The sequence below is a fragment of the Monodelphis domestica genome, chromosome 8 (genome assembly GCF_027887165.1).
Source record: "Monodelphis domestica isolate mMonDom1 chromosome 8, mMonDom1.pri, whole genome shotgun sequence".
Classification (NCBI taxonomy): domain Eukaryota; kingdom Metazoa; phylum Chordata; class Mammalia; order Didelphimorphia; family Didelphidae; genus Monodelphis; species Monodelphis domestica.
In genome coordinates this window covers 189,081,745-189,186,675 of record NC_077234.1, presented here as the reverse complement: position 1 = coordinate 189,186,675, position 104,931 = coordinate 189,081,745, and the positions used below count along the sequence as shown (strand labels likewise).

The following is a 104,931-nucleotide window of genomic DNA, read 5'->3' as shown; positions in this document are numbered from 1 at the left end:
ACTGAGGATTTTAATTACAATAGTTGGCTACACTGTCATTACTATCATTGTAGGCTCTTGATTAGGTTTGGGAAATTGCAGAAAGTTTTTGAGTGGAATTCAACATGGTAAACAAGTTTATGGAGTAAATTTGTAACTTCCTTAATAAAGAAAATTATCTATATTAAAACAGGGATTTTCAGAAGAATTTCAGGTGTGGTGAAACGGAAAGAAGACTAGGAGCCAAGAAACTTCAATTTTAGTCACAGATCATGTGATGACTGGCAAATTAAAATTTTATTAATTGCTTATTTTGTGTGGGGTAATGTTCTATGCCTTAGTGATACAAAGATGAAAAATGAAATCTTGAGAAGCTTGTATTCCTTTGGAGAAAAATACAAGTGCAAAGCTAAGTGTAATACATGGTTGGGTGTGATGGGAGTTAAAATAGAGATTTAAAGTACATGAAGACTTCACTGTGTACCTTAGGGTATTGTGGGGGCATCGTGGGAGGAAAGAAGAGAATGCTTTCAGCAGACACTGGGAAGGACTTGTGCAAATGCATGTGAGGTAGGAGAGTTAAGGATAATATATATAATTAACTATGAATTGATATGTGATGTTTAATAATTTATATTAACACATAATTAAGATATCAGAGAACAGATAATAATTTTGTTGGAATGGCAGAAGTTGTAAAGGAGAGAGTAGCATGAAATAAAACTGGAAAAATAAGTCAAAGCTTCAAATTAGAGGATCCTGGATTCAGGAGTCTATAGGCAATAAGGAATTGCTAATGGTAGGAATGACTTATGCCTAACAAAAACTTTGAGGACATGTTGGAGAGGGGAAAGACAGGTTAGGTTATTAGTCTAAATGAGATAATGAAGATATTAACTTATTTTTGTGATAATGTAAGAGGAGAGAGATGGTAGGGGATGTATCTTAATATTTTGTGGAGGTTTACTGACCAGACATAATTGAATATAGTCCAGTGAGGGAGAAGAAAGAATCAAAGATGAGATCCCAAGGTTTTGACTGTGTGATTAAGAGGATGGAGACATTAATAACATCAGTTAGGTGAGGAAGCTGAAAATGTAGGCCTGGAATTCAAGAAAAATTAAAAAAAAAACATTCATTTGTATACACAGATGAAAAACAATTTAGGAGCTATCTTCATAGAGGTGTAATTGAATCCATAGAAATGGATAAGCTAGCATAAGGGCATAGTGTTTGTATAGAGAAGAAAGATGAAGATAATTTGGGGATTTCCTAAAACTCAGAAACCAGGGAGATGAGAAACCAAGATAAGTTTTCCACAAAGGAGAACCAGGAGAAAACTTGGTAGAAGCCATGGGAATAGATTTAATAAGGAGTTAGTCACCACCTCATTTGTGAAATTATTTGGTTTTAAGAACATACTGAGGTCTTTCCTAGCACTACAATTCCAAGGTTTTTGTGAACAAAGGAAAATTTAACCAAAAAAGACAGGCCCTTAGAACTAATAGTCTTTAAGTAATTTGTATGCAGTTGAAACTAGACTTAAGGGAAAACTTAAGCTTCTTCCTGAAGTATTCAGAGAAGAGTATATGATTTTGTGGAGTATTAATGGGGGGGGGGGGAGAAAGTGAAGTGAGAGAAAACATATCCTCTGTAAAAATGAAAAGCTCTCCTAAAAATGAAATATGAAGTGACTTAAATGATTTTTTAAGGGAAAAAAGTCATTGTTACCAACTTTTAAAAAGCAATATGAAATTTACCTAAATGCACAAATTTGAGAGATGGAACTTTAAAACATGTGAAAAGTTTTGTTAACACTGAGAACTCTGACATCACCAATGCCCCCAAATACAACAATTTAATCAATCTTGATCACATTTGCTTACAAATGAATTATATAAAGAATGAGGTATACATACAAAATTTTTCAAACATTTTTATAGTTAATAGCTACTACAAAAATAAGGGGAAAGGTAGCTATATCTAATTTTTATTTGAAGACTTCCATTATCTGCTTGTCATTCAGCCTTGAAAGAAGATTTATGCCTTCAGTCTTCTCTTTCTTTATCTAATCATTCATTCCTTGATATTTGGTGGTATGCCTGTTGGTGGGGATCTCTTTTGTGCTTTTATTTCCCTGAAAGATGAGGCCCAGCCATTCCTTTCTTTGAAACCCTAGCATCTAGCACAAGATGCGGCACATAGCAGACACTTAATAAAGGCTTGTTGATTGCATAATTGATACCTGAATGCACCTGGTTTCTTTTCCCTAGCGTCATTTTGCCACTGTCACCCAGAAGGTGGGGAAAATGTTTCCCTGGATTTTTTTGGTCCAAGAGCACCCCTTTCTCCACCCTGGGTAGGGTGAAGTGCCATGGACCCGGAGCGCATGTGGGCGCATGCGTACAAACCCGGTTGTAATGACGTACTTCCGGCGTCGTGAGCTCTAGTCCCTTCAGCTCCAGGTTTGAATGCCGTTTCTCAGGCAGCTCAGAGAAAGCTGGTACGAGTCATGGAGCCAAAACTAGTCAAGCCTCCCGGCCAGGACATGGCCTTGGAGTTTCTCAAGAGCCGTTACGGAATCTGTAGCACTTTCCAGACTGGGTTAAATCCTCCCGCGGCCAGAGGTCTAGAAGACTGCCGCCCCTTCCTCCTGTCTCCTAGTCGGTTTCCTCGGTCCCACTCTGCTCCCGGAGCAGACGACCTCCCGTCCCCACCCCCCATTTCTCGCCAGGTAAAGTGAACGCTTTCCCCTTCCCGCGCTTCGCCCCGCCGCCGCGGCCCGTATCCCTCGGCTAGGAAGCTGTTGGTGTCTTTGTAGTTGGGGATGTAGGAGGCGGGGATGGCTGTAGTGCGCAGGTGATGATCCTGTCTGGTTGTCTCCATTATTAAGAGATTCACATTAGCTCGCTTTGATGTAGAAAGTTTGCAGTGTGCTTTTTTTTTTCTCGTTCGAGCCTCACAACCACCCGGTTAAGTAGGTTATATTTATATAGCCCCATTTTGCAAGGTCGAGGCAACAATTATTTGATATTAAACTCCTTACTCTATACCAGGAACTATGCTTTTAAATAAGGACTGGGGATACATGGTCAAGTCACCTACCCCTAATAAGTCTTCCTTAATGGGCCTAGCATTGGACTTTTCAAGAACCGCTGAGGATACACACAAGTCAAGTTGCCAGGCATTTATGTCCTGGGCCTGGCTGTGCCGGAGAATACAAACTAGAGACAGTTCCTCCCCTCTAGCAGCTCACATTTTAATGATGGAGACATCATGCTAACGATTACCTACTCTTGGAGAGGAAGAAAGAACTTTAGTTAAAGGGGATTAGTGAAGATGCAGTTTTAGCTAGAACTTGAAGGAAACCCAGAGGTGGAGATTAGAAAGAGGGAGAAAGTAACAGGAATGGGGGCAACCAGAGGAAATGCCAATCTGGAGATGGAGTTTCGGGAGAGGAGGAAGAGCAAGGATGAGTTTGAGGGGAGTAAAATACAAGAAGATTGGAAATAATAGGAAGGGGCCAGGTTACAAAAAGATTTTAATTGCCAAACAATTTAATTGTGCGTTAATTTCCTGAATCTTGGAAGCGATGCCACTGAAGTTGAATTAATGATTGGGTGGTGGGGAGGAGGGCATTTTAGAAAAAGGAAGTTAAGGGAGGGAGACAAGGTGAGTTCGTTCTTTTAGACTTGTCAAGTTTAAGGTAAGAGGCAGAGAAGCTTAAAAGCAGGGTTACACAGCTAAGTAAGTGTCAAGGTAAAATTAGAATTCGTCTTTTATCATTTCAAGTGTCTTGTTTTATACAGTGTGTTCCTTGCTACATCTTGAGCCCCAAAGAACCACTTTATTTTAATTTTAATTTTTAAAATTGTATAATTTTTATTGAACAAAAATGTATTTTCTCATATCTTAGAGAAAAAACCCTTGTAACACAAATATGCATATAGTCAAGCAAAGCACATTATGTTGGAAATGTCTAAAAATATGTTTCATTCTACATTTATATTCTGTCCTTCAAACCTATACATTTAGAGAATTTTGGAAGTGTTCTTAAAAAGAAGCAGTATGGCCCTAAGAATTAGCATGAAACTAATTTTTTATGCTTAGAAGAATACTACTATTACAAAATAATATTAGTTAAATTATGTAGATATTTCTGTTTGTGTTAGCTGTTATTTTAAGTACTAAAAGTACTTTACTTATGTTCTCATGTGTTGATCCTAAACATTTAATGAGTGGAAGTGTTTCCAGTATTTTTACCTCCTTTTTAATGATCAGGAAACTCAAGGGTCATAGTTTTACAGTTACTGAGTCCAATTCCTCATATTTTACAGTTGATACTGAAGCTAAGAAGAAATTAATGACCTGCTGGGAGTTAACATAGCTGAGGAGGAACATAAAACCAGATTTTTTATTTTTTTAAGTCCTCAGCCTTATCCATTACAGCATAATATCTTCTAGTTTCAAGGTTAAGAACTTGTACAAGGTCACCTTGCTAATAAATACCAGAGCTAAGACTTAAACTCAGAATTTATACTTTTAAAGTCAGTATTTCTTTCACTTTACTATAATTGCTTCCCTCAAAAGATAGTTGGAAGCAGTTTTATGTGGAGTGGTCAGAGAGCTGAGTATAAGGATGTCTTGCCCATGATCCTGCTTCTTTGGGAGGCTCTTTCTTAAGTTTCTTAATTCCTCTAAGCTTCGGTTTTCTTATTTGTTAAAAAATGGAAATGATAAAAAATTTATTGACCATCTCTTGTGTTCCTGGCACATTCATATAATATAGTATGGTATAATAAATAATATAAAAAGTTTAGCTTAAAACAGGCCTTCAGGGAGTCTACAACAAAGGGGAATAATTTTATATACAGTATTCTATTTGTAAGGGGTTACAAATAAGTTGCAGAATGCTGGGAGAAAAAGCCATTATTGACTTGATAGATCAAGTACACAGCATTATAGGCCTTATAGGGGACATCGCTAAACAATACTTTCTCTTTCTTCACTAAGTAGTTATGATGCTCCATACAAGTGTGATGCCAAATTCAAGGCATCTCATCTTCCTTGTGGTTGTCTTAAGATTTTTCCCTTCCTAACAAAACTTTTCAAAAAATGTATTTGTATTTAGAATGAGATATTATAAAAACATTGTAAAAGTTGGTTTTATATTTTAACTTATAATCAAGAGTTGAGTATTTTTAAGATAATCTTTTAAGTACTAATTATATGTTATTTCTTTTAGTTTGTTGGTTTGGATAATCAGGTCAAATGCAAAAGCAGAAGATCTCTTACTTACACAGGTAGGAAGATAAAGTTTCTTGTATATTTTGGTTTTCATAATGAAGTTCAGTTTTAGAAAATAGCTCTACAAAATTTGTTTATGGTAGTATAAGTAACAAATATTGTGATTTTCAGTTATTTTGATAAACTAATAGCTGATTTATAAATATCTTAAAAACCTGTTAGTCAAACTGAGCCAGTCTGGTTCTATCTTTTTTAATAGGTTTGTATCTACTTTCCCCACTTCCCCATTTAAAGCTTCTTTATTTTGGGCTAAAAAAACTCAAAAAACTTTGGAGGGGGCATATTTGGTGGCATATATCCATTATACTAAGATCCCAGTTATTGAAATGAAGTAATAATGTGCAACTAACTTATTGCAGTGTGCCTATAAAAGTGCCTAATTGAACCATAGAGGGTACTTTATATAGTAGGATCTAGCCCTGCCTCAGGTTGACATTTAATTTAGTTTATATCTAAGTAAAGGTCACTGTAAATATGTATTATCTCCTTTATAATGAATTGCTAGTCATTATATTAGTAGGATTTTGGTACTAAAATATCCCTAAAAAATCATATAAAAATACCTTTTTTTTTTTGAATTTGGTCATTACTTCGTAGATTTTAGATTTAGTCATTGACTTCCAATTATAAACTCTATTGGGATTGATATTTTTATGTGATATTTAATTTTCTCAATTCACCTATTACTATATTAACCATTCTTCCTATATTAACTTTTGTAGATAATAATTCTTACTGATTATAAATTTTAAAATGGAAATTAGTTCATCTTAAGAGAACACTTCCTGAAATATATTTGATATTTGAACAGATGTGACTAGATTCAATATATTAAATTAAAAATGTATTTGTTTGACCCTTCCAACATTATGAAAAAGAACTAAAAATACCTCTCATTAGTTTCTGAAAAGATAAGAAGGACTTGTATTTTTTATCTTAATTTTATTGAAAATATTTAGAATTTGCTGTCCTATACAGCCCTCCCCTTTGTCTCATTGAGTTCAAATGTATGTGACCTAAGATTTTATTAAATATTTATTGAGAATGTATGACATGTATAATAATACAAGAAACTACTGTGTGCTGAGGATATTAAAAAGTAGATATACTTTATGGGGTTTTACAGTTTAACTTTTGGCAATAAGATGTTACATACTCAAAGTAGTCAATTTCACTTTAAATTGTAGGAACAATATTCTCTGAAAAGTGATATGTCTATACTTTTTTATTTTAATTTTTTGTTTGCTGACAGATTGTTTTTTACTTAAAATATTTTCCTATGTTTAGATGATTCATTTTCGTTCCTTTCCTTCTTCCTTCCCTTCTCCCAGAGCCGATAAACAATTCCACTGGGTTGCTGACAGATGTATTGGATAACTATTCATCAGATCCCATTATGCCCCGGTCCATTGACTCAACATTAATATTTTCTCATGATTTGGGAATAAATTCTACAAAACCCCTTTGTGACTTGTCCAAGAAGAATGTGAATTGGTATGGTGTCTCTATCCCTACTAGGGATGGCCCTTTAATATTTCATAAATATACTAAAAACTAGATTTGAAATTTGTTTTTTTTTTCCCTGAGAGATTTAAATCTAATAATTTGAGTTCCATAAGCCTTAGTTATCTTAGCTAGATAAGGCATTTTGTTTAGTGCCTGAGTACATGTCAGGTGTCGTACTAACCACCGAAAATACAAATAAAAGCAGGCAATAAAGGCACTTTATCCTCAGGGAGTTTGCCTTCTGACTGTACAAAGGGAAACTAGAAGGGAGAAGCACTGGGTCTGGTGGCGTCGAAGTGAAATGGAGGCATATTTCTAGAAAAATAAGTGAAGGGTCAACTGCTAAAGTCCAGAGTGGATCCATGAAGACTCTGAACTTCTTGGGAGCAGGGTTTTATTTTGCTTCTGTTTTTTTTCCTTTCTTTGTATATCTAGCACTTACACAGTGATGGGAACTTAGTAGACATTAAATAAATACTGGTTGATTGAACCCAAGGTTCTGCTGTGGAGGCAGTAGGGATGATGGTTGGAGTCTATGTGGTATGAGTTTTGGAGGTGATGGATAGGAAGAGAGGTTGAAAGGAACCTCTTCATTTTTACTTAGAAACAGCCAAGAGTGGAGCATGAACATTATTAGATTTAATATTATATAATTGTATTTAACTATATAATATATATATATAATAAACTATATAATAGTATCTTAATCATCCTAAAATAAATAAAAACATTTCTATATTTGTACTTTCAGTTTGAATAATCCAAGACTCAAATGGGAATCTGTTTGTTTTAATTTGAATCCATATATATATTTTTAAAATCCTTACCTTTTGTCTTGGAACCAATACTGTGTATTGGTTCCAAGACAGAAGAGTAGTAAGGGCTGGGCAATGGGGGTTAAGTGACTTGCCCAGTTTAAGTCACACAGCTGGGAAGTGTCTGAGGCCAGATTTGAACACAGGACCTCCCGTCTCTAGACCTGGCTCTCAATGAATCCATATTTCTTGAGCAATGAGATGTTTGTGAATTTACTTAACAAATAATAACAATAGTACTTTATGATAGTTTATAGTTTGTAGAGTATTGAGTCCCCTTTGTATGTAATGTGCTATAAGACACAAAAGAAGGGCATAATTTATTCTGCCCCTCAAGGAGCTTATATTAGGACCATTAAAATTAAAAAAAAATTTTTTTGAGCATATAATTTTGTTAAGGAGACAAGACTTACACACATAATAAAACTATTACAGAACAATCCAAGACAGTGTATTACACTAAATTAAGCATGAGAAATGACCATAGTTTATAGTATAGACACTAGGTGTATAGGGCACCCATGAAGGGGAGAAGTTTAGAAATAAAGTAAGACTAAAGCTATATGAGAAGTAATGTGTTATCAAGGATCAAATTTGCTGAGGAGGTGTTGACTGGCATTGGTAGGAGTTTCCTTACCTGACTATAGCAGCGATTCCATTAGTAATAGGTCCAGGTCCTATTCTCTATTCAAATTTGCTTGAGAGCAATTCTCTAGGGATTTCAGGCAGGAATACTCATATTTTGTAGAGTTAAAAACAAATTTCAAATGAAAGGTATATGTTTTCCTTTACTTATTTAAATTCTCTACTTGATGTTCTCAGACTGCTTACTTTTTTCTATTGAAACTTCAGAGTGTAGGCAGGAAGAAGTGAAATTGCTTTGAAGTTCTTATATTAGTTTGTGATTTCACTAGAATTTTCTTACAAAAAAAGAAAGATAGCTTTGTTAATATTCCATATACTTTTCTAGTAAGTAATCTGGGAATGACTTATCATTTTAGCTTTATTCAGAACATCTAATGCATATAACTTATGTGAAGAACACTTTTGTGCTGGGGAAGATACATTTAGGAAAGGCTCAGTCTGCATTCATGGAGGGCAGATCAGGAAAGGCTTCATGTAAAAAGTGATGAGGGAAGGAGATAGTACATTCTGCATTTGGGGGATGGCTAGTGCAAAGGCATGGAGTTGGGAGATGGAATGTCTTGTGTAAACAACAGAGAAGAAGTTAGCCAGATTGTCAAATTTGGAAGAGAAATAATATAATGAGGTTGGAAAGATAGAGTAGGGCCAATTTACAACAGACTTTGAAAGCTAAATAGAAGTGATTATATATTTGATCTTAGAATACTAAGAGCATGCCTTAAGGAGCCTTAAGAGCTTATTGAGGAATGATATGATCAGATCTTCAACTTGAGGAAAATCACTTTTGCAGTTGTGTTGAACAGTGGTGACAATCTCATTTAGAAACAGGGGACACTAAACTATTTACAAGAATCCCTGTAGACCACAAATTGATTTAGAAAAAATATATTAACATTATATGTATTTTAACTTATTTGTTGAATATTTCCCAGTTACATATTAATCTGCATCTGGGGGCCTTTGGAGTTTATGGGCTGCTGTATGTTTGTGATGTAAGAATGATTGGACAGAACCGAAACCAGATGCAAGAGGACCAGTTAGGAGGCCAATGAGAAGTGATGTGGGCATTAATTAAGGTGGTGGATATATGAGTAGGGAAAAAAAGATTGAATGTGAGAGATTTAGAAGTAGAAATAACACTTGAACAACTAAATTGGCTGTATAGGGTAAGGTAAAGTGATTTTCTATTTTTTTACACACGTGTTATTTCTATTAATTCACATATATTATACATGTGAACATATATAGAGAAACACACATATATATACACACAGATTAAACCTGTGCTTTCATCAGTGTAGAGAACTAAGTAATAGAATTCTATTTTTCAATGCAGATGACCAACTTCCTTAATTTATATAGTCTTGGTTGTTGGGGCATGGGTGATTTGCTGATCACCTAGCCAGTATAGGACAGAAATGAGACTTAAACCAACCAAATCATCTTGATTGCTGCAGCTATTCCTCTGTTACTCTCATTTTCTATTATGCCATGTGTTATTTTTACTTTCTTATATATATTATAGATTTTTCCACCTTTGATATAATTTTACTGTAATTTACAAATTAATTTTCTCATTTTTGTATCTAAGTTTGAATATATGTAAAAGTCTACTTCAATTAACTACAAGTAGTGAATGGTCACTTGTTTTGACTAACATTAACATTTTTCTTTATGATTTGAAATACTAATTAGATAACCCTAGCCAAATCACTTTGTCCCTCCAGGCCTCAATTTCTTCATCTATGACATAAGGATAATAATACCTTTTCTTACATTATTGCTTTGTTATAAGGAAAGTGCTTTTTAAACTTTAAGGCATTTATGTACATAAAGATTATTGGTGCATTTCATTTGTGTAGTGTAGAATAGTTTGTGGGATTTTTAAAGATTGTTATATATAATTTTTTTTTAAAGTCTAGATGATGACTTGGATTATTTTTGTGATTTGAGTTCACTGGAAGTGGAAGAAGAGTTAGTTGAAAATGATCATAATGTCAACATAGAACAGCCGGTCAGACCATTCACAAAAGAAATACCCCAAGGTAAATAAAAATTCTATTTCAAAATAGTTTAGTTTTAACTTGGTCAAGAATGAAGAATAAAACATTTCTAGAAGTGTTAAAGTGGATGCTGAATTACTTACTTTACAAATTGTTTTGATATATTTTAACTTCATCTTTATTTTTGAAAATGTCCTTCTCTTTCCTTTTCACTAATTATGCTTCCCTTTATAACAAAAAATAAGCAGAAAAAAAGAATGTCAACAAAACTGATCAGTACATCAGATTGATCTGATGATACATTGCAGGGGCAAGTTTCTCTGCAAGAAGAGAAGAGGTGCCTTTTTATCATCTCTTTTGAGTCAAGCTTGGTCATAGAATGATACATCATTCTGGTTTGGTTTTTATTCTTCTCAGGCTCATTCACTCCTTAGGTGACCTTGGGCAGGTCACCTGACCTTTCTGGACCTCACTTTTTCTTGATAATATAAGAAGGGGATTGGAATAGATGGCCTCTGAAAAATCTCTTCCAGCTCTACAGCTTTTCAAATGGAAAAAAATTCTTTTATTTTTATGTCATTTACATTTTCCTATATATTCTTTCTTCCCTCCCTGAGCATCTTCCATCCCTTATATAACAAAGAATAAAAAGAGGGGCCACAAAATAGTATAACAAAACTAGCCAATTTATTAACCAAGACTGACATCAGTAGTCTCCCATTTCTTCAAAAACATACAGAGGAGTACATTTTCTCATTTCTTAGGGATTGTGCTTGGCCAGTATAATTTTTTATAATTTTGTACTAACATAGACTGAGAGCCTGAAGGTATCTTCTAAGTTTTTGAGTCTAGCTCTTTTGTTTTAGAGATAAAAGAAACTGAGACCCAGAAAGTTTAAGCGACTTACTCAGGGTTACACAGTGAGTAATTGTCTTTAGTTCAAATTCATACCCAACTCTCTTTGATACCAAGGCCATATGCTGTCTTAATTGTGTTATTCTTTCTATTTATTTTTGTAGTTATTCTGTGTGTTTTTTCCAGGTTCATTTCTTATCAGTTTATATAAGTCTTCTCATGTTTCTTGTTATTGATTGTATTCTTTGTTGCTTATTAGCACAGTAACATTGAATTACATTCATGCACTACCACTTGTTGAGCTTTTTCTCCATCATTGGGCATCTTCTTTATTTCAGTTCTTTACTATCTTAAAAAAGGCATCCTAAGAATGTTTTGGTACATATGGGATCGTTCTTTATATGGATTGCCTTCAAAGTATATGCCTAGAAGCGGGATCTCTTGGTCAAAGGGTATGGCTGTTTGAGTAATTTTCTTTTTCTTTTTTTTTTTTAACATTATTTTATTTGGTTTTGTGGGAAAGGTTGGGGGAAGGGCGGCTTAGTTTTTGTGCAAGTTTTTCCTCCTTCTTGTTCGTTTCTGTGGGGTACTGGAGAGTCCCTCCGTTCTTCCAAAGGTGATTTTTGTGCTCTTTTGAGGTAGTCTATTTCGCTCGGTGCCGGGGAGAGGAAGTGATTCGTGTCTAGATTGCAGCCATATTTACCAGGAAGTCCTTGAGTCATTTTCTTAACATAATTTCAAATTAATTTCTAGATCAGGGAAAACTTTACCAATGCTGCTTTTTTCTGCCTCTCTTTCTACAATCCTACTAACATAGATTATTTTCTTATCTCTGACGGTTTTCTGATATAAGGGGAAAATTTCATAGTTTTCACTTGCTTGTATGTATGAGATTTGCAGTATCCTTTCATATGGTTGTTAATAGTTGCAGTTCCCTTTTTTTCTTTTGAAAGCTTGTTTGTTTATATCCTTTAACTATGTAATCTATTGGAGAAATTACTTTTGATCACATATATATGTTTGTATTGGTTCTTTATGTCTTGGATATCACCTGCTTTTCAGAAATTTTGCAGAGATTTTTTTTCCAGTTGACTGCCTTACATATTATACTTGCAGTAATTTTGTTGGTGTGAAAACATTGAAATATTTTTTATTTTTTTGTAATCGCTTCTTTAAGTTATTTGGGTAAAAATTCACTGCCAGCAATAGCTGTGAAAAATACCTAATAGTTAAGCATGGTGTCTCTTGCTTGTAATCCCCATTATGGAGGAGCTTCAGACTTGGTGGTTTCCTTGAGGTTGAGAGTTCTAAGCCTCAGTAGAAGTAAGGCCATTTGAGTTTCATCTTTAAGGCATGACCAGTTTTTTGAATCCTTGGGAACAGGTGACTTACTAGGGTACCTAAAGAGGGACAACTGGCCTAGGCTAGGATTGTAGCAGGTTAAAACTTCCTTGCCAGTCAGAAGTGGGATCAGGTTCTTGAGTGGTGGAAATATGGAAACTTAGTACCAAAACCAAACAAAAACTATCTGATTTATTTTCCTTCTAACTTTTTTATAGTATGACCTTTAATAGTCAGGTCATTTTTCCATTTTAAGCTTATGCTATATGGCTTAAAATGTTAATTTGTCTAATTTTTATTTTTTTTATTTTTTTATTTTATAGTATTTTATTTAATTAATTTGTCTAATTTTTAAAAAATGTTAATTTAAATCTAATTTCTGCTAAACTGCTTTATAGTTTTTTGTTTTATTTTGTCAAATTGGGAATTCTTCCCCAAATAGTATATGTTATCAAGTTTATCAAACTCTGGGTTTTTGAATTGTTTCTGATTTTTTTCAAATATGTTCTACTTTTCTGTATTTTAATAAAAGTGTATTTTTAAAGGTCCTATATTATTGCCATGTTATAGTGGTTGTTAGGCATAATAATTTATTCACATATTTGTTGCTGAACTATTAGTTTTTTTTACCAGAAAAGAAGTCAATTTCATATTCAAGTCATATAAGGATTCCCTTTTTTTTTTTAAACCCTTAACATCTGCCCTAATAACAATTCTAAGGAAGAAGGGCAAGATCTAAGCAAATGGGGTTAAGTGACTTGCTCAGGGTCACACAACTAGAAAATGTATGAGATAAGATTTGAACCAAGGTTCTCCGAACTCCAGGTCTAGTGCTCTGTGCCACCTAGCCACCCTGCATGGAAGGAATCTTGAGCTAGAGTCTATGAAGTTAAAAAAGAGTTTTGGGGATAATTTTTTCAATTTAATTGATTTTCTTTGTAATAATAAGTATTTGGGGGGGGGAGGTAGGGGAAGGGAATAAGCATTTACTTAGCACCTGCTATGTGCCATTCACTGTGCAAACATCTCTTTTGATCATCACCAACAACCCTGCAAAGTAGGTACGATTATTTGCTTCTATTTTTAAAGTTGAGAAAACTGAAGCAAACTTAAGTGACTTGCCTAATGGTCATTCAGCTAATAAATGCTTTTTGAAATATCTTTATTATTATTTTTTTAGATTAAGTTTAGTCTTGAGCTCTTTAGATAATTTTCTTTGCTAGCTAAGACCCTTTTTCCTTGCTGCTTCTTGTTGTTTGGAATTGAAATAATGAAGTTTAATCATTGTGTTCCTTGGTGATTCAACCTTGAATTTCTTTTGTTGAGTGATATTTAGATTTTAGCATTTGTGCTTTGCTTTTTGTTTTCAATACTATGGACGATTTTCTGGCATTATTTCTCAAAAATAGTAGTCTTTTAACCTCGTCATGTTTTTTGGAAGAGAGCTTTAATCTTCAGTTTATATCTTCACATATTTTTCTCAAAGTTAGTAAGTTGGATACTTCCTTAACCTTTTGGTCCTGCCCCTATTACTGCCTTCAGGTTTGCCTGTCGGGGTTTAGAGTTTTCCTTAAGCCATTGTAGGGGCAGTATGGGGAGTGGAAGGAGTGACCTGTGGTTTAATGGACCTGCTGTGTTGTGGCCCCTCTGCTTTCCTCCATTTCAGTGAACCCCCAACACTGTCTTGTTTCTTCCTCCAATGCCGTCAATCACCCATGCTGGCCGAGGGTGGTACTCTCTTTTCCTGAGGGATGGACATGTGATGAAGTCAGGCTGAATCACTGATCCAGAGAGTGATGGCAGATGCCCTAAGAAAGCCCTATGTGGAGATCTCCATATTGGACCATTTGTGACTCCTTAACCCTTGGCTGTTATTGGAGAAGGCTTTCCTTTGTGTCAGGATGTTTCCATTATCTTCTCTTCTTTTTATTTGATTAACTCTGTCTTATTGTTGATTTGAATGGTGTGGATTCTGGGAGTAACTGTTTTACTTTGGTCTGTGACTCCTTTGGTATTGATTTTGGTTGTTGGTTTTGTTGTTGTGATTTGGTTGAGGCGAATAAGTATTAGAGTTTAGTTGTTTTATCTAATAGATTTTATGTAAAATATTCCAAATTCCTTAGAATCCTGGTTTCTAACCAGTAAAAGGGATTACTTAACTGCCATATTCCTCTTTTTTGCTGTTCATAATTTCTTGGAGGGAAAGGAGGAGGCTATGACTTCTTCCATGAAAAGTTTGGGGATCCCCATGGTTTAGTGTCTTATAAATTTATTCAAATAATGCTTTAAAATTAAAGAAGTTTAAATCTATACTTAGTTTTACTTTGTAATTAAGTTTTAATGTAGAAAATTAACTTTAAATTTTTCACTCTTTTTAGATGTTACTGTGCTATGTAATTCATTGCCTTCTAGTGAGCATTTCTGTGATGAATATTGCTCATCATCGAAGTATACTGACAAGTTAGAATCATTTAACAAGATGCTTAACCAACATAAGCAAAGTTCACTTCCACCTCATATTGATCTGATATATAATGAGCTATCTCTGATACATCAGAAATTGCAGGTGAGAGACATGATGAATTATAAATATCAAAGTATTTTATTTTATGTTCTTAGCAGTTAGCATCTAATAAAAGTTGAATGTAAAGTATATTAATTATTTGAGCAGTAGGGATAATGAAGGGAGAATTAAATCTCTGTTCATTTTCCTGAAGTTTTTTAAGGGGAAACATGGATGGGATGGTATATAGGGAGAATGTCTGTAAATAGTTAACTACACCTGGCAGATAAAGATGTGTTTGTTTTATGACTGGCTCCACTTCTATGGGATCTTAGGTGAGAAGAGAATGGGATGTTAGGTGAGAGGTGAATTGGGTGGGGAGAGGGATTAAAACTAATGATTTCATTGGTACAGGCAAACTTGGGGTGAGTTCCCCCGACTAGTGCAGATTGGCATATGTTTTGCAGTTTGCAGGCTTAGTGTGAACTGTGCAGTTAATGAGTTTTTCCAGGGTCACATAGGCAGCCCCTAATAGCAGTCACCTGGACTTAACCCAGGTCCTTCTGACATTATGCCTTGCTGCCTCTTACAGGATTAAAAGGGAAATCACTTTGCCCCTCCTAACCTTAATTTTCTCATCTGTAAAATCAGATTTAGACTGTGGCCCTTGTTTCTTCTCCCTTGACCTTTTCCTTACCACATAGTGATTCCCTCTGATGAAAATTCCCCATATCCCTGGTAAACACACTTTAAATGTTTTCTTCACATTATTACTCAGGAAAGCCTTTTAAAAAATTATCTTACTCCACATCTGTCCTTTAAAATAAGGAATGGATGTAAAATAACTAAAATGGAAAAATGTTTTACATAAGTGCACATGTAAAATCTGTATCTGATTGTTTACCTTCTCAATGTATTTCTTTGCAAGATTTCTGTTAAAGTTTCCTGATAATGCTATTTCTAACTATTTTGTGTTCCATATTTTAGTGAGACTCCCAAGTATTTTCTAAAGAATGTTTATCTCATTGAATTAAAATTGTATTTAAAAAAGCAGTGGTTTGCATCTAATGTATGTGTATTTGGGGTTTGTTTAAAAAAACTACTTAAAAAAACCCCTGATATTTTGATACAGCAAGAAACTGCAGGACAACAGGAGTTTGCTACAGAGCTTCAAAAACGAGCACACTTTTTAAGTCAAAAAGAAGAGTTGCTAGTCCAGCATGAAGTTGCTTTGACTAAAATTAAAAGTGTTGAAGAAGAAATTCATACAAAATTTCAAATTATGAAGGAGGTAACTTTATGTAGAAATATTTCAGATTAATGTTTCAGCTTTCTTCCTGACATGGTTAGTTAAAAAACTGACTTTTTACTACTTGATTTCACTTATGGGTGTTCTTGGTCTTGAAGACCAAGAAATGCACATTTGCTTTCAGTTTAAATTTGAGGCAAGTATAACTTAACTTAAATAATCATGTGTACTAAGTTGAATGAAACTTTTTTTGAGAAGTCATGTTTTTCTGCTTTTATAGTTTTTAACCAGAAGTAGTAAAGCTAAGAGCTTGAAGCAAAATGAAGTTTACTATTGTAGTTTCAAAGCCAGCAAAATGGAATGAAGTGGTTTTTATGATACTAAATAGCTTGCCATGCTTCCTAATGAAGGGATTTGTCAATGTCAAGAGATACTACCAATCCCTAGATCATATGCTTTTTTGTGTACTCATGTTTTATATGATAGATTTTTTTGTATCTCTTAGATAAAAAGTTTGTGCTAGTGAGTATTGTACTAGCACTTAGCACATTGTCTGTCATATATAGCAGACACTTAATAAATGCTTACTAACTAGTTGACTTGATTATAATTTGATGAAATAAAATTATTTCATACTTGATAATAATTCAATTTTAGAGATGACACTACTAAGAAACTCAGCTGCTTAAAAAGCTCAAATAGTTGTGCTGTTGCAACTTTTGAACATCTGTAGTCTGGTATTAGTTTTCAATTCATCTTACCCATTCTGGACTATTTTCTTTAAAGTACTATATTATATTTCTAGGATACTCAAAATCCTTTCCTGTGTCTAGCACTATTTTAGGCTCTGTCTGCATCATGCCCCCAAATTGTCTTTCCTATTCATTGACAAAATAAGCCAATCATACTGGTTGGTTGTCATCATTTATATAAAACTTATGATTGATTGGCCTATTATTCCTGGTCTTTAGGTTGTTGAATTGTGTATACAATATTAATTTGGAATTGGATATTTGGGCAATTAGCAAATGTTTCATTGGATTTTTTTCCCATGCATTTTGCTCTATCAGAACTTAGCATTTTCTAGGAAGAGATAAAATCTTGATTAATTTATTTTCATTTAACAGTTTTTCCCACATTACATATCCACTGGTATTTCATAAATATTATTATTGTGGTTTCTGCCATATTATTGTTTTGATTCTATTCATTATCAAAAATAGATCCTAGAGTTTCATCCTTAGCAATCTGAACTTAAAGTAGCCACAGTTCTTATGATGATCAAGTCTCAAGGTGTGGTGAGCTTGGCTCTATAATTTTATGCTTTTTATAACTTTACAATGTTATTTATTATTATTTAAAATATTAACAATTTAATGCTGATTATTTAAAGTTCAAAACTTTTAGTTAATTGATTAGTTGATGATTTCACTGAATATGTTATTAATACCATATTTTTACCTAATTTTTAGAAGTTATTTTTTTCTCCTAAGCATCATATTGAAGAAATTAAGCACTTAACAGAAGCTCTTAAAGAAAAGACTAAAGAAAATAAGAGACTCAAGTCATCTTTTGATTCATTGAAAGAATTAAATGATAACCTGAAAAAACAGGCAAGAGCTATTTTCAGTCTTATTTATTTGTAAAACTTAAATCTTAACATACATCATGTTTAGAGAAAATTTGGTAACAGTAGTGATAATTTTATCACAGACTATAAGCATGACTCTTTAAAAGATCATTAATAACTATCTTAGATGCTAACAATATGAAATTTCTATAGATTACAGAGTGATACCCGATTAAAAAAAAAAGATAGTCTTTACTAATCATTGAAAGAAGTATTCTGGCTTTGGGAACAAGTAATCTCTTGCAAGACTGGTTTCTGGTCATATTGGATATCTTGCAGCCTTTGTTTCTCAGTGTTGTGCTTACTTACTTTCTTCTGAAGATTTTGAATCTCAGGCTCTTAGTGGTGGAAAAGCCATTGAAACCAAGGCAGGAAAAAAAAGTCTGTTTCTGTGTCTTTATCTGTCATGTTTGAGGAATAGAGATTAAATGGATAATGTGCTAAGCACTGGGGATACAAATTGAAAAAGCAAGTTAGTCCCTGATTTCAAGGTGAAGTGGCAAAGCAGATGATAATACAACTTTTAAAATATTTCCAATGGAGAAAATACATATATTTCTGATGTTCAGTTATTTGATGATATTTTGGGGGTGAAACTTTTCTTTTTAAGTTTTTCTGTAGCTTCTGAGAAGGGTAGTAGATGACAGCAGCTGCAGAGGCAATTGATAAGCTACAGACATTGCTTCCTAGGACAGTGGCTGTAGAGACTGGTCTGGTGGCAGGGTTAATGGTCTAAGGGGGCATCCTGGAGCTCTTGGGTTTATTCACCCATGGATTGCAGTCAGTCATTGGGTAGTGTTCCTGCTGGTTGAACTGGCAGATTCCTGTAAAAGTCATTCTCCTTAATGATGTCTATGAGACACTGACTAGAAACAGCACTAGTAGTTTGGAGTATAATTCCCAGAGCTCCTGGATTTGGGATGTCCTGAACTCTCTCCACTAGACTACACGGGGAGGTGGTCAATGTAGCAGTCAAGTTGGTGGTTTGGATTTCTTGGCACATGATGCCTGTTTCTCCCTCTGGACTCCATACTGCTTAAGCAAATTTACTTTCCTGCTGTTTATTTACATGGCAATTCATGCTCAAGGGGATGATAGGGTCCTTCTCGATCAGATTACTCCTCTTTATGTTGGTTACAGGGGCTAGACTGGAAGGAGTGCTTGTAGTCTAGGGGCTCTGCTATTTCTGTGTCTCGGGTTTGCCTGCCCACTGTTTGGGAATTGGTATTGGTTGTGATGTGGCTGGTGAGCCCCTTCACTGGAAAGGTTGCTCCCCTCCTTAATAACCCCTGGGAGCTGTGCTACAAGCTGAACTGTTGGTATTGGGGGCACTGCTTTTCCTGGTGCTTTTGGCCCCTGAATTCTGGGCTGTTTTCTTCTAGTATCAGAAGGGATATGGTGGGCAAGATGGTGATGGTGATTTGACCTACTTGGTATATGCCACCTCATCTCTTCCTTAGGATAGGTACCTCATTGCTTAACCCTAAATGACTTGCCTGCCTCATTGGTGGTAGTTAGGCATATGTAGGCTATTCTGTTCTAGAGTGAAAAAAATTGTAGTTAATAAGTTCTTTAGCACACTGCTAACTAACAATATTTTTTCACAGTGATCTCATATTAGCTTGATGAATAATGTGAGATTTGTACTCTCATTGTTAAAAGAAGTATATATGTGTGAACGTGTGTGTGTGTGTGTGTGTACATGTGTGTGTGAATGTATGTGTGTATTCCATTTGTCACTTGTAGATGCAAGTGGTCATTTATGACATCAATTTACAGGAAAATATGGTAGGCAAATGCCTTTTATTTTGTTCAAGTTAGTATATATAAATTTTGTTTATGGTGCATTGAGAGTTATAATTCCAGAAAACAAATATTGTCCTTTCTAAGGGAGTCTCTTGATCCATTGACACTGGTTTCTTTGCTATTCCTTGAACAAAACACTCCATCTACCAACTTGGAGCATTTTCATTGACTTTCCTTTTGTGGAATTCACTCCTTCCCCATTTCAATCTCCTGTCTTCCTTCCAGTACAAGATAAAATTCCACCTCTGCAGGAAGTCTTTCTGGTCCCTCTTAATCATAGTTCCTTTTTTTGATTCCCTCCCACTCCCAGTTTATTCTATGTATAGATTATTTATATACAAAGTTATTTGCATGTTGTCCCCTACATTGGATAGGTAGCTCCTTGAAAACAAGACCTATCATGAGTCTTTTCTGTGTATTCACAGCATTTAGCACAATATCTGACACATAGTATGTAATATGATTAAGAATGGCACTAAATTTTATTTCTGTAAATATTTTACTTTTCTCTTTTAGTTAAATGATGTAAGTAAACAAAACAAGAAACTGGAAGTTCAGGCTAAGAAAGTTCAAGGTCGTTTAGAGAATTTACAGGTGAGTTTCCTACTCATTTACATCAATTTTTTTAAAAGTCCTTTTTTGGGGTCATTTTTAAGTAAATGTTATTTATTTCATGAGAAATGTACCTTTACAGAGGAAGTGTGATTTTGCAGCAGTACAGAAGTGTAAAGAAATTTCCCCATCCCTTCATGAAACGAAAACTACCAAGCAAGAAAAAACATCAACTTCAAGAATTAATAAGGTACAGTGAACAATTTTATAAGTAGAAAAGAAGGATAAATTGGACATATGTTCATTTTTAGCCTTTAATCAAAAGACATCAAAAGAAGATTAAAATATTCTGATGCTTAAATAAACATGTAAAGCTTTCAGCCTTTGTTGAAAATAGGAAAGCAGAAACATTGAAAAACTCTCAATTGCCAAATAGAATAAATTTGTTTTTTTTTTTAGATTCTCCTCTCCCCCCTGCCCTTAGATCTCTTTATATTGAGATTTATTGTCTGTTGACAGCTGAAGAATTTTTTGATCATTGATCTGTCATAATTGTCACTCAGTGCTGAGTGTTGGGTAAATTAATTTCTTTGGACCTTAGTTTCCTCTCTTTCCCTTTTTAAAAAATTATTTTATGCCTTAATAACAATTCTAAGAAGGCCAAGGGCTCCTCTTTAAAATAATAACAATCAGCTTTATATAATACATTATTTGTGATTTATGTATCTTATTTTATATGATTCTCACAATAACTATGAGATAAGTACTATAGGCATTATCTTAGTTCAATAAATGAGATAGTTAGAGAAGTTAAATGACTTTCCCACACATCTAGGAAATATTTTAGCCTTGGATTTGAACTCAAGCATCTCCTGACTTCTAGTCCAGCATTACTTTCACTTATACTTCCTGCCTTTAAGTTCCTTTCTGACCCTAAATTACAGTGGCCCTCTAATAAAGAACAGACCAAAGAAATCTAAGCAGTTATGTAAATTGTTTCTGAGTTACTACATACATGCTTTTTTCCTTTTCACACTGGCTAGTTCTCAGAGCATATATATACTTGGATTTTTTCAGTACAGGCAGTCCCAATGTGAGATCTTTTTTCCTCCAACTTAAGAGATCAGTAACTTGTCTGTAACTTAGTAGACATATTCTATGGAGTTGCTTGAGACCCTGAACAATTAGGTAACTTGCTCAGGATCCCAGGCAGTCTCAGAGGTGGAATCTGAAGTCACATTTTTCTGTGTTCCTTTTTAAAAATACAGTAAATATGTGTGTACATATACTCAGTTCTTCAGAGTTTTCGTGCAAATGGAAGCTTCTTTGTGCATTAGTAATTCATTCAATGAATTGCTGTGACTCCCTGAAAGAAGAAACAGATTTCCAATTGCTCAAGTCTAGTTTTAGTTGTGTGGAGAGTGTTTTGTAGTTGTGTTCATATAGTTCCTGTGTTTGTCTTGGGAGGTAGATTCCTAGTTTTTATTTTGTCTATGGTGATTTTGAATGGGATTTCTCTTTCTAGTTCTTGCTGCTGAGCTGTGTTGGAGATATATAGAAAAGCTGATGATTTATGTGGGTTTATTTTGTATCCTGCAACTTTGCTAAAGTTGTTGATTATTTCAATTAGCTTTTTGGTTGAATCTCTAGGATTCTTTAAGTAGACCATCATGTCATCCGCAAAGAGTGATAGCTTGGTCTCCTCCTTGCCTATTTTGATGCCTTCAATTAAAGAAATAGATTTATGAACCCTCTGGTATTGAGCTTTTCCACTTAGCTAGGTTAGTTGTCAGATACTTAGGCCTTTCTAGTCTGACATGAGATCTGCTGAAGCTCTACAAACATGAGCTTTTAAAAATTGTGGACACCTCCATGCTATGAAAAGACATCTAAATAGGTTTTTATTTGTCATATTTTTCTTTATTATTCTTTGAGGAAAGGCATTGCGGCAGAAGTTCCTAAAATTGGAATTAACTGACTATCAAGATCTTCCATTTGTTTAAGGCTTTATTGTGGTCATTCATATCCAGTTGTTAATAAAGTTTCATCGCATCAAACTTACATAAGGAGCTTAGGGTGAGAATTCTCTGATTCCTAAAGCATATGTTTTCAAATACTTGCTGATTTTGGCAGAGGCTTATTTATTGCATAGAGAGTGAACAAACATCTTATGTTGCGTGGGGATTTTTTTTTTTATTATTTTGGAGCAAGTATGACCAGATCATATAATAAAGACAAATTGAGTAGTAAAATGTTTATGTTAGCTTTTCTAGAATTACCTGATAAAATTTTTAATTGCTTAATAATGAGAATAATTTGGAATAAAATAATTTCTGGCTTGATTTCTTATTTATAGGTTAATGGACGTGTCTATGAGATTTTAATTGTTCTGATGGAATGGATATCAGATCATCATCTTAGCAAACTGGTACCAGAAGTTGGGGAAGGAGATGATCAAAAGCAGTCATGCCAATTGTCCACTCATAGAAACTATATTCAAGAGAAATGTGTAAAGGTATTTTTAAAAACTTTGAAATTTAATTATATTTTTTAAAAACAACATTGTAATTTAAGATATCAAAAAAGCATTGAAAATATTTTTCATTGCTTAATTCTAAACAACAAAGCTCTTGAAATGAGAACTTTTAAATTTTCTTTGACTGCTATTTATTTCAGGTTCATTTCACTTATGTCAAACTCCAAATGAATAGCCAGATCCTGCCCCCACCCCTTGCCCTCCCAGTTCAGGTTGTCTTATATTTCCTTTTTTAGTGTAAATAAAACACTCTTAGGTAAATCTTTTCCCCAGAAGGCCAAATATTTGTCAGATATTAAAATTAACAATTACGTAACTGCATAATAGCAACTGGGAAGAACACTTAGCATTTTAATGACTTAGGCTTCTGTTTACACTTCAGTTGTGAAGGAGGAACTTGTGATTGATTATAGGTATTTGGAGTATGAATATTAATTGATATTGGTTACATTGTTGAAAAGAAAATTTTCTTAAAACAAACATGAATAGTATTGATAATAGACTGGGTATAAATAGAATCCCAATTATTTGTTATTTGGTCTTTGCTATTTTAGACGTTAACTGGATATAATGGTATAAAGGCTTTTTGATTAGGCATGGATTGTAACTAAAGGATTGTAATTTTTATAAGTATATATGTCATAACATGCATATAAATTAGCCTTATTTTCAACAAAAATACTAGAACTTATATACCTAAGAGTATTGTCTCTCATTGTAATCACTTTAAGAGAAGTCTTATAGTTATTCTGATTTTATCATTGCAAAAAACATTTTTGAAAAACAGTGTTTTGTGCAGAAGATTTTTTGGACATATTTCAATATAATGACTGCTTTTTTTAAAAACGATTTTTCTCCAGCTTTTGCCTGTGATTGCGGAGCAGCTACAATGGATGCCATTTGTTAACTCCAAACTGCATTTACCTGTAATAAAATTTATTTATTGGTCTATAAGGCAATTAGATAATGGAACACAGGTAATTAATAGCTTTCTGATCTCAACTAACATTCATTTATTATTCTTTCCTGAATATAGTCTCATACCTGCTTTTCAATGACCAGCCTAGAATAGAATAAACTGGGAGTGGGAAGGAATCAAAAAAAGGAACTATGATTAAGAGGGACCAGAAAGACTTCCTGCAGAGGTGGAATTTTATCTTGTACTGGAAGGAAGACAGGAGGTTGAAATGGGGAAGGAGTGAATTCCACAAAAGGAAAGTCAATGAAAATGCTCCAAGTTGGTAGATGGAGTGTTTTGTTCAAGGAATAGCAAAGAAACCAATATTGAAATTTTCACAAAAAAAACTGGAACAGAAAGTTGTAGCCAAATGGAAGAAAGACTTAAGAGTTCTCCTTGGTAAGAAGAGTGGTATTTTAGAAAGAATAAGGAGTTAATAAACTTTGTGCCATTGAACTTCCAAAGGCAACAATAGACATTTAATGGGACACTTGCTCATAGTATATTGTAATGCATTTATTCCAACTACCAGGATTATTATTGCACGTTTTGTGACAGCACTTGTTGTAGAGAATGTGGGAGTAAATTCCATCCCCTTCCAATTAAGTCAAAATAGACTTTTAATGCTTGATGAGTCTAAGCCAGTCGAATGAATTATAAATATAGCTCAGGAGAAAGGAAAGAAATTTTCTTCAGAAAGAGTTGAGAAGCCCTGGATATGATAAACATTAAGTGTCATTTCCCCAAAATAGAATTAATTGTATTCTAACATTCAAGTAATGATTTCTTGCCATTCTGAATCAATGTATAGTTAGACTGTCAGCTTGTTAACATAAAGATGAAAATTACCAAATTAGAAGGATAAAAATGAGATTTTATTGTTGAAGGAGAAGCTAGTATATATATATGGCCAGAATTAGAGCTAGGTTTTCCTGTCTCCAAAGTAATCTTTCTATGCATATAGCATGCTGCCTCCTAAGAAGTGGTGTTCCATCAAAATAATTCCAAGCTGACGACCCCTTTAAATGCTAAAATACGCAAAATGAATAAAAGAAATTGACAGACTATTTCTATTTCCTAAGGAATTTTAATTGATGTAAATCATTTTGCTCAGTGACCCTCTGATCATTAAAAATCATGATGCACAGCACAAATCTAGATGCAGGAGAACCTTGAGTTAGTAAGGTCTTCAGATGTTCCTGTTTGCTAGTTATATTATTTGGATTACACCAAATCCAAGAACAATACAGAGCCTACAAAATGAGATCCCATATCACTGAAAAACATTTGATCTAATTGAGAAATAGCATGGTTCATGAAAATTTTTTAATGAAAGATCATTAGATTTGAATTTTAGAAGAATTGGGTTCAAATCCTAGCTCTATTACTTTATGATTATGATTATGATTATTATTATTTTTAAACCCATAACTTTCTGTCTTAGAATCTATACTAAGCATCAGTTCTAAGGCAGAACAGCAGGAAGGGTGAGACAATTGGGGTTAAGTGACTTGCCCTGGGTCATGTAGCTAGGAAATGTCTGAGGCCAGATTTGAACCCAGATCCTTCCCATACCAGGCCTGGCAGTCTATCCACTGAGCCACCTAGCTGCCCCTCTAGTTGTTCTTTATGGCCATGACTTATAGAATAGCAATATCTCCAAACCTAAAAGTCATGGGTTTATTTCAGGATTGTAGAGAAATATGTTGTGGAAATGCGTAGACTATAGCATATCATTAATGGGGAATTACAAAGGAATAGTGGTGTAAAGGATATCAGAGAAATGAAAGTAGGGCACCCTTAGTGGGATTATCCAGTGATAACCAGTAGACAATTCATGTGTCTCATGGGTGCCCGCACACTATCAAGAAATCTAGAGGAAGGCCTCCAGTATATTGGAGGTTCCCCACGAAGGATTTATATGAACAAGGGTTGCCCTAGCTGGAAAAGGCAAGGTTGGATTGAAATTACCATGTTTAGAGAGAATACTAAAAAAACAACACTCTAATAGTAAGCATCAATTCCAAGGCAGAAGAAGGGTAAAGGCCAGGCAGATGGGCTTAAATGACTTCCCAGGGTCACGCAGTTAGGAAGTGGCAAGCCAGATTTGAATCCAGGTCCTTCTGTTTTCAGGCATGGACTCTTATCTACTGAGTCAACTAGCTGCCCCTGGAAGAACACTTAATTATGGAGTCAGCTCCAATCAAGTATTCTTTTCCTTTTTGTTTTACCTTTATTTTTATGGTATTATTATCTTCTAGTCTCCCTTCTGTACTCATTTAGTTGTTCATCAACCTTTCTTTTCTTTGCCTGACTTTTACTTCTTTCTATTTAAAATCAATTTCTTAAATCTGGGCTATTGACTTGCATTTTTTCCTATATTGTTTGTTTTTCCTTTTCTAAGCTCTCAAGGTAAGAGAATTAATTGAAATTAGCAGTTAAGAGATTTTTATCTTGCTTTATATCTTCTAGATATTAATATCCTTGTGGAAAATCTAATTTTTTTCATTTTGAGTCTCTTTTTCCTTTGAGGGTCAGAGTGCTGTATTTTCAAGCGCCTCTGTGGCTTTAGAAGACTAGAGACCTTGAAATCTCTGGCATTAGTATGTTTAGTTCTCAATACTGTCTGTCACTCCTTATATCCCTGATCTAGCCTTCTGACCAACCTGGGGATGGGGGGGGGAGGTGCTTAGAATTTCAGCTATCTTCATGGTGGTCTGTTGATGCTTATCATGAATGCTGCAGTGTGAGATGAGCAAGTATCCCATGACTTATGAGGATGGCCTTTGGCTTATGAGAAAACCAACTCTACCAGTTCCTCCTTTATTTGCTTTTCAGAGAAGAACTTATGAACCTTTCATTTAATTGCAGCCTCTTTAAGACATTTGGTTTTATTTGTGGTTAGAATGTTAGTATGAATGTTCCCTCTAGGAAGGTCTACCTTTATTGGTTATTGGACAGAGATATCACATGAAGAGTACTCACTGGAGTATCTAGGTACTCCAGTGGATAGAATGCAAGGCTTAGAGTCAGGAGGTCCTAGGTTCAACTCTGACTTCAGACACTCCTTGCTGTGTGATGCTGGGCAAGTCACTTAACCATGATTTCCTAGCTCTTGGCACTCTGCTGCCTTAGAATTGAAACTAAGACAAAAGGTAAAGGTTTAAAAAAACAGATGTGGAACAGGAATATTTAGCACTAAGAACCATTTCATATCTTTCTTTATTTCATGGACCTTTGTGATCAAAGAATTCATTACTTAACCAGTTTGCTGGTGAAATGTATTTCCATATCTTTCTGGGTTGTGTTTAGATATGAGATGTACATAGTTTGTTGCTGTTCTCATACATGAAGCCTTTCTAGCTTGGTAGAACTTTTGAGAACTTGCATTGCACTGGCAATGTTACAAAAAAAATTCTATTCAAACCTATTTTGCATTGATCTTAAATTGGGATTTTTTAAAAATTGCAGTACTTTTTGTTAAATAAGTTGAACTTGTATATCTTTTTAAAAAATATTTTTCCATGTTTACACAATTCATTTTCCTTCCCTCCCCTTTTCCCTCCCCACTCCTGGATCCAATAAGCACTTCCCCTGGATTATACAAATGTTATCGCATATCTATTTCCATATTATTCATTTTTGCAGTAAAGCACTCTTAAAACTAAAACCCCCAATCTAATATTAATATAATTAAATGATAAATCTCTTGTTTTTCTTCTGTGTTCCTACAGTTCTTTCTTTCCATGTGGTTAACATTCTTTTTCATAAGTCCCTCGGGATTGTCTTGTAGTAGCAAGGTTCATTACATTGGATTCTTCCACAATGTTTCACTTTCTGTGTAAAATGTTTTCTTGGTTCTCTTCATTTCATTCTGCATCAGTTCCTGGCAGTTCTTCCAGTTCATATAGCAATCCTCCAGTTCATCATTACTTAAAATACAGTAGTATTCCATCACTATCATATACACAATTTATTCAGCCATTAGATATTTCTTAATCTAAAAAAAAATCCTGGGTTTGGAACCCAGGATTATCTTCTTTCTATAGTGATGTATTGGAGGAATGAGCCCATTGGAGAGCTTCTTGTGGTTCTTGTTATAACTCATGGATATTGATACTTCACTCGGCCCTGGACCTTTTACCCCTCACTTTTGTAATTGAACATAAATAATTTAAATGATACTTTTATCTTGATTCCAGCAGACAATTTCTTTCTTTTAAAAATTTTTATCTTTATTTTATTTTCAGAAACAAATTTACACATAAGTTTTCCAAGGTTACATGATTCATGTTGTCTCCTGCCCCTCTTCCCTCTCCCCTCCCAGAGCTGACAAGCAATTCCACTAGGTTATACATGTATTATCACTCAAAATCTGTGTCCATATTATTTGTTTTTGAAAGAGAATAATCTTAAAACCAAAATCCCTAATCATATATACTCAAATAAATGTGATGAATCATATGTTTTCATCTACATTTCTATTCCAACAGTTCTTTCTCTAGATATGGATAGCATTCCTTTTCATAGGTCCCTTAGAATTGTCCTGGATCATTGCATTGCTATTAGTAGCAAAGTCTACCACACTTGATAGTCCCACAATATTTTAGTTACTGTGCATAATGTTTTCCTGGTTCTGTTTATTTCACTCTGTGTCAGTTCATGTAGGTCCTTCCAGTTCTCTCTGAAATCATCTTGTTCATAAGGCAATTCATTTCCGTTAAGACTTAAGTTGAGGTGGCAGCTAGTGGATGAGAGCCAGGCCCAGAAATGAGAGGTCCTAGGTTCAATGTGGCCTCAGATACTTCCTAGTTGTGTGACCCTGGGCAAGTCACTTAACCCCCATTGCCTATCCCTTATTATTCTTCTGCTTTGGGACCAATACATAGCATTGATTATAAGATAGAAGGTAAAGGTTTAAAAAACAACAACAAAAAATCCCTTTAAGTTGAGTTTCATAAATCAAATATACTCTAGTATAAAATACTAATTTTTTTATATTTTAATAAGATCTTTTTTTTTCATGATTTCATCCAAGGTCATTCAAATTTTTTTTCATGATTTTTGACTTATTTTAGGATATTTTTTTAATATAAAATTTAAAAACAAATATTTAGAATTTGTATTTTGGCATTTATTATGTATATGTGTAGCCCTACTATGAAAATAGTACATGTTTTTAACAGCATTCAACTATGACAGCAACAATGAGGCGTCTGGGTGAAGAACTCTTAAAAGGAGTAACTAAAGGAATTCATGATGACTTTCCAGAATCTTTTGTGGCAACTAAGCCAAAGACTGCAGTTTTCTTTAAGAGCCCACATTTACCTTTGAGATTTCTGTCAACTTTAATTGTACTCAAAACAGTGACTCAAGGTAAGCTATCAAAATCTGTTTGCAGCTTTACTTTTGGTAAACTCTTGGGATGGTAAGGGAAAACATTTTATTCAATAACTTGTTCTACTGTTTGCCTAAATTTTATAGCTGAGGGTGTAAGGTCCTGATTTGGGTTAAATTAGAACACTAAAAAAGTTTCACTTACTTTTCTGATGCTATTATGGCACCTTTTGATATGTCATGAGTATTTATTTATCATAAGGAGACACTAATTGACAGTATGAATTAATTAATTTCTTTAGCCATTGGAGATTCTCAATGTAGTTGAAAAGAGAGAATTTATTTCAGGATGGATTTTTGGTCCACCTAGTACAGTGTTGGTAAACCTTTGAGTAGAGATGGAGTGCTAGGTGGAGAGGGGGAAGGGAACAGCTCTGCCTGAGTCCCTCAGAATTGGGGGTTGGGGGACGGGAGGGTGACAATGCTCTGCATGCTATCTTTGGCGCCCATGCCATGGGTTCACCATCACTGACATAGTGGATGAGGAGTTTGAGATCTTTTAGAAAACCTGAAGGTAAGGCCCTGGTTAGTCATGGTTAGACCAACTGTTAGTTGGTCACTGCAAGTCTGAGTCTTCTCGGGCACATTATTTACTTTTTTATTAAGTTGGAAATGTGACGCGGATTTAAATTGTTTGCCTATTTTTGTTTTCGATTTGTCCATATTACCCTAGACTTTTTGGGGAGGACAGAGAGAAAAAATTATTACCCAATACCCTTAGCCATGTCATATTATTTTAAATGGTGTTATTTTTGGGCAGGACTCTACGTCTACTCCTGGATATTCTCTTTTTGTTCCCTGCATATGAACTTTACATTGCTTTCTACTAGTAGAAGGGAATAGCAAAGCCTCATAAACATGAGTATAGTTTTATACTCCTGTCTTAATTCATTGCTCATTCTGTCTAACTATTACATCTTTGCTCTTATTGGAGAAAAGTAGGATACAGATGTGTAATAAGCCTTTGGAGGTATTTTTCATTTCTAGGCTGCTTCACAATGAACCCTAATCACTATTTATTGTGTAACAAAACAAAACAAAAAAAACATAACATAGCAAATTCTAATATTTGATGGTATATTTATGACCAGTTGCTATTACTGGCTTTCCTACTCCAAATCAGAGACTATTGGAATGAAGATTATTGGGGCTGTCAAGAGATGAGGAGCTTACATTCTCAGCCATAAGTACCCTGGATTAAGATATTAGATTCTAATTCAGTTCTGCTATTACCTGTGAGCTTAGACAAGTCATGTAAACTCAGCCTCAATTTCTTTATTTCCTCTCCCAGCTCTTTGAAAAAGAAATTTTTGGTGCTGTTTTTTAGAAAGCTTCAGTGTTAGAAAAATTAAGATCGCAAAGCAATTTTTAAAAAAGGATCATATATTCCTTATTGGAAAATTGATTATACCCTGAAGTATACAAATTATTTTAAACCTTATCAGAAGATTGGATAAGAATGAATTACCATTCTTATCAACCTAAATACAGTAGGTGGCGCTCTGATTAAAGTTTTGCTCCTACAGAGAAATTAGTTCATGATTTAAGTGCACTTCAGATCCTTTTATCTTTGCTATATTAAAGTAAAAGAAAAAGAGGATTCTTATTATTTCACAAATTAAAATTTTACTATATTGCAGATAATTAAGAACTGCTTCAGTACTGTGTGGAGATTGTTCTCTGTTCTTTGAACCAGATTCTACAGAAAATAATTTTTTGATTAAGTTAGTGAGTACTAGGTTGAAATCTTTATTTCTGAAGATTTTATCATGTGGAGATTATTTTCATGGCAGTGCTTTGCATTTTATAATGATCTATAACAATTTTGATTCTTGATGATCAGATTTCTATTCAAGTAATTTAATGTGACAAAAATAATTCAAAGATATAAATTGCAATATGGTGAAATGTATATTGTGTAGTGGGGAAACTTTAAGACCATGACCTCTAAGCAGAAATCTCACTTGCAAAAAATAACTTTTTCCATTATTTGGACATAAATGTTTTCTAATCTTTCTATTGAGGGAGAATTTTAGGGAGTTTATGCTTTTCAATATTCATAAACTTTTCTAAAGTATAATAGAAAAGGTTTTGTTTAATAAATCAGCAAGTAATTATTAAGTATCTTTTACTTTAGTCAGGCACTGTGCTAAGCTCTAGGGATATAAAGACAAAAGTGGAACACTTTCCCTCAAGGAACTTGCATTCTAATACAAGAGGAAACAACACACACTTATATAAGTTTATACATAATGCATATAAACTGAGTACAAGGTTGTACATAGGAGAATCGGGCTTTTTTTTGGTTACATTAATCACTTTATTTCCCTCCCTCCCCTCCACCTACCCTTCCTGCAGCCGAAGCACAGTTTCACTGGGTGTCCTTGATCAAAACCCATTTCCATGTTGTTGGTATTTGCATTAGGATGTTCATTTAGAGTCTACATTCCCAGCCATATCCCCCTCGACCTATGTGATCAAGCAGTTGTTTTTCTTCAGAGTTTCTGCTCCCGCAGTGTTTCCTCTGAATGTGGATAGTGTTCTTTCTTGTAGATCCCTCCAGGTTATTCAGTATCACTGCATTGCCACTAATGGAGAAGTCGATTACATTCGATTGTACCACAGTGTATCAGTCTCTGTGTATAATGCTCTCCTGGTTCTGCTCCTCTCGCTCTGCATCACTTCCTGGAGGTTGTTCCAGTCCCCATGGAATTCCTCCACTTTATTATTCCTTTTAGCACAATAGTATTCCATCACCAACATACACCACAATGTGTTCAGCCATTCCCCAATTGAAGGGCAGCCCCTCATGGAAACAAGGTATTTTAAGAGGTGGAGGTCAGGAGACATAAGGGACAGCCAGTCTGAAGGCATGGAGATGGCAGATGGAGTAAAAAGTATGCGGGGATCAGCAAATAAGTCAAAATGAACTGCAGAGTACATGGAGAGGAGTGAAGTAGAAAAAGACAGACAAGGTATACATAGTTGTGCAGAGATTAAAATGCTGAAGTGATAAATTTATATTGGACCCTTGAGGTATTAGCAGGGCTTCATAGGTTGTTGAGTAGGTAAGTGACATGGTTAGACTTGTGCTGTAGGTAAATCAGTTTAGTGGCTCAGTGGAGAATGGATTAAAATAGACAGAAACCTGAGGTAGAGAGGACAAAATGGAAGGCTCCTGTGATAGTAATAGTGAGGACCTAAACTAGGTGTTGGTAGCATGAGTGATAATGGATTTAGTAAATGTTGAATTATTGTTCTAACAACAGCTCAGATATTTTATTCCTTTGTGATATAGATGATACATTAGATATTTTATTTATATTAAGTGTGTCATCAGAGATCCAACTCTCTAAAACTGTACATTTCAGGGGTCAGCTGGGTGGCTCAGTGGGTTGAGAGCCAGGCCTCAGAGACGGGAGGTCCTGGGTTCAAATCTGGCCTCAGACACTTCCCAGCTGTGTGACCCTGGGCAAGTCACTTAACCCCCATTGCCTAGCCCTTACCACTCTTCTGCCTTGGAGCCAATACACAGTATTGACTCTAAGACAGAAGGCAAGGGTTTTAAAAAATAATAATAATAATAAATAAAACTGTACATTTCAGAGAAGGTACCAGTTGGCATCATTAGAGAACATTCTTAACTGGGAGTTCCTTACATTGATGAAACTATAGGTTTAGTTTTAAAAAAATTGTCATTGTAATATTAATCTTGGTAAAAATCTTGCTTTTAATGGCAGTTATGTTTCATAACTTATGAAAAAATAGGCATAAGCATATTATTTTCCTGGAATTCACATACTTTGATCTTTATAGTCATAACCAGATTTAGTTTTTTCTTCTGAAGTCAGTTGGCATACATGGTATTGTATAATTAGAATTTGCTCCTCAGGAGTCTAAATCCCAGTTTCCCATGTTCCTTCTCATGTTACATGCTAACGTGGGGAGGATATAAGCTTTGCATAGTGGGGCAAATTCTAATTATACAGTATCCATATGATAAGGATTAAATATCATTAAACTTGAGCTTTTGATTGACACATGAAATTTCTTACGGTTACTAGGTAGTGAAAGAGTTTGGAATTTTTTAGATTAAGATATCCCAATTTAAGGCCAATGCAATAGGTTTGAATAGAATTTTTTTTGGTAACATTAAAGTCAGGAGATACTTATCTAGGTGCTAGGAGATACAAAAACAAATTAAATACTCCTTGCCTTTACATATCTTATATTCCATCAGGGTATACAATGTGCATATACAAAATAAGTACAACGGAATATTTAGGGGGACGTACTAGCAGATGAAATTGTTGGGAAAGTCTTCATGGAGAAGGTGGAGCTTGAGCTAAACTTGAAGGAGACTAAGGATTCTAAGAGGTAAGGAGGGAGTGCATTCCAGAACCTAGGTCTGGAGATAAGACATGGGTGCGAAGAACAAGAAACAGGCCAGTCATTTTGGATGCACTATTGAAGTGAATGAAGGATGTGTTGTTTAAAAAGCCTCGAAAAGATTAGCTAGAGCCAGATTTATAATGGGTTTTAACTGTTAAGCATACACAAACATTTTGAAAGCTATTGTATTTATATAAGTTTAAATAAATGTATTTTTTGAAGTATGTGATTATCCTTAAGATGTAATGAAAAATGCATTACTGATGATGACTACTGATGTTTAGCCTGGAAAAGAGAAAATTTACAAAGGATATTCTTAGCTAGTTATCTTTGAGAATCTGAAAATTATCACATGAAAAAGGGATTCAGATTTATTTTTGCTGAAGAGGGCAATACTAGGAGCAGTGGTTGAAAGGTGGGTATGGGAAGACTTAGTCTTGATGAAAGGGAAAAAGTTATTAGCAATTAGAACTATCTAAAACTTTAGTGATCTACCTTGGAAGGTAGTAATTTCTCTCTTATTGGAGGTCTTGAATGCTGTATGAGCACTTAGTGGCTAGTTCCTTTAACTTGGTGTGGGTGATTTTGATTTAAAAAAGAAATGGTTTTGTTTTCTATCTCATAAACAGTGTTAAAATGTGATATTATATTGTTATAGTTTTAAGTAAAAATCATAAATATGTATTCTCCATTTAAAAGCTTTAAGGTTTTATTTATAATAATTAGTCTAATTTATTGCACATTTACCCATTCAATCAACATTTAAGAGCTTATCTTAGGCATTATTACTAGGTATCGGAATTAATGCTGCAAAGATAATAAAATACACCCTGTCCTCTAGGGACTTGCATTTTATGGTGAGGTGCGGGGAGGAGATTATGTACATTATTATGACAAATTAATTAAAAAAATATAGAAAGTAATTATTTTTGTGGGAAAAAGAAAAGAGTGAAAAAATGGAAAATCACAAAATGCTTGTTAAAAAATGTAGCACTTGAGCTGAACCTTGAAGGAACTGAGGGGATTCTAATTTATTTCCTTTTTCAATTTGAATTTCATCAAATTAGGGTGGAAAACTGCATTTAATTTTATTTTTTTCTCAAGTCTTTCATTTTTCTTTCTTTTGAAGATTTGTTAGTGACAGTTTTAGTTTTCTGTCTGATTAATGATCTATGGTAGTGATTACAAGAATTGTTGATTTCATATTTAATGTGTTTCAGTTGATTACCTGGCTCAGGCATTTGATTCTCTTTGCTTGGACTTGAAGACAGATGAAGGAAAAGACATGTTTTTGAAGTATCAAGCTGTGCCAGTTTTACTTAGTCATCTAAAAATAGCCAATAAAGGACTGTTCTCCAATGTAATGGATAGCTTACTTCAAATGACAGTGGAATCTCGTAAGTTTTAAAATTGCATATCCTTAGAAAAAAAGTAAAAATAATGTTTTTCTTTTCCTCTAAGAGGCTACCTATGGAATCATGGACCAATAGTTCATTTCAATTCAGTACAAATGTATTTTTATAACAATAGTAAAATTTTAATTTGACTTTTCATTTACAATTTAATATGAAAAGAACAAAATAAGCAGGCAAGCTGAATTGAACAAGAAATCAGAGATTATAATTGGTTGTACATGTTTGTATTTTTATTATCCCTAGTGATACCCATTGTCATTGTCTTTAACTTAGTCATATCTGGATTGTCTGTGTTTCCTATTTCTTTTTTGACCTTATTGGATAATTACATATTGTTTCCCAAAAGTTTGGGCCAATTCCCAGCTCCACTGTCAGTGTAATAACATGCCTGCTTTTTTCACAGCTATATCAACATTAGATTTTGTCATCTTTTTATTTGCTAATTTCAACTAATTGCCTACTATGTGTAAAGAGCTATGCTCGGTGCTAGAGATGCAAAGATAAAAATAAAATATTCTCTACCTTAAAGAAGCTTACATTTCTACTAAAAGATACAACATACATGGTGGGTAAATGTGAGGATATTTTAGGAAAGAAAGAGTACTGATAATTAGGAAGATAAGAGACCAGAGAGGAATGGACATTTGAATGGAGCCTTGAGGGAAGATAAAGATTCAGAGATGTAGAAGTCAGTCCTCATCTAGACCGATAAGGGCTAATTTCTCAAAGGCAAACAATGTAATTTCAAATTTAGAAGATTTCTATATTCAGAGGAAGTTTCAGTTGGCATAGAGTTGCTGAATGAAGCCAGGAAAAAAATCACTAAATCATGCTGACCAGTTGATTAATTTATATTATCTCAACTGGATTCTCAGTGAAGCAATGCATTTCTTTTATATCTCCCTCATCAAGTATTCCAAATGTTTTTATTCCTTCTCAAGTCTCCTATGGTGCACTCCCTCTTCCTCACTCTTTGCTAAGGATTTTGACTCATATTTCACCAAGAAAATTGAAGCCATTCACTTCCTCATCTCACATAATTCAAATGGTTTCCCCTGCTGTCTCCTCCTCCATCTCACACAAAGAGATGATCTTTATTGCTTTCATATATGTCTATGATACTATTCCATTGTGTCTTCTCCAGAAAAGTACCTCTTTTATCATTCCTACTTTCTCAATAATTTCCTTTCTTTCCTTTAAAGAAAAATTTCTTTACTGCCTACAAAAATTCCCATATCTCTGCCCTTACGTGACTGAACTATCTCCTCTGGCCTTCTTTTGTCCTGTATATTTCCTGTTTTTGGAAGTGCCAGAGACGAGTCTGAAGTTGTGCAGCTACTGTAAATATAGTGATATTTTCAATGGAAATAGAGGAAGATTTATAGAGGAAGGTGATGATCTATGTTGGACATCTTCACTTTGAAATACTGAAAGACTGGTGAAGATGATGACCATTAATTATTAATTAGTACTAGAGTTCAAAAGAGAAATTATGGCTGCATATGTGGATTTTATAATGACTTGAATAGGGATAATAATTTATTTTAAACCATTAGGACATGATGAGCTCACAGATAAAGAGAGAATGTGAAAAAAAGTGATTTTAGATAGAGCCTAAATACATACTATGTTAGGGAAGTCAAAAGGAGAAAATAGTAACCAGGAAGAGAGGTAGTCATCACTGTCAAAAGCTTAGAAATGTCAAGGAAATACTTCTCTGAGACTGAGAAAAGGTTATTGAATTTATCTCTCAAATGATCAATTTTAACCTTTGATAGTATGGTTTTAGGAGAGCCAGAAACCATATTGCACAGGGGTTGAAAAGTGATTGTTTGCTGAGCAAGTGACGGCAGGTTTATATTCTTAGACCATTCTTGGTTAGCAGTGAAAGCTGGAGGATATATAAAAGTAGTTTTATGGAGTAGACTAGTCAAGTGAAGACTTTTTTTTTTTTAGGATAGATAAGACAGACATGTTTGTGTTAAGAAACCTGGGAGGTAGGAAGAGATTTTAAAAGAGAAAGTGAAGAAAAGCTGGGTCAGATTTCAAAAGCAAATGGGAGGGAATGGGATCCAGGTTTCTAGTAGAAATGAGTAAGCTGTAACTAGAAGATGACCATCTCTTCTTTAGAGAGATGACTGATGGGAGAGAGCACAGATGTAGGATGAAGTTTGAGGTACAGAAAAAAGAGATGAAGGTGTTCACAATGGATGACTGAGATACTAAGCTCAGAAGAAATCAACTACCATGAAAAAGGAAGGCTGGGAGAGGAACTTCAGAACAGCTACTATTGAGGGGCATGATTGTCAATCTGAAAATAATATATTTATTTCTAGTTAAGACTGAGAGACTAGTTGATGCTACATAATGTAAATTTGTATTGTAGCCAGATGAAAACATTTTGTGCCACTGCTGCACATTTTGAACTGAAATGGAGAAGACAAAACAGATTCAAAGGGACCTAAGATTAAAGATTTGATTCAATTCTTTAATTGGAAGTTTAAGACTTAAAAGGGAGATTTTGTTCAGTAAAGGGCTATGAAGAAGGAGGATTAGGGACTGAAAACTATAGTGAGGCAAACAATAAATTAGGAGGAGTTAGCAGAGTAAGAAGTAAAAGGAAAGGAATGCAGACATCAGTTTTGTGAAGATGCAATTTTTTTTGTTGATTAGGTTGACCCATCTCTGTGGGTGGCCAAGATAGAGCAGATATAGAAGCCATGAAAACTGAGGTTGATGAAGTAGGAAATAAAGGTGTCTGAAAAAGAATAGCATTGTGAATGTGGAGGTCATCAAGGATGATGGGGGAGGGGCAAGAGCAGAGGAGTATTATTAAGACTACTACTCTATTTTTGGGAAAAGGAGGGAGAAAGACCAGAAGCTGGTAGGGGAGGATCTGGATAAGATGATATAGGCTTAAACCTCAAAGGAAAAGTTGCTTACTTCTATAGAGCAGAGGTTACTAACCTTTTTGGTGCCATGGATTCCTTTGATAGCTGGAAGAAATCTCTTCTCAGAATAATGTTTTAAATGCATACAATAAAATATATTCAATTATGAGGGAAACCCATTACATTGAGTTTTATCAAAATAATAGAAAGAAATGCTAAATTATGCTAAGTTAGGAACCTGTTTATTGTAAAAAGGGAATTAACACTCCCTTTTTTTTTTAACTTAATCAGTCAGGAACTTAAAGATCCTTTGTGATTGATAGAAAGAACTTTCACATACTCAGAGATAGGAAATCGATCCCACAAGCATTGCCCCCTGGGCAGTGCCAGACAAATTAAGGAACTATGATTGGTTCCTGAGGTGTGATGTGGGAAAACTAGTGTGTGGAGAAAAATGTTTATAAGTGAGACCTAACACGAAGTCGGGCATTCTGATTCGCACTTGCTCTCTGGGACTCACTCCTGCAATGGTGGCTCGTGCTGAAGAGACTCTTGGATTGAGGTTTATGTTGGTGGTCAGTTGGATTTTATTGGAGCAGACTCTAGGGCGGTAGGCTAGGAAATTCTCTACCTTCTTCCTACATTTCCCTCGTTTTACTATCTCTATTTTGATTAAACTAAATTGTTAAAACTACTAACAGCCTCATAATTTTAATTATAATTATTCCAATTGGCGACCACCCTTTTTAACTTATAGTATGTAAGGATATGGAAGTGGTAGTTGTGAAATCAAAGAACACATCCACTCTGGCTCAGTACCTTGACAATTGTCTTTTTTTTTTTTTAACCCTTGCTTTTTGTCTTAGAAATGATACTTAAGTATCAGTTCAAAAGCAGAAGAGAGTGGTAAGGGCTAGGCCAGTGATGGTGAACCTTTTCAAGTCTGAGTACCAAAACTGCAACCTCAAGCCACATGGGAGCTCCCAGTGCCTTATCCCAGACAGGGGAGGGAGGAGGCGTTCCTATTGGGCTGCTGGGGAGAGGGGTGTTGAGTTGCCTGGCCCTGTGTCCCTCTGGCTTTCTAGTAATGAACTCTGGCAAACTCTGAGTTGGGGTGAGGGCAATGGCTCCCATGCTCACAGAGAGGACTCTGAGTGCTCCTTCTGTCATGTTTGTCATAGGTTCACCATCACAGGGCTGGGAAATTGGAGTTAAATGACTTGCTCAGAGTCACATAACTAGGAAGCATCTTAGACCAGATTTGAACCCAGGCCCTTATGCCTCCAGGCCTGGCTCTTAATTCACTAAGCCATCTAGCTGCCCCACAATTATCTTTTAGAATATTTAGAGTAGCACAGACATCCTCCATCTAATAGATTTCATTTTTCATGTACTTTGAATATCTAGTTGGCTTTTTCTGTGAATATTTGCATGACATAAAACATTTTATATATTCAGTTAAATAGTCTTTACTTGAATTGTTTAGAACCTGTAATGGCATATATGTGGATAAGAATGCTTAATAAGTAATTTTTGGTGTTGAGACAGATGAATTATCGTTGTTAATACCTTGAACTTTAGATAAGTTCTTTACTTAAAAGCCCAGCTGTTTTAGTTTTTTCATTTTCAACTTAAACATACCCATTATCACTCTTGTCCAGTATATTGTATAAAAATGTTTATGGCTACCAGAAAATGGAAACTAACAAAGACAGATGAAGTGGTAAATATTGCCTTTAGTTAGAGATAAGTTGTTTCCTCATTGTCGTTCTCTTCAATGAAATCAGTAATTGTTTCTTTGATTTGTTCTTTGACCACCAGTTTTGAAGAATTATATTATTTAGTTTCCAATTAATTTTAAATTTGCCTTTCCATAAGCCTTTATTGATTATGATTTTTATTGCATTATGGTCTGAAAAATTGCATTTATTATTTATGCTTTCCTACATTTGTTTGCAATGTTTTTATGCCCTAGTACACGGTCAGTGTTTGTATATGTGCCATGTGCTGCTGAAAAGAAGGGATTTTCCTTTTTATCCCTATTTATTTATTATATTCTGTTTTGTACACTGAATTGGGCAGTTAAATATTGCAGTGAAGAAATCACTTCATGATTTGTTTAGTCTATGCAATTTTCTTTTTCTTTTCTGGTCTGCTTGTTGATAGTTGGTACTTGGTAATGTGGGTTTAGCTTTATATAAACGTGAATGATTTGTTTTTTTCAGAGAATAATTTTGTTTTTTTGCCAGAATTAGCTGGCTGAGAAGGATTTACATTTCTGTCATTATTTAAAGGCTATTGATCTTGGGACCTAGAAACTTTACTACTTTTAGGTAGGTTATTTAATATTTGAGTGGCAACATTGCATTTCTGTCCATTTTGCAGATAACCTCATTCCTGTTTAATATATTGAGATATTAAGATATCTCCTAAATGATTTTATAAAGAAATCCATTTGCACACCCTTTTAATAGAATTGTTTAAACTTATCATTCAAAGCCTACATTCAAAGCTTTACATTCAAGTAAAGCTTGATGAAAGTTTGTCAAGGATGTTATAGAGGGGTCTAGTAGAATTTGTATAAAATTAGAGATAGTAAAGAACTAGTACATTTTTTATATATTCATTTTCTAGATTGGTTTTATATAGGTCAGATACATTTTCCTTCCAGTTTTATATTAGTTCATGAGGTCTTATTTTTTTTATTTAAATTTTTTTGGTTACAATAATCACTTCATTTCCATCTCCCTCCCCCCCCCCCCCCCCCCCCCCCCCCCCGTTCCCGTAGCCAACAAAATTTCATTGGGTATTGTGACAAGGAAATCACTTTAAAAGACTGATATATATTAATTTAAGGTCGCCAAGGAATTCAGCTATGTAATTCCTAAATGAAAACTCAAGTCAGCCGCCAACCTTTTATAGAGTTTAATTACAGACAGGAGGAAGAAAGGAATTAGAGATAGAGAGAGAGAGGGAGAGAGAAAGGGGAGAGAAGGGAATAGGGCTTAAATACCCCTTCTGTTTAGGCTGGGCCAAAAGGCCCCAAGCCCTTAGATAGCTGGGGCAAAGAAAAGAGATCAGTCCCTATTACTCACGTGACCAAAATGGAGAAACAGTCTCAGAGGCCCCCACCTTCAGCTTCCTTCAGAGCAAGCTTCTCAGAGCACCTCTCCAACCACTCAGAGCCAAAACTCTCCAACCACCCCCCAGTCCTCAGACCCCTCTCTCTTTAAGAAAACCATCCAAGTTCCCTCCCCCCAGTTCTCACATCTACCAATCACTGTCCATCATTTTCCCTGTGCCAATGGTGGCTCTAGCTTAACCCAGGACCGCCCAGAGGTCTGGGCTTTGCACATGTCTGTTGGAGGTCATATTCTCAAATAATTAAATCTTGATCCTTGCTGCAGCCCTTCCTAAATCCTTTTACTCTGAGTAGGGTAGAGATTGTAAGTTCCAAGACCTGGTTCTGTCATTCCAAGTATCTCTATTGTATCAATTCTAAAATCAATCATGACTCAAAGAAATTCCTGTTCTGTGCTTAAGCATAGGTCAAAGCCCTTTCCATTGTTCAGCAAAAGGTTTTTGTCCTAAAGTAATCTTAAGAAGGGAGGAGAAGGAACCTCCCATGCCAATGGGGTTCACATTCCAATACATTATCAGTAAGAAATTTTCCAAGTATGAAATTTCCCAATGGTGAAATTTCCAACATTTATAAGTCTAAGAAATTTTAAGGTTTACAGTATTAACCTATTTCAATGTTGTTGTTTGCACTAGGATGTTTATTTAGAGTCTACATCCCCAACCATATCCCTTTGACCCCTGTATTCAAGCAGTTGTTTTTCTTCTGTGTTTTTACTCCCACAGTTTTTCCTCTGAATGTGGATAGCGGTTTTTCTCGTAGATTCCTCCAAATTTTTCAGGATCGTTGCATTGCCACTCATGAAGAAGTCCATTACATTTGATTGTACCACAGTGTATCAGTTTCTGTGTACAATGAATGTTCTCATGGTTCTGCTACTCTCACTCTGCATCAATTCCTGGAGGTTGTTCCAGTTCCCTTGGAATTCCTCTACTTTATTATTCCTTTGAGCACAATAGTATTCCATCACCAACATATACCACAATTTGTCCAACCATTCCCCAATTGAAGGACATCCCCTCATTTTCCAATTTTTTTGCCACCACAAAGAGTGCAGCTGTGAATATTTTTGTACATGTCTTTTTCCTTATTGTTTCTTTGGGGTACAAACCCAGCAGTGCTGTGACTGGGTCAAAGGGCAGACAGTCTTTTATTGCCCTTTGGGCATAGTTCCAAGTTGCCCTCCAGAATGGTTGGATTAATTCACAACTCTACCAGCAATGCAGTAATGTCCCAACTTTGCCACATTCCCTCCAGCATTCATTACTTCCCTCTGCTGTCATGTTAGCCAATCTGCTAGGTGTGAGGTGATACCTCACAGTTGTTTTGATTTGCATTTCTCTAGTGATAAGAGATTTAGAACACTTTTTCATGTGCTTATTAATAGTTTAGATTTCTTTGGATGAAAATTACCCATTCATGTCCCTTGCCCATTTATCAATTGGAGAATGGCTTGATTTTTTGTACAATTGGTTTAGCTCTTTATAAATATGAGTAACTATATCTGTCAGAGGTTTTTGTAATGAAGATTGTTTCCCAATTTGTTGCTTCCTTTCTGATTTTGCATGCATTAGTTTTGTTTGTGCAAAACCTTTTTAATTTGATGTAATCAAAATTATTGCTTTTACATTTTGTGATTTTTTTCTAGCTCTTGCTTGGTTTTAAAGTCTTTCCCCAAAATCTGACAAGTATACTATTGTGTGTTCACCTAATTTGCTTATAGTTTCCTTTATGTTCAAGTCTTTCACCCATTTTGAGTTTATCTTAGTGTAGGGTGTGAGATGTTGATCCAAACCTAATCTCCCCCATACTGTTTTCCATTTTTCCCAGAAGTTTTTATCAAATACTGAGTTTTGGTCCCCAAAACTGGGATTTTCGGGCTTATCATAGACTGTCTTGCTGAGGTCATTTACTCCAAGTCTATTTACTGATCCTCCTTTCTGTCTCTTAGCCAGTACCAAATTGTTTTGATGTCCACTGCTTTATAGTATAGTTTGAGATCTGGGAGTGCAAGTCCTCCTTCCTTTGCATTTTTTTTTTCATGATTTCCCTGGATATCCTTGATCTTTTGTTCTTCCAAATGAACTTTGTTATGATTTTTTCTAATTTAGTAAAAAAGTTTTTTTGGTTAGCTTGTCCTACTCATGAGCAATGTTTTTCCAATTGTTTAGATCTAGTTTTAATTGTGTGAAAAGGTTTTTGTAGTTGTGTTCATATAGTTCCTGTGTTTGTCTTGGCAGATAGATTCCTAAGTATTTTATATTGTCTAGGGTGATTTTAAATGGAATTTCTCTTTCTAATTCTTGCTGCTGAAATGGGATGGAGATATATAGAAATGCTGATGACTTATGCGGGTTTATTTTGTATCCTGCAACTTTACTAAAGTTGTTGATTATTTTGATTAGCTTTTTGGTTGATTCTCTAGGATTCTTTAAGTAGACCATCATATCATCCACAAAGAGTGATAACTTGGTCTCCTCCTTGCCTATTTTAATGCCTTCAATTTCTTTTTCTTCTCTAATTGCTACAGCTAGTATTTCTAGTAGAATGTTAAATAATAGAGGTGATAATAGACATCTTTGTTTCACTCCTGATCTTATTAGGAAGGCTTCTTGCAGATGATGTTTGCTGATGGTTTTAGATATATACTGTTTATTATTTTTAGGAAAGGCCCTTCTATTCCTATACTTTCTAGTGTTTTCAGTAGGAATAGGTTTTGTATTTTATCAAAGGCTTTTTTTGCATCTACTGAGATAAACATGTGGTTTTTGTCTTTGGTTTTCCTAATATTGAACCATCTTTGCATTCCTGGTATGAATCCTACCTGGTTATAGTGAATAACCCTTGTGATGACTTGTTGGAGTCTTTTTGCTAGTATCCTATTTAAGATTTTTGCATCTATATTCATAAGGAAGATTGGTCTATATTCTTTTGTCTATTGGTCTATATATTCTCTGTTTTTGACCTGCCTGGTTTTGGGATCAGTACCATATTTGTGTCATAAAAGGAATTTGGTAGAACTCTTTCTTTGCTTATTCTGTCAGTTTGTATAATATAGGGATTAGTTGTTCTTTGAATGTTTGATAGAATTCATTTGTGAATCTATCTGGACCTGGGGATTCTTTCTTAGGGAATTCTTTGATGGCTTGTTCAATTTCTTTTTCTGATATGGGGTTGTTTAGATAATCTATTTCTTCCTTTGTCAGGCCAGGCAATTTATATTTTTGTAAGTATTCATCCATATCACCTAGATTGCCATATTTTTTGCCATATAATTGGGCATAATAATTTTTAATGATTTCCTTAATTTCCTCTTCATTAGAGGTGAGGTCTCCCTTTTCATCTTGGATACTGTCAATTTGGTTTTCTTCTTTCCTTTTTTTAATTAGATTGACCAGTACTTTGTCTATTTTATTTGTTTTTCCAAAGTACCAGCTTCTAGTCTTATTTATTAAATCAATAGTTCTTTGACTTTCAGTTTTATTAATTTCTCCTTTGATTTTCAGGATCTCTAATTTAGTCTTCATCTGAGGATTTTTAATTTGTTCACTTTCTAGTTTCTTAACATTTGCATGTCCAATTCATTGACCTCTGCTCTCCCTAATTTGTTAATAAATGAACTCAAGGATATAAATTTTCCCCTGAGAACTGCTTTGGCTTAATCCCATAGGTTTTGAAAGGATGTCTCATCATTGTCATTTTCTTCAAGGAAATTATTAATTGTTTCTATGATTTGTTCTTTGACTAACTGGTTTTGGAGAATCGTATTGTTTAATTTCCAATTAATTTTTGATTTACCTCTCCATGTACTCTTACTAATTATTTTTTCATTTCATTGTGATCTGAGAAGGTGGCATTTATTATTTCTGCTCCTTTGCACTCGTTTGCAATGTTTTTGTTCCCTAATACATGGTCAATTTTTGTGAATGTACCATATGCTACTGAAAAGAAGGTATATTCCTTTTTGTCCCTATTTATTTTTCTCCACATGTCTACTAACTCTAATTTTTCTAAGATTTCATTCATTTCTCTTACCTCTTTCTTATTTATTTTAAGGTTTCATTTATCTAGTTCAGATAGAGGAAGGTTCAGGTCTCCCAATAGTATAGTTTTTCTGTGTATTTCATCATTTTGTTCCTCTAGTTTCTCCTTTAGAAATTTGGATGCTATGCCATTTGGTACATACATATTTCCTCATTGTCTATACTGCATTTTATCAGGATGTAATTACCTTCCCTATTTCTTTTAACTAGATTTATTTTTACTTTGGCTTTGTCAGATATCATGATTGTGACTTCCTGCCTTCTTTATCAGTTGATGCCCAGTAGATTTGGCTCCATCCTCTTACTTTCACCCTATGCGTATCTATCTTCCTCCTGTGTGTTTCCTGTAAACAGTATATGGTAGGGTTTTGAATCCTAATACACTGTTATTTGCTTGCGTTTTATGGGTGAGTTCATTCCATTCACATTCAGAGTTATGATTACTAGCTGTGTATTTCCCAGCATTTTGATTTTTACTCCTGGTCCTGCCTTTTCTTCTTTCATTATTTCCTTCTACATCAATGTTTCTTTATAATCAGTCACCCTAGTTCCCACCCTTATTTTACTTCCCTTTCTACCCCCCTCCCTTCTTATTGCCTTCCTTATTTTCCCTGTAGGCTTTCTAAAATTTCCCCCTCACCCTCTCCCTCCCTTGTATTGCTTCCCTCCCCACCAGTCCATTTGTTACCCTTCTACTCCCCTATAGGGCACGAGTCTATTCTCTGCCCCAGTGGATTGGATTGTTCTTTCCTCTTTGGGTCAATTTCAATGCACATAAGAGTTGAGCATTTCCTATCTCCAACCTCTTTACCCTTCCAGTGTATTGATGTTCTCACCTCTCCCGCCATGAGCTTCTTTGTGACATATAAATTTACCCCCTTTTGTTTCTTTTCACATTTCTTTTAGTATTAACCTCTTTTTTTAGCTCTAGTTGCATATATATATATATATATATACATGTATACACATGTACATATATACACACACACATATATGCACTTATACATACATATATCTGTACACCTATTTATGTTTTATTATTTCATCCTATACAGTTTTTCACTGTTCCCCCTAAGTGTAATTCTTATAACTGCCTAGGTTATAATAAGTTTTTAAGACTTACCAATGACCTCTTTTCTTAAAAGAGATACATATCATTTTAACTTATTGAATCTCTTTTAAAAAAGGTTGGTTTTTTGTTGTTGTTTTGTTTTGTTTTTCTTTTTTCCCTCTTTTTTAATTACCTTTTGATGATTCTCTTGAGTTCTGTGCTTGGACATCAAATTTTCAGTTCAGATCTGGTCTTTTCTTTACAAATGCTTGGAATTCTTCTATTTTGTTAAATTGCCATTCTTTCCCCTATAAGAATATAGTTAGTTTTGCTGGGTAGTTTATTATTGGTGGTAGACTGTAAACCTTAAAATTTCTTAGACTTGTGAATGTTGGAAATTTCACCATTGGAAGGTTTCATGCTTGGAGGGAATTTCCTACTGATAGTGGGAACTCTATTGGAATGTGAACCCCCTTGGCATGGGAGGTTCCTTCTCCTCCCTACTTGGGACTGCTTTAGGACAGAAACCTTTTGCTGAACAATGGAAAGGGCTTTGGCCTATGCTTAAGCATAGAACAGGAAGTTCTTTGAGTCATGATTGATTTTAGAATTGATACAATAGAGATACTTGGAATGACAGAACCAGGTCTTGGAACTTACAATCTCTACCCTACTCAGAGTAAAAGGATTTAGGAAGGGCTGCAGCAAGGATCAAGATTTAATTATTTGAGAATATGACCTTCAACAGACATGTGCAAAGGGGCAGACCTCTGGGCGGTCCTGGGTTAAGCTAGAGCCACCATTGGCACAGGGAAGACATGGACAGTGATTGGTAGATGTGAGAACTGAGGGGAGGGAACTTAGATGGTTTCCTTAAAGATAGCGGGGTCTGAGGAGGTAGAGGCCCCTGAGACTGTTTCTCCATTTTGGTCACGTGAGTGATAGGGACTGATCTCTCTTCTTTGCCTCAGCTATCTAAGGGCTTGGGCCTTTGGCCCAGCCTAAACAGAGGGGGTATTTAAGCCCTATTCCCTTCTCTCCCTCTCTCCCTCCATAAAACTCCATAAAAGGTTGACTGCTGACTTGAGTTTTCATTTAGGAATTACATAGCTGAATTCCTTGGTGACCTTAAATTAATATATATTAGTCTTTTAAAATGATATCCTTGTCACAAGACCTAGTTCTCTTGCTTTCTGGAATATCATATTCCATGCCTTTCAGTCCTTCAGTGTAGATGCAGTCAGATCCTGTGTTATCCTCACTGTGGTTCCATGGTACCTGAATGACTTCTTCTTGGCAGCCTGTAATATCTTTTCTTTGGTCTGATAGTTCTTGAATTTGGCTATAACATTTCTGGGTGTCAGTTGGGGATTAAGTACAGGAGGTGATCTGTGGATCCTTTCAATCTCCACTTTTCCCTCTTCTAGAATATCGGGGCAGTTTTCTTGAATAATTTCCTTTAGTTTTTTTGTTGAGGCCTTTTCTTTTGTCATGGTCTTCTGGTAGACCAATGATTCTTAAATTGTCTCTCCTTGAATATTTTCTAAATCCTCTGTTTTGTGAATGAGATGCTTCATATTTTCCTCAATTTTTTCATTCTTTTGGTTTTGTTTTAAAGTGTCCTGCTGCCTTGTGAAGTCACTTAATTCTAGTTGTATTCTGGTTCTTAAAGACTGGATTTCATCCCTGGCTTTTTGGTCATCCTTCTATTTCTGGTCTGATTTTCTTTGGAGGTCATCTTTCATCCTCTTTATCTTATCTTTCATCTCCTTTGCCTCATCTTTCATCTTCTTTACCTCATCTCTCATCTCCTTTGCCTTATCTTTCAACTTCTTTGCCTCATTTTCAAGCTGGTTGATTTTGACTTTCGAGACATTTTCTGTTTTCAGATGACTTATCTTAGTTTTTAAGTTATTTTCCCAATTGTCTTAAGCCTCTCTTAATTGTGTTTTGAATTGCATTTTGAGGTCTTCCAAAGCCTGTATCCAATTCGCTGGCATTTCTGATTTATCATTTGATGATCCCTCCTCCTCTGTTACGTTTCCTCTTTGTTCATTGCTTGTATAGAAGATGTCTATTGTAATTTCTTACTTCTTTTTCTGTTGTTTGTTCATATTTACCCCTTCTTTTCTCCCCATATTTGTCTGTGCTCTTGCTCCTCTCATTTTTTTGGTTTTGGGGTTTTCTGTCAGTCTCCCCTCTTGGAGCTTTGACAGAAGATCTCTCCCTGCAGTCTGTGGGGGAGGGGTGTTGAGTTTGACCTTCCCTGTCCTCTGGAGGCTTTTGATTGGATTAAAGTCCAGCAGTCTGTGGGGGAGGGTTGTTAGGGCTTGGGCTTCCCTGACCTCTGAAGGCTTTTGATGGGATTAAGTTCATCTGGGTTGGGCTGGATGTGCCTTGAGGCCAAAACCTCCTGGAAGGCTGGAGCAATATGGAGGGTCTCTGCTACTGTGACCAGGCTGCCTGCTCTTTGCTCCCTCTCCAGCTCCTTCCCCACTGTCTGTGTTTGATGCTTTGAGCCTGGCACAGCCCTGCCCACAAGGTACACCCTCCAGACAAGTGCCTTTGCCCGCTCAGAGATTCCCACTTTCTCTGGAGTCCTAGTGCTCTAGGTGGCGGGGAGGGGGTCCTAGGACCTTCCTTCTGCCTTCCCCTTAAACCTGACTGTTCTCGAATTCTGGCTTTTGGGGAGTATACCTTTTGATTTGAGTCCAGTAGAAGGATTCCTTGGCTCTGTCTTGTTAGGTTTGATTTTTAGTACCCTAGGAGCATTTAGTTTGTAATTGGTAAGGAAGGGTATTCAGATGTCTGAACTTTTGTTGCTTCAACGCCATGCCATCATCTTGACTCCGCCTCCCATGAGCTCTTATTATGTAATAGTGTGTCACATACTATGGTATGAATTCTTTTTCTGGTAAAGCCTAATATAAATAGTAATAAATCAGTATTTGTTCAAGGACTGCCTATACGTGGTCATTGAATACTGAATTATGTAACAAAGAAAGTAGGAAGGTTAATCATTTTTTTGAACATTGACTTTGGTAGCTATATAAAAAAGTTAAAGATCAGATGGTTACCGAGAAGAACAACTTTTAATGAATTTAGAACTGTGATCAACATAGTGAATAAACATGAATCAAAAAAGTAGGAACATAATATACACCCTACTGCCAGGGTATGATACACCTGAAACACATTTTCAGACATGGCTAGTGTAGTGATTTGTTTTGCTTGACTATGTAGATATATAATAAAAATATCTATTTTTTGAGGGTTTTTAAAAAATTGCTCATCACAGAAGTATTGAGGAAAGGATAGATTAATTTGAAAAATATTTGTCATTTTACCTCTTCCTTCTCCCTCACAAACTCCAGCTTAATAAATACCATTGCTGGGTATTGTTTTCCCCTTTTATATGTGGAGTGAAATTGAGTTCATTATTCTGTTGGAAAAAATCAAAGTTCAAAAGATTTTTAGTTTATAAGATAAAGAATCCAGCTCACCTAATTAAAAGGAAATCCTGTTCTGGTTATCTTTTATCTTGACTGCCTTTATAAACTTAATTTCAGCACTCATTTCTTGAAAAGAATGACTAATGTATTAATTGAAAATCTCTTAATAACAGATAAGTATCTTTATCTCAGTTAAATGCAGCTTAAGATTTATACTAAGACAAAGGTACACATTATAAACCATTTTAAAAAGTAGAAAATTAGTACGTATGGAAATGGACTTTCATACTTAAATGCAAGGCAAACAAAATCAGTCAAATCAGTGCTTAGATTTTTGTTTTAGTGATGCCTGTGTTGGCAGTGAAGAATTAAAATGCAAAAATGGAAATCATCTTTTATAGAGCCCCTTTCTATTTTATTTTCAACCTGATTTTGGCCTTTTATTATGGCTCAGTCTTATGGCTTTGAATTTGAAACCTTGAAATCAACTCCAAAATTATGAATTAATAGAAAACTATAATTTTATTTTTCTGGATAATAAGTTTTAAGAACGATTTTTATTGATACTTTTTTAAAAGCATTTTTTTGATGGGGTGGAATGCAACAACTATATTGAAGGAAAAGTGCAGTTAAATTACTCATAAGCTTGAAAGAATCTTGAGAGTATTTAGACACCTCCTCTCAAATGCTAGGTAGATTATCTTTAGATGTTGTAGTTATACAGGGTACAATGATCTTTGATTCACTGCAATAACTCCAAGGAACTAATATATCATTTGACAAAGTCCGACACCAGACATTTGATAAAACAGTAGAAGAAGGTTAATCAATGATATGTATATTTTGGGAGATTTTAAGTATTAAGTTATAATTTTGATCAAAGTGATATGTGCAATGTCTTTTATATTTTCCTTTTAAAAGGGGCACAGAATCTTAAAGTTGGAAAGGACCTCATAGACCAATCTAATCTAGGTCTTAAAATAATAGTTAACATTCATTTAGCACTTTAATGTTTATAAAAGGCTTTAGCTGTGTTATCTCATTTGTTCCTCACAATACCTTGTGAAGAAGTAGGAGCTGTTATTATCCTCTTTTGAGATATAGAAAATGAGTGTGAGGAATGAGAATGAAGAGACAGAATGAGGAAAACAGATGAGGAAACTGAAGTTGAGAGACATTGAGTGACTTAGTCACACAGCTAATAGTGGCGGGTCTTCTGAAACCAAGTTCAAAACTTTAACTACTATGCCCTCTGACTGTCTCTGCATCTACAGCAGGTGTCCCCAAACTTTTTACACAGGGGGCTAGTACACTGTCACTCAGACTTTTAGAGGGCTGGACTGTAAAAAAAACAAACTATGAACAAATCCCTATGCACACTGCACATATCTTATTTTAAAGTAAAACAAAACAAAACAAAATGAAATGAAACAAATGCAATATTTAAAATAAAGAACAAGTAAATTTAAATCAACAAACTGACCAGTATTTCAATGGGATCTATGGCCCTGCTTTTGGCTAATGTGATGGTCAATGTCCGGTTCCATATTTGTCACTGCTAGCTGTAACAAGTGATACAAGTGTGCATCAGTTAGTCTAGATCTGGTTGGAGATTTCAGATGTTTCCTTCTGGAAAAAGTCTGTTCACAGATATAAGTGTTGCCAAAGATAGTTGCCATTTTGAGTGCATGGTTCCTGAGATTAGGATATGTCTTAAAGAGGAGAGATACATAGAAATTAGGCAAGCTGCTTGAATTGAATGAGTCTTTCAGAGTCAAAATTCTGCAGTTCAGCCAGTTCCATTTGGTAAATTGTATCCACATTTTCAATGTCAATAGAAAATGGGTTAACAGAAAAGCTGTATGTCCTGTTCATGGAGATGAAGCTCTTTAAATCTGAATTGGAACTTCTTTTGTAACTTTTTCAGTGAATCTACACATCTTTCTTTTGGGAATGCAATCAAGGGTTTTTCCATTAACAGATTTTGAGTTAAGGGGGAGGTGGCAGAAATTTTCCTCCTTTACTTGTTTGATAAGAAAGCCTAATTTTATTTCAAATGCTTTCACATGTGATTGCATATCACCGATGGAGCCTCCCTTTTTCTTGAGGTCTGGTACTTCTTTGTTTTTTGAAAGCGTAAAAGCTGTAATCTGTGGAAGTAAGTCATAGAAATGTCTCAAAAGTTTGCCGCTCACCATGCTGATATCTTCCATTGTGCAGCCACATAACCCTTTGCACAATGCCTTGTTCTCCTTCAGTTACTCTCAGAACAAGGCACCACGCAAAGGATTAATGCACCGGAAGTAATACTGTATGTGAGTGAAACTGCGCTTTGTGGTGCCTCCACATGCAGTATTCCAGGAGCACCAATGAAAGAGGTGTCCCTTCCAGAAGTACAGTGGGGTCTGGATAAATGACCTCAGGGGGCCTCAGTTTGGGGACCCCTGATCTACAGCATGCCTTCTAGCTGACTCATCTGTAACATATACTAGCTGGCATCTAACCTTTGTTTGATGATCTCCAGTGAGGTAGAGCCTACTGCTGCCTGTGACAACCTATTCCAAATTTGGGTAGGGCTAATTCAAGGGCTCTTAGCCTTTTTTGGGTCATAGACTACTTTGACAATCTGATGAAGCTTAGAGAACCATTCTCAGTTAGCAAATATTCATGGATCCCTATGTTAAAAACACTTAATAGTGATCTAATTGTTAGGATTTTTTAAAAAGCAAACTCAAGTCTAAATCTGTTGCTCTACAACATACATTTATTGCACTTGCCTCTACCTTTTGTCTAAGCAGAACAAATCTAATCCATCTTCCACATTCAAGGTTTTCAGAAATGTTGAAGGAAATTATGTCATTTTTAAGTCTTTTCTCCAATTTAAACTTCAAGTAATTCTTTTTTTAAAAAAATAATTTATTTAGTAAATTTAGAACATTATTCCTTGGTTACAATAATCACATTATTTCCCTCCCACCCTTCCCGCAACCGATGTACAATTTCATTGGATATTATTTGTGTCCTTGATCAGAACCAATTTCCTGTTGTTGGTGTTTGCATTAGAATGTTCATTTAGAGTCTACCTCCCCAGCCATATCCCCTCGACCCATGTATTCAAGCAGTTGTTTTTCTTCTGTGTTTCTACTCCCACAGTTTTTCCTTTGAATGTGGATAGTGGTTTTTCTTGTAGATTCCTCCAAGTTGTTCAGGATCACTGCATTGCCATTCATGGAGAAGTCCATTACATTCGATTGTACCACAGTGTATCAGTCTCTGTGTACAATGTTCTCCTGGTTCTGCTCCTCTCACTCTGCATCAATTCCTGGAGATTGGTCCAGCTCACATGGAATTCCTCCACTTTATTATTCCTTTGAGCACAATAATGTTCCATCACCAACATATACCACAGTTTGTTCAGCCATTCCCGAACTGGAGGGCATCCCCTCATTTTCCAATTTTTTACCTCCACAAAGAGCACAGCTATGAATATTCTTTTACATGTCTTTTTCCTTATTATCTCTTTGGGGTTCAAACCCAGCAGTGCTATGGCTGGGTCAAAGGGCAAACAATCTTTTATAGCCCTTTGGGCATAGTTCCAAATTGCCCTCCAGAATGGTTGGATCATTTCACAGCTCCACCAGCAATGCATTAATGTCCCAACTTTGCCACATTCCCTCCAACATTCATTACTTCCCTTTGCTGTCATGTTAGCTAATCTGCTAGGTGTGAGGTGATAAATAATAAAATAAAAGGTTTGGACTAAATTGATAAGAGTGTGGTTGCTAGGAATTATTACTCAATCCAAGTAAATGTTTATGGCTAATTTATTTACAAAAAGAGAAAGAGTGAAAGTAAGAAAATCAGAGAGAGTAGATATTTACTCCAGCCTGGTCTGAACCAGGGAGGACTTCAGAGGCCCCCAGCAAAGGGGGACCAGAGTTAATTAAACAAAGGTTTTGGCCACAAAGCCTCTCCCAAGTGGGATGTCTCTCCAGTCTAGTCCCTCCAGAAAATCAGGGAAGAAGTCAACCTTTTCACTCACCCATGTGGTAGTTCTAGGGGAAAATAGAAGTGGTCCTCAGCCAGAGCTCCTCCAGGGTAAAGTTGAAGGAGCAAGACCTTCTCACAAGAAGTTCTTGGCATTTTTAAAGACCTTTCCTTTAGTCACTTTCTGTGCCTTCTTTCCACTTTTACGTTGACCAATTATAGTTTTGCTTAGGACTGTCCAAGGGGCAGTCAGTGGGTTCTAATCTGTCACCTACTTTCACACACGTGGGTCACAGACCTCCCCCACTTAAGGATAAGTAGGTGTAATACTCTTCTGGTGATTAAATCTAAAAACGGGCAGGGGAGAGTTAATTCCATCTTCACAGGTTGTATATAAAGGAGCTAGACTGTGCTGACTTCCCTTCTCCAGTTATCCTAGGACCACTCTATTTCATTCTTTTCACCTACCTGTACCTATTTCAAGATTCTAGCATCCCTTTTGTGCATGCTATAGTATTTAACTTAGTATTGGTATGGAATTGCCTTGGCTTGGTGTGGAAGTACATATAGATGATTTTCTTTATTGTAGAAGTTAATGGCACATTTTTAGTTTTGTTATTGTTTAAGCATTTTTAATCATTTTCATCATATTCAATTCTTAGTATGACCCCCTTTGGGGTATTTTCTTGGCAAAAATACAGAAGTGTTTTGCCATTTCCTTCTCTAGCTCATTTAACAGATGAGGAAACTGAAGCAAAGAAGGTTAAGTTACTTGTCCAGGGTCCCATAGCTAATAAGTATCTGAGGTTCAATTTGGATTTGGATCTTCCTTGCTCTAGGCCAAGAACTCTATCCACTTTGCTATGTAGCTGTCCATAGGATTTTACCTGTTTGAATTCTCTTGATTTCATTGAGTGTCCTAGCTAAAATCTTCACCTGCTTCACCATGGACATTTTTAATTAGCTCTTGATAAAGTTTTGCTAACTCTTAGTGATCAATACATTGCTTTTTGACTACTTATATACTGTCTTAATAATTTGTTCTAGAGTTTTGCTAGTAATAGAAAACAAGATTTCTGATATGTTCTTTTTCCTCTAGATTTTTGAAAAGTGGAATATTTGCTTCAGTCCTGAGAATATTACTCTTCTATCAAATCTTTCAGAAAGTGATGGCATACAGTTTTTCACTTGTTTATTTGGGTTTATGTTTTGGGTTTTAGTTTTTATAAGATGAACAATACAGAAATATGTTTTGTGTGATAATGCTTGTATAATCCAGATCAAGTCGCCTACCAGAACTGGGAGGGAGAAGGGAAAGGAGGGAGGGAGATAAATTCAGTCATACAACTTAGAAAAACTTATGTAGAAATTTGTTATTGCATGTAACTGATAAAAAAATAAAAACAAATTAAAAAAGAAATAAAAAAAAGAAAGTGAAGATAGTGGCTCATTACTTACATATCTCAATTTTCATTACTTTGAGATCTAGTTGTCTAGGTATCGTGGCCTAAACTCATTGAAGGCAGCTAGATCCCATTTGACAACCTGCTCATTTATATTGTTTTTTTATTACATAATATTTTTGTTCTGATTTTAGACCAAAGATCATTCCCTTTGGAAGAGAAAATAGATGCAAAATAAGAGTTAAATCATTTGGCCTATATCTGTTATTATAATCCATAGACCCTGAACAGCAGTCCTTACTTGAGCACTAAAATTCTTCTAAAAGTGGCAAGAATATTTAAATAGTTACTATTTGCATGAATTATTTTCATTGTGTTTAGGGGACAGTGATGTGGTTCAGTGGATTGAGAGCCAACTATAAAGACAGGAGGTCTTGGGCTCAAATCTGGCCTCATTTTCCTGACTTTGTGACCCTGGTGTGTCACTCAAACCCCTACTGCCTAGCCTTTACCACTCTTACCTTGGAACCAATATACAGTATTGATTCTAAGATGGAAAGGTAAAGGCTTAAAAAAAGAAATATGGCAAGACTGGTTATAATACTCTAGACATTGTAGAACCTCAAAAAACCTCCCCAAGCCCTCTACATATAAAGAAATACATGATAATCCCTGCTCTTCTCCTTTCTCTTGACTTGTCAATAGTTACAACAAATTATATTGTCCTATACATAGATTGCATGAAAAAAATGATCCTTCTGATACCATTTATGGATAAAAGCCTTGATAAAATATATCAGATCAGAGACTTTAGTAGGAGCTAACCATGTAAGTTTGTGGGAAGAATTAGGGTGTGCTATGAACTAGAAAAGCCCCTTGCAGTGGACCAGATTTGAGATCTTAGAAAGATGGTGTGCAAGACCTTCTTTCCAGAGCAGCATAGCTGATCCTGTGGTAGGGTGAGGGCTAGTTAGGAAGTCAGGCATAGGCACCTTGGAATAAGAGACTTGGGTTATAATGAACATTTCTGTGTTCTTTTTAAGTGTGTTTATTTTTTATTCCCTTTTCACAATAAAGTACTTTTGAAAAACTACATCTGACCCTAGGCACTGTCAGAAGAGAAGGGAGAGAGTGTACTCAGTTTGAGCAGGAAGAGATTGGTGATGGTGCTAGTGATGCAGTGAAGCAGGAACTGAAAGGAAAGTGTTACGCTGGGATGTGTGGTTTGCAGAGTTGAGTCCCTTTCTGTAGAAGGCTGTTTCCACAGATATTTAAAGGTAAATCTATATCAGAATGAAGCCTGCTACTCCCTCCAGTTTGAGAGAATGATGGCCTGAAAAGGCAGAGGTTGTTTTTTGTACAAAACCTGGGCATAAATTAGTTTTTCCTGACTATATTATATGAGAGGGAGTAGATGATGAAAGGAAAGAGTATATGGTCCTGGAAATAAAATTGAATATTAAAAAAAAAAGTAGATGTATAGTTTTCATTCTTGAGTGATGTTTTTTTGAAGAGTAGCCATTTATGGTCATGCCTAGTTCAATGTGTTGTAATCATTATTTTTTAAATGTGATACAATTGTATCAAATGATGGGAAGAGCACTGGGCTTATAGGAATTAAGACAAATGGTTACTACCCCTGACTCCCTAGCTACCGACCTTGTGATTGTTGTTTAACTTGCATGTATCTCAGTTTCTCAGTTTCAAACGATCTCCAAGAACTTTTCAGCTCTACAATTCTATTATTCTGTGTGACTTTCATGGGATTATTTTCCATAAAGGTCCTGCCAAATGCAAAGAAATATTTTGGGGCCTTCAGAGCTAATAGTAATACCATGTTAAGATAAAAATACTTTGGAGACTGTTAATTTATAATTTTTATTAGTTAGTAAAAGCAGGGTAGAGAGAGAAAAGGCACATAGTCAAATGATTGGTCACCTTGCTAACCTGAGCTCACTGCATATCCTGTTCACTCTGGCTCTTGCTGATAGCCAAGTGAATAACACCAAATGTCTGAACCCATAGTTTCTCTTGTACTGAGCAGATGGTGACAGCCGCTCATAAGTAGGGTAAAATTAACTTTCTCATGATGGTTTAATCTTAACAACCAAGAACTTTTGAAGAGGTTTATTAATAACATAAATTTCAAATTGTTTTTTTAATGTGTGATAACGAATATTAACAAAGCAATTAGTTTTGCTTAAAGAAGGTATTTTAGGTTTGATTTTGGGGAAAAAGCCCCAAAACTTTCCACCAGTTAAGTTCAGAATAGACTCCTTTGTGAGATTGTGGGTTTCTATTTCATTGGAGGTCCTCAAGGAAAGACTGAATGACCATTTGTTGGAGAACATTGTAAAAAGGATTCCTTTTCAGGTCTAAGGGACCTGAAATCTCTAGGGACCATTGGTGTCCCTTTTAATTATAAAATTCTGGTATTCTTTGATAAGGGAAAAACTTTTTAACAATTAAAGTTGTACTGAAATAGAGAAAGCTGCCTTGCTCAATGTAGTGAAGCTCTGTCACTATAGGCCTTCAAAGAATAAATGATCTAGTAGTAGTGTTTTCCAACTCTGAGATTGTAGGAATCTCAGAATTTTATGCATTCTGTAAGATTTGTATGAATTATATAATTCTAAAATATAATGGTAAATAAAAGTGAGACATGGCTCTCAAGGAGTTTACAGAGAATTGGTATATACATGTGAATTCAGAAAGTAAAGTGTTGTAGAAAACAGGCTGAATCTGGAGCATTGAAGTTGAATTTGTACCTCAGATCTGCTGTTTACTATTTTTTAAAATGTTTTCCTTCTGTCTTGGAATCAATACTATGCATTGTTTCCATGTCAGAAAAGTGGTAAGAGCTAGGTAGTTGGGGTTAAGTAATTGTCCAGGGTCACCCAACTAGAAAGTATCTCATGTCAAATTTGAACCTAGGATTCCTCCCCCTCCCCCTCACTTCCCCATCCTCAGGCCTGGCTGTCTATCCACTAAACCTGTTATTTACCTCATCTTGGGCAAGTCAGCTTAATCTCTCTCATCTTTGGTTTTCTTACCTGTGAAATAAAGGGTTTGGACTGAAGACCTTTATAGCTTCAAATCTATGTACAAATTACTAATGCAAAATGCAGCATATATATACCTAGTAGTACAAATAAAGTAAGAGTTCCGAAGAAGGAAAAATCTTAGAGGCCAGCTAACAGATAGACAAGCTGTCTTTTACTTCTTTGTATTTACTTCACACAGTTCTTCCTTTCATATAGTAGTTGTTCAGTAATATGTGTTAATATTGTCATCTATAGTACCATAACTTCTTTTTCTAAGGTTTGCTAAGATAATTCAGCCTGAGTTTGACTCACTCCAGAGATCAGAAAACTGAAATGGTTCCCCTTCCCTCACTCTCCTAGGTGAGAACCTGGCCTATTATTATACTGAAAATATTGAGGCCATTAACCTAGAGTTTCCTCTCCTCCCCTCCACATCACCCTTTTACCTTCATATCACATGAAGAGGTAACTCTTCTCTTTGGTAAAGCCAATCCCTTACCATTCCCAAAGGATCCCATTCCATATTATCTTCTCCCAACAGGATGCCTCTTCTGTCAACCCCACTTGACTTCTCTTCAAAATATCTCCCTGCTTATTGACTGCTTCCCTGCTGCCTAGAAACATTCCCATATCTTCCCTTTCTTCAAAAACTCCTCACTTGATTCATTTATCTCTTCTAGTGATAGTCCCATATGTATATCCTAGAACCTTTTGTGGCTAAACTTATTTTTTTTTTAATTTTATCTTAGTCAATTTAGAACATTTTTCTTTGGTTACAAGAATCATATTCTTTTCCTCCCCTCCCCCCCCTTCCTGTAGCTGACATGCAATTCCACTGGGTATTACATGTGTCCTTGATCAGAATCTATTTCCATGCTGTTGGTGTTTGCATTAGGATGTTCATTTAGAATCTACATCCCCAACCATATCCCCCTCAACCCATGTATTCAAGCAGTTGTTTTTCTTCTGTGTTTCTACTCCCACAGTTTCTCCTCTAAATGTAGAAACTGTTCTTTCTCGTAAATCCCTCCAAGTTGTTCAGGATCACTGCATTGCTACTAATGGAGACGTCCATTACATTGGATTGTATTATGGCTAAACTTCTTGAGAAGGCCATCTTCAATAAGTGCCTCCACTTCCTTTATTCTCACTCTCTTTTTTATTACATTCTGGCTTCCAGATTCATCTGATGGAAAAACAATCTCTATAATCACTAATGATCCATAATTGCCAAATCTAACCAAAAATTCTCTCCTTTCTTGACTTCTCTGTGAATTTTTAACTTTTATGGTCACCTTCTCCTTAATTAATCCCTCTTCTTAGTTTTTGGAACACTACTCTGACAGCTCCTTCTCCGTCTTTCTTATTGGATCTTCATCTAGGTCATACCAGCTAACTTAGTGTCCCACCTGACTCCGTCCTAGGCCCTCTTCTTCCTCCATACTCTTGCACTTGTTGATTTTATTAGCTCCCCTGTATTCAGTTATCTTTATGCTGATGATACTCAAATCTTCAAATCTAGCCTTAATTTTTCTTAAACTCCCAAAGAAATTTTAAAACTCAACAAGTGCAAAACTGACCTTGTTAATTTTTCCTCCATGCTCCTCTTCTTCCTAACTTCTATATTTCTGCTGAGGGCACCATTTTCCTCCCAGCCTTCTAGATTTTTTACCTAGGTGTCATCCTTGTCTCTTCACTTTGTTACATTGCCTCTCCATTTCTCTGTACCCCTTCCATTCCCCGAGGTGCAAACCCTTATTACTTCTTGCCTGGTCTGTTGCAGTAGCCTGGTGGTTGGTCTGTCCTCATTCCAGATATTTTTCACTCAGCTATCTGTCAACATGGAATCTGGAAGCCCCCAAACTTGTAGCCTAGAAAGATTTAATGAACCCCAGTTTACTTAGCTTAAAGGTTAAAGCCCTAGGCTTGACCCTGTTCCTGTGAGAATCCACCCTGAGGGCAATTTCAGGCTTGACAATCCACTTCTGATGGGTACTAAGCCCAAACTAAAGCCAAGTGACTCTTCTAGTCTCCAGAATCCTCTCCCAGTATATCACACCCTCCTTCTGAGGTTCAAACTCTGGACCATCAGCTTTCAGAACTGACACGCTGCCTACTGCGCCAGAGCCACTCAGAAATAACACAGCATGATCAGAAAAACCAAGTCTTTAATCAGGAGAGGGAGAAGAGTCCGGCGCCACAACTTTTTCAGGGTATAAACCTTGGACTCTGGGAGTGCCACATTGCTAGATGATGACTTAGAGGAGCCATTAAAGTTGGGGACCTTAAATACCTTTCTAGGTGAAACATGGGAGCTGAGGAAGAGAGAGACAGTGGATTGACTTTACAATGGTAATAAAGGAAAATGGGGAGTTCCAGACAGGAATAACAGTGAGGGGCTGATGCTTTATAATGGACACAAAAGGGAAAGACCCAGCCAAGGGCTGGGCCACCTGGGTAAAGGACTTTGGCCTAAGAGGAGAAAACTTCGGGACAAAAGAGATCTACATCTTAAAGTCTGTTGTTAGTCTGAGAGGCAGTGAAATGGGACTTTCTCTCAGGGAGATCCTTAAGCTATGTAAACTGGGGTTCATTTAATCTTTCTAGGCTGCAAGTTTGGGGGCTTCCAGATTCCATGTTGACATATCATAGTGATCTTCTTAAAGTGCAGGTCTGATCATGCCATCTCCTCCTCATTAAACTCCACTGGGCTCCCTGAGACCTCCAGGATCACATTTAAAATCTTCTCTTTGGTTTTTAAAAGCTCTTCAAAACTTGCATACACACCCCCTTCTGGCCTTCTTAAACCCCACCCCCCAACTCCTATGTATTCTCAAACAAGATTGTTCATCTGTGGCTGTGGGTATTCTCGCCAGCTGTCCCTCATGCATGAAATACTCTCCCTCTTCCAACAAGAGGGAAGCCAGGGATTCCCTGGCTTCAAGTCCCAGATAGAATCTTATTTCCCATAGCATGCCTTTCATAATGCCTCTTACTTCTGTTCAGTATTTCCAATTTATCCTCTATATAGCTTGTTTGTGCAGTTATTTGCATGTTGTCCTCTCCATTAGATTGTCCTCTTTGAAAATAGGATTATTTTTGGCCTTTCTTTGTATCTCCTACATCTAGCAGTGTCTGATATATAGTAGATACTTAGTAAGTACTTATCGAATGATCTTTTTTATTGATTTCAGGAGAAATGGAATACCATTTTATTTTCTTAAAAAGTACGAGTCTTCTCTTAGGTTGGAAATTCAGACAACTCTGCCAATTAGCATAGACTACTTTCTGGGAATTGCTACTTTGATCCTTTAGAAATAGAGATCAAAGTTAGTTAGTTTTCAGGTTCTCTTGAAACCTTACATGTCTCTACCTAGTGTGTATTTATTAGAGAAAAGCTTTGAAAAACACCAAGTATTTTCCAGCTAGAGTCTATGTAATTAGAATTTTGTACCCCAGGACTTAATTTCCCAGAATCCCACTTTCGTCCTTACGTTTTAGAGATGAGGATTCTGTAACTCTTCCCTCCTCTCTCTCCTCTCCTGCTTTTGCAGTCTGGTAAACTTGTCTCAGGCTATACTTTTCCTCTACTTCAAGTAATTATTAATAAATCTCATAAAATATAATACTTGGAGTTATTGGATATTAATTTTAATCTTACATTTTTTGGCAACCAGAGAAGTTGGAAAAAAGAATTCTCTCTTTTTTTTTTTAAGAAAGCCTTTTAGGAACGGATAGGGAGTAGATAAATTTTGGTCCTGCTGATAAGCTGCTTTTCGCTGTGCTATTTTTTTTATTTTTTTTTTATTTTTTCCTGTTTTTCCTGTTTTTCCACTGACCACCCTGCTCTGGGGCTCCTGTCCTAAAAGGATAAACCACAAGATAAAGTCTCTTCTGCCGTTGGCAAGCTACTGCAATCTGCACCCCATTGCCCAAGGGTTTGAGAGCCTTTTAGAAGCACCTTGTTTTTTCTATGTGGAGGGCAAAGTATAAATCCCCTCCATACCCCCACCCCCACCCTCCCACATGGGTCTCATGCCATGCTAGATGATAACTTAGAGGAGCCATTAAAGTTGGGGACCTTAAATACCTTTCTAGGTGAAACATGGGAGCTGAGGAGGAGAGAGACAGTAGATTGACTTTACAATGGTAATAAAGGAAAATGGGGAGTTCCAGACAGGAATAACAGTGAGGGGCTGATGCTTTATAATGGACACAAAAGGGAAAGACCCAGCCAAGGGCTGGGCCACCTTGGTTCCCCTGCTTTTCAGCTGGGGAACATATCATTTAGCAGCCAATCCATGTTATCTACCCCAAACTCAGCCTAGTTAACCCAGGAGGGCTTCCATGCTTCTGGCTGTGGTGTCATGGGGCCACTGGTTTTACTCCTGTGTGGGGAAAGGGACAGAACTCTTCTCCCGAGCATTCTTTGTGAGGCTTTTACTCCTACAGACAGGAAGTAGAGATTGCAAGCAAGACCCAGTTTCCTATCTGTCTCAAACAGTTTCCATTTCCATAGAGCCATACCAAGCTCTCACAGCTTATAGCTTTAGGATGTCTTTTCTTGCTGCCATTCTGGGGGTTCTTTTATTGATAAGATACCTTGCAGATATTAGCTTCAGGAGTTCCAATATTCAGAGGGGAGATTCATCACCCTACACCTCCTTATCATTTTGGACTGCCCAGTCTGCAACCTATCTACTATGGAGTTTGTTCACACTATGCGCAATGCAGGTATGGGGAACCCCAGATGTGTGACCCAAGAAATCTATGATGATACTGGGGAAGGAAGTCCTAGATTTCAGATTGCTTAAAATTTCATTTAATTTCTTAAGATGAAGAAGAATTGATTAAGGAGATGAAAATTTTTAAAAATTAGCACTATGTATTTGACAAGTTTAATCATACATAATGCTAATTAAGTTCCTATAATCTATTGTCTAAGCAAGTGTATATCAGGCAGTTCATCCTATTTTTCTCTTGCTTCAATCTTAAAATAATCATTTAAAATCTTTGTAGTGTTTTTTATAAGAAAGATTGCCAGGTATTATTTGGATAATTCTGTCTTGACAATAAAAAGAATTGTGGGAAGAAATTTCTGACCTAAAGTTGATTTAATTCATTAACTGATAGATTAAAAACTGATTTGTATCTTTGTCAGTGAATTTCAAAAGAGTGAGCTGGGATAATAGCACATGTGAATGTTCTTATCGGATATTTAACATATTGTTAATTGGTTTTCAGATTCTTCCTGATCACATTTGGGTGTTTTTCTTGGGCAGAGATCTTGGAATGATTTGCTGTTTCTTTCTCCAGTTTATTCTACAGATGAGGAAACTCAGCCTAACAGGGTTAAATGACTTGCCCAGGGGTCACACAACTAGAACGTATTTGAGGCCAGATTTGAACTCAGGAAGATGAGTCTTCCTGACTCCAGGCCTGGCACTCTTATTCAGTATTTCACCTAATTGCCCATTTAGCAAGACTGGTTATTTATAAATTAGCCGACACGTGATTCCACTGGGTATCACATGTGTTCTTGATTGAACCCATTGCCATGTTGTTAGTATTTGCATTAGAGTGTTCATTCAGTCTCTCCTCTGACCTGTCCCCTCAACCGCTGTAGTCAGGCAGTTGCTTTTCCTCGGTGTTTCTACTCCCACAGTTTGTCCTCTGCTTATGAAGTGTTTTTCTCCTAGATCCCTGCAGATTGTTCAGGGACATTACACCGCCATTAATGAAGTCCATTACGTTCGATTATACCACAGTGTGTTTGTCTCTGTGTACAATGTTCTCCTGGTTCTGCTCCTCTCGCTCTGCATCACTTCCTGGAGGTTGTTCCAGATTCCATGGAATTCCTCCACTTTATTATTCCTTTTAGCACAATAGTATTCCATCACCAACATATACCACAATTTGTTCAGCCATTCCCCAATGGAAGGGCATCCCCTCATTTTCCAGTTTTTGGCCACCACAAAGAGTGCAGCTATGAATATTCTTGTACAAGTCTTTTTCCTTATTATCTCTTTGGGGTACAAGCCAGGCAGTGCTATGGCTGGATCAAAGGGCAGACAGTCTTTTATCGCCCTTTGGACATAGTTCCAAATTGCCCTCCAGAATGGTTGGATCAGTTCACAACTCCACCAGCAATGAATTAGTGTCCCAACTTTGCCACATCCCCTCCAGCACTCATTGCTTTCCATAGCTGTTATGTTAGCCAATCTGCTAGGTGTGAGGTGATACCTCAGAGTTGTTTTGATTTGCATCTCTCTGATTATAAGAGATGTAGAGCACTTTTTCATGTGCTTATTAATAGTTTTGATTTCTTTATCTGATAACTGCCTATTCATGTCCCTTGCCCATTTATCAATTGGAGAATGGCTTGATTTTTTGTACAATTGATTTAGCTCTTTGTAAATTTGAGTAATTATACCTTTGTCAGAGGTTTTTATGAAGATTGTTTCCCAATTTGTTGCTACCCTTCTGATTTTAGTTACATTGGTTTTGTTTGTACAAAACCTTTTTAATTTGATGTAGTCAAAATTATTTATTTTACATTTTGTGATTCTTTCTAAGTCTTGCTTGGTTTTAAAATCTTTCCCTTCCCAAAGGTCTGACATGTATACTATTCTGTGCTCATCTAATTTACTTATAGTTTCTTTCTTTATGTTCAAGTCATTAGGGTTTTGGACTCTAATCCACTCTGTATTCGCTTGCGTTTTATGGGTGAGTTCATTCCATTCACATTCAGAGTTATGATTACTAGCTGTGTATTTCCCAGCATTTTGATTTCTGCTCCTTTTCCTGCCTTTTCTTCTTTCACTATTTCCTTCTACACCAATGTTTGCTTTTGAACAGTCCCCCTTGTTTCTACCCTTATTTTACTTCCCTTTCTACCCCCCTCCCTATTTATCCCCCCCTTATTTTCCCTATAGTCTTTCTAAAATTAACCCCCTGCTCTCTCCCTCTCTTGTACTGCTTCCCTCCCCACCAGATGGTTTGTTACCCTTCTACTCCCCTATAGGGTGCAAATCTATTCCCTGCCCCCAATGGATTGGATTGTTTTTCCCTCTTTGAGTCACTTTCAAATCACGTAAAAGTTGAGTATTTCCTGTCTCCGACCTCTTTACCCTTCCAGTGTATTGATGTTCTCCCCCCTCCCACCATGAGCTTCTTTATGACATATAAATTTACCATTTGTTTCTTTTCCCATTTCTTTTAATATTAACCTATTTTTAAGCTCTAGTTATATATATATATATGTATACTTATGCGTATATATTTTTGCATGCATATATCTATATACCTATTTATGTCTTGTCCTTTCATCCTATACAGTTTGTTGCTGTTCCCTCTAAGTATACTTCTTTTTCCTGCCCAGGTAATAACAACAGTTTTTAAGAGTTACCAATGACTTCTTTTCTTATAGGGATACATATCATTTTAACTTATTGAGTCTCTTAAAAAAATTTTTTTTTTGTTTTTCTTTTTCCCCTCTTTTTAAATTACCTTTTGATGATTCTTTTGAGTTCTGTGCTTGGACATCAAATTTTCTGTTCAGGTCTGGTCTTTTCTTTACAAATTCTTAGAATTCTTCTATTTTGTTGAATGACCATACTTTCCCCTGTAAGAATATAGTCAGTTTTGCTGGGTCGTTGATTCTTGGTTGTAGACCTAGTTCCCTTGCTTTCTGGAATATCGTATTCCATGCCTTTCTTTTTTTCATTGTGGATGCAGCCAGATCCTGAGTTATCCTCACTGTGGTTCCTTGGTATCTGAATGACTTCTTCTTGGCAGCTTGTAATATCTTTTCTTTGGTCTGATAGTTCTTGAATTTGGCTATAGCATTCCTGGGTGTTGTCAGTTGGGGATTAAGTACAGGAGGTGATCTGTGGATTCTATCAATCTCCACTTTTCCCTCTTGTTCAAGGATTTCGGGACAGTTTTCTTTAATAATTTCTTGTAATATAATGTCCAGGCTTTTTCTTTTGTCATGGTTTTCTGGTAGGCCAATAATTCTTAAATTGTCTCTCCTTGAACGATTTTCTAAATCCTCTGTTTTGTGAATGAGATGCTTCATATTTTCCTCAATTTTTTCATTCTTTTGGTTTTGTTTTATAGAGTCCTGCTGCCTTGTGAAGTCGCTCAATTCTAATCGTTGTATTCTGGTTCTTAAAGACTGGATTTCATCCTTAGTTTTTTGGTTGTCCTTTTTCTTTTGGTCGGATTTTCTTTGGAGGTCATCTTTCATCTTCTTCACCTCATCTTTCATCTGCTTTGCCTCATCTTTCATCTCCTTTGCCTCATTTTTCAGCTGGTTGATTTTGGCTTTCAAGACACTATTTTCTGTTTCTAGATCACTTATCTTAGTTTTTAAGTTCTTTTTCCAGTTGTCTTCAGCCTCTCTTAATTGTGTTTTGAATTGCATTTTGAGTTCTTCCAAAGCCTGTATCCAATTTGCTGGGATTTCTGATTTTTCCTTTGCTGATCCCTCCCCCTCTGTTTCATTTGCTCTTTGCTCATTACCTGCTGTCTATTGTAATTTCTTTCTTCTTTTTCTGTTGTTTGCTTGAGTTTACCCCTTCTTTGCTCCCCGTATTTGGCTGTGCTCTTGCTCCTCTCATTTAGTTTTGGTTTTGGGGCTGTCAGTCTCTCCTCTTGGAGCTTTGTCAGATCTCTTGGTACAGTCTCTAGGGGAGGAATGTTAGCTTCCCTGTCCTCTGGAGGCTTTTGATTGGATTGAGTTCAAGTGGGTTGGGCTGTATGTGGTATGAAGCTCTGAGGCTCTGAAGACTCCTGGAAGGCTGGGCCGCCCAGGCTCTCTCCAGTTATCTCCAGCTGCTTCTCTGCTGTCCACATGTGCCTTTGCCCGCCTCCCTAAACTCTGAGGAGTTCTGATTGAATTAAGTTCAACTGGATTGATCTGGTTGTGCCCTGAGGCAAAAGTGAGGCTGGAGCCCAATGGAGGGACCCATCCATGACCAGTCTCTCCCTGGCTTCCACCCCGCTGTCCAAGCTGGATGCTCGAGCCCGGCACCCCACTGCTCACAAGGTAGACCCTCCAAACCAGCACCTTTGCCCACTCAGAGGTTCCCGCTGCTGCTGCTGCAGGCTCAGCGCTCTGGGTTGTGGGGGAGGGGTCCTGGGACCTACCCTCTGCCTTCCCCTTAGCCCTGAGTATTCTTGGATTCAGGCTTTTGGGGGGGGCGTACCTTTTGATTTGAGTCCAGAAGGAGGGTTCCCTGCTTCTGTCCTGTTGTTCAGCTTGGATTTTGTTGCCCTAGGAGCATTCAGTCTATATCGGTAAGGAAGGATCTTCCACGAGGTCTGAACTTTTGCTGCTTGCTAAGCCGCCATCTTGACTCCCTAATCATGTGGTTCTTGTTGGTTTGCTTGTTGACGTGGTCAATTATGTGGATGGTGTTTCTAATATTGAACCAGCCCTGGATTCCTGGTATAAATCCTACTTGATCATGGTGGATGACCCTTCTGATCACTTGCTGGAGTCTTTTTGCTAGTATCCTATTTAAGATTTTTGCATCTATATTCATTAGGGAGATTGGTCTATAGTTTTCTTTCTCTGTTTTTGACCTGCCTGGTTTTGGAATCAGTACCATGTTTGTGTCATAAAAGGAGTTTGGTAGAACTCCCTCTTTGCTTATTATGTCAAATAGTTTGTATAGTATTGGGATTAACTGTTCTCTGAATGTTTGATAGAATTCACTTGTGAATCCATTGGGCCCTGGGGATTTTTTCTTAGGGAGTTCTTTGATGGCCTGTTGGATTTCATTTTCTGAGATGGGATTATTTAAGAATTCTATTTCTTCTTCTGTTAGTCTAGGCAGTTTGTATTTTTGTATATATTCATCCATATCATCTAAATTGGTGTATTTATTGCCATATAATTGGGCAAAGTAATTTTTAATGATTGCCTTAATTTCCTCTTCATTGGAGGTGATGTCCCCCTTTTCATCTTTGATGCTGTTAATTTGCTTTTCTTCTTTCCTTTTTTTAATTAGATTGACCAGTACTTTGTCTATTTTATTTGTTTTTTCAAAGTACCAGCTTCTTGTCTTATTTAGTAAATCAATGGTTCTATCACTTTTGATTTTATTAATTTCTCCCTTAATTTTTAGGATTTCTAGTTTGGTTTTCTGCTGGGGTTTTTTAATTTGATCGCTTTTGAATTTTTTTATTTGCATTTCCAATTGATTGATTTCTGCTCTCCCTAGTTTGTTAATATATGCACTCAGGGATATGAATTTACCTCTGATTACTACTTTGGCTGTATCCCAAAAGGATGTCTCGCCGTTGTCATTTTCCTCGGTGAAATTATTAATTGTTTCTATGATTTCTTCTCTAACTAACCGATTTTGGAGTATCATATTGTTTAATTTCCAATTAGTTTTTGATTTGGTTTTCCACATACCATTACTGATCGTTATTTTTATTGCCCTGTGATCTGAAAAGGCTGCATTTATTATTTCTGCTTTTCTGCATTTGTATGCCATGTTTTTGTGACCTAGTGTATGGTCAATCTTTGTGAATGTGCCATGTGGTGCTGAGAAGAAAGTGTATTCCTTTTTGTCCCTATTTATTTTTCTCCATATGTCTATTAATTCTAATTTTTCTAAGATTTCATTCACTTCTTTTACCTCTTTCTTATTTATTTTTTGATTTGATTTATCTAAATTTGATAATGGTTGGTTCAAGTCTCCCACTAATATGGTTTTACTGTCTATTTCTTCCTTCAATTCTCCTAGTTTCTCCATTAGAAATTTGGGTGCTATATTATTTGGTGCATATATGTTGATTAGTGATATTTCCTCATTATCAAAAATCCCTTTTAGCAGAATATAATTACCTTCCCTATCCCTTTTAATCAGGTCTATTTTTGCTTTGGCTTTATCAGATATCATGATTGCAACTCCTGCCTTCTTTCTGTCAGTTGAGGCCCAGAAGGTCTTACTCCATTTTTTAATTCTGACCTTGTGGGTGTCTACCCGCCTCATGTATGTTTCTTGAAGACAACATATGATAGGGTTTTGGATTCTAATCCGTTCTGCTATTCGTTTACATTTTATGGGTGAGTTCATCCCATTCATGTTCAAAGTTATGATTGTCACTTGTGGATTCCCTGGCATTTTGATATCCTTCCCTAATTCTAACCTTTCTTCTTCAGCTCTAACTTTTTAATCCAGTGATTTATTTTAAATCAGTCCCCCTTGTCCCCTCCCTTGATATATTTCCCTTTCTAGCACCTCTTCCCTCCCTTTTTTATGTTTCCTCCCCCCCTACCGCCCTTGGTTTTCTCTTCTCCCTACCCTTGTTGGGTAAGATAGAATTCAAGATCCCAATGGATCTGGATGTTCTTCACTCTCAGAGTTGATTTCCCTGAGAGTAAGATTTATGTAAAAACTCTTCCTCTCCTTATAGGAGTTTTCTTCCCCTCCCCTTCCCGTGTGAATCTTTGTGTGAGAAAGATTATTCTATTTGGTCTTTCTTTTCCCCCTATTTACACATTACATTTTCCCCACATATTAATATACATAGATTGATATAAATATAGTCCTTATAGAAGAGAGTTTGGATAAAAGAAAAAGATAACATTTTTCTCCTTTTCCCTTTCCTTCATATTTACCTTTTCAGGTATTCCATGCTCTTTGTTTTTCGATATCGAACTTTCCACAGAGCTCTGGTCTTTTCTTTGCAAAAAGTTGGAAATCTTCTATTTTGTTGAATGCCCATACTTTCCCTTGGAAGTATATAGTCAGTTTTGATGGGTAGGTGATTCTTGGTTGAAGGCCGAGCTCTCTTGCCTTTCTGAAAATCATGTCCATGCCTTACGGTCATTCAGAGTGGAACTTGCAAGGTCTTGTGTGACCCTGATTGGCATTCCTTTATATCTAAATTGTCTTTTTCTGGCTTCTTGTAAGATTTTTTCTTTTGCTTGAAAGCTTTGGAGTTTAGCAATTACATTCCTGGGAGTTGTCTTTTGGGGGTTTAGTGTAGAGGGTGTTCTGTGAACTCTTTCAGTGCCTGTATTGCCCCCCTTGTTTTAGAATCTCTGGGCAATTTTCTTTGATTATATCTTGTATTACGATGTTGAGTTTGCTGTTTATTTCTGGCTTTTCTGGTAGTCCAGTTATTCTTAAATTGTCTCTTCTTCCTCTATTTTCCAAGTCTATGACCTTGTCGGTGAAATATTTTATGTACTCTTCTAATTTCTTGGTCTTTTGGCTTTGCTTTATTACTTCTTGCTCTTTTACATGCTCGTTGTCTTCCAGTTGGCTGATTCTGACCTTTAAAGCCTGGTTTTCCTTTTCAGTTTGGTCAAACTGGTTTTGTAGATGCGTCAATTTCTTTTGCATTTTTTTCCCACTTTTCCTCCCAGAAGGCTTCCATCTTTTTGATCATTTCTGATTCAAATTCTTCATGGGTTTGTGGAGAGTTTCCGTTTCCTTTGGAAGGTTTCGGAGCATTTGCTTATGTTTCCTCTTCTATCTCCTCTGTACTTTGTATTTTTGCTCCATAAAATGTGTCCAAAGTTGCCCCCTTCTTCTTGTTTTTCTTGGAGTTTTGAGACTTTTCTGTGCTGTTTTTCATCTCTATCTGAGTGGGGAGGTCTAGCTTTTCTTAATCTCTGTCTGGAGTTCAGAGGCTTTAGCCCCAGACAAATTGTCCGTTCACGGGTGTTACTGCTCTCAGTTCCCTCCCGATGCTTCTTCGTTGCATTACTTCCACGCTCTGTGCCTGGCTTGGCACTGTCCGTGAGGTATCTCAGAGCCTTTGTGGGCCAGAAGGGCCTGCACTCTGAGGGGGGACGGGCCGAGGCTTCCCAGAGCTCTGAGGGCTCCTGATAGGATTAACTTCAGCTGTGTTGGACTGAGTGTGTCTTAAAGCAGGGACCTTCCCTGAGACTCGGACAGAAGGATCCAGCCAGGGGGCTTCAGGCTCCCCTCTGTCTCTTTCTGTTTCCCTGCTGTCTGGGTGCCCCCGTGACTGGGTCAGATTGTTTTCAGGATGAGGCCTTCAGAATAGCCTACCCTGAGGTCCTTTTGCTGGCTCTGAGATTCCCACTGCTTCCTCGGACTCAGTGCTCTGGGTTTGGAGGGATGGGTCCTGGGACCTTCCTTCTGCCTATCCCTTAGATCCGAGTGATCTCGGGTTCGGGCTTTTTGGGGGCTGTACCTTTTGATCCAGGTTCAGGAGGAGGGTTCCCGGGATCTATCCTGTTGTTTGTTTTGAATTTCGGTGTCCTAGGAGCATACAGTTTGAGATTGGTAAGGAATGGTTTCTGGAGATCTGAACTTTAGCTCTCTCTAAGCCGCCATTTTGACTGGAAGTTCAGAAGATTTGTCCCAAGCAAGATTCTAGTGTTCAGAGAGACCCGTCAGTTCAGCTCCTGAGCTCCACTTCAGCTTCCAAGGCTGAATTTCCCCCATAATACTTTTTAAAAATACTTTTATAAAAGGAAATAATCTTAGAAATTTCTGAAGCTTCTTATAAGTGTTCCCCCTTCCTCCTTCTCCCTCTCCCCCCTCTATTTTTTTTTTTTCATCCTCACAGCACACCTGTGAGATAGGTGATAAGATGAGGTAGGTATAGATAAGGAAACAGAGTCAGGGTTGTTAAGTGCTTCACCCTTCTCCCACAGCCATTTAATTCCAGAGGTAACACCTAAACCCAGGTCTTGCATGATTGGAAATCTAGTATTCTTTCTGCTGAGCCATATTATGTTTTTTTTTTCCCCGACCCTTGCCTTCCATCTTAGAATCAGTACTATGCATTGATTCCAAAGCAGAAGAGTAGTACATTTCAGATTAGGCAGTGAGAGTTAAATGATTTGCCTGGGGTCACAACATAGAAGTATCTCATGTCAGATCTGAATCCAATCAGCTGAGCCACCTTGCTGTCCCTACACTATTAAAACATATTTAGATCTGACAACTTTTCAGATCTTTGCTCTTATTTTCATTTTGACTTCCATCATCATCATCATCATCTGGTATTTATATAACGTCTGCTATGGGTCATGCACTGTGATAAGTGCTTTATAAAATATCTTGGTATCTTCACAACAACCTTAGGAAATAGGTGTTTTTTTCCTACTTTACAGTTGAGGAAACTGAAACAAGCAGATTAAGTGACTTGCCCAGGGTCACATAACTAAGCAAGTGTTTGTGGGTAGATTTGTTTTTTCATTCTGTCTCATTCCACTCCTGCCCCTTAGGCTAGGCAAAAAAAAAAATGAAAGTGACAGAATGTGGAAGTGAAAGCAGAAGAGGGAACCCCTTCTATTCTCTCCAACTTCTGGCCCTGGACATTCCATGGTTGGCCAAAGATAACTGAAACTATGGAAGGTAGAAGCTCAGATAAGGGGACCCTAATATATATACACACATTCGTACACAGACACTCACATGTGTTTATGTATGTGACTTTCATACGGTTCTGTTCTGTTTCACTAGTTCACTTGAACAAATATATGTGCCAAGTCTAGTACTGGATCCTGGGGATGCAAAGTTAATGGTGATAATAATAATAATATTGATAGCTCACATTAATATAGTGCCTATTATGCTTCAGGCACTATGCTAAGCACTTGACAAATATTTCATTTGATATGCACAACAATTCTGTAAGGTAGGTACAATTATCTCCATTTTACAGATGAGGTAATGGAGGGAAAGAGGTTAAATGACATGCCCAGGGTCACACAACTTGTAAGTGCCTGAGATCATCTTTGAATTCAGATTTTCCCGACTCTGGGCTCAATGCTTTAAGTACTGAGCAAAGATAAAAATGAAAATAGTATCAGCCTTTCCAGGAGCTTACATTCTTTGGGGAGTAAACAATTTCAAGGGTTTTTTTTTAAATTTTTAAATTTTAATCATTTTGGTTTTGCATTTATAGAAAGTACCTTAGAGATAATCTAGTCTAAATACTTAATTGAATTAGATACATGACAAAAACAAAAAAAGAGTCTTTGCCATCAGCGAGTTTACATTTTACTGAAATAAATAGGAAGTAATTTGCAAAAAGAGAATCTGATTATCAGGAGTCATTTAAGGCTTTATGTAGTAGTAGGTGACTCCTGTAAGAAGAGAGAAACTAGAGATTCTATAGGGTGGAGAGAGATAGGAATGAATTCCTAATAAGAGGCACCATTTGCACAAAGGGATAGGATGAAAGGTTTGCTTTGGGGAAGTGTCTAGCCTGCCAATTTAACTATAACAAAGAGAAAGAAAAGGGAAGTAGCAAGACAAAAAAGGGGACACAGGAGTTGGATTGTGAATAGATTTGAATGTCAAGCTACAGAGTTTGTATTCTATACTAGAACTACTGGGGACCTTAAAAGGGTTTTTAGTACAAGAATGACATGGTCAGATCTGTGCTTTAGGAATATCACCTTGCCAATTATGTGGAGAATTGATTTGGAAAAGATAAGAGGTTAGATTCTAGAGATGGTTCTTAAATAGAAATGGCAAGATTTGGCAACTGATTTATATGGTAAGGGAGAATTAAGAGCTGAGGATAATGCTGAGATTGTGAATGTGAGACACTAGAAGGAGGGTAGCCTTTGAAAAGAAATAAGGAAATTTGGGAGAAAGGAGTGTTTAGAGGGAAAGATAACCAGCTCAATTTTAGATATATGTTTACGATGTCTTCAGCACATCCTGTTTGAAATGGCTAATTGCCAGTATTGTGGGATGAAAGTTTGGAGGAGAGAGTGGGATACATACATGCATACATACCAAAAACACACATATATGCAGCCCAGAGGTTAGACAACTGGGCCTGGAATCAGGAAAATTCAAGTTCAGATTAATCCTCAAGCACTTACTAGCTATGAGACTTTGGGTGAGTCCCTAAACCTCAGTTTCCCTTAATCCACTGGAAAAGGAAATTGAATATGACCTAATGGCATACACATATGTGTGTGCATCTGTATACCTATTTCTATCTGTAGCTCTATTTGAATCCTATCAGTAGAGCTAGTAAGCCCACGAGGGCAGATGTGGTTACCGAGAAGAAAAAGAGAAAGGGGCCTAGAATTGAATCTTAGGGAGCACCACAGACCAAGAGACAGTAGTGTTAGGAAAATCCTGAGAGGAGAAAGATTCTAGGAGTAGAAGCGGCCAACAAGGGGGCAGCTGGGTGGCCCAGGGGATGGAGAGCCACGCCTACAGATGGGCTGTTCTAGGCCTCAGACACTTCCCAGCTTTGTGACCCTGGACAAGTCACTTAACCCCCACTGCCTAGCCCTGACTCCTTTTCTACCTTAGAACTGATACATAGTATTGATTCTAAGATGGAAGGTAAGGGTTTAAAAAAAAGTGGCCAACAACTAGTCTTAAGTGAAATTGATTGGTATTTATTGATGTAGATGCCACCAGGTGAGACATAGTCAGATTTGAATAAGGTTAAAGAACTAGGCTTTTGTTTTGCCTTTGAAAAATATCTAATTATGGGAGGTATAGTTATCCTCATTAGTTTGTTGGGATAACAATGAATATTTAAAGGAAGAAGAGATTATCTTTGGTCTAGGTAATTGTTATAAATATAATATAATATAAATAAGTCATCTAATTGAAGATATTTGAGTTAGACAAAAACTTGTTTCAAAGCAGTTATTCAGAAGATTACATTTTAAAAACCATCTGGGGAAATATGCTTATTAGCCTCTCCCTCCCATCACCACCATTTTTATGACTTTTTAAATTAACACATTTTCTTGAGTCATTTGATTTTACTTAAGTTCAACTGAAACTGGTGTTCTGAAAATGAGGAGGGTTTCAGATAGCATGCTTTGTGTACTGTTTTGAAATATATGTAATAGAGACTTCCATGCCAGCAGGTAGTAATCAGAGTATTTTTTATCAGACTAGAAGTACAGAAACTTAACGCATAAAAATAAGCCCAGTGTCTCTAGGCTTTTGCTCTTTTTACAGAAATATAAGTATTACTTTTGAAATAATGTTTGTTTTAATTTATTTTTTTCCCTAATGGAAACAGTTTTATAGATTTTTGTATTTACTTCAATTTATTATAACAGAACTTTGGATTTTTAAAAACGCTCAGCCAATATTTTCTTTTCAATTGAATTATAACAGGAATTTTATTTATACTTAAATAACAAACATCTTAATTTTATATACATATAATTTCTTCAGGTTGTCTTGCTAGCTACTGGTTAAACAGTAATATATTATTCTGAAAGTAGAACTTAGAAAAATTGTGAGGTGATTAAACTTCCTTATTAAGTTTTTTCCTAATCTTTTTAAAGTTTATTCTTTAGTTCAAGGAAATGTCATGGCATTAACACACATTAATTCAGTTCAGTGACTTAAGCTAATTGAAGAAGTTTTTGTCCCTTTCCTTCTCAAAAAAGAAAGCTATTTTATCACATTCTGTTTAGATGAAAACTTCTTAAGAAAACTTTGATTTTGTGTCATTCTTTGAATGGCAAGTGGTACTTTCATTTAACACGTAATGGTATTGTTTTGGAGGCAGAATGATTTAGTGGAAAGAAAACTGGATTTAGAGTTAGAGGACAAGTTCAAATCCCAAATCTGCTACTTACTACCTAAATGATTTGCTTAAGCCACTTAATCTCTTGGGCCTTAGTTTCCTAATTTGTAAAATAAGAAAACTGGATTAGATTAATTTCTCTAAGCCCCATAATCCTATGTTGCTCCATTATTAGGGTAAAAAAAGTATAAAATCAAGTAAGAATCATAAAAATATATTTATTAAGCATATGCATTTCTATTTCTTTCTTGTACTATATTAATACAATTCTTTTTTTTTTTAATAGGATTCTTGCAGCCTTTTTTAGAAGCCTGTAGCAATGTTGTTTTTTTTCGTGCTTGTTCTGTGCTGCTTCGACAACCTAGACTTGATCTGCAGATACTGGAAAAACTCAGCATTATACTACAGAAACTCTCCAAAATCAAGTAAAGATTTTTGTTCATTTTATGATTTTTTTCTTTGAACACTTCTTAGCATCTTTGTTGGTTAAACTTAGGCATATTTAAGCTTATTTCATTAGTTTTCTCATTAGAAAATACTTCAGTAGACACAGTAAAATGTAATGGAAATAGCTTTGAATTTGGAATCAAAGAAGACTAATTCTTATTTCTTGTATTTCCCTGGGCAAGTTATTTTCTTTTTATGAGTGTCCTGTTCTTTATCTATATAAGGAGGGAATTATATTCCATCTTTAAAGTCCTTTCCAGCTTTAAATTCTGGGTCCTGAAAATGCTCACAAGAAAATATTTTCATACCCAAAGAACCTCTCTTGCATCTTGTTACCATCAAAACAGGTCAGAAACCTATGTTGGTGCAGTTTTGTTTGTTTTTTTGAGAGTTGTGGCTAGAAGATGCATGTTTTGGGGCCAGCTCCATGATGAACCACAATGAAATAGAAATTTGAAACTCATAGGAATTTAGTATCCCATAGCATAAAATTTTATTCCTTAAGTCAGTGAGAACAAATTATAATTAATATATGTAACCATTTATGAGATTTGAGTTTTCTATGTGTTGCCTGCTTACTATGTTTAATTATAGTGGGTTTCATATAAAAGATAGTGTAATTTGGCAGTTATGTTATACAATTAACATTTTTCAATTGAAGAAAGAGTTTTTAAAAGGTAAAGTTACTTACCATTTCTTAATTAATGGTTGGGGCAAAATTAGAGCAGTGGTATCAGACGTTAAGGAGAAACTAATTTTTCCTGGTTTCCTTATATTGATTTAGAAAATCACAAATTAGCAGTATCTATATTGTATCATTTTTATTTATTTTCTTAAACATTTTCAAGTTGCATTTAAATCTGGTTTGTTTAAAGCCAGTGGCCTATCATTTAATACCCTGGTGTAAAGGAAATATATTACAGTGGGAAGAGGGCTAGATTGGAAGTCAGGAGCTGGATTCATCTCTCACTTGGGTTGCCAGCTGCTGCTAGCTATTTGTTAGGTATGTTACTCAACCTATAAGTGCCTCAGTTTCCTCATCTATAAAATCTTGACTTGGTATGTATTACTATTAAGTGACATTTTGGAGCTCATATCCATTTCAAACTTGAACAAAGTTTTAATAAAGGGGTAAGAATAGCAAAATACTCAAATCGAAGATGAAAAATAAACCCTTTTATATCTAAATTGATGGGTACATAAGGCCATTTGCTATTTCTCATATAGAATAAATGTTCCATGGCAAGGAAATTATAAATATATAAGATCTAATCTTCATGGCAGATGAAATTGCTGGGAGGTTAGTGGAAGTGAGAGACGGGGTGAGGAGGTGGATGTTGATGCTCAAAGGCATCTAGATATTTTTGAATTTGAGTCAAATGTAAGAAAATATCCTGATACCTACAAAAATATTTCAAGTTATATAAAATGTTGTGACTCTAATTTTATAGTAGACACATAACTTAAAATAACAAATTCTGAATTGAAAGGACATTACAGGGGGCCACTAGGTGGCTCAGTGGATAGAAAGCCAGGCCTAGAGATGGGAGATCTTGGGTTCCAGTATAGCCTTATGACGCAGATTAGCTTTGTGACCTGGAGCCCCACTGCCTAGTTCTTAATTGCTTTTCTACCTTAGAACCAATGCATAAGTAAGGGCATAAAAAAGAGGGGGAGGGGGACTTCCTTCTAATTCTGTTCTTATTGAGTGGTCCACAGAGCCTTGACTTAAAGACCTTTTGTGAAGGGGGGCCCATGACTTCCTAAATGATTGAAATTTTTTCCCTTATGCCAATTCTCAATCATGCCTCAGCAGTTTCTACCTGTGAATGATCTTAGACTATCCTCTAGCGATACAATAATCTTTCTTCTAATGCTTGGAGACAAACTTCCATTCTCTCATATCTTCTCTTCTTTAGGTCAAAAACATCCAGTTCATTCAACTGGTGCTATAGTCCCGGAGTCCCTTACCATGGCTGCTACTCTCTGGACATTCTCTTCTTCCCCTGCCCTGTACCCCACAGTTTGTCAAGCTCCTTCCAAAAATGTGGTGTCCAGAACTAAAGCTAGTACTGTAGATATGTGATCAGGGTTCAGCTGAATTTTATTGCCTTCATAATTCTAGGTCTTAGGCTTTTCTGCATGTAGGCCAAGCTTGGATTAGTCCATTGATTCTTACTGTGAATGCAGTTCATTAAAACCCTCGGGGAATTCTATCCTTTTCCTATTTTTAAAGGTATTAGATAACCATTATAGCATTATAGACACTCCTAAGCATGTGTGATTAATTTAATGCATAACATTTTCTTACAGGAGTAATAAGAAGTTGTTTGAACTCTTTACACTTCACCTGATACTTCAAGAAATCCAGAGGACAGCAAACCCAGAACATGTCTTCCTTTGTATCAACCTTAATTCAATTCTCTTCAATTTGGGTTTAACTAAATGCACCTCTCTTGCCACTTTTGGAAGTAGTTAGACGAGATGATTTTCATTTTCTGTGCACATTACTTATTTGTAACAATTGAAAGACTGACCAAAGTAACTAAAATTCTGCTAAGTTGTAAGACGTGTTGTAGTGTAACATTCCTTATCATGAAGAGCAAGTAGACAATATTTCAAATAATTTTAATTTTTTAAATTAAGTAAATAGACATTTTTGGGGAACTATTGGAACGCTTCTTTTCAGAAAAGGATACAACCAACATAATAGGCAAAACTTTCAGAGTTAATGTCACTTATGAAGGCTACTTTTTATACAAATTTTCAGGAAAATTATTTCAAAATTATGTGATTATTAAGTCTAAATAAAGTTTCTATTAATTAGCAAAGAGTAATAGAACTTGTCTTTCCATTTTTTGAAATATCCGTTTTTAAAAGCAGAAGTCACTTTTCTCCTATTAGCTCTACTCACTTGTGATCATTCCATGTGCTCATTCTGAGCCTTACACGCTGAGAAAACGATTAATGTCTAGGAATGTTTGCTTGTGGCTTTTCTCACTGGTGTGTGTTTGACTAATCCTGAAGAGATTCTACAGTACTGTCAGTCTTGCAGTAAGCTTTTCCCCCTTATTACGGACACATTCATGACTCCTTCCTCCTCAGTATGTTAAGGTCTCAGTTTTCATCAGTATAGACCGTAGCCACTGCCTTGGTAGATATGTCCGCCCCCGACGGGTTCGACCGGGAGGCCGATGAGACGGAGAGACAGAGTTACAGAGCAAGGCTTTATTGTGGGAAGCGGGGAGAGGGAGGAGGGAGTCTGCAGCCTACAGATGGCTAGGGGGGCTCCACCTGGCTGGAGAAGGGGGCAGTCTTTTATAGGGCGGGGTCTGGGATGAGATCATCTGTGTTGCCTCTAATTGGTCAAAGGGAGGGCATTTGTGTCCAGTTCATTGGATAGCCCTCGGGGGTTGGCTTGGGGGTGGGGACTTTCGGTTTCCAGGCTTGTATATCCCTTAGTATGGTACAGAAAACATGAGCCCGGAAGCATTTGTCGGGTCACACGGGAAGTCTCAGTGCTCTGGGAAATGGAACCACTGGCAGGTGCGGGGAAGGGAGGGAAGACTAGCGGTCTTGGCAGAGATTGAGGAAGGAGAAAAGGGGTTTTGGTCTCGGGATCTATCATGATCTTTAACACCGAGTAGATCTGACCATGCCGTTTCCTCTTTTTTTACCCTAAAACCAACTTTCTTCTCTCCAAACTTGGGAAACAGGATGTTAGTGAGATTGTAATCAAAACTTCTACCTTTAGAAGACCCTGCCAGGGCTTGGCCATTACTGGTATAACAAGTTCAACGCCATGTCATAAAGAAGCATCAAAGGAAGTCTTGAGTAGCAATTTATTCATAGTACCGATTTAATGAATATGAATGGTTTCTTAATCAGTGAATTCTCAATATCTTATACTAATACCTCACTCATTTTTTTCATTCCCACATCCCCTTTTGTGTGTAAATTAGGTCTTAACGTCTTTTTAGAGATGAGTGAACTTTTTCTAGACAGTTCTAGTCTGCCATTTCACACTTCCTTTCACTGTAGTAATCTGCCTTTCAAGCTGACATCTTTCAAAATGAAGGAAGCGTATTCTTTCAGGAGAGCAAATCCAACTTAATCAAACTTTTTAAAAATTGAAATGAATTTTTTTCAGTTAGCAAAAATCCACTTTCTCTTCTCCATTAAAAAAAGAGGGGGAATACCCTTTTATAACAAATAGGTATTGTCAAGCAAAACAAATTTCTGTATTTGCAATAACCAAAAATATATCTAGCTTTGCCCCCAGAGTCCATTGCTTCTGTTAAGAGTTAGGTGCAGCTTTAATCTTGGGTCTGCTGGGATCATGGTTGATTATTAGTGATCAGAGGTCTTAAATCTATCAAAATTTCAACAAGCTTTTATTAATTACTTACGGCGCGTGCCAGACCATTGGTTACAGTCTTATCAGGAATAAAGTATTTAAAGGGTAAAGGCTAGCCAAAAATTATTGTGAATTTAACACATGAATTGCTGATATGCATGAGCTGGTGTCATTGTTTCCTAATGGCATTCTTAAAATGTTAATGACAATTTACTGATTCTCTGAAACTTGAAATCATTTTGCATAATAGATGCTTTTATGTAATCATTGTCTCTTGGCTGCTCTGGTTATCCACATTTGTACTCTGACAATTATTGTGGCCCTACTCCTTCCAAGTGTTTGATTTGTACATTTTATGCTCAGGGCTTTCTTTATTTACCACAACATTTTAGTTTCAATCCTGGATTGGTCTGCAATAGCAAATAGCAAAAAATAAAGATGACATACTCATTAGTGATACCTTGCCTTCATGTAATTATGTTTTATTTCAGATTTATTTTTAGTTATATTGTAAGTTGGCTGCATGTTTTTTGAAAATGAATATTGTTAGATGTAGATTTTAAAAACTGGAATTGGGGGTTTATGACTATTCTCCTTTTTGAAAAATTTGTGTTAGTTGGAAAGACTTGTTTCCTTTTGGATAGAATTATTATAATTTTATTAATCCTTTGGAGCATTGATTTACTATCCCAGCAGTACAAGAAGACTTGCTAAACAATATTAAACCAAATGTTTGTAGCATCTGAACTAGCATCCCTTAAGGTTTTTTAGCTTAAGTTTTTATAAAAATTCCAGGTTTAAGAAAAAGCCTTAGCCTAACCGTATTACCTAGATAATGTTTTCCTGGCTTCTACATTTATGGCCATCTTTCGGTACCATAATCACTGCCTGTGCTTTCCCTCCCCTTGTCCTCTACAAGAAAGCTTGAAGGAATCATCAGACTGATAGTGGCAACCAGGAGAGAGCAGTGTCACTGAAACCCAGCGAGAGGGGTGACATGTCAGGCGTCAGTCACAACAGAGGAGTCAAGAAGGACAACACATGGGAAGCCTCATATTTGTCAGATCCCCGGTGACTTTGGAGAGAGCAGGATCAGTGACGTGAGAAGATTAGAAACCAGATTACAGGAAGTTCAGAAATAGAGGTAGTAAGTACAAGCAGTTTGTTTTTGTTTTTAGTAGTATGGCTGAGAAAAGGGACAGCTGGGACCAGTGAAGTTTTTTCAGGTTGGATAGCTGTGTTTAAAAGCTAGAGAGAAGGAACCACTTTTTCTCATGTCATAGATCTCATGAGCATAAGGGTTGGCCTTGTCAAGGAGTAGGGCTCCTGTCAGGGAAAGGGGGAAGAACTCACTCCCAGGATGGAAGAGGATGAGAATTGTGTGGATTAGAAAGCAGAACCCAACAATATGTTTACAAAAAACACGGGAAGCAGACTCACAAAGTTTAAATAAGGGGCTAAATCCAAATCTGTCAATCAGAGCATGAGTCCTGGGCTTTGGGAAAGTTACAGACATCTCTTCATAAAAGACCATGAGGGGGAAGCTAGACCAGGCCTAGAGACGGGAGGTCCTGGGTTCAAATCTGGCCTCAGACACTTCCCAGCTGTGTGATCCTGGGCAAGTCACTTGACCCCCATTGCCTAGCCCTTACCACTCTTCTGCCTTGGACCAATACACAGTATTGACTACAAGATGGAAAGTAGGGGTTTAAAAAAAAAAAAAAGGCCTTGAGGGCAGTCCACTGTCTCAGAACAGACCCAGAAAATTTTCAGTCAGAATCTCTCTTTCCCCTACCTCTTCTCCCTTGTGCAATTCCAGTACTTAAGGTTCCTAACATCTCATTTCCCTCTCTAGTCACTGTCCTTAGAACCTGTAGGGATTGAGGGAAAATGGTAAAACCTCACTCACCCAAATAAGATGACCCTAGACCTTGTCTTGCCATAAAAGGCAAATTCCTTGAAGACTGAGACCACTTGATGTTTCTTTCTAGCTGACATAGTAGATGCTTAATAAATGCTGGATTGACCAATGTGTGGCCTTGGGCAAATCACTTTAAACCACTCCCAGTGTTGGCTCCATTATGTACAAAAAGAAAAGGAATATGATTTCTCAGGTTTTATCCACCTCTGCTATGATCCTATGAATTTCTCTGAATTGTGCTTGAAAGGAATACATGTCATGGAAAATAAGAATTGATAATAGCGTACTAACGACTTAAGGTTTGCAAAGAATTAGTGGCAGAATTTTTTTTTAACTCCGAAAAGCTTTTATATGTAAAACAATTGTTTCGGAGAGTGAAAAATATAATATTGTTTCTTTGTAAGCGTAGAGTTTGAAGTCCAAGCAAATTAGGGTTATTTATATTCACAGCCATCTTTTGGAGGCAGGTGGGGAACAAGTCTTTTTATCCCCAGCTTGCAACTTTTGCAGTTTCAGGGAACTTCAAAGTATATAGTTTCGAAGAAGAGGAATTTAAGTTAGTAGACCCACCAGTGGAGATGGCCAATTCATGTCTTCGCTGACTTGAATAGTTGATTTCCATATTTCCATATACAAACCCCATTTGCCTCCAGGTGATGATGCCACCATTTTCCATCCTTGTCTATAGCACAAAGACACAGCCATCAGCCTCACTGTGTGTAACATGCAAGTCCGATTCTAGCACATTTTAGACTTTCCTTAGTATGTGCTCAATATAGGGTTTTTTGGGATGAAAACTTAAAGTGAAGTTTGATAATAACATCCTCCCCCTTGTAAAATGTATGCTATTTCCAGTAATGAATGCTTGATTAATAGGGCAGCCAAGTGTTGCAGTGGAGTTCAAATATGAGTTCAGATTCTTAGCTCGGTTTCTTTATCTGTAAAATGAGCTGGAGGAGAAGATGGCAAACTACTCCATATCTTTGCAAGAAAACCACAGATGGGGTCATGAGGAGACACATGTAACTGGAAAAACAACATTTATTAAATACTTTTAAAGCTAAGAATAGGCTTACAGGAAGCAAAGAACATTTAAAAAAATGTTTTTTAAACCCTTACCTTCTGTCTTGGAATCAAATTCTGGGTATTGGTTCCCAGGCAGAAGAGTGGTAAGTGTTAGGCAATGGGGGTTAAGGGACTTGCCCAGAGTCACACAGCTAGAAGTGTCTGAGGGCAGATTTGAACCCAGGACCTCCCATCTCTAGACCTGGCTCTCCATCCACTGAGCCACCTAGCTCCCCCCTCCCCCCCCCAAGAACATTTATATAGCAAGAAAGGAAAGAGTTCTTTGGTGCCATATCTCTTGGTTGTTCCAAAATGAATAATTGCCTCAAGCCATAGCCCCTAAAAGCAGTAATGGAAGGTTTTCTTTCCGATTAGCTTTTGTATCTTCACCTAAAAAGTAGCCTGACTTTCTCTGTGTGTGTCTAGAAGCATGAACTTATTTGATTCATTTTTCCCCCCTCAGAAATAAAGGTATTTTAGCTGAAATGAATAAAACCTTTGAGCTCAAAGGGACCTCGTGGGTAATTTAGTCCAACTCTCTCACCATATAAGGGAGGAAACAAGTCCAGAATGGTTATTAGCCCAGAGTCAAGAACTCACATCTTTTAACTGTCAGTCAAAGATTACTTCTGACAACACTGCACCCCTACCCTTCTTCTTTACTCCCAGAGGGAACCTGTTACCCAACAAATATCGAGCAGGGCTCTGCATCTGAACATGTTTAGCTCCTTCTACTCTTTGAAGAGCATGAAAAAGTTTAAATCTAATCATTCCTTCTGAAAAATGGTGGGTAGCTCTGTGGCCAACGATTGGCAAGCGCGTTGCAGACATTTCATCTCAGGGCTGTGGCCCTGGTGTTCTTCAGCTTAGAGCAGGACTTTATTCCTTAGTTCCCAGCCCGTCTTTAACACTGTTTAATGCAGAAACACCTGGCCCCCAGGAGCCCTAGCCTGTGGCAAAATCCTTAGTTTGAATCTCCTTTGCTTCCCTGATCTCACACACCTTTTGTGAGCTGTAAGAGTGGGGATGTGTGTTCTGTGAACAAGTTTGGGTGTGGTTTGGGAGGGAATGATACGGGCAGTGAGTTGGAAATGATTTCCTTTGCCCCAGTGGCTAGATCCAGAACGATGAAGATGGTACCTTTTTTTTTAATTTAAGAGGGCATCCAAGGGCCCTCTCTGTAGAAGAGTGGAGCAAGTCTAGAGCAGAATTAATGCTGAGACTAGGAATTTCAGAATGGAAGAAAGAGACTGTGAACAAAAGCATTCTAAACCGAATGTTTGTTCTTTCTGGGTGCCTAGGAAAAGGCTGTAGGGTGCTGTAGAATCTGAGAGAGACCTTAAAGGCCAAATAAAGGAAGGGAGTGAGGCATGTTGGGTCAAAGAGGAGCTCATCACCTCTATGTCACAGAGCTTTCACCTTTATTGGGCCATAAGAAGGCTCTCCTGTGAGGGACTCAGTGGGGGAGGGAGGAGGGTTTTTGAGGACTGTAAAAGTTGAGTTAGTCTCTAATAATAAAAATATTATATTTTATGAGGTTTATTAAAGATTATTAGAAATCAAGGATACAAAGTAATAAACCACTTGCCTAGGGCTGATTAGCCCATTCACAGCCTACTTACTACATGTTGCAATGTCCAGGTAGAGGAAGAGACTCTTGGGAAGCGGAGAGCTCTTAAATACTAAATTATGATCTCGCCCAGGTGGAGACTCAGGTGAGATTATAGGGAATTCTGGGAAGTACCAAGGACTTCTGGGGATTGAAGTCTGTGGTTCAAATCTCCATTTTTACAGGACCCTTGACCATTCACCTCTTCCAACCCCCCAGAGTCAAGGGCAGGAAGACAGAGCATGGTTGGCATTGCTACATCCCTCAAACCCTAGGATCAAGAATATGCAACAAGAAAGATGGGCCATGACTACTAGGTCTGTATTCCAAAGAGATTTTTTCAAAAATGACAAAGGACCTTTATATTTATTTATTTAATTTATATCATTATAGTATATTTTAATATATTTAAGATTTATGTATAGGTATTAATTGTATTAATTAATTAAAATTATAAAAATATATGCTTATACATAATTGTTTATATTTTTATTTTTTAAATTTATATCTTTATTTTGTATATTTAATGGCTTTAAAATATACAATTATATGTTATATGTAATTAAATTATGTATAATTAAAATGTTTAATTAAAATTACATAATTTTTATTTCTATTGTATATTATTATATATTAATCTAGTATGTTATTATTATTAAATATTTATAGCTGCTCTTTTTGTGGTGGCAAAGAATTGGAAACTAAAGGGATGTCCATCAATTGGGGAATGGTTGAACAAATGGTGATATATGATGGTGATGGAATACTATTGTTGTTGTAAGGATGACTTCAGAAAGAGCTGGAAAGACTCTGATGCAGAGTGAAATGAGTAGAACCAGGAGATCATTATGTATAGTAACTGCAATATTGTGGAATGATCAAATGTTATACTTCGCTACTAATAGCAATACAGTGATCCAGGAGAATTCTGAGGACTTACGAAAAAGGATGTTACCCACCTCCAGAGAGAGAACTGTTGGAACAGAAATTCATTTGAAAAAATATTATTTTTCATGTTTATTTGGGTAGATGTTTTGAGGTTTTGGTTTTATAACATTATTCATCTATAAAAATGAATTATATGAAAATGTTCTGCATGATAATACAAGAATAATCCAGATTGAGTTGCTTGCCAGCTCTGGGAGGAGGGAAGTGTAAAGGGTAAAAATTATGGTTGGACTGAATATTTGAGAGTTGGTTGCCAGGGATTTAATTACTAAATCCCAATGAATTACTCAAGTCAGAATGGCTTTTATGGTAGTTTATTTGCAAATAGAGAGAGACAGAAACAGGCTGAGAGAGACGGAGGGAGGGAGGGAGGGAGGAAGAGACAGGGACAGAGTCAGAGAGACAGAAAGAGAGAGGGAGGGAGGGAGGGAGAGACAGAGAGACAGAGGGAAGGAGAAAGAGTCAGAGAGAGAGAGAGAGAGAGAGAGAGAGAGAGAAAGAGAGTGAGAGAGAGAGAGGTAGAGACAGAGACAGAGACAGAAACAGAGAGATGGAGGGAGGGAGGAAGAGACAGACAGAAACAGAGACAGAGAGATGGAGGGAGGGAGGAAGAGACGGAGTCAGAGAGAGAGAGAGAGAGAGAGATAGCTGCTCTGAACTGTTCTGAATCAAGCAGGAATTCAGAGGCCCCAGCAAGGGGGTGGCCCAGATGATTAAATTGAACATGGCTTCCAGCCATCAAGGCCTCCTCCAAGATGAGGGGCCTCTCCAGCGGCTGGTGCCTCCAGAAAAGCCAAGGAAAGGGAGTCAGTCTTTTCACTCACCACGTGACAGTCCAAAAGGAAGCAGTCTGAGATTTCAAGACCAGGCTCCTCCACAGTCAAGTTCCAAGTCCTCACAGGAAGTGACCATGAAATTTAAAGGCAATCACTTTGCATCACTTCCTTTGCCTTCCTTCCACCTTAATGTGTACCAATGGTGGCTTAAACTTGGCTCTGGACTGCCCAGGGGGGCAGTCAATTGTTTCTGATTTGTCACTTGCTAGTATATGTGGGCCATAGACCTTCCTCCTCCCACACTAAATCCTTAAGTGGGGTGTATACATTCCTGGTGGCTAAAATTCTAAAGAATAAGTAGGGTGGAGCTAATCTCAATTTCACAGAGGGAAGGAGAAAAGAGATAGTTTGGATTATATAACTTAAGAAAACTTATGTGGAAATTTGTTATTATATTTAATTGGTAAACTAAAATAAAAAATTTTAAAATGGCAAAAAAAAAAAGAAAGATGGGCAATGAATCAGGGAGGGGGGTGGTAGCTTGGCTTGGGTAAATGTATTAGGACCAGGATTTTCCATTTTCCTGAAATAGGTATTGTTAGTTCTCCCAATCAGGGACCTGACTGACTCCTACCTCCCTTGAGGTCGCTTCCTGATCCCTTAAATAATAGCTTCCCATGGGAAGCTGGGGCCCCTCCAATATGGTGGATGCCTGAATAACATAGGGAGATGGGGAGGAGGAAGACAGTAAATGCCATTGTATCCTAATTGCATATTTGCTGCTAGGTCAAATTAACCCTTCTTTTATGAACTGTTCAATGGGGGGTGGGGTGGGGGGGTCGTGTGCTAGTATTATTAGGTTCAACCCTAACAGTGAGGAACCCGAGGCAATTGCTGCAAGATATTGTCTTAGCCCCTTCATGGATGGGTCTTTGGGTTTTGCCTCCAAGTAAGAACCCATTCAGTTCTGTTTCTCCGTTTTTCTGGATTCCTTTGAACTTGCTCTGAGCTGCCCCCTTTCACCTCCTCCCCTCTCCCCTTTGCCAAATGAAGCCTCTTTGGGAGATCAGCAATACTGAAGCTTTTCTGGAAAGTTTTTTTCTCTTGCTTCCCTTGGCTGGTGGCCAAAAGGAATAGATTTTACCATAGGAATCTTTGCTTAAGTCTTGCTATAACCAGAGGTAGAGCAATAGTTTTCACATCTTCACTGACTGACCTCAGAGGTCCATCTATTTACAAAAACTCACATACAAAGTATGTGAACTTTGAAACACAATCTTAAAAGGAATTACCTTTACTATAGTATGCATGTAAATCATTTTTATTAACTGGTTTGCAGAGGCTTTTTTTTTTTCCTGGCAGCTAGGTGGTACAATGGATAGAGTGACTTGGGGTCACAAAAACTCTTCTTCCTGACTTCAATATGGCCTCAGTTACTTACTGGCCTTATTAGTTGTGTGACCCTGGGCAAATCACTTAACTCTGTTTGCCTCAGTTTCTTCATCTGTAAAATAGGATGGAGAAGGAACTAGCAAATCACTCCAGTATCTATGCCAAGAAAACTCCAAACAGGGTCATGAAGAGTCAAATGTGACTGAATAACAGAAATGTTTTGCTTCCAAAAAAAGATTGGTTGTGAGATTTATATTAAAAAGAGAATTTCTTTGAAAATATGCTACTGGACAGAGAAGTGGAGAAAAATTAGACTTAAGAGCAAAAGTATAGGTCAAGGACAACATTCTACTTGGATTTTAGTCCAAATTTAGTAATTAGAAGCAGGGAGGTGTTGCCGTGGATAGCATGCTGGGTCTGGAGTCAGGCATGCCCGAGTTCAAATATAACCTCAGACAACCAGTAATTGTGTGACCCTGGGTAATGTTAACTTCTGTTTGCCTCTAGTGTAAAATGAAGATAATAATAGCAAGGATCAAATGAGATAATATTTGTAAAGTGCCTAGCACCGTGTCTAGCACAGTCAGTGTTTTTATTCAATCGTTTTAGTCATGCTCTTTTCATGACTCCATTTTCCTTCCTATGAGAACTACCCTCCAATTTATCCTCTATTTATCTTCCTAGTTTAAAGTTGTCTGGATATTGTCTCCCTGGTTAGACTGTGACTTCTTAGAGGCAGTGACTTTTTTTTTTTTGCCTGTAGCATACCTAGTACTTGGCACATAATAGTAACTATTTAATAAATGCTAAATTGATTCACTGACTGAGTGACTTGACACGGTGCCTGGCACATAGTAAAGGCTTAATAAAGCCTTGTTGATCAATTGATATACAAAATTTTCTTGGAAAAGAAATATTTAATATACATTGATGATAGAGAATTGGGGCTGGCTAAGAGGCCTCAGAAAGTAAAATTCTTCATTTTACAAATAACCTGAGACCTAGAGAAGTTAAATAGATAACATATCTAAGGTCACATAAATAGTAGGTAACAAAGCCAGGATTCAAACCCAGGTTCCCCGACTCTTAAATCCAGTATTCTTTCCACTATAACATGCTCTTGTGAATGTGAAATCCCCTACCCTCCTCATGATTATATCAATAATGGCGTTTTTTTACAATTTAGTTATTTTGTGATCATGATTCTTTAACTTTTCTAAAAATAATCAAGATAGAATTCTATCTGAAGTATTTTCTGTATCTCAATCATATATGATTCTATCTGAAGCATTTTTTGGTAGTTAAGTCCTGTTGGAACTGAATAAGTTTATTCAATTGCAAGTATTAAGTATTTCTAAAAAAAATAATCACTTAATTCTGAAAAGATCATTTCCAAGATAAATCATACAGCAGGCATAAAGTTTTCTGACATTTCTCCACCCTGTGATATATTATGTGAAGTTATCATTCAAACTCACTCAGGTACTATCTGATTTTTCTTCTTTATTCTATGTTTTTGCTGATTTTTTTGGATTCTTGGGTAACTATAAATATATCTGAAAAATTAATACAACTTTGGGTAATATAGGGAAGCCACTCACAAGGCTCAGGGTCTTTGGTCTTGACCAGAGTCTGGCTTTATTGTGAGACTGCCTCTCTCTCAATAAACCTATTATCTCTTTTTGGCTTGGAGACTTTATTTTTTGGTGTCTCGGCCAATAAATTTCTGTCACATTGTCAGTTACTTTGGTGAAATATTTGTTAAAAAATAAAACCTTTCCAAATTCTTCCTGCCCTCCTCTCAGCTGCCAGTATCTCCCTATGGAAATCACTTCATATTTTCTTTGCATAAATTATGCATAATACATGGAGTAATCACATGCCCCCTATGCCTGTAGTATTTACAGGGAAGAGAACCATTAGACTAGACATCAGATTCAGAAATGAATAGAGTTAATTTACCTCCAGTAGGAAATTGAGCAAGCAAACCAGAAACTAAATTCAAATCCTGGAAAATCACTAAAGTTCAATGCAGGATGTTGGTAGAATGGAAACGTGTGGGATCATAATCAAACGGCAGCATGGGCAGTACTGATGTGGGCTGCAATATCCCATAAACCTGGCCAATTGGCTGTAAACCATCAAAAGAACATGGAAAGTCACTAGCAGATTAGAATGGGGTCAGTTTTCAGATAAGACATATGGCTTGCTTATTTTTACAATCATGGTAAAACAACTCACATCAATCCTTAGATATAACCTATGTTAGCAAGTACAGGTGACTCAGTTCCCCAGTCACATAGGTTCAAACAATGCTTGATTTCCACACTCACGGCTTTCCTTAGAGTCTGCATAGAAAAGAGCAAAAGTTGACCAAAAGTTGCTCTGGCATATTTAACATATCATTAGCATCTCATTTACATTGTGGTTTGCTTCCCTCATATCCAGTGAGCGAGCAGAGTGAATTATGGGTAAAACCATGAAGACCAAAGTGCAACATGGGTTCCTTAGAAACAAACAGGGCAACAACTGCCCAAACAAATGGACCCTTCCTTAGTAATTAATCAAGATAAAAAGCCTTACTGAGATTTCCTACTCACTTTACTTACCACTCTATCCTTACCTCACTCACTTACCTGCTTCTTCTCTTACTAACTATTCTACTATATTTTCCTATAACAAAGCTTGATCCCTTGCCATGGAGTCAGTCTGAGCTGTCAATCCATTCTTTGGATGAGACCCAATTAGCATTGCCCACATCAGTATTAGTATTTTTATGATGACGAGTAGTTCAAGTCACATCACTTCTAGCAGTTTGTGGTACAATTAGGGCTCCTCAATACATGAGATGTTTGTATTGTGCTATGCAGCAATGACTGGTTTTCCTTTTGTCCAATCTGCACTTTGTATTTTCTCCAGTGCCATCACTAGTGCTGCTCACACCATTTAACCTTCTGAAGGATCTAAATGAAATGTGACAGTGTCATTATGGGGCACAGAACAATCAATCATTCAGGGTAGGAGGTGCCTAACTCTCCTTTTAGAAAGGAAGAAATGGAGGCCTAAGAGGTCAACTTCCTTGTCCAAAATCACGTAGGTAGGAAGTAGCTTAATCAATATTTGAACCCAGGACTTCTGATTCTAAATCCAATACTCTTAATCTCACCACATTACCACTTCTTATGTGATCTGCAGAGCATATATCCGCACAGTTAGGAGTTTTGTAAATTAGTCTTTTCCAAACAACATGGAATAGAGAAAGAGTGTTCAGGCACCATGATGGCAAGAAAAGATTTGAATTTTTTTTTTTACCAGCTCTGTGATTTTATCCCCTCTTGTATTCAAAAGTCACTCGTACCAGCCAAAGTAAGATGGGGTTTTCTCCATGGTTGGGACCAACCAAGGAAGCAAGGACTAAGCCTTTGGCGGGAGGTTCTTGCTTCGGCAGTGTTTGGACGGAACCTCTCATCTTCCTGCAGCCCATCATCCCCTGGAGCTCCAGCCGTCACCAGCATCCGGGACCAACTCCCTCTCTACCGCCGATGCCATGAGCTCCTCGTCCTAGAACTACTCCCCTGAGGCCAAGGCCGCTGTCAACCGCCTGGCCAACTCTTCCTGCAGGCCTCCTACACCCACTTGTCCCTGGGTTTCTATTTCGACAGGGACAATGTCGCCCTGGCCAATATGTCGAGCTTTTTTCCAGGAACAGTCCCGGGAGAAGCATGAGGCTACCGAGCGCCTCCTCCGCCTCCAGAACCAACGCGGAGGCCGCGTGCACCTCCAAGCTGTGCTGAGACCTGCCCCAGGCGAGTGGGGCGGCGGCAGAGATGCCATTGAGTCCGCCCCCAACCTGGAAAGGGGCCTGAACCAGACCCGCCTGAAACGTGCACACCTTGGCTTCCAGCCAGGGGGACCCTCACCTCTGCGACTTCCTGGAAGGAGGGGGAGGGGAAGGCGCTGAAGCGTCTGGTGACCACCTGACCTCCCTGGGTCCTGTGCAAAGCCAGGGCGGCCTGGGCGAGTGCCTGTTGGAGAGACTGAGCCTGCATGCCGACTAGGGGGGCTTAAACAAAGGGGCGCAGTGCCCCCAAGTAAAGCTCATTAGCTTGCCCTTAGTGGGGTGCCACAAGAAAAACAACAACAACAAAACGCCTTCACCTTCTGTTTTAGAATCAGTACTAAGCATTGGGTCCAAGGCAGAAGAGTGGTAAGGGCTAAGCAATGGAGGTGAGTGAATTGCCCAGGCTCACCCAGCTGGGAAGTGTCTGAGGCCTGTAGCTCCAGACTTTAAGATAGTCCCAATGGGGCCACATGGCCCACCGGTGCATGACCCTGTTGTTGTTTCTGCTATTGGTCTCTCTTTCCTTCTTTTTGGCAAAGGAGATTGGAATGGCTCCAGCCTTGGGATTGTAGCAACCTTTGTGATTTTCCAATGTTTATCACAGTGACTGGCACTTGGTAAGCAATTGATGAATGCTTATTCAAGAAATCTCATTTTCATTCTATTCTATTTATTTTGTAATCTCTCTAATTGAAATCTTTTTTTTTATATATATCACCTTTTCAAATATCTCCCTCTGCTTAGCAGGCTATTTCTATTTTTAAAGGAAAGGGGGGTGTAAATATTTACTCTTAATAAATATATATTTTACTATTTACAATTCTAGTATCTCCTACTGTCTTGTATTTACTATACCCATTGCTCTTATATCCAATGGTTCTGTATTCTGTGTGCACAGTGCCTAGCACATAGGAGGCACTTAAATATTAGTTGTTATTAGTTTGAATAATGAAAGAAAGAAAAGGCATTATTAAGTTCTTATCATGTGCCTCTGGGGCTTTATTCATAAATACAGTGAGAGATCTCAGAAAGACTTGAGTACAAGTCCCACTTTTGATATATACAAGTTCAGTCACCTTGGGCAAGTCACTTAACTGCTCAATATTCTAGGAACCTGTCTAAGACTAAAAGTTGCTGAGAAGGCACTAACCTGAATTGGTAGAAGGGCTTTCCTCATTTTGGAGTTCACTATAGCAATGAAGGTTATTTAAGTGGTGCAGTGGATAGAGTGCCAGACCTGGAGTCAGGAAGAACTGAATTCAAATCTGACCTCAGACACTTACTAGCTGTGCAACTGACCCTGGACAAGTCACTTCACCCTATTGGCCTCAGTTTCCTTATCTATAAAATGGGCTAGAAAAGGAAATAGTAAACCACTCCAGAATCTTTGCCAAGAAAATCCCAAATGGAGTTACAAAGAATCAGACATGATTAAAACCACTGAATTGTTATTTATAAATACCAAAGAAATCATAGATGTGATCCCCATTCCCATGGCTACTGTGCTAGCCATGTCTTTATTGATTCTAGTGATACAGATTTTTATCCATTCTTGCCTTACTGTTCTGTGTAACTCTTGTCTATGTCTACTCCATAGGCAAGGAACCTTTCTGGGGATGTCTTAACATCATGATCCCACAACCTGGCCAAACAGTTCTGCTTCACTACTGTCTGACAATCCACCCAACTATTTTTCTCTTGTACATTTCTTTGATGATATTTTTACCCTGGTTTTCTTTGTAATTCCTTTTTTGTTTGTAATATGTTGTCTCTAGTTAATGTACTCTTTCCCTCACCAAAAAGTTATTTTTAAATATTAAAAGCTATTTTCTAATATAAATCTGGATTTTGTGGGTTTGGGTTGTGCCAGTCAATCATGTCAAGATCTGCTTTAACCCTTGAGTAATTGAGTAATTTCTAAATTGTGAGGTCAGATCCTATCACTGTAGTTTCCCCACCAGGGTGCACCAACTCAAAAAGGCTCGGCTTAAGTAGTGTGCCAGCCCTTTCCACTTCTTAAGTTAGTGTTTGTCATTAATTGTTAGAAAAGAAATGTCTAGACCAGCTATTTCATTATTAAACTCAAACCACAAATCCAATTTGAGCTGGAGTTGTGGCTTTTAAAGATGTAGAACTTCAAATCCACCGCAAATAGGCCAAGGTCACTGGACTGTAGAATAAATGGAGGGAAATAAAGAGAACAGTGACTACTGAGCACTTTCCAAAAGTTCGTTTATTAGAATTAGCCTAAATGTTTGCATGTATGATGAGATAACTAGCTCTTATTGTATCCTTAGATCAATAATTTTATTTCATGAGATCATATATATATAGATAATTTTAGAGCTCATCAAGTTTGATCCCAACATTTTGTAGATGGGGAAACTGGGATTTAGGGAGTTTAAGTGATTTACTCATTAGTTACACAGGTAATAAATGTCATAGGTGGGATTTGAAACTGGGTCCTCTGACTCCCCAACTCAAAACCCGAAGCAAGCCTTTTTATGGTTTTCAATGCCAGAGATTATACAATTCAGATCAGATTTCCAAATGGGTTTTAAAATCTATTTTTGGTAAAGTTTTCTCTGTTCTTTCTCTCATTTCTTACCATCTTAGGAGGGTACAGTGGAAAGAAACCCTGAGATTGAGTCTTATTTCTGCCGCTTGGCTTCTGTGGGATCTTGGACAAATGGCTTCATTTTTCTATGTCTCAATTTCCTCACTTGTTAAGTGACAGAGTTGGCTAGATGACTTCTAAAAGATGGCTTTCTGCCATTCAGCCTCATTTAAATCCAGTTCCCTACACAAGTCAGGACATCACCCCATGATGTCGTTGGACCTCTTCAGAAACAAAGCACCAGAATACCAACAAAGTTCCTTGGAACTTTAATGATAGTTGTGTTCCTCTGAAATTAAGCAGGCCTTGAGTTGCTTATTTTCACCTACATCTGTAATCTGTATTTTGGGACTTGGGAAAGCAGCATAGAGGGGAATTTGGACAGGAGGGTTGAGGAAGATAAAGTAAAAGTGTGTTTAGGGAATCAATTTAAAGTTGATAGAAGAACCTTATTTTAAGAATAGGCTTGTTTTCAAACACACTTGCACACTAACAAAGCACATTCTCATACAAACAATCCAAAGGTAATAATAAAAGAAAATCAATCAGAAGCTATATGATATAATTTTACAATAACCAGTTTGGTTGATTAAAAGAAAAACCAACTAAATTAACCAGTTCTTTTAAAACCCATCACTTGATTTCTTCTAGGCATCAGGCATGTACTAATTGTACTGGGCATAAAAGTAGGTAATCAAAAAAAATTTTGTTAACTGACTGATGTTAATAGATACCTTTGGAGGCAATGTTCCTTTGATTTTTTTGCTTCTAAGATAAATATCTATATAAGATCTAATGTATAAAATACACATGTGAGTTCAAAGACCTGATTAGGATCCCAGATAGGTTCAGAGCAGAGGAGAAAATTCTGGGATTTCCAGAACTTGTGAGACTTCGGAGAAAGCAACAATGACTTTGCTGAGCAGTTCCATGCCTGGAATGTACTTCCTCCTCACTTCTTCCTCTCCGAATCCCTGATTTCCTCTAAGACTCAGCCCAAGCATCACCTTGGAAATGAGACCTTTCCTGGTCCCCATAGCTGTTAGTGCCTTCTTTACTTAATTTTTTTCTTTATTTTAATAAATTATTTCATTCATTTCTTTACTCTCAATTGTGTTGTATTTTTTTTTTATCTGTTTTATATAAAATATCAGACTTGGACAGTTATAATGATTGAAAAGGGCAAAGACAAAAGCAGTAATCACAAGACCTAACCTCTGAGAAAGCATCCATGGAGACCGTACACTTACCCAAAGCGAAGCCTGCCTAAGATTATTTCAGTTGCTTTTCTGTTTGACATACTAGACAACTTTGAAGTTAAGAACCAGGGGATTCTGAGCACTAGGACTATTTTATGATTACGGGATGAATGTATTTCCTCATCACAGGTCAGCATAGATCTAGTATTAGATGAAATTTTGTTTACTCACCATAAGCTAGAATGAGGTTTCTCAAGGTGAAGATCTATTTCTTATCCAAATAGGAGAAGAGGGTCAAAAAAGAGATCTCAGAGTTATATGAAAGTGAAGCTGTAGCTCTCTGTAGTGAGAGGCAGAGAAGATACCTCAGGGCTCTATGAAATAGGCTGTAGTTCTCTATGCTATTTCTTGTTTCAGAGAAGAAGAAAGAATGAAGAAGAAGAATGAGAAGACAGAAGGTAAGGAAATACTCTCTGCACTGTTACCTCTTGTCAATGGAGGGAAAAGTTTAAAAAAGAAGGTAATTCTCTCGATTGCCATCTACTTCTGAGGGGGAGAAGAAAAACGCCAGGATCAGGTGAGGGAGCAGAGCTGGAGAGGCTTCTGCCATCTGCTGTGTTGAGCACTTGATGTTTTGGTTTTTTGGGGGGGAGGCATTTATACCCTCATATTCCCTCTTAGAATCAATACTGTGTATTGGTTCCAAGGCAGTAGAGTGGTAAAAGCTAGGCAATGGGGATTAAGTGACTTGCCCGGGAAGTAACTGAGGTCAAATTTGAACCCAGGATCTTTCATCTCCAGGTTTGGTTCTCCATCCACTGAGCCACCATGCTGCCCCCATTTAAGCTCTTATGATACAAAAAAGAAAGAAAAAAACATGATCTCTACCCTCAAGGAACTCCTTATAAATGGAAAGTCCAAGGAAGTATGAGGTTAGATCTGGAAAAGAGCTATAGAGGGCGGGCTTTGAATTGTGTCTTAAAGATGCCAGCAATCAGAGGTGAAGAGGGAGAGCATTTTAGGCAAATGGAGTAAGTTCATGCTGATGCATGCTATAAGGAGAGAAGATGTCAGTCATATTTGAGGACCAGCCATTAGGCTGTTCTGGCTGGAATGTAGAATATATGGAGAATCACGTGTAAGAAGACTGGCCAAAGGGGAGGGAATAAGCATTTATATATGACTAACTGTGTGCCAGGTACTATGCTAACCACTTTTTACCAATACTATGTCATTTAATCCTCACAACAACTTTGCGAGGTACATACATGCTGTAATTAATTATTGCCATTTTACAGTTGAGAAAACTAAGGCAAACGGAGGTAAAGTGACTTGGCCAGAGTTACGTAGCTAGTCAAAGTCTGAGACTGGATTTCAAACTAAGGCCTCCCTGACTTCAATCCGGGGCACTCTGTCATTGCCTGTAAGAAGAGACGAGGCCATGAAAGGCTTTAAAGGCTGAATAGAAGAGTATATATATTTGATCCTGGAAGTAACAAGATGTCGCTGGAGTTTATTGAGTAAAGGAAAAAGGTGTATGAGATGCTCAAACCTGCCCTTTAGGAAAGTCACTTTGGCAACGGAGTGAAGGATGGATTTGAGTCAAGGAGATCAATGAGAAGGACCATTGCAAGAGTTGCATTTCTCTATCCATCTATGAAAACAGCTCCGAGAACCTCATTTTAGAATATTAGCTGAGCCTGAAACCAGAGGAACTCAAAGAATAATAAGCCAGGTGAGCAGAGACCGAATACATTATAGTAAAAAGAGTGGCAGCAAAAAGAGGCGATGAAGAACTATACTAGAGTGGTAGTGAATACAGAGAACAGAGCATATAGGAAAGATGCTGTGAAGGTAAAAACAGGACCGGAAAGGTTGGATATGTGGAGTGAGTGAAAGTGATTAAAGTGAAGAAGACACTAAAATGGAAAGTCACAGTGACCGATGACGGTAGTGCCTGTGACAGTAATGTAAAAGTTTAGACTAGAGGGGGATTTGAGGAGAAAGATAATGGGTTTGGTTTTGGATATAATGAGTTTGAGATGCCTATAAGAAAGACATTTGGCAATGGGTCTATTGAAAAGAAGAAAAATTAGGACATGACATACAGATCTGATTTTCATTTCCATAGAAATGATGGTTGAGCTCATGATATCTAAAATGATGACCAAACAAGAAAATATAGAGGGGAAAAAAGTAAAGAGCCCAGGACAGAAAGCCCTTGACAGACATCCTTGGGGATGACCTTGATGAAGATGAAGCAAAGAAGACTGAGAAAGAGTAGTCACTTGCTTCAGTGGGAACCTTAGCTAAAATTATGTAGCATAAATTTGTAATGGACCCAATCAACATGATTTTATGTTCAGTAGCATATGAATAGGAATGAAGGAAGTGGATGGTGGGAATAATCAAAGGCTGGGGTTTTGCAAGATGTGATCAGGGATAGGATAAAGAGCAAAATAGTCTAATGTTGAGAATAATAATAATTGGATTGATCCACCAATGGGTTGGTATCAGGAAGGGAAAAAAGTATGGTCAGTATAGAGGTAATGGCCCAGGAAAGGATTAGAGGTATTGGGGGTTACAGTGAAGATGAAGAACAAGGATAGAAATCTTATGATATAGGGAAATGGAATAATAAAATATTATGAAAAGGAACTTCAGAATTTAGCTTCTACTTGGACCATTACTGTTATCTGCTTCCCACTGGTAAAATAGATTCTGCCCTTGGATCTTTGAGCTGTGATAAATAAACTTTTTTGCCCAGGGCCCAGTTTCCAGCTTCTTTTTAAGTTCTGTCTCCCTTATTAGAATGTAAACTCCTGGAGAGAAAGGTCTATTTTGATTGCTTGAATTTGTATTGCTAGCACTCAGTAGCTATGTAAATGATTAATTCATGTTTCCCCTCCCTCCCTCCCTCCCTCCCTCCCTCTTCTCTGTCTCTCTCTGTCTCTGTCTCCCCCCCCCCCCATTTCTGTCACTTTCGTTCTAGTTCTCTGCTCCTTTTTCTCTTTCCCTCTTTTCTCCCTCTCTTCTCTCTTTCTCCTTTCCCTTTTCTTTTTCCTCCTCTCTTCCACACCCTCTCTCTCAGATGGCAGGTCACTCTAATGGACTGTTTTGCTACTACTCTTTTACTATAATGTATTCTGCTTCTGCTTAGCTGACATTTCTTATTTTTTGAGTTTTTATTTCAGGCTGAGATGGGGGTGGGAGGGAGGGGGAGAGAGAGAGAGAGAGAGAGAGAGAGAGAGAGAGAGAGAACACTCCACTGTCTGGCAGGGTGCTTTTCACAGGTGACAACAGAGGCAGAGATTAGACTTCCTGAGACTAAAGACCCTATGTCCCTACCCTTATACATGTCTCCTGGACAAAATATAAGCAAACTCCTTGAGTACATGGACTGTTTTGTTTTAGGCAAAAAGTATTCCCAGCACTTAGTACAATGCTGAGCATATAGTAGATTTGTTGACTGAAAGATTACTTGAAAGAAGCATTATCAATCCACACAAAGGAATTAGACCAATTGGAAAGGTTTCAATGGTTTCTTGTCATTTTATGCCATATGAATATAAATATATATGTTTCTCTTTCTGGGAACTATTTTTTCTCAGGTTATAAATTCAAATAGATTAATAATTGATCATATATAATGTGTCCCATAAATTATTTTTTCTCAGCCTGCACTGTGATGGCAACAAAACTGTAGAAGATTGAGGATTTTTATCTGGGTAGATAGTCACAGTGCTGGACTAGAGCTGGGAGGGGGATAATCCATCTGCCTCCCCTGCCTAATTTTTTGCTACTATTAGAGGCAGAAAGAAGGTAAGGAGCTAGTCCAAAGCATTTTTCTTCAGTACATCCTATACCTATTCATAAGTAAGTATGACCATAAAACATTACTGAAGATAAAAAAATTTAGTTAAGTATAACCTTTTGATACATGAGCTAGAGCTATCTGTCATCATGGCAGAACACAACAGGACTGACACAAAAGGTTTCATGAAATGTTTTGTCAGGTGGGCAGCTCATTAAGAAAGGAAAGCTCCCAGATACTTTCTCAAATATGTTTTTTGCTATCATGTAGACACAGGTAATGCTTGGCCCATTCTTTGTGCTACTACAAAACTCTTACCTTTTACCTCTACTTGGGAATCTTGGCTGTTGGTTGGCCTGGTACTAATGAAATAGCTTTCTTTGGTAGGTAACCAATGGTTGAGGAGTTCCAAGAGAAGAAGCAGTTTTAGAAAAACAAGTAGTGGAAACATCTTGCTGCCTTAGGTAATCAGTTTCCCCAAGGTTTGGCTCAGGTCATACATTTGCTCTCTCTACGACAATTTATCATTTATACTGTGCCCACATTTCATTGTTTTTCATAACATGTAACAAAAATAAATCACTTACTCCAACTTGTTAGGAATGTAGAACAGAAATCCTACAAGGTGAAGCTAGATAAGTTCATGTTTTTTGTTAGCAAGGGAAATTTGTGAATGAACAGTATCTTAAAATTACACATCTGCTGAATCAAATTTGTGTATTTGATGGCTGAAAATAATTTATTACCAAGAGAAACATGCATGAAAGCCTACAGCAAAGACAAGTAAGCTCCTTTTCCCATTGGATTGTTTTATGCTCCGTAGGCATAACTGCCAAAGAGCCAAGTAGGAAAGTGATAGACACTAAATTAATGTCTTTGTTCTAGCATACAGGTATACATGCAACCAACTCATGTCTGTGAATCTGTGCTAGGTGAACTGGCCATGCTCACAGGCATATGCCGCCATCATAACATCATAACAGCTGGGTCCAGGAAAAAAATGTTTGGTGAAACAATGTTAAGTAGAAGTAGTTAGTTCTATAGGAATGGTATTCAAAGTGGAATGACCCCACAAACATGAGAGCAGAGTTTAAAATGTGTCTTGGTTATAATATGCTAATAATGATGGTATTTTAAATGATTGTGTTTAAAAACATTTTACATTTTAAAGTGATGGTATTTTTAAAAATTTAAATAAAAAATGACATTGACTTTATGCTTTTGCTTAGAATAATAAAGATGCACACAATAGTGGCTACCACAGCCCATTTTCCATCTCACCATTATCAGTTTATCTAGGGCTATAAATTGCTACTTTCATGCAGGCAAAGAGGCAGCAATATAACCAATGAGATGGAAGGAACTAATTCTGCATTTTGACGCTTCCAGACTGAGTGGATGACCTTGGGCCATCACTTCAGCTTCTCTGAATCACAGAAATAGGATGGTTAACCTATAACTCCTAGTTAGAAGGTTTACAGAATTCAAAGAGGGTCACTTAAGATAGAGATTTGTGGCGGTGGGTATAATTATCATTCCAATAAGAGTCTGAAAATTTCTTAGCAGAAAATAAGGGCAAGTGGATATGGAGTTCAAGGATGTGTTAACTTAAGATGAATGCACAGAACCCTGTTCTGAAATCATTGAGAATGTTTCAATGACTTCGGTGGTTAGCAGAAAGGCAGATGCAACTCAATAAATATCTGTTGAGTATGTATGTGCCCAGCTATATCCACCATGCCACCTAGCTGTATGCTGAGATACAAAATTTAATGTTAAATTAAATGAGGACTAGGGAACAAAGAATGGAAAGGAGAATTAATAGCTTAGAACCAAAGATGGTTACCCAAGTAAACCTTACCTTGAAAATTAGGCTGGGACAAACAAAAATTAGTGACTCCAGGAGACAAGAAGAAATATATATATATAAATAGTTATACTTATATATGTAATAGTTAGAATAATATATTATATAAATATAAAATGTATATATTCAAAAGATTGATAAAAACAGAAAAAAGATAAGGCCTGTATTGTTTTAAAAAATAACCTTGAAAATAGTCAAACAAGAGAAAAATCCAAGAAGAACTATCTGGATATAAAATTTTAAGAAATCAAAAACTACCCACAATTTTTAAAGCCAGAAAGAAGAGTGAAAATTGAAAGAATCCAATGTTTACTTCCTAAAAGAAAACCCCAAAGGAAAACTCTTAGGAATATCATAGACAAAATGAAAAGGTTTCATCTGAAAGAAAAAATACTGCAAACAACCAGAAAGAGGTCCAAGTCCCAGTCAAGATCATAGAGGACTTGGCAACTGTATCAAGTAAGGGAAAATACAATATTCCAAAAGGGGAAAAAAATTAAAGGCTTACAACCACTAACAACTTATCCTGCAAAATAGGGGGAAAACCCATCTTTAATAAAATAGAGGACTTTCAAATATTGCTGATGAAAAGATCAGAAATGAATGGAAGTTTTGAAATGCAAAAATAGGAATAGCAAATACTAGAAAAGTAAATATATTTGTTATTTGGAAGGGGCAGTCAGTGGTTAGAGTACTAGGCTTGGAAGGAACAATTTGCTTAATCTTTATCTGCCTCAGTTTCTTTAACTATAAAAAGATGATAAGAATAGTTCCTCTCTCCCAGGGTTGTTGTGAAGATTAAATAAAATAATGTTTGTAAAACACTTTGCACAGTGCCTGGCACCTAGTAGACTTGTTAAATGCTTGTTTCCTTATTTTTTCTATATTCTCTTGTCTTTGTTTCCAAGTCTTTCTTTTCTCCTAGGTTCTCATTGAACTTGGGGGAGTTAGTCTCTTTTTTCTGGATTTTCCTCTTGGGCTTCTTTCCATCTAGAGTATGTCTTCATTGGGTTTGGCCTTCTTATCTTCAATTTCAGTTTCAGTAATGGGGCTTTGTGTTTGGGTCAGACTCCCCTTCTTCATATTCTTTTGAATGGTGTTCATAGGCTTTGCTTGGTTCTGGACCCAATTAAGAGTTGACCTTGCCTTCTGCAGGAGTTAGGGTTTTGGCCTCAGCCCCTTTTCTGTCTCATTCTCCTTTCATAGCCCCAACCCTGGAGTTGGCATCATTTCTTGCTTTGCTTCTGACAGACCCAAAGCAGATATTCAATGTACTAATAGAAAGTCTCCTGCAAGGCCCCAATCACTTTGCTTCCCAGATATTACTCTAGTCCTGGACCCTGAACTCTACCTTTCTCTTGCTGTGCTTTGGAAGTGGGTCCTGGGTCAGTCATGGGCTGTGCAGGTGACCAGTCTTGTCTTGTCTCCTTACGTGGCTCTGGCATGTGAAAAGGGTGCCTGTGAGCTGAGATGCTGAGGTGCTCTTCTGGCCTTATCTCAGCTTCAGACGGCCTGGAACCTGTGCTGAATGCTGATCTGGCCTCTCAATCCAGACGCTTCCAAGCTGGCTCATCCTGGCTCAGAAACTCTGCAGGTTGGGATGGATGGAGGAGATGATGGCCGTTTGTCTTTGATTGTCTTCGTCGTCATTCCTTCTGTGCATTTTTGGAGCTTCCCTGAGACGCTGGTGTGGGATCTGAACTTCTCACGCTGCCATTTTAGCCAGGAGTCTCAGGCAGCCTCTGACTGATCATCTCCTGATAAACATCGGCATGGAAGTCCTTGGGTAAAACTGAGTTACTCATCAGCCCCTCTAGGAAAAGCTGCCAATTCTTCCTCCTCACTCCAATCTAGCCTTTCAACTCAATACCTTCATTTGCTTTTTTTTTGGATATGCTCCAGTGGCATTAATTAATCAATCAAAATGCGTTTACAACAATCTGTCAGGCATTTTGCCTGGTGCTCAGGAAAGGCTGGTGAGGTGCTTCTTGACTAAGAACTTAGACTCTGGAGAATTCATGTCTGATTGAGAAGGCATTTCTGAAAAAGGTGCCAAATACCTGAATGATAAGCAATTTTACCAGCTTTCCTATTCTTTTTTTCTTGGTAAGAGAAAGTTTTGGGAAATTCTGGCAATCATTAGTTTCTGCCACTCAGACAGAACATGGCAGAACTGCAGACTAGAGCAGCTGGCAGCATGGCCAGCTTTTCTTTTTCTTTTCTTTTTCTGGATGCCCTACTTCAAACCATTCAGGTAAAACCACCCACAAGTAGAGAAATAAATCTATCTTCTCTCCCCCTTTCTATCATCTTCTGTCACCTCCTTTTCCCCATTACTCTTCCCATTTCTGTATCCCTTCTCTCTCTGCCTGGTTCTGTCTATCTAGTCCTTATTGTTAAAACTTGAGAGAGGGCGAAGGAAATCCCACGGAACTTTTGGAGTGTTGAATCCTAAGAAACCTCTGATTGGAGAACGCAGGAATTAGCCTGTCCCACCCCAAAGATATCTTGTTCATGCATTTTTCCAGGCAAGAAACCGTGCCTTCTCAAGCCTAAACGAATGCAGCTAGATAACTGGTCCTCTCTCTCTCCTCCCTGTCTTACCCCTTCCCTCTGCCTGTGTGTGTGTCTCTCTCTGTCTCTCTCCCTCTCGCCCTCCCCCTCCCATTTCCATTGCCTTTTAGTCCTTTGGTGTGACTGGGTGCTGTTGCTATTCTCATTTTGTAAATGGGGAAACTGATAGGCCCTTTTGGTAGTCTGACGCTTCTGTCTGATGTTGAAATTAGCTGATATCTTTGGTCATGACTTGCAGGGAACAAGAGACAATTAGTTATTTCTTATGGACAATCGTAGCATTAATTTTATCCTGAAACCCTTTTATGAGTGAGAGGGCAGTAGAGCAAAGAGACTGGGTATCACTTAAGAGAGTAGGAACAATTCAATACATTGTAGAATGCTTTTAAGTCAAATTCTGGTTTTAAAGTTTTATCTTAGAATTAGTACTGTATATTGGTTCCAAGGCAGAAGAGTAGTAAGGGCTAGGCAATGGGGGTTAAGTGAGGTGAGATTTGAACCCAGGGCCTCCTGTCTATAGGCCTGGCTGTCATTCTGCTGAGTCACCTAACTGCCTCCCAACATTGTTTTTTTAAATTTAATATTTCTATGGAGAAAACTTGGAGGCATTTAAAGATAAAAGTGTAAGCAGAAGAAAAACAAGTGCTCGATCACATGGGTCGATGGGGATATGACTGGGGATGTAGACTCTAAATGATCACCCTAGTGCAATTAACAATAATAGGGAAATAGGTCTTAATCAATGATACATGTAAAACCCAGTGGAATTGTGCATCGGCTATGGGGGCGGGAGGGAAAGAGCATGATTCATGTAACCATGGAAAAATATCCTAAATGAACTAATTAAATACAATTAAAAAATAAAAAAGTAAAAGAAAATATAAGTGTGAGGAGAACTCAGAACTGATTCATCTGAGGTGATCTCTTGGCTGAGTAGCAAGGTAAATAGAGAAACGGGTTGGGTTGTTTTAGCAAGTGTAGACTTCAGAGGGTGAGATGCGAGGGGCTGTCTCCTTCACTTCTGCTTTGCAGCTGCTCAGCTGAGGAGACCCAAGTTTCTCTTCTACCTA

At 36.9% G+C, this 104,931-nt stretch overlaps 1 protein-coding gene and 1 pseudogene across 7 annotated transcripts; both read left to right on the top strand.

Moving 5' to 3' along the window:
* Window positions 1-2,356: 2,356 nt before the first annotated feature.
* On the top strand, window positions 2,357-78,718 carry CCDC138 (coiled-coil domain containing 138). Of its 7 annotated transcripts, none has more exons than XM_007501210.3 (15): window positions 2,382-2,713; window positions 5,225-5,282; window positions 6,618-6,780; window positions 10,170-10,297; window positions 14,830-15,017; window positions 16,087-16,245; window positions 17,676-17,816; window positions 20,156-20,233; window positions 20,334-20,441; window positions 22,548-22,706; window positions 23,588-23,704; window positions 28,872-29,061; window positions 34,695-34,871; window positions 75,721-75,859; window positions 78,195-78,718. In XM_007501210.3, the coding sequence occupies exons 1-15, from the start codon at window positions 2,492-2,494 to the stop codon at window positions 78,358-78,360; spliced, it is 2,193 nt and encodes a 730-aa protein (XP_007501272.2). In that variant the 5' UTR covers window positions 2,382-2,491; the 3' UTR covers window positions 78,361-78,718. The 7 variants fall into 7 exon arrangements, 6 of the variants coding, with proteins under 6 accessions (XP_007501276.2, XP_007501275.2, XP_056663061.1 ...); XM_007501211.3 differs by having other exon boundaries at window positions 2,383-2,713; window positions 17,697-17,816; XR_471299.3 differs by lacking the exons at window positions 75,721-75,859; window positions 78,195-78,718 and adding an exon at window positions 33,323-33,459 and having other exon boundaries at window positions 2,357-2,713; window positions 34,695-34,831.
* A 640-nt stretch (window positions 78,719-79,358) lies between these two features.
* LOC100618110 (ferritin light chain-like) lies at window positions 79,359-95,259 on the top strand (annotated as a pseudogene).
* The last annotated feature ends 9,672 nt before the right edge of the window (window positions 95,260-104,931 follow it).

Excerpts from the sequence above, each read along its gene's own strand:
- CCDC138 (XM_007501210.3), top strand. The coding sequence starts at position 2,492 with ATGGAGCCAAAACTAGTCAAGCCTCCCGGCCAGGACATGGCCTTGGAG. Across the intron at positions 20,234-20,333 it reads GTCGTTTAGAGAATTTACAG|AGGAAGTGTGATTTTGCAGC; the intron begins GTGAGTTTCCTA and ends GTACCTTTACAG. Across the intron at positions 75,860-78,194 it reads CAGAAACTCTCCAAAATCAA|GAGTAATAAGAAGTTGTTTG; the intron begins GTAAAGATTTTT and ends ATTTTCTTACAG.